The sequence below is a fragment of the Vigna umbellata genome, chromosome 3 (assembly GCF_029865625.1).
Source record: "Vigna umbellata cultivar VRB3 chromosome 3, Vumbellata_1.0, whole genome shotgun sequence".
Lineage (NCBI taxonomy): Eukaryota > Viridiplantae > Streptophyta > Magnoliopsida > Fabales > Fabaceae > Vigna > Vigna umbellata.
The window spans coordinates 1,664,556-1,790,277 of record NC_142167.1 but is presented as its reverse complement, the minus strand read 5'-3'; the positions used below and the strand labels follow the sequence as shown (position 1 = coordinate 1,790,277).

General features: G+C 32.1%; 9 protein-coding genes across 14 annotated transcripts; 4 read left to right on the top strand and 5 right to left on the bottom strand.

The window, feature by feature from the left end:
* The first annotated feature begins 6,681 nt into the window (after positions 1 to 6,681).
* On the top strand, positions 6,682 to 9,900 carry LOC124826911 (interferon-activable protein). 2 transcript variants are annotated; one of them, XM_047299871.2, is made up of 6 exons: positions 6,682 to 7,013; positions 7,281 to 7,339; positions 7,514 to 7,569; positions 7,660 to 8,160; positions 8,810 to 8,984; positions 9,509 to 9,900. In XM_047299871.2, exons 1-6 carry the CDS (start codon positions 6,860 to 6,862, stop codon positions 9,659 to 9,661), a joined length of 1,098 nt encoding a protein of 365 aa, XP_047155827.1. In that variant the 5' UTR covers positions 6,682 to 6,859; the 3' UTR covers positions 9,662 to 9,900. The 2 variants fall into 2 exon arrangements, with proteins under 2 accessions (XP_047155827.1, XP_047155826.1); XM_047299870.2 differs by having other exon boundaries at positions 6,694 to 7,013; positions 7,511 to 7,569.
* Positions 9,901 to 12,213: 2,313 nt separating this feature from the next.
* Positions 12,214 to 12,838, bottom strand: LOC148201388 (uncharacterized). The gene has a single exon (XM_088110984.1). The coding sequence runs from the start codon at positions 12,606 to 12,608 to the stop codon at positions 12,408 to 12,410; it is 201 nt and encodes a 66-aa protein (XP_087967110.1). The 5' UTR covers positions 12,609 to 12,838; the 3' UTR covers positions 12,214 to 12,407.
* Positions 12,839 to 26,366: 13,528 nt separating this feature from the next.
* On the top strand, positions 26,367 to 29,747 carry ATP5 (delta subunit of Mt ATP synthase). Its single transcript, XM_047292243.2, has 6 exons — positions 26,367 to 26,580; positions 26,738 to 26,788; positions 27,178 to 27,421; positions 28,824 to 28,936; positions 29,238 to 29,324; positions 29,420 to 29,747. The coding sequence occupies exons 1-6, from the start codon at positions 26,467 to 26,469 to the stop codon at positions 29,546 to 29,548; spliced, it is 738 nt and encodes a 245-aa protein (XP_047148199.2). The 5' UTR covers positions 26,367 to 26,466; the 3' UTR covers positions 29,549 to 29,747.
* A 1,317-nt stretch (positions 29,748 to 31,064) lies between these two features.
* On the bottom strand, positions 31,065 to 53,989 carry TERT (telomerase reverse transcriptase). Of its 2 annotated transcripts, none has more exons than XM_047292240.2 (13): positions 53,678 to 53,989; positions 52,340 to 52,417; positions 51,628 to 51,693; positions 51,375 to 51,528; positions 50,250 to 50,641; positions 48,776 to 48,902; positions 48,166 to 48,310; positions 41,973 to 42,111; positions 40,741 to 41,877; positions 33,729 to 34,273; positions 32,636 to 32,908; positions 31,891 to 32,173; positions 31,065 to 31,474 (listed from the first exon to the last, which is right to left on the bottom strand). In XM_047292240.2, the coding sequence occupies exons 1-12, from the start codon at positions 53,969 to 53,971 to the stop codon at positions 31,900 to 31,902; spliced, it is 3,624 nt and encodes a 1,207-aa protein (XP_047148196.1). In that variant the 5' UTR covers positions 53,972 to 53,989; the 3' UTR covers positions 31,065 to 31,474; positions 31,891 to 31,899. The 2 variants fall into 2 exon arrangements, with proteins under 2 accessions (XP_047148196.1, XP_087964435.1); XM_088108309.1 differs by lacking the exon at positions 53,678 to 53,989 and adding an exon at positions 52,637 to 52,772.
* Positions 53,990 to 55,685: 1,696 nt separating this feature from the next.
* On the bottom strand, positions 55,686 to 57,076 carry LOC124820527 (MLP-like protein 43). Its single transcript, XM_047292238.2, has 2 exons — positions 56,870 to 57,076; positions 55,686 to 56,087 (listed from the first exon to the last, which is right to left on the bottom strand). Exons 1-2 carry the CDS (start codon positions 57,060 to 57,062, stop codon positions 55,819 to 55,821), a joined length of 462 nt encoding a protein of 153 aa, XP_047148194.2. The 5' UTR covers positions 57,063 to 57,076; the 3' UTR covers positions 55,686 to 55,818.
* Positions 57,077 to 59,709: 2,633 nt separating this feature from the next.
* Positions 59,710 to 61,221, bottom strand: LOC148201387 (MLP-like protein 34). The gene is made up of 2 exons (XM_088110060.1): positions 61,029 to 61,221; positions 59,710 to 59,984 (listed from the first exon to the last, which is right to left on the bottom strand). Exons 1-2 carry the CDS (start codon positions 61,219 to 61,221, stop codon positions 59,710 to 59,712), a joined length of 468 nt encoding a protein of 155 aa, XP_087966186.1.
* Positions 61,222 to 63,614: 2,393 nt separating this feature from the next.
* Positions 63,615 to 65,579, top strand: LOC148201386 (delta-latroinsectotoxin-Lt1a protein). Its single transcript, XM_088110649.1, has 3 exons — positions 63,615 to 64,390; positions 64,842 to 65,027; positions 65,111 to 65,579. The coding sequence occupies exons 1-3, from the start codon at positions 63,803 to 63,805 to the stop codon at positions 65,393 to 65,395; spliced, it is 1,059 nt and encodes a 352-aa protein (XP_087966775.1). The 5' UTR covers positions 63,615 to 63,802; the 3' UTR covers positions 65,396 to 65,579.
* A 23,570-nt stretch (positions 65,580 to 89,149) lies between these two features.
* FRD3 (MATE efflux family protein) lies at positions 89,150 to 96,878 on the top strand. Its single transcript, XM_047316895.2, has 12 exons — positions 89,150 to 89,242; positions 92,878 to 92,988; positions 93,106 to 93,227; positions 93,454 to 93,741; positions 93,916 to 94,115; positions 94,208 to 94,343; positions 94,459 to 94,555; positions 94,650 to 94,750; positions 94,869 to 95,032; positions 95,193 to 95,381; positions 95,535 to 95,752; positions 96,550 to 96,878. Exons 2-12 carry the CDS (start codon positions 92,906 to 92,908, stop codon positions 96,596 to 96,598), a joined length of 1,647 nt encoding a protein of 548 aa, XP_047172851.2. The 5' UTR covers positions 89,150 to 89,242; positions 92,878 to 92,905; the 3' UTR covers positions 96,599 to 96,878.
* Positions 96,879 to 102,204: 5,326 nt separating this feature from the next.
* On the bottom strand, positions 102,205 to 106,507 carry LOC124840785 (zinc finger CCCH domain-containing protein 30-like). 4 transcript variants are annotated; one of them, XM_088109337.1, is made up of 3 exons: positions 106,156 to 106,507; positions 105,582 to 105,719; positions 102,205 to 104,935 (listed from the first exon to the last, which is right to left on the bottom strand). In XM_088109337.1, exons 2-3 carry the CDS (start codon positions 105,604 to 105,606, stop codon positions 102,762 to 102,764), a joined length of 2,199 nt encoding a protein of 732 aa, XP_087965463.1. In that variant the 5' UTR covers positions 105,607 to 105,719; positions 106,156 to 106,507; the 3' UTR covers positions 102,205 to 102,761. The 4 variants fall into 4 exon arrangements, with proteins under 4 accessions (XP_087965463.1, XP_047172849.1, XP_047172850.1 ...); XM_047316893.2 differs by lacking the exon at positions 105,582 to 105,719 and having other exon boundaries at positions 106,156 to 106,501; XM_047316894.2 differs by lacking the exon at positions 105,582 to 105,719 and having other exon boundaries at positions 102,205 to 104,908; positions 106,156 to 106,501.
* Positions 106,508 to 125,722: the final 19,215 nt, after the last annotated feature.

The following is a 125,722-nucleotide window of genomic DNA, read 5'->3' as shown; positions in this document are numbered from 1 at the left end:
CTGCCTATCAGGATTAACTGTCCCCGCTAATTTCTAATCAATTTCACTGTACTGCTGATGCGATACTGCAAATGAGGGTTCAAGAGTTTGGTGTGGCTCATATTTTGGCTCAGTTGCTGCACAGGAGGAGAGTTCAACAAGCTTGAATCTTCAGTTACGCGAAAGACAGTAACTTGCAGCACAACTTCCACGTTTCAAAGTTGATTGGTGGAATTGTTGTTATAAGGCAGAGAAACTTCAAGACTTGATCGATTCTATTTCTCCCGGCAGAGGTGAATCAATCTTGATAACCTTTTCTCATTTCAATTTTGTTTTCTGTTTCCGAACATTTCAAATGATAATCAAAGTTTAGGCAGAGGTGTGCCATATTTTGTTTTTGCAATCCATGGAGTATTCAGAGTATGCAGAAGTTGTTGGGACTCCTCGTCTAGGGTATTGAAGAAGATTATTGAAGAAGATACAGAGTATGAGATTGGAAGAAGAGGCGACAAAGTATGGTTTGCGTTTAGGTTTCATGTTTAGGGTTCTTCAGGTTGTGAAATTTGGGATTTCTATGCAAGTTTATGTGAGGCCTGATTGAAATGTAATTTGGAATTAATTTTTGGATTTCTTCTCACAGGTTTGATGCATGGGGAAGAAGATTTCTGGGTGATGGACATGGAAGAGGATTTCTGAGTGGTGCTTCATTGTAATGGGAGATGACCTTTTTTTTTAAATTTTTTAATCAAACATTTTTCACGTCAAACTTAAGAAATTCCACGTAACATCACGTAAGTGATCAAAAACTTAACTCCGTTAAGTCAATTTAACGACAGAGATCCAATTGAGTCAATTTTTCACTTTTAAGGACTAAATTGACGAAACCGATAAGACGAAGATCTAACCGGAAAAAACCAACATAGATAGAGACTTCCGAAGGGTTTAACCTAAAATTAATTAAAGCAAATATATTATGCATGATGTTTTATTTTATAAAGTATGTATTAAAGTTCCAAAAAATAGAGTAATATGTAGTTTTAGCAAATTATAGCGTATTCCTTTGTTTTAGGGATTCATCTTTTGATCATGCAAAATCCCTCCGAAATCTATAATGTCGTAACACTCCCACTCATTGTTTCTTTAGGAGATTTTGTTAAACACAAAGTCGTTATTTCATATACAAATAGTTGTTTAATATTTTTTTTCTCGCGTTGTAACTAAAATAAAATAGGAAAAGTATCTCCCATGTTTGAATTTCTTAGAAGGAAACACTCGTAACGTTCGAAGGAGCTATATGTGAATAATTTTATATATGAAAACACATTAAAAAATATTTTAGATATGAAAATGAATTAAATAGTTTATATATATTTTTTCCATTAATCTACTGAAATATCTTTTATCAAAATAATCGTCATGAAATGTCGAGTTTTAAAACAATTTTGAATATGTTTCACATGAAGATAAGGATAGGATAACTCTTGTTTATTTTAGGTTTAATCCTTTTTTACGTCCCTATTTGTGTAGGAATGTCTCAGATAGGTCCTCGTTTTTTAAAGTGTATCAAAATGGTCCTTAATTTTGAAAATTGATATCAATTGAGTCCTTTCCGTTAAGTTGGCTGGACGGCGTTAAAAAAATTGATGAGTGGGATGCTGAGATGACGAACGAACGCTCGTCCACCACCGAACGAACGCTCGTCCACCAGCGAACGAACGCTCGGCGACCACCGAACGAACGGTCGTCCAGTGTGGAACGAACGGTCGTCCAGCGGTAAGAGGTCGACGAGCGTTCGTTCGCTGGTGGACGAGCGTTCGTTCGTCATCTCAGCATCTCACTCATCAATTTTTTTAACGCCGTCCAGCCAACTTAACGGAAAGGACTCAATTGATATAAATTTTCAAAATTAAGGACCATTTTGATACACTTTAGAAAACGAGGACCTATCTGAGACATTCCTACACAAATAGGGACGTCAAAAAGGATTAAACCTTTATTTTATATGTTTAGTCTTTTAATTCTTTGTTTGGATTCAAGTATTGAAACAAGTAGGACTGGGCATGATTAACTAAATTATACTAAACTATAGATTATCTATACTATTTTGTACTATAAAAACTAAACTACTTTTTATAAAAACTGAATTATACTTATTTGTAGTTCAGTTCAAAAAATCTGAACTTCTTTTATTAACAGTTTAGTTAACTACTTCAAACGTACTTTATTTTACTTTTGTTTGTTTAATTGTTTTGCTCTTCTTCTATTTCCAGCAACACAAACATAAGAAATAAAGGCACAGGCACGGATGTATGTGTATATATATATATATATATATATATATATATATATATATATATATATATATAAGTGACGTAAAAAAAATTGTCTCATGTCGTCATAGAAAACAAAATTAATAAAATCTAAATTATATATATATATATATATATATATAGATAAATAAATAAATAAATGTTCTTTTTCAAGTCTCTTAAAAAGTTAACTATTATTATAATAATTATTAAAATAAAATGATATTATTAAATTTATACTAAAATAATTATATATTTTAAAAAAAACTAAATTTTATTATATTGTAATTATATTTCAAAAACTGGTAATTATTTTTATAACTTAATAAAATTAACTATAATTGTAAAAATAAAAAGATAAAAGTAATTATGTAAATAATTATAAAATATAATATTATATATATATATATATATATATATATATATATATATATATATATATATATATATATATGAGAATTCAGAAAAAGGTGAGAAGAGAAAAAAGATGAGAGTTTTTATATTAAACTAGAAAATTGTCGAAATATTTTAAAACAGAGATAAACAGAAATATTTTTTAGAGATTAAGTTTTTAATCTATATAAAATAATATATAAACAAATTTATATTATTAAATTAAACTATATTTAATATGAGAATCAAATTTTAGACATTTTATATTTTTAAATTAATAATAAATAGTAATGATAAATAATTATAGTTATTAATTTAATTTTAATAATATGATAAAATAGTACCAATAATATTTCATTAATTTTTTTAAATTTTTTATTATAATTATTTACTAATTCTAATTATATAGATTTATAATTTAATTTTTTTAAATGCTGTGATGTTATTGAATATTAATGGGTTAAATATGTTTTTAGTCCATAAACTATTGGCCGTTTCTGGTTTTCGTCCATCTTTCAAAGTAAGGTACAATTTGGTCCTCATTCTTTTCGAAACGTCCGTTTTAGTTCTCGGAATTTTGGTTTTAGTCCTCATTTGTTGCTAAATGAGGACCAAATTTTTAAACAGTGTTTAGTTTTTGAGGACTAAAACGAACGTTTTCGAAAAGGATGAGGACCAAATTGTACCTTACTTTGAAACAGGGACGAAAACCAGAAACGACCAATAGTTTAGAGACTAAAAACATATTTAACCCAATATTAATTTATTTGTTTGTAATTATTAAAAAAAAATCAAATTGAAAATTCTTTTAACTCTATCGATGATTAGCCATTCACAGTTGTACTAGTGCAAAACCACATTTATTTATTAGAAAAAGGTGCATTGTAGTTAACTGAATTGTTTTGTAGTTAACTGAACTAAAAAATAGTTTAGTTCAGTTTTTTTGAACTATTTTCTAGTGCAGTTCAGTTTTTTTAAACTATTTTATAATTAATTGTAATAGATTTATAGTGCAGTGTAAATAGTGCAGTTTGCCCACCCCTAGAAACAAGTTTCTCTAGTTACTCTTTAGTCACGCCTTATGTATATAGGCATCTCCCTAAGGAAAATACTCCTTAGTCTTCTTTTCTCTAGTTAGAATTTTATGAGAGATATAAAAAAGGCTACTTGTTGTTTTGTTACGTGAGTTTTAGAAAGTTTAGGATGAGTAGATTGTACTAAATATAAGTTGTAGAAAGTAGCTTTGAAGATAGTGAGCGTAGGAGTTTAAATTGATCTTTCATAGATATTACAATAACTGGCATTAGCTTCATCCACCACTTTTAAGAATGATGCCACTTCTAAGAATGATGGTTGTCTAATTATAATTTTCTAGATAATTCTAGATTTTCTCGACTTTTAGAATCATCCAGACTTATGGTTACAATTTCTAGTCTTATCTATTATTTACATGTATTTTTTAACACAATCTTTTGTTTTTAGAGTTTTCTTTTCTTGTAACTTCTAGAGATTTTTATCAAAATTTAACATTTTTCTTCCATTCAAATTTCATCAATTATAAGCATAAATTATAATTTCACAAACTTGACTTTTAAAAATGCTTAAGTAAATACATTTGTAACTTGACTTTTCGTTTTACAAGAATTTTCTTATTTTGTTTCTTCTCTCAAGTGAGGCGTGTTTAATATTTACGTGTTTTGTTTTGTTTTATGACGATTAAATTCTTTATTATTATTGTAGTAAACTTGTCATAATAAATGATAAAAGAGTCATCTTGTTACTCTTTTTTGTTTATGTATTCTTTAAAATCATACTAGTTTTACTTGTAGTTTTTGTAACTGTCACGTATTCTCTTTTTGTTATTAATTATTCTATTGTTTCTCTCTTGATGCTTATGGAAAAAAAAAATCTCGATCCAAGTGAGAAGGCATAACTTGATGTACTCCATCATATATAATCATTATCATTGTAGTCAATAATCTTAAATTTGTCATGGGTTTGTACTATATACCAAATTTGTACATTGATTGATTTTGTCAAATTATTAAAGGTGTAGCCAACCAATCTTGAGTTTGTCATAGTTTTGTACAATATATCAAACTCTCTTATGCATTGAAGATATCTTAGTATTAGTTTTGTTGATCAAAGTGAATCTGACTTAGTCTTTGTATAAACCTTGATAAAGGACTTGTAGCATACATAATATATGGTCTTGTCCGTGTGAGATATAGTAATCTTCTAACTAAATCTTTTGTGTTGTGATGAGCCAACTTCTAGTGGTCCGTCATCTTTTTTTAGCTTGTCATTTTTCACTACTGGAGTAACAACAAATATGCATCTTATATCTTAAACTTCTCTCTGGTAAAGTCTCTATATTCTATGAAAGATAAATATTCTTTTTTTTTTGTCTTATCTTTATGTCGAAGAAGTAATTTTTCAAGTCAAGGTTAGTTGTTTTGAATGTTTGTATCATGTCTTCTTTGGGTTTCCATCATGATAATCATTTTCATATTGTTTCCCATGTAAATGAGATCATTTACATATATAGAGAATAAGAATATCATATTAATCTTGAGTCTTAGTGTATAGTATTGACTCACTCTTGTTCCTTTTGAATCCTTGATTGATGATGTACTCATTAATTTAATTATATGGTTTTTGAGGAACTTGCTTTAAACCTTATAAAGCTCATTTTAGTCTTGACACCTTATCTTCATTACCTTTAATATTATTTGATGCACTCTTTAATAACATCATTTAAAATTACTAATTTGGCATTCCATTGGTGAATACTTTAACCTTTTCGTGTTGCTAAGAGTTATTAAAGCTCTAATTTTATCTAGGAATTGGAGCAAATATTTTATTATAATCAAATATAGGTTGTTGTAAGTATTATGAAACAAGTAATTTTGTTTTTTTTTTATTTCTGAATTGTGCCATCAAGAGTGAGCTTTGTTCTGTAAACTCATTTAAGTTTTACGACGTCATTTTCATGTAAACAATCTACGAGTTTAAAAGAATATTATTTTTATTATTTTAATTTCTTTCTTCATTGTCTAGACTTTCCCTTCTTGTTTTTTTTTCTTCTTCAAAGCATTCATGCTCAATGATCATATTTAATATTTTATATATATATATTCACTAAAGATCTTACTCATTTAGAAGTAAACTTTAGTAAAATATATAATTGTTGTGTAGGTGAAGGAACCATTCTTAAATTATCCACCATGTCTTTTTTGGGTTGTTAATAACAAGAATTTTGAGGAAGTTGAATATTATATTTTGACCTTATAAATGATGATCAAACTTAACTCAATACCATTATTAAAATTTTAAAAAAGATAAAGAAGGTAATTATTGTTTTGTTATATAAGTTTAGAATATACTAATGTAATAAATATATCTTGTAAAAGATAAATTTAAAAATGTTGAGTAATTTGAAGGAATTTATTGAGTTTCCAACGTCACAATAAGTGACATAACTTATTAATAATAACTTCACCCATCCTCTAATAATAATGGCTGTCTAATAACTATTTTCTACATAATTCTAAATTTTCTTAACTTTTAGAATTACTTGAATTTGTGGTTAAATTTTTAGATTTATCTATTATTTATTTCAACTAAAATCTCTTTACTTTTAGATTTTTTGTTGTTGTAATTTTTACAAATTTATATCATAGTTACTACATCTATTTTATCATTTTTTGTAACATGATTTTTTTCTATTTTTTCTCATGGTGTTGCCTTTGAATGATAATATACAAAAATTGTTAAAAAATATTTTCCTATACAAAATATCATATTGGTGTAGTAGGTGTTGTGACGTGACGTGGCATCATCATTCAACAAAACAATTAATAAAATTAGTAAAACTCTATATTATAGATAAAAAAAATAACAGTTGTAAAGATCAAAACAATACAATAAACATACTATAATCATCTTCTCATAAACACTAATTAGTTATAACTCATGATGAAGGGATCAACCAAGACTTCCAACGGTCAAAAGCAATCCAATGTCGGTTCCTAACGTTCATTGTTCCTTTCCCTCTGATTCATAACGGTCACATTTGCACTCTTCAGTATCACGTGCGCACACACTCACCCAAAGCTCTCTGGGTCTCTCAACTCACTCGTCTCTCTCTCACTCTCCCTCTCTCTCTCTCACTCTCCATGGAACCCGCGAAAATTGACTGGAAGAGACTTGAGTGGAACTTCGTGGAAGACGAACTCTACGAGCACATCAACGCGCCCAAGTGGGTCGACTTCTTGTCCCTTGACCACTCCGTCAATGATCACGCTGATGAAGCTTGGTTTTGCAAGCCTGGTATCGTTCTTTCGCTTCTTTTCTCCTTCTTTCAAGGGAATTTGCATCTGGGGTGGGCCAAATTCGCTTCTTTTTCTGTATGGGTGTGGTCAAAGTTTTGAACTTTGCAGTCACAGTTTTGTTGTAATTGTGGATGTTGTGAAACATTGTGGATAAGTTAGATGTAATTGTGGTTGCTTAGACCCCAAAAGATTTGATAGTGTCGCCAAGATGATGCTTGTGGAGCGAATCTCAAAACTTGTCTTACTAATTTGGTGGGTTTTGCAGATTGCAGACATCCCAAGACAGCAGAGGATTTTCTCAGATCAGTAACTCCTCCTTCCAAGGTTTTTCCCTTTCTTTTCTCTACCCTCTTGTTTTCTGTTAGGTTATCAATCTTGGGTATTTCCTCATTTGATAAAAAAATTAACCTTGAGCTGGTTTTCTCATGCCGAGGTTCTAATGATGGTCTTTTGTGATCTTGTTCTGAGGTTCTTTTAATCTTTTGTCTTTTCTAGAAGGGTTTTAGTCCGGGCTGTGTTTCCGAGAATCTTCCATTTAGTGACAAAAATAGAAGGTACTTGTAAATATCAATCTTTATTTTTTAACTTGTAATTCAAGATTGTGTTGAGAGATTGAAATTCACCAGTTTTGTATTGTGGCACAGAGATGTGAAAATCAAGAGAAGGATGCCGGCAGTGTCCTCAGCTTCACCCAAAGCTGATAAATTTAGATTCAACCAAGACAGTGAAAACCAAGACCCGAATGTGTTCACTCCTCCAACTTCTAAAATTAACCTCATGAAGGAAGCAATTAAGTCTAGTGAGGAGAAGAAGAATTTGGTTGATGACACCTTCGAGGACCACAAGGTGCCTTCTTTGAGATCAACCTTATCCGCCAAAAATTTGTTTGCGGGCAGGCCAATTCTGAATCAAATCACGGAATTCTGCAATGAATTGAGGAAACTGGCAATAAGAGCTAGGGAGAGAGAGAATGCAGAAAATTCTACCCCCAAAGAGAGTGAAGAGGTAGTAGAGAAGACCCCATGTTCTGTTCAACCTGTGGCACACTCAGATAAAAAAGAGACAGAGAGGAAGCCACTGCTGGAAGTAAGTAAGGCTGAAAGATTGGAGGGAATGTGTGTAAAAGGGAAGCAACAGAGAAAAAAGTAAGCATAAGATCATTCCTTGATGGTTTCTATTGGAAATTCTAAGAATTACTTGGAGATAACAAAACCATAAGATTGTTATATTTTAAAAAGATGCACATTATTTTCTGCTTTTAGATTTTTCTGTAGGTAACACTTACAACAACTTTAATTCTTTGAAATAAGGTGATATTTTCACTGATAAGAGAAGCTTTTCTGATCACATAGTAAAAATTTATGGTTCTTAGGGGTTGTCCAATTTCAGTGTTGAAACAAAAACAGTGCTTTGGTAAATAGTGTAACTCATTGTCAGTTTGATGTTGGCATGCATATATCATTGATAAATGATGGCAAGTGACATTGCAATGTTGGTCTACCTTTTGTTCGTGCATCTATTATAAGTTAGACACAAATTTGGTGTAGGTAGTTGTATAATTCATATAGTCTAAGTTTGTTGTAGGGTTAATTTTCTCACAAAAGAGAAAGCTACCTAGGACACAAAACTATCTTTTGTGTACACTCCCCTTGGGAGGAAAATTATTGAACATGAACATTATTTTGTAGTTCAGTGACCTTAAAATGTATTATAACTTGATTATCAAGAAGTGCAAGTTACCACCACATTCTAACATTTCCTGGGATAATCAATTGTTATTACTGTGTTCTGCAGAAGAACTGATGAGGCAGAGAACATGCCAGTAACTATTGACCTAGAGAATATAAAGCTCAAGAGGGAGGAGAGTTTACAGCAAATTCGAACAAATCCTCCCTCTCCTCAGTGCTTCTCTGCAGCACGTGGATTCAACAAACCCACCCCTTCAAAGGCTTACAAATCCCGGCTAGTGGTATGTTTGTAGGTTACTTTGATAAGGTTGAGTTTTTTCTGATTGATAGAAGACATTTGATTAAACAAAACCAAGCTATGTTGTTTTGTTCTGCATACATTTTGATCCTGATCAGTAAAAGTCATTAAGAACTTCTTTTGATATTAAACGATATCAGTTTACTTGTCTGCTACTAAATCATTAAGAACAACAAATTTCTTTCATGTAAGAGCATGATATTTCCTGTATAGTCTAATATGCTTGAAAGGATAGTGCAAATGTACCAATTTTGATTAGCCAAAACACTTTTTTTGGTGTTAAATACTTAATAACATCAATTTACATGTTGTTCACTAAATTATTCTTGTTTTGCTGCAAACTGGTGCATTTAACTTAAACACTTTCTTTCCAATCCTACTGACTGAGATATGTTAAAAAGTTGAAACTTTGAATCATAAATTTGCATAAAAAAGTTGAGATATGTGCTTGATTGCACTTATCTCTAACTTAATACCATAAATTGTTGCTGATTTTGTTTTCTGTAGGAGAGAGGAGTACTTGAACAAATTGAACTAAAGAAGGAAAATGTGAAGGAGTCTCCTGCAGAGAAGATCAGAAGCACTACGATAGTTGATGGAAGAGAAACAAAAGCCCTGGACATGTTTTGGTTCCTGAAGCCTTGCACACTGTCAAGCTGAGTTTTTGAAACTATTATGTCATTCTTTCATTTGTTTTTTCAATATCAGTAATCTTTAATGTAGTCATTCTTTATAACTGTAGTTATCCTTCCTTAATTTGTTGTCATATGTTTCCCATACAGATTCTTGTTTGTACCATTATTGATTCATTACATGAAACTCTAATGATGATTCAATACACAAAAACTGGAACAAAGATTTTATTAATAAGTTATCAAAGTACGACCACTCACTACAGACACCTTCTTGTATCAAATACACTTGTGCATCTTCTACCATCCCTACTTTTACATTATTATATTATTAGTTTACTTTTTCGTAATTTGTAAATATATACAAGAGTTAGAAACTGTGGAAAATAGATAAAATACACACAAAAAAAAAAGGAAGATTGAATTATATTTTCAAATTATTTTGAAAAGTTTCATACGATGATTTTAACTTTCATATTATGTTTTTTTAACTTTCATAACTAATGCACATTTTAAAAGTTATTGGTGTTTTTATTCTGAAGAAATTTAAACATTAAAAAATAAACCTAGTTTTAAGGTTAAAATGATATAATAAGAAAAGGTAAAATAAGAAGTACAAAAAATATATTAATTAATAGAAAAATTATTCAAAATAATATTTCAATTTTATCATAAAGTTCTTCATAGATAAAGAAAGAATAAGAGATAAAATAAGAAGATAATAAGAGAAAATGTTATACTTTTTTACATTAATAAGGTAAGAAAAAGTGTTGCTAAATCTTTTTTACATTAATCTTAATATATTTATACATGTTTTATTACTTTTTAAATATTTCAAATAACATTTTATCTTTTTTATTTTTTATTTCTATTATTTGATTCATTATGGTAGAACATCCATCAGTTCTTTTATTTTATATTTTTACTATTTGTTATATATTGTTAATAACAATATCTTATATTATTTAAGATAGTATGTGTATATGAGCTTAGTTCATTTTTCTCTGTATACTTTTTATTATAAATATATTACTTTATGCATATTTTGTACGCAAGGTTTCATTATTTTTATACAATTTAATTCATTTGCTTACATTTAGTTTATCTTATTGATTTTCTTTATCAATTTATATTTACGATATTTAATTTATATTCAGTTACTAATATTTTTTATTAATTTATAATTATATTATTTAGTTTATTATTTTCAACGTTAGAAACTGTTTGAAAAATTATTAATAATTATAACATTGTATTGATAATAATATCTTATAATTTTAAAAAGAAAAGTGGTAATTAACTCAAAATAGTTAATGTTAATTATTATTTTTAATAAAAAAGTAATATTGAAATAATAAATAGAATAAGTTGTTTTACCCATGGTCTCAATACTAACAATTCATAGTTGGAAACATTGATTAATATTGTTAGGGACTTCGAATAAATACTGTTTAGTATAAGAGTGTTAAAAACGAATCAAAACTGAAAATTAAAACTGAAAATCAATAAGAAAAATATTTTTTTCTAAATGTTTTGATTTAGATTTTAAATTGAAAATAAAAACGGAATCAAATTACTTGTTGTATTTATTATATTTAAATATAATGTTATATATTTAAATACAGTACAATCTTAAATGTTAAATGTTATTTTATTATTTGATTGGATTGTAATATATTTATAATCTGCATTGTAGTTTCTACCTATTATGTAATTTCCATATGGATATGAAAAAAAAGTGAAAAACGTTATATAGCACAACAATAATTATATAGAAAAAGAATAATAGCAAAGACTGGCGAATTTTTTATCATAAAATGTTTGATATTTTCCCATGAAAAATAGTTTGTTTACTTTGGTTCATATATTTATATTAAATTGAATTGAATCCAAACCAAATTGGAATACATTTAGTTTTTAATATTTATTTAGAATGACATTTTAATAAAAAAAATGAATTAACTCAAGTTAAAAACACCCCTAATTTATTTCATATCCAAAATGGTATCACTAAATAAACCATCTTTTTTTATTAAAAGAAACATATGGTTATATTTTTTTATGATCTAAAAAACATAAAATAATTGATAAAAATAAACGGCAGAAATTATAAGGATCCATGAGAACTCTAACAGAAAAAAAATTAAAAAATACATTAATAACATTAAATATTTATTTTTGTACCTAATTAAATCTATTAACTCTAAATGGAAGTTTATTAACATTTTCGAAATATTAATAACATGAAAAATACCCATCTCCCTTAACACTACCAAAAACATATGGATGAAGCAAAAAAGCATGGTAGATAAGAGAGCCTAAAATTGATACACCTTTCTCTTTTTATATCCCTTTCAAACATCAAATAAAAACACATAATATTTATATTTTTTTTAGTTAATTCATCATAAATTCTTTTTACATTTTAAAATAAAAGTGATATTTTATTGGTGTTTAAAATAAAAGTGAAAATTGGGTGAATGTGTATCATACCCCAATTGATAAAGTGAGTTCATTTCACACACCCAAAAACGCTTCCAAAAGCCAAAATATTGTAATAATTGTAATGACCAGAACAGAGCAAGCAAAAGTTTGAAAAAACTCTTTGATGATCTGCTTGAAAATACAAAAGGATTGAAAACAAAACTGAAACTTTTACAATAAGATCTTCTTGAAGGCCATTGTTGAATGCATCTACCAAATTAGTTTCTCTGCTAAGGTTTTTTTATTACTTTTAAGAATCATCAGAACAAGAACACAAAAAACCTGAGAATCTACACTCTGGTGCAGAGTAAGCAACTGATAAACCTTGTCCAAGCCACAAGCACACGAGGATAGATCCTGTTGGTGTAGATTCTTAATTCTCTTTCCATGTCTTCCATGGTTTCTACGAAGAGGTTTAAGTTTCTGATGGGTGGAATAAATAGGACCAAAGGAATAGCTGAGAAACCCACTGCGAAGAACAGAGACGACATAGTTCTTCGTTTTATCCTTCGAATTCTGTCACACCCTCCACTCACAGAGGAATAGCATCAAAGGAAACAAAGCGAAAGTTTAAAACTTTTATCACAAACAGAAAAAGGGCATTCAAATTTGGGAGATTTATGTCAAAAAAATAGAGGAAAGAGAGAGATCAAAGGTTTGAAAAGTTAACAGAAAAAAGGTGTGAAACTGCTCAGAAACCTAAATCCAAAGAGAAGAGAAGTAAGGAATATATATATATATATATATATATCGCTCGTTCATAGATAGAATCATTTATCTGCGTAAATTATTTTCTGTTTGGATTTTTTTTCTATTTTATTCTTAAAAATTATTTTAAGGAATTTATTTATTCTTAAATAACATGAAAATATTAGGTGTATCAAAATATTATTTTTTTGTTTTTTTTTTCTCTTAAATGGATGCTCTCTAATTTTAGGTGTAACTTAATAGTTTTTCCAATTTTCATTTTAGTGACGTTGGGGTAACCAAATTTATTATTTAAAATTCATAACCAATCATTTGATTTAATGGATTGTTTGGGTTACTAATTTAGTCTCTTTTCATATTATGATTTTTTATTAATTTTTATTTTTAATTTTGAATAAATGATAAATATAATGAATATTTAAATAAAGAAAATGAGATGTATAATTTTAATGATGATTATTATAATATATTATGATTTTATATAATTTATTTATTAAATTTTAATAAAATAGTATCATATTACAAATAAAATTTAAAATATATTTATAAATTTATATGTTAAAATATAAATTTATGTTGAAAATCGAATATTCATAAAATTTTAATTTTGTATTCGAATTCAATTACAATTATCAATTTTACTTAATATTATTTATCCAACTGTTTATTTCATCTAATTCGATGCGTGTACTCAAAATTTACTATAGATTCTTTTGGATTCGGTCAATACAAATTTTTTCTCAATCCTAGACTTACGTAGTAAAATCTTTGTTTCTATCTTAATTTCTCTTATTGTGCAACAACTTTATGTTTTTTATTATTATTATTTTATTTGGTACCACCTACCATAAATATATGTTTTAATATAAGAATGCCACTTATGAATTTGGGTTGATAATCATACACCATGCCAGCAAGCATATTATATAAATTCAATATGTGATTTTATATCATGACAATCTAATACTTTATTTATACGATTATAATAGATAAATACTTTTGAATATATGAAATATATGTAACAACGGTTTAAACGTCATGGATTATTAAAAATATGTAAAATTAAAAATTTATACGAAAATATACTTCAAAAAAATCTTATTCAATTATATTATTTCGAGTAATAAAATAATAAATGAAATATTTCAATTATATTGTTTTAACTTATAAAACAAAATAGCTTTAAATAAATAGGTTATTTCCGAGCCAATCACGCTTATGAAACATTTATAATATTATTTGCTCACGTATTATCATCGCTAATAATTTCATTCACAAACACATAAACAGAAACATATATAGGTAAGTTACTAATAAAACAAACATAATTATATCAACCATAACCAAACACACAACAACATACATATTTTCTGATTATATCAACCATAATCAAACACAAAACAAGAAATATACATTCTGATTATATCAATCATAAACCAACACCTCATACATAGTTGTAATAATAATAGGATTCATAATCCTCTAAAATAAACAATCTAATCATACTTAATTACTCGATCCTCGATCCCCAATCCTTGAATTTCGATTATCGATCATTGATCTCTAACCTTTGATGTCATCACTAACATCTCACATATATACCCTTGGTCAATCCATTCATTAACATCTATGCCAACTACACTACCTACTATAACCATTATAGTAACATCGCTATCAACATAGCAACAGCTGGACCATCTCAAGTACCATGATCATCATCATAAATACATCACCATCATGACTATCCTAGTCATGAACAACACCATGAGCATCATCGTATCATAATACCATAGAAAAGAGTTTATCTCACTATCGTACCCTATCTCACTAACAATAGCCCCTTCTATAGCCCACATGTACGTAACCTCCCATACAAAACATTTGTAGCCTTACTTACAAATCATCTCCTTCCAATGCATACAAGACAAAAAAGGAAACACCTATTCGCAAACAGAATCAAGATTTATGAGGTACACCATGTAGACTTATCTTTCAATCTCATACTCATAAATTACATACTCAAGTATATCCCAACACTCACTCATGCTCTATTCTCAACCACAAGTCAAACTAACCGTAAACATAACCACGAAGATGGACTTCAATAAAAAAAAATTAAAGTTAACACGAGACTGGCACTTCTACAAGCAGGATAAAGATGTCTACGTGAAACTCTGATTGTCGCATGAGATAAAACTTAACATTGTTGAAAATGAGAGACTAAATCATTGCTTTTAAAAGTTAGGAGACCAAACAAAATTAAAATTTTAGAAAAAAAATTTATAGATTTTTGTAATATTTGAGAGACAAAAACATATTTAACTCTCTGTTTTATTGCATAATTATTCTAAAAATATAATATATAAATTTGCAATTTTTTTGAATGTAACATCCCAATAAATAGTAATTACCATTAATCAGAACTAATCACATTTACAGAAAATACAGTGCAGTTTTAAACTAAATAACAGCTGCTCCAAAAGAAAACAGCACGTATAAAAATAAACAGTACTGTACAGTTCATTACAGCAGATGCTCAACATTTAAAACTGAACTTGCAGCACTTTACAGTGTTCAGAAACTCATCAAAATATAAAACAGTTCAGTATTTACAATTCTGCAAAACTATAACAGAACTGTCAAAATACAGTATATAACTAAATCCTAAAACTGCTACGGAATGAGCCTCTACTGCTCAGCTTTAACTTCAACGTCCACAAGGTTGGCATCCTCCAAATTTTCTTCTTCCAGCATGGTTTCAAGGGATGCATCACCATCTGCTCACATCCACAACGGATGATCATTGCATTGACAAGACGGACATACAGAAAACAGTAGACAACACAAGGAAATTGCAAGGGTAAGCTTAGGTAATTTAATTCAACAATCAACATAATTTAACATATAAAATCAGTCATACAATTCATACAATATTAAACACATATCCACGCATACAGTGACTCATCCAAATTCTCATAATTAAAGACTGTCCGGACTGTATGATCCATGTATCTACAGGCGTTCTTGCACCCGGGTGATGTAGTAACTGGGATACCCTCAACAGCTGCCACCCGAGGTTAACCCTTATCAGCCCAAGTACTATAAGGACTAGTGCCTCCTGCCATTCCACGCATGAACTACTCTCCTCTACATGAGGATGAGCAATCACGGAATATCAGGATGAACAGCCATCAGTAGCTTAATCCATGGTCATACTACACTACTTCTCATATTCACATCATGGAGACGTTCCTCCTTGGAACGCTCATTCACAATCCAAATCTCATAATTCCATTCAAATCACCATTTGTACATATTCACAATTTCTCTTATTCAGATTCGCATTCTGTATTCCACTCTCTTAATTTAAATACAAGTTACTCTTTAATAGATCACAACGACTGTATTACAGTGCACTGTAGTCTCGTTTCTGAACAAAAGAAACGAATCTGTATCCATTTACGTGAGTTAAGAACACTTAAGAATTTATTTGAGATTGAATCAAAAAGATCTGAATAATACTTAGAATAATTCTAAGTATAATACTGGAGATTGAATAAAAAGGATAAGTATAATTTAGATATATTTCAATAGATAACCAGAATACGAAAGAAATTCAGATATGAACACTGTCATAAAAAAACCGAACGTTAAATAAGAATTTGAACGAACACCATATACGTTCGCTCACGAGTCCAGGATAGGACGAGCGTTCAGTTATAAAACCGAACACTGCTTAGGACGAACGCCAGTCAATGACCGAGCATCAAATAAAACTAACGCGCATGGAAATGAACGCGCATGGGAACGAACGTTCAGTATCAGACCGAACGCTAACTAGAACGAACGCTCAATCTAAGATCGAGAGTTCCTTTGGGCGAACGCTCAATTAATACTAAGCGCCACTTATGACGAACGCTGGTGAACAAAACCGAGCGTACTATTACCCTTCAATTTAATTTTTAAATGGTTGGACACGCTAAGTTGAGCCGAACGCTCAAACCTAACTCTTGACACAAATAACGCTCGTTCTCGATCCGAATCCTCTCCAAATGAAAGAATTCTTACTCTAAGTTATTGTCCAGTGAAACCGAACGGTATAAGACCGTTCGATGACGAGCGTACACCATCAATCAGAGAAGACCAGACTTTCCAGATTTTCAAACACGAGAATTTCACAGTTTTACATACGATTCATAACTTAGAATTTATCTTTAACATAACTCTCATGCATTCCAAAATTCCTATTATCAATCCATAAATACAGAGTCTTCCATCTTCCAGTTTCAAACATATCATATCAACATACAGTTCAATCAAAATCATTCCAAATTATGCAGAATCAATCACATTACAACTCATACATTTCATTCACTGCATATTTCATACAACATTCCTGATATACATCCATTTCAATTCTGCTTCATCACGCATATTCAAAATTCGCATAATGCATACATTTCAGACATCCATCACAATTCATTACTGTCATACAGATCAAACATATATTAAATTAAATTACTAAAGCTTCCCTTACCTGTTACTGCAGTGTACTTCCAATTGCTTAGAATTTTACTCTTACACTCACGGCTTTCTATCCAGGAATTCACTCAACCAATTCCACTAAATCTGATACACCAGAATCACAACAGATCAGATTTCTAATCATGCATGCAACCAGAATTTTGGTTCGCATGAACTAAATGGACAATTATGCAGAATGAGAACTTACCAGTTCAGTTCTCAGTTCTGTTCGGATCAAATTGATGCTCACGGTGCAGTGAAGGTGTCTACGGTCTCTGAAATTAGATCAGAGGAGTTGATAGTGAGGTATTTTAGAGAGAAGATGAAAGAGTGCAGGGAAATACAGAGAAGATGAGAAATCAGAATTCGAGAGAAAGAAGAAGATTGCATGAAAGGAAGAGAGAGTTTTCAGAGAAATTATTTTCTCTCCCTCGTCAAACGGTTGAGCAGTTACTCACTGCCACCTGGTCTCCACTACAGCTTTTAGAAGCTTCCAAAGTGACATATGGCATTCAGTGCATGCAGAGAGAAAGAGAGTGGAATTTTGACGTGGCAAGGTGAATTAAAACAGTGATCATAGGATGGATTTAAGTGTGTTAATTATCAGGTTCTCACATTCCCCCTAACTACAAAAATTTTCGTCCTCGAAAATTCTAAAGCTTACCAGGAATAGGTGCGGATACAATTCTCTCACAGCCTCTTCAACCTCCCATGTTGAGTCACCAGTCTTTGCATTCCACACCACTTTCACGAGACTAACATCCTTTCCTTTGTAAAGTCTGGTGCGGCTGTCTTCAATGCAGACTGGTTGCATCTCCAGTGTTCTATCTGGCCGAAGTTGGATATCTTCTAACTCCAATACGTGTGATGGATCCGCTATATATTTGCGGAGTTGAGAGACATGAAAGACTGGATGAAGGTTGGACAGTTGAGGTGGTAACGCCAGTTCATACGCCACTGCTCCAATCCTCTTCAGAATTTGATAAGGTCCAACGTACTTGGGAGAAAGCTTCTTTGGACGAAGGACTCTTCCCACACCAGTGATTGGATTCAACCTCAGAAACACGTGATCTCCAGCAGTGAATTCTAAGGGTCTTCTTCTCTTATCTGCATACGATTTCTGCCTGCTTTGAGAAGTCTTCAAACGCTCTTGGATCAGTTTCACTTTCTCTGTTGTTTGCTGGATTAATTCTGGTCCAGTGACTGCAGTTTCACCTTCTTGGAACCAACACAAAGGAGTTCTACACTTTCTTCCATAAAGAGCTTCAAACGGTGCCATTCCTATGCTTGCTTGATAACTGTTATTGTATGTGAATTCAACAAGCGGCAGAACTTCATCCCATACTCCCATATGATCTATAACACACGTCCTCAACAAGTCTTCAAGAGTTTGGATGGTTCGCTCGGATTGGCCATCCGTCTGAGGGTGATAAGCAGAACTCATTGCAGTTTGCTTCCCAATTCTCCTTGCAGTGACTGCCAAAAACGAGATGTGAATCTCGTGTCTCTATCTGATATAATGCTTGAAGGAACTCCATGCAGTCTAACAATCTCCTTCACGTATAGCTTAGCCAAATTTGTCATAGACATCTTCAAATTAACAGCCAGGAAGTGAGCGCTCTTAGTCATCTGTCCACAATCACCCAAATTGAATCATGGTTTCGGACTGTACGTGGCAGATGAGTCACGAAATCCATAGAGATGCTATCCCACTTCCATTCTGGAATTTCCAAAGGCTGCAACAATCCTCCTGGTCTTTGGTGTTCAGCTTTGGCTCTTTGACAAGTTAAGCAAGAGGACACAAAACGTGCAATGTCACTCTTCATACCAGGCCACCAGAATGACAAACGAAGGTCTTGGTACATCTTAGTCATGCCAGGATGCATGCTAAGACGGCTGTGATGTGCTTCCTCCAATATGATTCTCTTCAGCTCGCCATCATTAGGGACACACGTCCTTCCCCGGTAACGCAACATACCGTCTGTTCCTGCATTGAAATCCTTATCTTTACTCAAACTGAGCGCGCTTAATATCTTCACCAGTTCTTCATCCTCACGTTGCTTCTTCCAGATTTGGTCAAATACATCACTGGAAATTCTGAGATTACAGCATATGATAACACCGAAACATGTCCCAAGTCAACTGCAATCTTAGATCTCTAAAGCTTTCCACCAAATTCAGCTCCTTCACCATCATTGCAGAGACCCTTACGGCTTTCCTACTCAATGCATCAGCCACCACATTTGCTTTTCCAGGATGATACAGTAATTCAAATTCGTAATCCTTCAAGAATTCAAGCCACCTCCTTTGCCTCATATTCAACTCCTTTTGATCAAAGAGGTACTTGAGACTCTTGTGATCACTAAATACTTGAAACGTTGCACCATACAGATAATGCCTCCAGATTTTTAACGCAAACACCACTGCTGCCAGCTCCAAGTCGTGTGTGGGGTAATTCTTCTCATGAACTTTCAACTGCCTGGAAGCGTACGCCACTGCCTTTCTTTCCTGCATCAGTACACAGCCCAAGCCTTGATATGACGCATCACAATATACTTCAAAAGGTTGGCTGTGTCTGGAATCACCAACACAGGAGCGCTTGTTAATTTCTTCTTCAATTCCTGGAAGCTCTCCTCACATTTATCTGTCCAAGCAAACGGCTGGTCCTTCCTGGTGAGGTAAGTCAGAGGGGCTACTATCTTAGAAAATCCCTCAATGAACCTCCTATAGTAGCCAGCGAGTCCCACAAAACTCCTAACCTCCGTGACTGAACGTGGACTCTCCCAATCCAGCACTGCCTTCACCTTGGCTGGATCCACTGCAATACCTCCTGCAGAAACACGTGTCCCAAAACTGGATTCCTTCATCCAGAATTCACACTTTGAACGCTTGGCATACAGCTCTTCTCCCTCAACACGCCAAGACAATTCAAGTGGTCTTCATGCTCCCAACTCTTGGAATAGATCAGGATGTCATCAATAAACACCACAACAAATTTATCCAGGTACGGTCTAAAAATTCTGTTCATATAATCCATGAAGATTGCAGGTGCGTTTGTCACTCCAAAGGGCATCACCACATACTCATAATGGCCATAACGAGACCGAAATGCAGTCTTCTGAATGTCCTCCTCTTTAACTCTGATTTGATGATAGCCCGAACGTAAATCAATTTTTGAAAATACGCACGCACCATGCAATTGATCCAGCAGATCGTCTATCCTCGGCAGTGGATACTTGTTCTTGATGGTCAGCTTATTAAGTTGCTATAATCAATACAGAGACGGAGCTGCCATCCTTCTTCTTTACCAATAATACAGGTGCTCCCCACGGTGAAGCACTTGGACGGATGAACCTCTTGTCCATCAATTCCTCAATCTGTTTCTTAGTTCACTAATTCAGCTGGTGCCATTCTGTAAGGTTGAACCGAGATGGGTGCAGCAGTGGTCACCAAGTCAATCGTGAATTCTACCTCACGAATGGGAGGTAAACCAGGTACTTCATCCGGAAAAACATCTGAAAACTCATCCACTACTGTTCTCCCTCCACTGTTATCAACATCAGATGAACGCCCCATCTCATTGCCTTCATATGTCATGATAAGGAAACAGCTTGCTCCTTCCATGATGTCCTCCTTTAACTGCCCAAGAGTGATTGACAGTTCTTCATCTTCTTCAGCTGGAAAGAATAATTCCTTCTTCCCACAGTCAATGAGGATCCGATTGGTAGCCAACCAATCCATCCCCAAAATTACTTCTAAGTCTTGAAGGGGTAGGCAAATGAGATTAACTTTATATCTACGCCCCTCAACTTCTATAGGACATCTTACACAAACTGTAGATGTCTTGATCCCACCAGCCGCTGGGGTTGACACCACCAGATCGAACTGTAATTCGCTCTCCACTAGCCCCAACTTCTCAACACACGCCTTCGAGATGAAGGAGTGAGTCGCCCCCGAATCATACAATACACCACACGGCTTTCCAAACAGTAAACAAGTACTGGTGATAAGGGTACCTGAGCGAGCAGCTTCAGCACCAGTAATAGCGTACACCCTTCCTGTTGCTTGTGCACGTCCACCTCTACCTTGTTGAGTTCTTCCAGCATTTGGAGGTCTCATTACCGCACGGCCTCCCACATTACACTCCTGATCTGAATGTCCATTTCTCCCACATTTGTTGCAGCGTTTAATTCCAGCCAGTTGAGGACAAACCCATCTCAAATGTGGTCCTCCACACTGATAGCACGTCACAGTCCTTGACTGTCCAGTTTGGCCAACCGGAACCAAGGCCTGTGATCCACCAGATGACTGAGTTGGACGAACGTATGGGGATCTTCTTAAGTTCAGTGGGTTTCTGGATGCAACCTGCCCCCTGTTCAACTGCTGCTTCTTCTGTTGCTCGGCCTCAGCAACGTTCTTCTCCAATACCTTTGCTCTTTCAACCATGGCAGGGAAAGATCTGATACATAAGCAGGATATTAACACCTTCAAATCACTCCTCAGCCCATTTTCAAATTTCCTGCACTGCCATTCTTCACTGGTTGCCATGGTATTAAAACGGACAAGATGTTTGAATTTGTTGGTGTATTCTGAGACGGACATACTGCCTTGCACCAATTGAAGGAACTCCACCTCCTTAGCAAAACGCACACTGTCTGGGAAATATTCTTCATAGAATTTAGTTCTGAAAACCTCCCAGGAAATTGGACTTTGAGCTTCTGTCAACAACATCTTCACACTTGACCACCAATGGCTAGCTTCTCCCGTCAACAAATACTCTGTGAATGCCAAACGGTTTTCATTTGGACATCTCTTGGCCTCATAAATCCGCTCCATATCTCTAAGCCACTGATCCGCTTCATCTGGAAGTCCTTTCCCATTAAACTTGGCAGGATGGTGCTGTAAGAAGCTTTCCAAACTCCATTCTGCATGGGGTGCAGCATTAGAGGAGGAGGCTCCTGGTGTGCCTCGGCCAGCTGCCAAGATGTCCATTAGTTGTCTTTGCGTTGCTTCTGAGTGAACACGAGAAGCCTCCATACTTTGCATTGCTTCCTGGTTTTGCCTCATCAAGGCAGCGTTCTGCTCAACCAAAGTTGTGTTTTGTTGTTGAAGTCTGTCTATGACTGCCTCCAACACACGGGCACTAATTGGTGCATCAGATTCATTCGGCTGAGGTGGGGGAGGAAGTCTAGGAGCCATTCGTTTTCTGGATCAGAGAAAACGTACGTTAGCTATGTTCAAGAGTTAAAAATTAATAACTCATCAAACACATATCAAGCACACAACGAAAAGCACAGTGCACTCATACCCTATATGTCCTTAAAAGAACAAAACTGCTCTGATACCAATAAATGTAACATCCCAATAAATAGTAATTACCATTAATCAGAACTAATCACATTTACAGAAAATACAGTGCAGTTTTAAACTAAATAACAGCTGCTCCAAAAGAAAACAGCACGTATAAAAATAAACAGTACTGTACAGTTCATTACAGCAGATGCTCAACATTTAAAACTGAACTTGCAGCACTTTACAGTGTTCAGAAACTCATCAAAATATAAAACAGTTCAGTATTTACAATTCTGCAAAACTATAACAGAACTGTCAAAATACAGTATATAACTAAATCCTAAAACTGCTACGGAATGAGCCTCTACTGCTCAGCTTTAACTTCAACTCCACAAGGTTGGCATCCTCCAAATTTTCTTCTTCCAGCATGGTTCAAGGGATGCATCACCATCTGCTCACATCCACAACGGATGATCATTGCATTGACAAGACGGACATACAGAAAACAGTAGACAACACAAGGAAATTGCAAGGGTAAGCTTAGGTAATTTAATTCAACACAATCAACATAATTTAACATATAAAATCAGTCATACAATTCATACAATATTAAACACATATCCACGCATACAGTGACTCATCCAAATTCTCATAATTAAAGACTGTCCGGACTGTATGATCCATGTATCTACAGGCGTTCTTGCACCCGGGTGATGTAGTAACTGGGATACCCTCAACAGCTGCCACCCGAGGTTAACCCTTATCAGCCCAAGTACTATAAGGACTAGTGCCTCCTGCCATTCCCACGCATGAACTACTCTCCTCTACATGAGGATGAGCAATCACGGAATATCAGGATGAACAGCCATCAGTAGCTTAATCCATGGTCATACTACACTACTTCTCATATTCACATCATGGAGACGTTCCTCCTTGGAACGCTCATTCACAATCCAAATCTCATAATTCCATTCAAATCACCATTTGTACATATTCACAATTTCTCTTATTCAGATTCGCATTCTGTATTCCACTCTCTTAATTTAAATACAAGTTACTCTTTAATAGATCACAACGACTGTATTACAGTGCACTGTAGTCTCGTTTCTGAACAAAAGAAACGAATCTGTATCCATTTACGTGAGTTAAGAACACTTAAGAATTTATTTGAGATTGAATCAAAAAGATCTGAATAATACTTAGAATAATTCTAAGTATAATACTGGAGATTGAATAAAAAGGATAAGTATAATTTAGATATATTTCAATAGATAACCAGAATACGAAAGAAATTCAGATATGAACACTGTCATAAAAAAAACCGAACGTTAAATAAGAATTTGAACGAACACCATATACGTTCGCTCACGAGTCCAGGATAGGACGAGCGTTCAGTTATAAAACCGAACACTGCTTAGGACGAACGCCAGTCAATGACCGAGCATCAAATAAAACTAACGCGCATGGAAATGAACGCGCATGGGAACGAACGTTCAGTATCAGACCGAACGCTAACTAGAACGAACGCTCAATCTAAGATCGAGAGTTCCTTTGGGCGAACGCTCAATATAATACTAAGCGCCACTTATGACGAACGCTGGTGAACAAAACCGAGCGTACTATTACCCTTCAATTTAATTTTTAAATGGTTGGACACGCTAAGTTGAGCCGAACGCTCAAACCTAACTCTTGACACAAATAACGCTCGTTCTCGATCCGAATCCTCTCCAAATGAAAGAATTCTTACTCTAAGTTATTGTCCAGTGAAACCGAACGGTATAAGACCGTTCGATGACGAGCGTACACCATCAATCAGAGAAGACCAGACTTTCCAGATTTTCAAACACGAGAATTTCACAGTTTTACATACGATTCATAACTTAGAATTTATCTTTAACATAACTCTCATGCATTCCAAAATTCCTATTATCAATCCATAAATACAGAGTCTTCCATCTTCCAGTTTCAAACATATCATGTCAACATACAGTTCAAATCAAAATCATTCCAAATTATGCAGAATCAATCACATTACAACTCATACATTTCATTCATTGCATAATTTCATACAACATTCCTGATATACATCCATTTCAATTCTGCTTCATCACGCATATTCAAAATTTGCATAATGCATACATTTCAGACATCCATCACAATTCATTACTGTCATACAGATCAAACATATATTAAATTAAATTACTAAAGCTTCCCTTACCTGTTACTGCAGTGTACTTCCAATTGCTTAGAATTTTACTCTTACACTCACGGCTTTCTATCCAGGAATTCACTCAACCAATTCCACTAAATCTGATACACCAGAATCACAACAGATCAGATTTCTAATCATGCATGCAACCAGAATTTTGGTTCGCATGAACTAAATGGACAATTATGCAGAATGAGAACTTACCAGTTCAGTTCTCAGTTCTGTTCGGATCAAATTGATGCTCACGGTGCAGTGAAGGTGTCTACGGTCTCTGAAATTAGATCAGAGGAGTTGATAGTGAGGTATTTTAGAGAGAAGATGAAAGAGTGCAGGGAAATACAGAGAAGATGAGAAATCAGAATTCGAGAGAAAGAAGAAGATTGCATGAAAGGAAGAGAAGAGTTTTCAGAGAAATTATTTTCTCTCCCTCGTCAAACGGTTGAGCAGTTACTCACTGCCACCTGGTCTCCACTACAGCTTTTAGAAGCTTCCAAAGTGACATATGGCATTCAGTGCATGCAGAGAGAAAGAGAGTGGAATTTTGACGTGGCAAGGTGAATTAAAACAGTGATCATAGGATGGATTTAAGTGTGTTAATTATCAGGTTCTCACATTGAACAAGGGAATTTTTTTAGCCTTCAACCATGATCGTTTTTGTTGTTTCACAATAAAGATTCAATTATTTTTCAGAAAGTTTCTAAAACCATATTATCATTATAATTTTTTAACTTAAAATTTATTTGTTAAAATCCTATCAACTATTTTTTTATTAATACTTATTTTTATTGAAAAATATAATATTATATAGTATTTTGCCAACAACTATTAAAAAACACAACTGCGTAAAACTCATTAATATAAGTTCAACAGTAGCTTTTAGAAATTTGATACTCTCACCCAGATTAGAATTCACATTTTTAATAATTATTTCAAAAAATATAATTAACACGGTTCATTTAAATAAGGATGCACTCAATATCTTAAAAATACTATTTACAGTACTTTTGTTTTTTATATTTAAACTTATTTTATTTTTTAATGTTTTGAAATTGTGTTTTTCATGTTTAAATATATATGTGAAACACTTCTACTTTTCTCTTACATTAAATTTTTCTATTTTGTCATCCCAATCTAAAAACTATAAATGAAATCCAATGCATTTCTTTTAATGATTAAGTATCTCTTCTCGTCCATAGATAAAAATTACAAAATTTTTAGTATAATAAAACAAAATTTCAAGAAATAATTTAATAAAAAAAGTAACAGACAACACGAATGCAATTTCTGCTGTAATATTAAATTAACAATAAATATTAGTTAAGAGATTTTTTTACTATTTAAAGTAACCTCTATATTGTTAGAGAATATTTTTAAACAATTACGAAAATTAATGAAATGCAAAAATTGTGTAATGTTATATAATCCATTAAAAGTAAAAAGAAGAAAGTGTAAAAAAGAAAAAAAAGTAAAAAAATAAAAAGAATAACTCTTAAAATTTACTGCTGAGTCTTCATTAGCCCTATTCAGATTCAGTTTCTCTTTGCCTTTGTTTCTCTTCCAAACTACAGAACCAAACTCGCTCACTGAAACTCGACAAAATTAGGGTTTCTGCAGTGATGGCACTCTGCAATCGCGTCAGATCGGGAATCTCCCTCTTCAAAAAATCCACCTCCCTCACTTCCCACCGTTCCAATCTCCAACGATCTCTCGTTGCCCCTTCCATTTCCCTCGTAAGAATCATAAACCCAACAATCTCAATTTTTCTTTCTAGTTTCACTTCCGTGCCCTCTATTCGTTTGAAAGTTTTTGAATCTGCGATTTTTTATTGTTCTTCATTTTTATATTTTGATTCATAACTTGCTCTTGTTTCATCCTGTTCTTGTGCAGGCCTCCAGAAATTATGCTAACGTGCCCGGAGAAAAGGACCAAAAAGTTAAGGTATTGGAATACATTATTTTGGGTTGTAATTTATTGTGTGTGATTCATTGATGAAACGAATATGCGTGGAAAACTGTGTGCGTCGATGTATTTTCGGCTAAGTATAGTTTGTTGAATGGAGTGGTTATATTTAGTAGAATGGGATAGTCCTTCACAGTGCCGCGAAACATGTTTTGCACCCCTATTGTGATATCTTGTATTTAGTGTGTCGATCGGGATTTCCTTGAAGGAGATACCTTTGGGTAGCCAAAAGAATCTTCTTTTTGATCATGTATTCAGTTAGTGCTGGTTGAATGTTTGTACAAAGTTTCTGTCCCCTGTTGTGCTTGTTGTTTTCCATGGTTTGGTCCAGTTTTTCATGTATTTTTTTCTCTTCTGTTGCTTTTTAGGTTCCTTTGGCCTTGTATGGAGGTTCAGGAAACTATGCCTCTGCTTTGTACATTGCATCTGTCAAAGCCAATGCAATCGAAAAGGTCGAGTCTGAGCTTCTGCAATTTGTTGAGGCAGTACAGAATAGTTCCAAATTTTCACAGTTTATAAAGGATTTGTCTGTGGCTAAGGATGTTAGAGTAAAAGTCATCCAGGAGGTTTGTGGAGAAGCTAAGTTTTCGGACGTGACAAAGAACTTCCTTGGTAAGATAAGTCTTCAATCCTCTAGTTGGCATGACACGTGTGAATTTCCTTCTGACTGTAGAGCATTAATCCTGAAAGAAGTAATAATTTCTTCTCTTATATATTGTCTCTTCACATGCACATACTATTGTACATATTTTCTTTTTAATACATTTTAGCTATTCAACGTGAATTTTAGCTACACTCACATCTTTCAGTGGATTTTATATTTGCATCTTCTTTTTACTTCCCATGATTGGAAATTATACTTAAAGTATAGCTCCTTATCACCCAATTGTCTCCAATGTTTATTCCAGTCATATTAAATTTACTGTTAATTGACAGTTTAAGTGTGAATCACCAGAATTCCGAGCTCTCTTTCCACTTAGCTTTTTCTGCATGTGAGTTATAAAACATTGAAACACACTTTCTAGTGTTTGAAATACTAATATTTATTTACTGACAGATGGAATTGGGGAGGATTACTGCAAGACTATAACCTCCTCTCACAGAGCAAGTGCTTCAGAGAATAAATACTCTGCCTAATAAACCCTTAGCTGAAAAAGTATAAAACAACAGGAACGCCCAGATACCCCTAACCTTCGTTAACCCCTCTAAAGCTTGCTGTCACCCTTTTTGGGTCATGGCAATCATGCCAAAACAGTAAGGAAAACATAAAAGAATTTAGTCATGTGCTCCTTCCTTAATTCGCATTGTATTTCTCCTAGTATAGATGCTAATCTTAGGTCACTTCCCTGACGCTCAAGCTGAACCTATCCTACTTAGCTGACTTTATGCTAATTATAGGAGTTTATCTAGAATAATACTATTAAGAAGGATGCCTTTGGGAGTGTTACACAAAAAGAAAAGGTCTGAAATATAACAAGTTATCTCTCTCCGTCTCTGGTTAAGCATGACAGCCATTACTGTCAAAATATTATGTCAGGGTTCTTGCATGTATCAGTATTTGAATAGAATATAGATAGAGATGGGCAAAAAACAGGAATTGAACTCTCGCATGGTGGATTCACCATCCACTGCCTTTATCAATTTGGTCACATCATTCTTTATAATATGTAAAAATGATCTATATCTCAATTTCTTAATTAATCATAAAATAAATAAAAAGAAAACGTATGTATAAATCTGAATAATAGATTACTAATAAAATAAAAAAGGTGCAATATTAAAAAAGGTTGTTTGCATTCTGGTTGAAACTTAAAATTCGTGTTACAATAGCGTTAGTCTTCAAGGCTACGTGTCATGGCTTTTGTTGGAACTCTTGTCTTGGGAGACTGTTAGTTACTTTGGTGCCACTTTTGTAGCACTTCAAACTGTCTCATTTATCTTGAACTAAATTAGATGCTAGCCACATTATTTTTTTATACCATTGTTCATTGATTATTATTTTTTGCTTGTGAAGTTATTGCTGCTGAGAATGGAAGGCTTAAAAACATAGACACCATTGCAAAGAAGTTTAGGGCGTTGGCAATGGCATACAAGGGAGAAGTGAAAGCGACTGTAACCACCGTTGTTGTAAGTACCTTTTCGAGTATTTTTACATAGTAAAATTGTAGCGTTGAACATCTAATTCTGAACGAGAGCTAGTATATCAGCATGCCCTACACCTACAGATGAATGCTGTTTTATTGGTTAGTTGTTCCTTCTGTAAACTGTATAAATGGTCATGCTAATTTCGGTAGTTGGGCATGTTAGTGTTTTGTAAAATTGTATTAAGATTGGCTTTTGGATGCTTTAGTTGGATGTGATATGAAGTTATGTCGCTGGACAACAGTGTGATTAGTTATTTCCTTACCTAACTATATTTTTTTGCCAGGCTCTTCCCCCTGAAGAGGAAAAGGCTTTGAAGGACACTCTTCAAGAAATAATGGGTTCTGGAGCAAAGGTTCATCTTGAACAGAAGGTACTAGTGTGAAATTTTGTCCACCTGAGATTATGTGCGTGCGTCTCCTGAATTAAAGTTGTTAATTTCGGACTTTTTTCCTTTTGATTTTTCAGATTGATCCTAGCATACTTGGTGGTATTGTGCTGGAATTTAACCAGAAGGTCTTTGACATGTCTATTAAGACCAGGGCACAACAGATGGAGAGGATCCTCCGAGAGCCCGTATCCATTGCCAACATCTAAATGACAACATTCTGTGTGTTGTCATGGTTTAACTTACATTCTTGTTCATTATAAATTGTGTGGATACAGATTTTTATGCGATGGAATGTCATCATTTTGCAAATAAAAGCTACCTCTTTCCAACTTCTTGTTATACCTTGTCGCAATCTCAGTGTAACAGAATATATTTTTATTTGGAATTTTTAAGAGGTTTTTATTAGTTGGTGTTGCCTGGCAATCTGAAATTGTTGCGTCCTAATACAAAGTAAAGGAAGTCAAGTCTGTATGCATTGGATGGGTACTATTAGTAAGTATGAAACTAACATCTACTTTTTGCTATTATAAGATTTCACGATTTTAGTTTTGCATAAATCGAAACATTATTTATTCATCAATTTTAAATTGTTATGTGCAAAAGTTCGTAGGGTACTATAATATTAATTAATGACGGCTTACCTTTGCCTTGTTAAAATTTGGGCAAAGATTAAACCAAGCTGATTGCTTTAAAAAGAGAAAGATTGCTAAATTAGAATTATATTTATTCATAATCAGTTTAAGACTATAATTCATATATCATCTGAAACATTGCTAAATTATAGATTTTAAAATTATTTAAAATGTTTTAGATTACATGATTCAAATTAACTATTTTTAACATTATATATTTAGAATAAGTATAAATCACGTAATTTAGAATAATCATATTGTGAATTACGTAACTTACATTCTAATTTACATAATCTAAAATTATATAATCCTTTTTGAATTATAGAATCTAAAATATTGTTCCAAATATCTAAATTTAAGACTGTGGAATTTTATTATATAATCTGAATGTTTTGGATTACGTTATATACTAAGAATATATTGTAACAAAAGTACTTGATATTTTTAAGAGTACGAAAGTGGGAAGAAATAGCCCCAAACCTGTTGTGCATTGTTATGGCTATCATCTGTGCGCGTGGTAACACAGCAATTAATGTACCTATTTTTAACGATGGCATGTTCGAACCAATGGTCGTGAAATAAGAGTTAAATTTACTGACAACCTATTTTTAAATATAAAATAATAAATAATTAAATTAATTAATTTTAAAATATAAAATAATAAATAATTAAATTAAAATAGTAAATTAATGAATAAATCCGACTCAATAAAGATTCAATCCAAACAAATTAAAAATTGATCCATAGTAAAAAATGATTTTTTTAAATTCAATCTAATCCAATCTCATGATAGCCGAATTAGCTTGTAAATTCATTTTAACAACACTCTTATCAATATTAATTATTTGAATGCAAAATTCAAGTTTTATATAATTATTGTAAATGTCTAAATGTAACAAGGTAGAAAAAGTTCAAAATCTAATTAAAAAAACTATTAGCTTCTCATTTATTTTTCCAATAAAAAGTTACATTTATTATGTTTTACTAAGAATATGTTTGGATAAACAGTGAAAGTGTTAAAAAAATAATAAAAGGTCTTAAAAGAAAAGCACTTGAAATTTATATCCAAACAAGTTCATAGGCTCGAGCATTCATCATCTAACCTTTCTAATTTTCATTTGATCATATAGATATTTCTTTCATCAAGATACGCAGATCAAACCATGTTATAATATGTACATGTTCTGTTCCTTGTTTACCATTGAACAGCAAGGATGAAATATAATAGAAACATTGTGTTTGATTTTTTAACAATAAAACCAGTAATAGATTTCAACAATTACTGGAGTACACCATTTAAAACTCCCATTTTCTAGTAATTTTTTCTACTGTTAAACCAGACAACAAGTGGACTCAGTCAAAGCCAGGTAAAAAAAAACCCTTGTGCCAGATATAATAACCAATTTTACCACTCATCATCATGTAACTGTACCCAAAAAATGGAAACAAGGAGCATTCCTGAAGCTACTTGTGGCCCTATCATGTCGGATTATCTCTCACCTGCAAAGAAGGGCATTTTAAAAAGTAACAATTATCATTATGTAATATTTTTTCTTTCCATTTCGAACTTTAGTCACTAATTATGCTGAAAATTTGCTGCCGAAGTGTTCAACTTTGTCTAAAAAACTGGCAATTTTTTTAAAATGCACATTTTTCATGAAAAAAAAAATACATGTTTAGACAAGTTACTCAGTTTTGCAATATATATTATATATATGTTGAACTCAACTGGTTCGACTGTGAGTATGACCTTAATAATGGTTGGTTACATTCTTGTATACCTGATCTAACAAGTTTACCCAAACTAAAGGGGATGTTTTGGTTAGGGTTCATCAATGTATCTGGATTCTTGATGACCCCATGGAACTTCCAATAAAATATTTCAACAAAGAACTACTGTAATTATTGAATCTAACCTTTAAGAGCTAATACTTGATCTCCCAAAGCAAAGAGGAGTTTTTGGTATCAATTGCATATTTAAGTTCAGGTGAGACCCTCCCAGACATTCTATGTGATAACAACCTTGACCTCAAAATAGCCAGCAACTCCTTATGACGTGATTCCTTTCTCTTGAGTACTTGTATGTAAGCCTGGAATCCAAGCCATTCCACTTCTTCCTTCTCCAACTCGAGAATCGGCTGTACATCTGAATTAAGTCTCATGGAGTGCATCCTTTTCTTTATCAACAGATGCAAATATCTGGCAGTTGATCATGAAAGAAAACATAATTGATTAATGGTTGTACTTCATAGAGTTTAGGCATCCAGAAAGAAATACAAAATCATTTGATTGAGAACTCGTGTAGAGCATTAGCTTGATGATAGAAAAAAGGTTAGACACTTCAGAAAGAAAACTACATAATGTTTTATTGGTTCTGAAAAGTGAAAAAGATAAAAGTTCAGGGTGCAGACTAAAGTATTTCTAGAGTTAAGCTAAATAAGTTTCCTAACTGGCTAGTAAGATCCAGCTGTTACTAATAGACTAGTTTAGATCCATCTGTCAACTAACTACTTACAATTACACAAACTCAAAGAAAAGGCATACTGTGTGTGTGTATGTTAGGTGCTACTACCATCCGAGAAAGTATACTCTAATAAGAAAAGTCAATCAAATCAAAATGAGAAAAGGTAGTCAGGTAAGATCATCATATTACATTCATACCTCAAAGATCCCTGAATAATGTTTGAACAATATCTTTTGTGAAATTTGCAGATGAATGATAGATCCCGAATATAACAATGAAACTTCATTGCACATAACAAAAATACTTGAAAGACATTTAATCTGACAACAGCTGCTGAATTGATATTCGAATCAAAGAATATTGGGTAGCATTTAGGTCTTAGAAAGAGACACAGCTTCTCCTTAAGAGTAATGCCTGGTTTACCTTGCCAGCGAACAGTAAGTGTAGAGCTCAAATGGTTACCCAAGTACCTGTTAGAGACATGGAACTACTTATTTCAAGGAAAGAACCAAAAGATGTCTAACAGTTCAAGTAATAAACATCTGAACACATTTCAGTAGAAATTGAAGTTTATTTTAATATAAAAAATGAACATCTTACAAGAGACGGGATAATCTTGTAGACTTCTCCAATTATAACCTAATTAACCCCTCCCCCAAAATCCTATTTCTGACAACAGATTATCAATAACAAGTCTTCGCTTGTGAAATTCCAACTAGAATAATTCACTAAAATATCCTTACATTACATCTTAAACTCCATAACAGGAAAATATATGATTAAAATCAGTTTAAAACGTGTAGAAACATTTTCTTAGCCACAACTAAACTTAGACAAACAAGAATATTATGCTTACAATGTTATTTTACTAACCCAGTAAAAACTACAGATGATAAAAAGAAATGTTTGGAGTCAACTAATTTATAAGTCAACTGTTTTCTTCTGTTTATCCCAATCCTACAAGGTATCCTCTCAACCATTCAGATATCTTCAATCACAGCAACGTGGAATTCAAAAAATAAACGAGTCCCTTAAACACTGAATCGTTCAACTAAACATCGATAACAGAAATAAAAAAGATATATATAATTATTTGCTACATGTCTTCCATCAACTGAATAATGACTTTGGTGTCTATTTATGTAATTTTGTAACAGAACTCCATCTTATCACAATTTGAAACTCCACACACTAACATTATGATAAATAAACATAGAAGCAGATGTCTATCTATCAAAAATGCTAATTATGACAATTAGATCTATCAAAAAGCTTTAAGTGAATATTAACTTAGTGTAGTCAGCCTGAATTTCCATAGTGGAGCAATTGATGAGAAGACCACTCCATCGAAGAAATGAAGTAGCACCATCTTCACCCACATAAACCCTTGTCAATGAGGAACCTGATATCTGTTCTACATCAAAGTTCGCACCAAACTTTTTCTCATTCATGTAGCAATTGTAACCACGAAACCCTCTTTGTAGCCTGGAGAAAAAGCTGTCTGCCTGCCTTTTAGAGGTTGATATGAAAAGGAAATCATCAAGAAAACGCATTAGCATGTAAGAGGAAGATGAGACTTTATCAGGACAGTTGGTTTGCCCATCATTATTCTCCTTGCAGCAACCAGATTCAATAGTCTTTTCAAGAAATGGAAATATTACACGTTTCTCTAAATGTCCATAATACATGGAACAAAGCAAAGACGACAAAACTCCTCCCTGGGGAATGCCAACATCTTGTAAGTAAAATTTTCCATCAAACTGCAACACATTGTGCTTCACATGCTCCGTAAGATCTGAAAACAGAACTTTCGTTTTCACAAGCTTACATCGTTCCTGATATAAAATAGTAGTTTAAATTTATTATAGTAAGCGAATGTTTTAAGTAAAACTTGTTAGGCACAATTTAATATATCAACCATATACATTTAATATTCCTAAAGCACAATAAAATTAACCCACAAACAACTCAGTCGCTCTTATTGTTCTCAATGATAGATGAGTAAAAATTAGAACAATAGACACTTAATGATAATATTTTTCTAGATTTGGACAAGAGTACCAAAATCTCAAAAAAAAGGCAAACTAGAGACATGAAAAAAAGTGCATGAGATTGCACTATAATTAAAATCTATGAGAAATTTGAGTCATCATTCTTGGGAGGGAATGAGATATTGTTTGTCTCCTCTCTCCTTTCTAGTAGTTACAGGTCTTGTTTTGTGCCTTAAGAGATTTCACATCAAAATTTGTAGGCCCCCCTTTAATTGCTTGAATCCAAAATCAAGTGGTATGAGATTCGCGATGGAATATTTAAATGCTAGGTTGAACCCCCTTAATATCTAACTTTTAAGGAAAGGTTTCCCAAGTGGTTAGATGTTTATCAATTGGTATTAAAGTTGATTGTAGATGGAATGCTCGGTAGGACAATTAAGCTTTTGGTTCTCCCCCTTTAACAATTGGCTTCTAAGTTTGGGTTTCCCAAGTGCATTGGTGTTTATAATATTTTTTTCTCCAAAACTGTATTTCCAGATGAGACTTGGACAAAAGTTTCCTACACTGGGCTAAAGGTCATTAATGTGGGGGTATGATATGCAACACTATTTTGGAACCATGTGTTTTAGGAGTATGAGAAATAGAGAAGATTGGGAGAGAATATCCCTTGTGTGTGTTGCATACACATAGGGTAATTTATTTATATTGTAAGATATGGGCCAATGCCCTTAATACATAATAGACTAAGCCCAAATAACAGAAACACACATCTTAACATCTAACACTCCCCCTCAAGCTGGAGCATATAAATCATATGTTCCAAGCTTGTTACAAAGATAATCAATTCTAGGTCCTCGTAAGGACTTAGTGAATATGTCTGCCAACTGGTTGCTTGAGTTAACAAACTCAGTCTTGATATCTCCGGATATGATTTTTTCTCGAATGAAATGACAATCAACTTCAATGTGTTTGGTTCTCTCATGGAAGACAGGGTTAGAGCTAATATGGAGAGCAGCTTGATTATCACATATAAGTATCATGTGAGTGACATCTCCAAATTTCAATTCACTAAGCAATTGTTTAAGCCACACAAGCTCGCAAGTAGCTGATGCCATAGCTCTATATTCTGCTTCTGCACTAGACCTTGCCACAACACTTTGCTTCTTACTTTTCCAAGATATCAGGTTGCTACCAATAGAGACACAATATCCAGAAGTAGACCTCCTATCAGAAGGGGAACCAGCCCAATCAGCATCTGAATAACAAACAATTTTTGTATCGTTGTTAGGGCCATATAGCAAACCTTTTCCAGGTGATCTTTTAATATACTTCAGTATGCGAACAACTGCATCCCAATGGTCTTCACATGGGGAGTTTAGAAATTGACTCACCACACTAACTGCGAAAGAAATGTCAGGACGCGTAACAGTAAGATAGTTTAATTTACCAACTAGTCTTCTGTACTGTTCAGGATCTGAGAAAGGCTCCCCCTGATTTGGTAGGAGTTTGATGTTGGGGTCCATAGGTGTCTCAACAGATTTACAGTTCATTAACCCTGTTTCCTCCAAGATGTCTAACGCATACTTCCTCTGAGACATGACAATACCATCATTGGATTGTGCTACTTCAATACCCAAAAAGTACCGGAGTTTGCCAAGATCTTTGGTTTGAAAATGATGACAAAGGTGTTGTTTCATCTGAGAGATGCCAAGATAGTCGCTTCCTGTGAGAACAATATCATCAACATACACTATTAAGTAGATACATCCAGCACTCGAGTGGCGATAGAACACTGAATGATCCGCTTCACTGCGAGACATACCAAATTGTTGAACAACACAACTGAATTTACCAAACCAAGCCCGAGGAGACTGTTTTAGGCCATATAAGGATTTGCGAAGACGACATACCAATCCAGATGACTCCCCCTGAGCAACAAAGCCAGGCGGTTGCTCCATATAAATTTCTTCATGCAAATCACCATTGAGGAAAGCATTTTTGACATCAAGTTGGTAAAGAGGCCATTGGCGAAGAGCGGCCATGGCAATGAAGAGGCGAATAGAGGTCATTTTTGCCACTGGAGAAAAAGTATCACCATAATCCAAACCAAAAATCTGTGTGTAGCCTTTGGCAACCAGTCGAGCTTTCAGACGATCAATCGTGCCATCAGGACCAACCTTGATAGCATACACCCACCTGCAACCAACAACAGACTTTCCAGATGGTAATTGGACCAGCTCCCAAGTTCCACTTTCCTGTAAAGCACTTAATTCATCCATCATAGCTTGACGCCAACCAGGATGAGTTAAGGCATCACTCACAGATTTGGGAATTGACACAGAAGAAATGGATGAGAGACAAGTATAAAAAGATGGAGATAATCTGTTGTAATTAAGAACAGTATAATGGGGTGAAGGGTTACGGGTAGAGCGTATACCTTTACGGAGGGCAATAGGCAAGTCAGACTCAGTTGCTGGAGCCGGAGGAGACACATGAGGCGGCACCGGAAGGGAGTCATGAGGGAGACGATTACGGCGACTATAAACCTGAAGGGGTGGAGGTGAAGGATGATCCTGTGGTGAAGGAGAGTCTAAAGAAGGAGAAGACAAAATGGGTGGAGCATCACCAGGAGGATCACATATAAGAGGAATATCAACAGTAACAGGGAGAGGTACAGAACTAGAAGATAGATGTGAAAAGTAAAAAGAAGACTCATCAAAAGTGACATCAGCAGAGATAAAATGACGATTGAGGGAAGGGGAAAAACACTTATAGCCCTTTTGTGACCGTGGAAATCCTAAGAAGACACATTTGTGAGACCTAGGAGATAACTTATCAAGACCAGGACTAAAATCATGAACAAAACATGTAGACCCAAAAACTCGAAGAGGTAATGGATGCAGAGGGTCTTGAGGAAATAAGATAGAATGAGGGATTTTGTTATCTAGGACGGAAGATGGCATGCGGTTGATAAGATAACATGCTGTGAGAACTGCATCACCCCAAAAACGGAGGGTACTTGACCATGAATAAGAAGTGTACGAGTTGTTTCAATAAGGTGTCTATTCTTGCGCTCAGCCACCCCATTTTGTTGAGGGGTATAAGCACATGAGGTTTGGTGAAGAATGCCATGAGAAGCCATAAACTGTTTAAACGGTTGAGAAAGGTATTCACGGCCATTATCACTACGTAAATTTCGAATAGAAACCCCAAACTGTGTTTTTATTTCATTGAAAAAAGATTGAAAAATAGAAAACAACTCAGAACGATTCTTCATTAAAAACAACCAAGTACATCTGGAATAGTCATCAATAAAGGTAACAAAATACTGAAAACCTAAAATGGACTTAACACGACTAGGTCCCCAAATGTCAGAATGAACCAATGAAAAAGGAGACGACGCCCGTTGTGAGACACTACGAGGAAAGGAACTACGAGTATGCTTCCCTAACTGACAAGACTCACACGACAAACTTGATAATGTGGACAACCTCGGGACAAGTTGTTGTAGTTTGGCAAGACTGGGATGACCGAACTGAGCATGAAGAAGGGATGGTGACTCCATGACAACGCCAACATGTGGAGAAGGGCGGAGATGATAAAGGCCATGAGACTCACATCCTGTGCCAATCATGTGTTTCGAACTCCGGTCCTGCAACCAAACAGAATCTTTAGTAAATGAAATAACACAATTAAGAGTACGAGTTAAACGACTAATGGACAATAAGTTGAAGGGAGACCCAGGGACATAAAGTACATGATCAATGGATATGGATGGAAAAATATTAACAGTACCAATACCATGAGATGAGACTCTAGACCCATCAGCCATTGTTACTGAGGGTAAATTATTCGGACATGACAAGGAAGAAAACAAGGACTTGTTACCAGTGATATGATCGGTGGCGCCTGAGTCAAGGACCCAAGGTCCAAGGGAGTGAGTTAGACCAACAAAAGGTGTACCTGTACGTGCAACAGATGCAGATGTAGTGGAACCAGAGTGCTGATGATCCTCATACCATTTGAGAAATTCGTTAAAGATTGCAGGTTTGTCTACGATATTAGATGAAGTAGGATGGTCTGCAGACGGTGATCGGGGAGGTGGATCAGAATTTGCCATTGCTACAGGTCGAGGAGGACGTCCATGGAGAGCATAACATCTATCAATTTGTGGCCTAACTTGCCACAATGGTCACATTTTGGACGTCCTTTACTTGGCTTGCGAGACCGACTTCGATCATCACGTTGAGCAGCCATAACAGAGGAATCATCAGTATGAGGGGATGTCTCAGTGACGGGTTTGCTCGGTATACGCAAAAGAGCAGAACAAGTAGAAGTAAAGTTGGGTATGACAGGAGAACCCAAAATCTGATCACGGACATGAGAAACATCATCAGAGAGTCCGTATAATGCCAACAACATGAAGAACTTTGATCGTTGTTCCAATTCTTCAGCAGGAGTGGAAGCAGGAGGTAATATATCATTAAAGTCATGAAGAAGGGCATGAATTTTACCCAAATATTCTGCCATAGGACCAGGATTGCGCGGACCAATAACAGTTAATAGGTCCTGACAAACACCATAAAGACGCTGAGTGTCATTGGTGTATAACAACTTCGCTTGTGCCCATACTTCTGAACATGTTTCATAGGATCGAAACATTTGTTTCAGTGAGGAGTGAATGGTGGACTTTATAACAATGCACAACTGAGCATCAATTTTCATCCAGCGGGAAGTGTCATCTATGGGAGCAGTAGTCACATTTTGAGTAAGATGATCTAAGTACCCTTGACTCTTCAACCAAAGTTTGATGTCGGACGCCCATGTTGCATAATTTGTGCCATCTAACTTGTCAATGGACAAGTGTACATTCACATAATTGGTATATATTGAAGGATCAGAAGATGAGCCACCAATAGAGGTGTTTGTAGACGAGGAAGACGCCATAGGGAAGGAGAAACCCTAAAAATTCAAAGTGCTCCGATTGACGCAACGACCACAGATCCAGAAAGAGGGCGAGGAGGCGATCACGGCGGTGCTGATCGGCGGCGGAAAGCTCCGGCGACGCGCCGGCACGCGCGGCGGCAGCGGCGCGACTCTTGCGGCGGCGCGTGGAGGCGCGTGGGAGGTCCGTTCGCCGCGATCTTCGTACGACGGTGGTCGCCCGGCCGAGACGATTCCGATGGTGTGGTCGCCGGTCGATTCTGGAACTCCGGGACGGCGCGGCAGCGGCGGCGACGGCGGCGCGGCAGCGGCGGCGACGGCGGCGGCGGCGGCAGCGGCGATAGCGACGGCGGCAGCGACAGCGGCAGTGAGGGGTGCCGGAGACCGTGGAGTTGACTGGAACTATTCCTGTGCTCTAGATACCATATGAGAAATAGAGAAGATTGGGAGAGAATATCCCTTGTGTGTGTTGCATACACATAGGGTAATTTATTTATATTGTAAGATATGGGCCAATGCCCTTAATACATAATAGACTAAGCCCAAATAACAGAAACACACATCTTAACATCTAACAAGGAGAAATAAGGAACTATTTACTAAGGATGCTTCCATAAATTTGCAGGAAGTACTAGCTGACTAAGTTGTGGTATGACAAACTGTTATTTTTTTTATTTTTATATACGGTTTGAATGGGGAGCATTAAAAGATAATAGAGTTATTGCTTATTAGTATGCAATTGGATTAGCTTATTTTTATTTGCAACATCCTGAAAGAGCTTGAAAGAAAAGAAAAGAATGGTTCCTGGAAAAAGAAGACAATACTAATCATGCATTTGGTCTTATTAGTTTTAGACAATGGCCTACACTTCTAATATCAAACTATCAATCTTGAATAACATTACAGAATAGTTGATCTCAAAACAGCTTTAATGGAATAACAAATGGTGAGACAACCACTGTTACAAAATTTTACATACAAGTTAAATAATTTATATACTAGAAATTTATACAATTTCCTAATTATAAATAAATAGGCAAATTGAATCATGTTAACCAAATAGAAAAGGATACTTCAAATTGTGGTGTCTAAGCCAATGCTTGGACCATGGTATCTAGTATATAAAGTAAACTAAATAAAACAAAATACCATTTTAAAATAAGAGTAATTTTAGTGCCTTTATCAGCTATAATATGTGTATACATACAACACGGGATAAAAAACACAATTTAAATTAATATACACCTCCAATACTCAGTCATCATGTTAATTGATATATAAGAGGAACAAAAAGATCATATTTATACATTCATGCTTGAAACAAAATTATACACACCCTATTGACTTTCTCTTATGAAAAATAATACCTGGTTAACAAAGACACAATGCCGAGATTGAAAGGACGCAAATGAAGTGAATCGTGTGTGACCATTGTTGCTTGATTCATCCGACATCATAAATTGCTTTTGAACCCACAAAGACTTCTTTGTGCATATAACTTGATGATATTCTTTAAGAAAATACCCATCCTCCACTAAAACATTTTTAACTATGCCTAGAAGGTGGTTCTGATCAATAGAATCAAAAGCTTGTAACACGTCAGATGTAATCATGAATAAATTTGGCATAGTTCCTCTTTTTATCTTCTGGCCAACCAAAAATGGGCATAGTTTCTTGTAAACATCATCATAGTTAAACACGGAAGAACCTAGCTTGTGAGGCTTCTCAAAAAGAATTCCTTTCAGAATAGTATGGGCAGCACGAAGAACATAATTTACAGATGGATAACGTTTATACATGATTTTTTGGTGGTTTACTTTGCCTTTAGTTCTCCAATTTTGAACTCCTATAGTGGACAAAGACAATGGCATTGTTGAAGAACCTTTCAGATTTGCCACCATCCTTACACCATCTTCTTTAGGTTGAAGCCTAAGTTTTGAAAATCCAAACTGTCTACCTCTAAGAATATTATGTACAACCGCATCATCTAGGTAGCTATATCTCCGGTCTTTGAAGCAAACCGTAGTGTTAGCAACCAACTTTTCCCAAATTGGTTTTGCATAATAGTAAATATCATGTTTCCCTTTCGCACTTTCAGTAACATAAAAGTTTGCTTGCAACAAAGGTACAACCAAACAAGAGAAATACCAAAAAATCCACTTCTCTAACAACTTGCGTTTGACAACATGCATAGGATCATTCCTATTCTTGAATTCTTTTTGAAAGAAATGTTTATTCGATAAGAAAGGAAACCATGATATTTTCAGTTTGTGCATGCATAACTTCAATGAAAATGTCTCAAATCTTCTTAAGTGTATAAACTTTGAAATATTTCTCCTCAGTGTTCTCCATGCAAGGGGAGTACCCAATAATTCCGAAGGAAGTAAAGTCCTAGAAACAGCCCATACGAAAGATACAACTTGACTTTTTGAGCAGTATGATTTAAATCCATCATCCAAAGTATCAACACAAGTCTTCTGCAAATTTTTCCCTGATTTATTGTCCTGCAGTAAACTAAGAATTTTAAGGAAAGCTATACATAACCTCACTAAGGAAGTGGAAACTTCTTGGATCAACCGAAAAGAGGGAAAAACCTAACCTTAACTTCAGAACTTGATCTTCTAATTGTATTTTTGTTCAATGACGGAAAAACACAATGCTTATTCAAGAGTTTTGTATGCTGGCAACATTGTGTCCTCCGAATGACTTGCTTAAAACACTTAACAAGACAGTGATAGCTGTAGAAAAATAACTTTAAGTTTTTTAAATAATTACAACTTATAAGAAATTAGAACTTTCATCATTGACTTTGAATTCTAGTATATTAAAAGCACATCTAAACTACTTGATGAGAATTGTTAGAAAACTGAAATAATAAAAGGAGCAATTCAAATGTATAGAGGAGGAAACGAAATTAATTAGGAGGTTAGGCGGTTAGGGGAAGTATTTGATGTGAGTAGTTAGTTAGTTGGTTGGATGCCTTTATAAGAAGGTAGAGGGGCCTTGTAACAGGGTTAGCTTTTGTTAATTCTTTTTGTGCAGACAAGACCTTCTATCCTGTGGAGGGAAAGTGTTCCCTTTATAGTTTTAGACATGTATAGTATATTCTTTAAGTGCTAGAATAATATACCGTCTTTTTCTAGTAATTGTGTGCGTGAGAGATGTGTTTCGCGAGAGATTGATTTCTTTTAAAGAAATCTATCAAATTGGTCTAACCTGCCGGATACTTGGGAGAGGAGTGTGATGAAAGGAAGAGTCAATGCCTTGGAGCGGAGAATGATTCGTTGGAGACCACCGTGGAGGAAATAAAGGCGGAAACCAGGGAGATGCACCAAGAAATTAAAGAAATCCCTCAAATTCTTCGAAGAATGACTGGGAACTAGGACAGGAGTTCAGAGGGGAGTCGTGGGTCAGTGAATGGAGATCAAGTGGGGAAGAAAGAAGAGCCCGAGGAGGATAGTGGCGAATTGCAGAAGAATTGGATGAAACGGGTAGAACTGCCCATTTTTGAAGGGTTGGACTCGATGGGATGGATTTCCAAGGTGGAAAAATTCTTTGACATCCAAACACGAATAAGGAGAGGTTGAGGCTGGCTTACATCTGCATGGAGGGAGACGTTAGCTACTGGTTTAGGTTCCAAAAAAAGAATACCAACAACCCTTCTTGGGGAGAGTTGATAAAGGCACTGATCAGGAGGTTTAGAGGAAGAGATAGAGGGTCTGTTTTTGAGAAATTGGTAGTTACAAGACAAAAGGGAACCGGAGAGGAGTATGTTCAAGAATTTTAGATGTTGGTGGCTCAGACTATGGAAGTAACAGAAGAGTAGTTGTTAGGGTACTTTTTTGCGAGGTTACAAGGAGAGATCAGAAGCCAGATTAGGCCTCACAACCCAAAGGATTTGTTGACAACAATGGAGGTAGTCAGGGATGTGGAGAAGGCTGGAAAAAACCCGAATGTGAGCGAAGGAACGGCCAGTAGGAACAATCAAACCTAGGGGAGATATCATGGTTTTGTTTCCAAGACAGAAATTTTCAAGGGGGGCTAGAATGGACAGGGAACTATCAGCAATGCAAGTACCACGAGGAAGGAAGGGACTATTAACACGATGGGGTTCAAAGTAGGGAGCAATGCAGCTGGGGAAACCAAGAACAGAAGGGTAAGAAATCTTCCTTACCCATAATATATAAGGAGGAAGGAGGAAGGAAGGTGCTTCCATTGTGGGGGGTCCATACAGCCCAGGGCATAAGTGCCCAGAGAAGAGCATGTGGGTCATGATCCTGGCTGAAGATGATGAAGGAGGAGAAGAAGAGGAAGAAGTGATGGAACAAAAACATTGGAGCTATCCTTCTTTTTAGCGGGTGGCCTAACCCAAACCAACACGATGAAACTGCAAGGTTGGGTGATGGGAAAAAGATATTGGTTTTAATAGACAATGGAGCTAGTCACAACTTCATTTCTACAAGTTGAGGAATTGGAGCTGACCATGGAAACACCTCCCTATAAGGTGTGTCTCAGAGATGGGTAGAGGAAGACCACCCATGGGTGTTGTAACGACATTTCTTTGATCTAGGAAGGGGTGGAGATCAAAGAGAGGTTTTACCTATTCGAGTTAGGAGGGGTAGATCTCATATTGGGGATGGCTTGGCTGACATCTTTGGGAGAAGTAAAAAATCAACTGGGGGATTCAAACAAGGAAATTTTGTCAGAAAAATGAGGAGGTGATGATCAGGGGCGATCCAACTTTCACAAAAAAGGTGGTGTCTCTAGAAGCACTGCTAAAGGAGACGGAGATAGAAGTAGTAACCTTGGTCTAGGGTTGGGCAAGGCAAAATTAGAAGATGGAGGTAAGGAAGTGGCGCAGTTGACTCACGACTAGGTTGAAAATTTGGGGAAAATCTTGGGCGAGTTTGATGAGATTTTAGGGAACCTACAGGTCTTCCTCCTATAAGACACCTAGACCACAAAATACCCATCAAGGAGGGGGTGGATCCTATCAATGTGAGACCCTAAAGGTACCCACATTTGATGCAGGCAGAGATAGAAACAGGTGCCAGAGATGCTGGAAATGGGCATTATCAAACCTAGTAACAATCCTTACTCCAGCCCTATTATTTTGGTGAAGAAAAGAGATGGCAGTTGGAGATTTTGTATTGATAACAAAGCTCTAAGCAAGGCTACTATACTTGACAAGTTTCCTATCCCTGTGATTGAAGAGCTGTTGGATAAGCTGTAAGGGGCAAGCTATTTTTCTAAGGTAGATTTGAGAGCTGGATACAATCAAATACGTATGCGGGAGGAGGACATCCAAAAAACAGCTTTCAGGACTCACTAAGGTCACTACAAGTTCCTGGTTATGCCATTTGGGCTTTCCAATGCCCAAGCCACTGTTTTGAGACCATATATGAGGCATTGTGCCTTAGTTTTCTTTGACTACATTTTGATTTACAGAAGCACATGGGAGGAGCATAGGAGACATCTCAAATAGGTGCTAGGAAACTTAGGTCAACAGCAGTTTTTTGCAAATAAAAAGTGTGAATTTGAGACACATCAGATATTTAGGCCACATGATTTTTGGATTAGGGGTGGAAATGGATAATTAGAAGGTGGCAAAAGTGTTGGATTAGCCGGAACCTAAAAACATTAAGGCGTTGAGAGGATTTTTGGGTCTTATGGGCTATTACAGGAGATTTATCAGAAATTATGGCAAGATAGCTCGACCTTTGACTAATCTACTAAAGGGGCAATTTAGTTGGTCACAACAGAGCACAAATGCTATGAAGGCTTTAAAGGAGGCTATTACCACTGCCCCTGTGTTGGCTTTACCAGACTTCACACAAACTTTCCATGTGGAGTGTGACGCTTCTGGTAGAGGGGTGGGTGCAGTTTTGTCACAGAATAAAAAGCTTATTCCATATTTCAGCAAGGTTTTATCGGAAACCTCTCTCTCCAAGTCAATCTATGAAAAGGAATTGACGGCCTTAGTCCGTACCATCCAACATTTGTGACCCTACCTTCTTGGCCAGAAGCTTTTGGTTCAAGCGGACCAAAGCATTCTAACAAAATTAGTTGGCTAAATTGCTAAGTTATGAGTTTGAGATAGTGTACAGAACGGGAGCTTTCAATAGGGTAGTCGATGCCCTGCCAGGAAGGGGGAGCAAAAGGAGGAAGAAGATATGGAGTTAAGGGTGATCGTCAGACCCTATTGGCAGGAATTTCAAAAGGTGTTGGATGAGGTGGAGGATGACAGGATCCTGAAAAAAATGAGAGAAGAAGTGAGGGCAGGCCCTAACTCACACCCAGCACATACATTAGAGCACGATCGCCTTCATTACAAGGGCCACTTGGTGTTGTCTGCTTAGTTCGAATGGATTCCACGTTTATTAGCAGAGTTTCATGCCAAAACAACAGATGGACATTCAGGGGTGTACAAAACATACCGAAAGGTCACGCAGTCGTTGTATTGGATTGGAATGAAGAAAATAGTGACTGAATTTTTAGTTGCATGCTTGGTTTGCCAACAGCATAAGTATGTGGCATATCACCCCAAGGCCTGATACAACCATTACCCATTCCTCAAGCAGTATGGGAGGAAATCAGCATGGACTTCATTGTCCAGTTACTCAAATCTCATGGGTATGACAATGTGTTAGTAGTGGTAGATCGGCTGAGCAAATATAGACATTCATACCCATCAAACATCCTTACACGGCCAAGTCCATAGCAGAGGTTTTTGTAAGGGAAATTGTCAAACTGCATGGGGTACCAACATCAATAGTCAGTGACCAAGACCTTACCAACATCAACTTCTTATGAGCACTGCCCATCATCCAGAGACGGATGGGCAGATCGAGGGTCTCAACCGGATACTGGAGGCTTATCTGAGGTGTTTTAGATTAGAACAACCAAAAATTGGGAGTTTGATCTTACCTTGGCAGAATACTGGTATAACACCAGTTATCAGGGAGTTGCCAAGTGTACTCCCTTTGAGGTGATTTATGGGATACCTCCACCAACTTTAACATGGTTTGTGCCAAGGGAAACAATAGTGGAGGCAGTGGCACAAGAGTTGCAGACTCGTGATGAGGCGCTTAAACAACTGAGATATCATTTGGAGAGGGTGCCAGATCGGATGGCTAAGTTTGCCAAGAGAAAAAGGAGACCAACAACAATAAAGGAAGGGGACTAGGTTTATTTGAAGATCAAACCCCATAGGTAGGCATCTATGCCTACCAGACTACACCCAAATTTCTCAACAAGATACTATGGACCTTTTCAAGTGATTAAACAAGTTGGACCAATGGCTTTCAGAATTCAGCTTCCTGACACAACTAGGATTAACCCCGTATTTCATATATCCCAACTGATGTTGGCAATAGGGGAAGACCAATCTGTTGGCCACTCATGGTATTGAATAGAAGGACTCATTAGAATTAGGAGGAAATGGTACCACATGTGTTGATTGAGTGGCAAGAAGGGAGATTAGAAGGAGCAACTTGGGAAGATGAACTCACCACGAAGGAGCAGTTTCTGGAATTCAACCTTGAGGACAAGGTTGTTCAAGAGGCGGTGGGTAATGATAAGGTGTTAAAAGTATATGAGAGGAGGAAAAGAAATTAATTAGGTGGTTAGGAGGAGTATGGTGCTATTAGTAGTTAGTTAGTTGGTTGGGTTGCCTTTATAAGAAGGCAGAGGGGCCTTGTAACAGGGTTAGCTTTTGTTAATTCTTTTTGTGTAGACAGGACCTTGTATCCTATGGAGGGAAAGTGTTCCCTTGATAGTTTTGGACGTGTACAGTATATTCTTTGATTGCTAGAATAATATATCGTCTTTTTCCAGTAATTATGTGTGTGTTGTGTTTTGGGAGAGAATGATTTCTTTACTAAAGAAATCTATCAACTCCCCTAGAATACTGTATTTATGGCATCATTTAAATAATTTTTTAATATTATCTTTTAAAGACTTAATATTTTTAATCCCTACAACTTGGAATGAATATGATTTTGGTTGGTCATTGTTTTTTTAATGATCATTATAGTCTCTCAATTTGAGAGACCGATATCATACTTTTTTTCAAATTTTAGGGTCTAAAATATTTTTTTAAAATTGAGTCCAAAGTCTAATTCACTCCAAATTTCAAAGAGTAAAAATATAACAAAGCATTTTTTTTATATTAAGTAAACTATTGCAATACACAAACTACGCAAGACAATCTTTGCCATAACATTTGAACCAAGACACAATTTAAAATTCTTCATCATCCTCAAACGTTGGACTGATCTCACTTGAGGCCCTCCCTACAATGTTATTCAGCTATTTTATGCCCTTCAAGCTTCTCCTGACAAATTGTACCCACTGGAGATAGGTCTGTCCATTGAGTCAATAATAGAATGGTATGGCCACAAAGGTCATAAGAAATCAAAGACAACAATTGGAGGCTGCTGAATGGTTTGAGGTCCCCTCTTTTATAGCCATGAAAACACCCAAATATAATAAAGTGTGGTACAACATTTGCACTTTTAAAACCCTTTGATAAAAACTTATCAGGAAAAATGTTGAACCTTGAAATCAAAGCATTTTCTAAAACAATTGTAGGAATGTTTTAAATCATGCCTGCAGCATCTTAGTTCAAGTTCCAAAGTAGAAAGATAATTGGATAGCAGAGTAAAATAAACTTCAAAGATATTATGAGCATAGATTACAGAGCAATAACACGGGACCTTATCAATGATTTAAAGTGTAATAAATTCACATTCAAGAAAGTGGTGAAATAAAAAGGGCCTGCCTGCACTTACAGACATTCAGAGTTAATGAGACATGAGTCATTGCTGTGCAAACAAAACGTTGACTGAGCACTAGCATTTACATCTGAGAAGCCAAAAATATTACCAATGAGATGCTCTGAACAAGCCAAATTTGGCTTTAAGGAATATAAAATATCTGAAGATAATCAGTGAAGGAAAAGCATACTATCTTTGAATTAGAAGAAGTAGCAACACATGAGGCTGTTATGATATTATTATAACAGGGTAAAATAATGTCTACAATACTAGGGTAAAATAATGTATCTAAGGAACTTGAAGAGCAAGTAATTGTGTAAGAATTCATGAAACAGTTCACGTTTGAGCTTGTAAATATAGAGCAATTCCATATATAAATTTTGAAAAATGACGAAGGGAACCCAAAAAATCCCATTCCAGGAAAGGACAAGAACAACATTGAAGGTCTATGCTTTGGTGTATAGAGAGGAATGCTGGTGATTGTGTGTCTTGTTCACATGAGTACTCTTATTTATAAAGAAGAGATATAGTAATAAAAAACAAAAACAATAACTAATAATGAGAAATGTGCTTAGATATTTTCCTATTTAATGTAATCAAATCATATCTCTAACATGGTGGATACTTTTCTTTGGAAGAACTGAACGAGAAGGCTCCAGACTATAAAAAATAGATTGCCTTTGGATATTGGTTCTCTTAGGAACCGCTGGAAGAGATTGCAAGATTAAACAGCAAGCACATTGTAATGACATCTGCAGTTAAACATGTAAAGAGTACGTGAATATAAGATAATCAATTATTGGAAGATAAGTTATGCCAAATCAGCATTGAACTAGTAGATTACTGTTGGTGAAGATTGAAATAAACCCCATGGTCCTCTTGTAGCTCAGAATTAATATTTATGGTAACGCAGTTGTAACCTACCATGAACATCTTAATATTCACTCCGTCATTAACATATCCCAAAAGTCTAATCTGCATTCTTCTTTAAAAAGGATTTACTGTAGAGTAACTAGAATCTGAAATGAAGATATATCCGTCAACAGCTTTTATCAGGCAGGCTATTTTTCGTTGCTTCTTTGTGAGATTTTGCTTAGTGGATTCTAAAACAGAATATGCTTGGAAAAATAGTAGGTCTTATGACTGAAGCAAATTCCTTTTCTCCTTTATGATGTTACTTTGTAACCATAGGTAAATTATTACGCTTCCTTTCTATCTTGATGAACTTTTCTATTGTAAAGAAAAAATACCTTGTGTCTATTTATTGCATGCTTCTCATTGTAATTAATTACTGTTTCTCATGGCTTCAACCACAGTACAAAGTGCCACTAGCCAGATTCTACCTCCAGAGAATTACTGTTTTCAATACCATTGATGCAAATGGTTATTGGAAGCAAACAATTTAAACTATTCCAGCACTTCATAAAATTGTCACACAATTCTATCAACACGATTCTACCAACAGTAAAGACCAAAGGTGAAAAAGATCAAATATAATTGAAATAGATTAGATTATGAAGCAGACTATGTGAACTATTCTAGCACTTCGTAAAAATATCACGTGATTCCATCAACAGTAAAGACCAAAGATAAAAAATATCAAATATAACTGAAATAGATTAGATTTCATTTCCACCAGTTAGAAATGAACTGGGCCAACTCAAGTACTCAACTACAACATTAGCTAAACGAAGGATATTTCCCTAGTCTCAAGTAGCACTATATTCATATTCCTAGACAATGCTGAACATCTTAACACCTACAATATCAAATTACGATGAAATGTCTATAGAAGTTTAACTTATTCTAAATGTTGAATGGTTGCAAAGAGTAAATAATTACTATCACTATTGCACCATGCACTGAATCTAAAAGAAGCAACACAGCATAAAGATTTCCTTCATTCTTATCAATCCATACAATTATAAAAATTATTACAACAAAAATTATCAATATTTTGCACTGATGCTGGTAAGAAAAAGTGTGGGGTACGTGAAGAATACAAGTTTTATACAGAAATGAATCAAATACATACCAAAATTTTAGGAAAAATGTTTGTAAGTGGCATTGTAAAATATTTCATCAAAACAATTAATCACCTCTGCATGATAACTTAAGCTGCTGGTGTTTGGCTGTATATTTAGACTATTTTCTTCAAGGGTTAACTGCTTTAGCAATTTGCAACGGCGCCGCTGCCACCTAAATGGCCTAGAACGCTTTCCAAGCCTAGGTGTAATACAATTTGAACCTTGATTTCCTTCTGACCCCGACTTCCTTATAACAGTTTCAGTTCTTAAGAACTTAGGAACTTCAGAGACACTGACATCATAATTCCTGCTCCCATGATGCCTGATCAGTTGCATTGAAGACTTATCAGTCATGCCAAGGTTACTTGAAAAGCCCAGAGGACCATTGATAATGCAAGAAATATGGCACTTTCGTTTCTCTACGGGTGGGTCATCAACATCAGTTCTTTTCCTCTTTTGTTCGCCTGTTCAAATAAAACCCAATATTGTAACATCTTACTAATAGTAAAGAGAGAAAAGATATTCCAAATATGTAATGTTTCTCTAAACTAACGTTTAAGTTGTTAGGAAAGATGATACAAGATAACAATAACAATAAATGGGTTCAAAAACATCAATAGTTAATTGATTTCAGTTTATCCATTACTGATATACAGCAAGGACAATGTTTGCTGATTTCTCAGATGAGGCAATTTATATTAAAATCTGCTAAGAATTTAATGACTAGACAAGTAATTTTAAGATCATAGTACCAAATATTAATCAACAGTCTGGCATTGTACCAAATTGATCATAGTATTAGAAATCTAAATGAATAACAAAACCTAGTATGCTTGAAGAAACACGTGCATTCAAGGGTTAGGATCCACTTGTACCAGGTGTTATGTAAGTATAAAGACTACACGAAATCCCAACCATTAATTTTTATCACATATGATGATTCAGATCCGTTCATGGATATAGTTGTTGAAAATCCTCAAGTTCAAATATATGGTTATTGAAAATTTGATCAGAGAAGATTTTACAACCATATCCATGAACTAATCCAAACCATCGGATTTGATAAAATTAATGGTTGGGTTTTGGGCGTAAGTTTTCCACCTAGTGTAAACGGGTCCCAATTGTGGATTTAAACATGCTAAATGCATACATATTATTGTAATAACAAAAATCACAGGGTAATAGACAGATACTTACAATATGTCTGATAGTCAAACTTCGGTGAACCCTTGAGCATATCAAAACATAGACGACTGATAGGAGGACCTCCCACCTGGTGATGGTTTCCAAGGGGAGCTGGCAAGAATATTGATGTATTCCTTAGTAGGTAAATCATAAAATCATCCCCAACCTGCATGGATGAAAGTTTTTACCAAGTTTTGTTAAGAATAAAGAATAAAAACTAGATTAATCTAAACATGATCATTAAAATTTTGATATCATCAAATACCCTGCTTAAAAGAAGAGACCAAGATGCACTGGACAAAAGCTCCACAGTACGGCTTGAACATTTAATCTGCACATGAACAAAATAATAAAGTACAAGACATGTGTATACACACAGTAGAATCCCTATACATGCTTTTGTGTATAATAGCTGAGTTAGAGAGGTAATAAAGACATAATAGATATCTGCATAACCAATAACCACCTTCTAGAAATCCCTTCCATCTCCATTACCGTCTTGGAAAGTGAGAAAACAATGTCCAATGCAGTTCAAACAGGAAAACACACACCCTAAATCATATTAGTCTTCATAAAAAATTATATTATTGCATTATTTGATAATCCTCCATTTGACAATTTACATCATAACACTCAGTATTTAACGAAAACAGATAACATACCTAGTGAGCAAACAAAACACATCAACAAGAGTGCAATCTTAAGACATGCAACAGCACAAAAGCCACTCAACTTGCAGTGCAAAATCATAGTTGAAGAACTAAGAATCAACAACATCTTATTTAATAAAACAATTCATTTTAGGTAGTACCACTATTGCATCAAAAGTCCATGACATATCTAATCCATCACTATGAATACCTTACAATGGAAAAACAGCAACAAAGACAGCAATAAAGACAACAACAAAAAATGCCCGAGTGTAAAAAATAACATATCCTAAAATATTGTACAGCATAAAGGAAGAAACTTGTCACCCTATCATAACCAGAGCACAACATATTCGAAACTGGTTCCCTTCGATGCAGCATCTGTTCAATGGTCCTCTTCACAACCTGAAAGCCAAAATAAGCATGTATAAACCATTATCTTGAGGATTCTACCCAAAAAACGAAACCCCAACACGGGGAAAGCATATAGTACATTTTTCAATAAGTAAACTGTTAAAAACAGAAACCAAACGCCGATAACAATAATCTATAATGTTCAGAATGAGGTGGAAAACTGTATTAATCTCACTATGGAATGAAATTAGATATCTGAGTATTAGAAACCTAAGTAGAAATCAGCAGAAATGAATTGGGAAAGCCTCTGTCCTTGCCCAAGCTAGGTCTAATTCTCAAGGTCATATTTCCTCCCCCAGACCCTCTCTCTATAACAGATACCTACCTCTTTACCCCAACTATCATTGCCCCTGCATCCTGCCTCCTCATTTTAACTATTTTTTTTAACCTAAGTCAACTCCAGAGAACTGATTTATTAGTAACTAGTGTCCCCCATTTATTTACATGATCGTGACACTATCTCAAGTTTATGTGAGACTTGGGTTCATTTTTTTCAAAACCATCTCACGCTAAGCACTTTTGGAATTGGAGCAGTAATAATATTATAAGTAGACAATAATGGATTAGATAGACTATGATATTGTCAAATAATATTTCAAAACCATAAAACTGGAGCGAGATTTGGCTTGGAAGTTCCGTGTGAATTAGAGATAAGTCCAATTCTTAGTTTATAAGCAGAATTACAAGTCGATTTTGTGGAACCGATTTTGTAGAGTTGAGTTTGCCTTCCACTCACTTTCTAATAATTTACCCCACTTATGTACATTGTTATCTTGGCAGTGTAGCTAGTATATTGGAACATGGGTTTTCCCAATAATGGTTAAGGATGTAAAAGAAAAAAAAAAAAAGAATTGTCCAATTGATTGTTGAATTTAATATATCGAGTTCGTTACTAGTATCTTAACGATTAGAACATATTACTATATGCTGAGGAGTTTTTTAATAGGCAAACTTACTGGTTTTTGTGTTAGTTATCTTTTATTTTTCTTCTTTTAGTGGACAGACTTGTTGATTCTTTAGAATGTATACTCTAAGATGCTTATTTAACAAGTTAAGGTTATATCATTCAAGATTATATACAGAAAAGAGAGAAACTTTTTTAAAAAGAAAACTGTTGAGAGAGACTAAACAGATTTAACACCAAAAGCTAGAATAAGCTCAGATGAAGAACTATAACATCACTTCCAACTTTTTCATTTCTCATTGATATTCGACTTGGGACTTTGATCTCATATTCCTACTATTTAATACCTGATCCTGAGACAAGCCGGAGAGGGGGACGAAGAACGGGAGCGCAGGTGCGTTTTCGGAAACGACGACGTAGCACTGAGTTAGGAGTTTGCGGTAATCGGAAGGATCGTCGGGTCGGAGGAGAAAGGACTTGGCGTCGAGGGTGCAGCCAAGGCAACAGCGACCGTCGCATCGGCAAAGCTCCGGCGGAGGAGGGAGCAAGGATGTGACGGTGTCTGAGAGAGTTCGCGCACGGTGGCGGAACATGCGCCACAAAACGCCGGGAACCGATCGCTTGTTGCTCTTCCGTGCCATTTTGCCGGGAAAGCTATGGAAAAGTGAAAGACAGTAAAATTTTCAAACTAGAGAGAGTGAACTTATTAATTATTTTGACGTGATAATAAAATGGAAAGTGAAAAATTGAAAAAGAAAATAGTAATAATAATAATAATAGAAAGTAAAACTATAATATTTATAGTTTATATACTATAAAAAAATATTAATTAAATTTATTTATTTTTTATATTTTCACATACTGAAGACCTGTGAAAAAGTATTTCGTAGCCTGAGTCTAGTGTTGACCATTCCATAGTTATGATTATTAATAAAACTGAATTAAATTATTATTTCAGTTATAAAAAAACTTTAATTTGAATTCATGATTTGAAATTTGAAGTGTTTTGAAAATTGAACTATTTAGGTTGAATACAGTTTTGACTAATAAATGAATTTAAAGATGAGTCATTCAGGTCTTCTTCTTTCTTACATTGGGTTGTGTTTTGGAACTCAACCTTTTTCTACTGCATACGCAAACATTTATCTTGTAGTACAAGTAATCCCAAAATCTAATTATATAATTTTATTATTTTATAAAAATACTTAATGCAACTTAAATGCCAAGAGACACATGATGCTATATAAAACGAAAACGAGAAAATAAATAAATAAACAGCCCAATAAAAAGGAATCTATAGTCGGTTTAATGTCTATGGTACCTTTTTAGGGTAGTGATAGTTCAACTCTTTAGTCTAATATTCTAATTGTTGGTTTTTGATGTTGAGAAAAACCTAAAATGTTACTTTGTTATTTAAATATTGGGTAATTTTATTATTATTTGGATAACATTAGTGAGCTTAAGCGATGGGGTTGGACATTTTAACTTCAGATGTATTTGTACTAATTTCAACTTTAGAGAAATTGCATTAAAAATTATTTAGAAATTAATAAATATTTATAAATATATGTTATTTTTCTTTATTGAAAGAAATAAATAATTAAATATAATATAAAAATATTTGAGATATTTCAATCCATATAAAAATTAAGTAAATATAAAGAGTAATGATACCAAGACACACCTTTATATTCATTTGACACAGATTACAAGGATAAAATGGTTAAAAAAGTGTAAAATTTTTATATTGTTTTAAGAAAAAAAATAATAAAAAGTAAGTAAAAATAATGTCAAATGAATGTAAAATATTTAAGTGTGTAAAAAAATCTTTTACTCAAATATAAAACATAAAGTACTGACTTGTGAAATTCTATCTTTTTTTATATATATATATATATATATATATAATTACACGTATTTATATTTATTTGACAGACATTATAAAATTAAAATAATTATAAAAAATAAAATTTAATACTTTAGAAAAAAAATGTTAAATAATATAAAATATTTGTGTGTTGAGGTATATTTTTGATATATTTATGTTTTGTTTAAGAATTACACACTCATGATAAACAATAATCATGACACACATAAAATTTTTATATTCATTTAATACTATCATTTATTATTTTTTACTCTTTTCTCTTTTAAAAATATAAAAAATTATTTTTATAATTATTTTATTTTTATATTGTGTATCAAATGTAAAAGTATAAATAAATGTAAAAGTACGTAATCCTATTATTACCAATAATAAAAGGTAAGATTTCAAAGTATTATTTCCCAAATTATAAACTTATAATTCCATGACTTACAAGAAGACACAATCACACGTAATAATACATCAACATAAAAAAAACATGTCTAGGTCAGCATTTTATTCATAGTTTGACATATAATTGATGTAATTAAGGGCAACTAAGGCCCATAAGACATCAAATTTTATTTATGAGATAGCAGTATGATGCATGACAGTGATTTAGAGCTAGTCCTTCTTAAGAAAATCACCAACTTTTTTGATGACCTCATTTCCAAATTGTAACATGGTAACAGGATCAGGAGTGTCATAGTTTTGTTTCTCGTACTCCAAAACCAGCTTTGTAACACTTCCATCTTCCTTTGGAATGAACTGCATCACAAACTTGAAGCTCTTATACTTTTGCAGCAGATCTCCCTCTATCACCTTGAAGCTTACTTTGCAGTTTTTTCTGTCTATGTCTCCGATCACCTCCTTTGCCACACAGTTATTTCCATCTGTTCTTATGCATATATAACGCAGATCATCATAGTAGTCTAAAACATGTCTAACCCTAATTAACCTAGTTCGGATTCTCTGTTGTTTTTTTTAGTATTATCCTTCTACTAAAGCTTTCAAAATACGATAATGTTAGTATATAAAAGAGTTTTAATATGTTTTAAAACAATATAAATTAATTATTTTAAAAGTAAAACAAACAAATAACACAAAAAATTAAGCAGAGAATCCGAATTCCAAACAGTCATCCCTCGTAATCAAGATGAAAAAAAATATGAAAAAGATTGCAAGAAATTGATGTTAATATAATTTTTATTTTTTGTATATTTAGCGACAACAATTTGATGTAAAAGATTGGAAATTAATAGATAGTAAATTATTCAACTTATTTTACCTGTTTTAAGCTTTTTATTAAAAAAAATAAAGTTTTATTAGTAAATATTTTGATGCATACTAGATTAACCACTTCGAATATTCTAATTAATTATATTAAGAAGCATACTTTAAGTAATTCAATTTTATTTATAAAATAAAATTTACACTAACTTATATATATTATAAATTTATTTTATTTATAGTCAAGATCTTTAACTAATTAACACAAAAATCATACTTAATCATACATAAAATTATTAATCTACTACAAATAACTCTTCAACTAATTATATATATTATTTTTTTAAGATAAAGTAAACTATATAGATGCTTTAAAAGTTTAAACATATATAGTAGAAATGCAAAAACAAATTGTTGATAAAATTAAAAGTGATAGTTGTCATACCATGCACGTACTTCCAAGAGATGATGGATCCTTGAGTGCCCCATTCACCTTCATTAATCTCAATGGATTTTACCTTCGTGGGAAAGACTTTGGCAATACAGTATGTTTTGTTGCAGAAAACATCAAATACCAGCTCAGCAGCTTCTTCAAGATAAACATTAGTTTCCAGCTTTTGAACTTGAGAGTTCGCCATCTTTCCTTATAACTCCTTCCAAGGTATGCAAAATGAGTGAACAATGCAGCTCTATATATATTTCTGGAAAAAAGTTTAATCATATCCAAACAAAGTTTAATCAATGTCTTAATAACCAGCTTCTTTAGGAGAGTTTTTAGATTTTTTTTCTCTCTCAATAAATTAAATGTAAAAATAGCTTACACAACATTTTTTTTATAATTTAAATCTTATATAAATAAAAGCATACTGTGAAAAAAATTATTTTATTAATATTTTTTTACAGTTAATATGTTAAGTTTTTTATTCTAACTTATAATCCATATTATCAGTAAATGTTACTTATTAATAGGTATTTCTATCACACTTAATTAATAAATATAACGAAAATTCAATTTTCAAAATAAACAATATCTGAAATGTGTAATGATTAATTCATCTTAATGATATCATTTAACTCGAAATTATAACAATAACGTTTCATATATGAAGTAAATATTTAAATTATTTTAAAACTAGACTCTTAAATTATGTGAAACTATCTGATGTAATAAAAAAATTGAATATAAAGTCTCACATTTTCTTTTTCAACTTTACTGTTAAGTTACTTTGAAAGACGTGTCTTAATTGATAATACAAAATTAAGTAATTGAAGAAATAAAGAAAACTTTTTTTAAAAAACTAATTTAATATATTCTTTTTCACTTATTATTTATTTAGGTGGTCTTTCTTGTTTTACTTTTCTCTTTCTTACCAAATAAAACCAAAGTTTTTGGAGATATCAAAACAAGAATTTGCAAGGCATCTTCTTTCCTCTAGAGAATGTGGTTAGGACGAAGATGCTGCCAACAAAAGATCCCTGCGTACTCACAGCATAAAGGGATTAATCTAATCATGAAATAAATTTCTAGGGAAAACGAGAAACAAAACTATGGTATATATTAATGAGTTAATACTATTTTTAGTTAATGAGTTAATTAATGATTATCTCTATTTCTCATCATGTGTGAATTGGTTTACTCAAAACAATAAATGTGATTTAATAATAACAATTTAGGAGAAAGAAAATACTAAAAAATCTGTTTGGTTCATAGTGTATAAGTTGATGAGAGTTTAATTTTTTCCAAAGTCTAATTTTTTTTTTTCTCAATGTTTAAAGAATGCAAATTTTCCAAATTTATATAACTTAATGTCACACCGATTCTTGTAAAATATAATTTAGTGTTAAGTTAACCTTTTTTAAATAGAAAAAACCTTTTGTAAAATTTAACAATAAAATATATTCATTACATTTTTACCATTTAATATTTAAATAAGAAATTTCGCTCTTTTAATTAATCGTATCACATCACTTTACTATTTTTCGTAAAAAGAATTATCACATGAACCACTTGGCTCTAAAAAAGATGGAAGAAACACTGAAAGATGTGTCCTAATGTAAAATCAAATGATTCCAAAGGAATACAAAGAAATACTTTATAATTTTTTTTCTGCTTATTCTTTAATTTAGGTGCTCTTTCTTCTTTTACTTCTATTCTTTCTTAACAAATAAACAAGTTTTTGGAGATATCAACACTTTCTTTCTTTTAGAGAATGTGATTAGGACGAAGATGCTGCCAATAAAATATCCCTGCTCTTCTCTCTATATATAGGGATTAATCTCATGAAATAAAACTTTAGAGAAGAAGAAATAGAAAATTATAGTATGCACTTTGTTTTTCAATGTATAAGTCCTTCTTTATGATTTTTAAATATTATTATATTTGGATTTTGGTTGAACTAATTTTTAAATAAAAGATATCTTTAGAATCAATTATCATATTTTGAGATATTATTTGTTTTCAAGCATTAATTTTGTCACAGTTTTTTTAAAGATGTTTTGAAAGATGAATGGAAAAAAATATTTAAATTACTTTAGGCGTCGACTATTAGATGATGTGAGATTATTAAATATGATAGAAATAAAAAGATTGTGAAATCTATGTTTTATTCAAAGAAAAATTTTAAATAGATAAAAGATAAACATTTATTCTTTATTTTATTCAAAATTTTATTTCTTTGAATTTACTCTGTTTGTAAAATCTTTTGTTTAATACCTATTTTGATCCCTATATTTTGTTAGTTTTATTTAAGATTGTCCTCGAGTTTTTTTAGCGTTCAAAGTGGTCCATTCTTTTGTAAAAATTGATCAATTTGATCTTTTTCGCTAACGACATTTAAATCATTAAGGGCGTAATGTCCACCTTAGCCAATATTTAATGAGCTGTCAATTTTTAAAATACGTGGCAAGATAAGACCTATGATTCTTTATTAATTTTTGTTGTTGTCCATATATAGAGTTCCTTTAAAATGAATTGATTCTTTTGATATATTAAAAAAAAATTAATAGATTTTAAAACATAAAAAATGAACATCATATTTTGAAGACAAAATAGAAAAACAACACCAAAAATTCATTATAGAAAGAAATAATAAACTACATTAGACAATATTTTATTTGATAGAGAGAAAAATAAAACTCGAAATAAGGAATATGAGAATGACTTTAATGCAAATGTTTTTTTCTTCAACTTCTTCTTAAACATGTTCAGAAGATCATCTTTTATCGAATTTTTTATTTTTAAAGATGATTTATCTTAAAATTCATATCACTTAGAAGATTTTTTTATCAGTTGAATTTGTGAGTAAGGTATGCATTAATTTTGTTGTTGATCTGAAGTGTAATTTGCAATATGGCATGAGGATCAGGAATTTGATGTCTCTGTTTCTGATATTCAAAGACACAATGCACTGTGCTTCCTTTTTCCTTTGGAGTAACTTGTATCATAATCTTGAAGCTCTTGTAATGTTTCAGCAGTTCTCCTTCAATAACCCTAAAGCTTATTTTCTTCTTTTCTTTGTCAATATCTTCCAGCATCTCCTTAACCACACTAACTTTTCCCTCTTTTGTTCTCCAATATAAAACACACATTTTATAGTAAGACTTCAAATCAAACCCTATATAATTTTATTTATAACATGTATACATTTCATTATATATATATAGTAAAAGAAAAAAGAAAAAAAATTGTTTTATTAAAGTAAAACTAGTTCATGAGTAAACTATTTATTTGTTAAAACTTTCTTATGTACTTTTTAAGTTCTTATTAATTTTTTATTTAAATATAAGTTAATTTTAGTTTATGAAGAATTTTATTTTTTTTTTCACCTTTTTTCTAGTGCCCAGAATGAAATTTTGTATAAATAAAACCTTACAATTGATATCTAATAAACTGCTTGCTTGTACTTTCTATTTTGAATTCCACATTTGAAAAAAAATACACATTGGACACTAATTAAAGTTTATTGAGTGTGATTCAATTCATTTTTATATTTTAAAATATATTAACTTTTTTAATATATCAAATCAGTATATTACAGAACAAAAGATAGTAAGAAAAATCAACAGAAAACTTGAACGCATAATAAGGTAAAATGAAGTACAATAAGTAAAAAAAAACCTAGATTTTATTTGAGAAAAGAAAATAAGAAAAACATATTTTTCTCAAGCAGATTCTATTATCAATTAAGTATATTGAGGTATACATAATTTAGTAACGAACAATTTTGCTACGAATTGATTATAATTTATTATTTATTTAATAAAACAAATAATTGAACAACTTCTTTGTATTTTAAAATAACTATCTTTTTTGTAAATAATCACGCGATATAATTTTTTAAGCGTTATTCTTTCAAAATTATATATATATATATATATATATATATATATATATATATATTTAAATTATATTATTTTAATGTTTTTTTTAATATCAGTCTTATAAAATTACGAAACTATATGATTTTGATGTAGTTTTTGCTAGTATAAATAATATTGATTAATAAGAAATTGAAGTGAGCAAATATTATAATAATTAGCACTGTAAATTTGATATTTTTAATATGAATATTAATGATAGAAAATGGAAGGTAAAATTGACATACCATGTAAATAATTCCAGGATATGATAGATCCCTGAGTACCCCATTGCCCTTTATGAATTTGAACAGAGAGTAAATTCTGAGGGGAAATGGTGGGAATTTGGTGTGTCTTGTTGCATAGAATATCATAGAATTTCTCAGCAGAAGCTTTCATACTGACTTTAGTTTCCAGCTTTTGAACTTCACAATATGCCATTGATCAACACTTATAATTATTATGCCACACAAATATGCCTCTTTTATAGCTGAAAAATCACTGATTATGGACATTATCTTAATAATAATTAGGAGAATAATGTTCTATGGCAGTTTAATTAGCTTTAATTAATCTTAATTTTTAAATATTGTATTGGTTAGTTGTTATGGAATTTGTGCCTGGAAATGTCACCAGCACCACTGTTAGAGGAAGCATGTGCTTTTTTTGTTTTTCAGATTCTAGCAAGGATAAAGATGATGCCATCTGTATTTTTTATTTGCCTATCTTATATGCGATGATCATCATGATAATTTTTTTTTTCTAATAAAAGATATGGTTTGCAGAATAATAAATTCTGGTAGTTAAACAAGGTATGTAGAAATAACTAAAATTTGTAGAAACAAGGTATGTAGAAATAATTATATGAAGAAATTTGTTATAAACTATTGTACTATCAACAATGTAACTTGATATGCTGAGAGTTTGAGTCTCCTTTTCCTTAGCATCACTTTCAGTATTTTAAAAAGAGTTCAGACTGACCGAATCATATTGCCCCTCTTTGGATCCATCCATGCTCACACATTACCCCTCAATGATTAACTATAAAGCTTCTAACTTTTTATTTTTTTATGAAGAACAAGATTTATTTACAATTAACATAAATATAAACTAATATAATCCTATTTTATAATATTAAATTAAATTTAACGTAATAAAAATTAAATAACACTATATGAAACAAACTTCCAAAGTTAAGGCACATAAACATAAGAGCAAACTTTTTCATCGCCCAATCAATAAAATTAATCACCCATCATAAAAAGAAAAATGTAAGGATCATAAAAGGTTTTATTGCTAAGGATGAACACATATAGTTATATATATATATATATTCCTTTGGCATGTATGATGATGATAGTATAGGTGTGATCCATAATGTCTTGGTACAAAAGCAAAAGATACCCTCTTCATTAGTTTATTTTGCTCAATGTTCTCATTGTTATCTTACAATCATTACAATATATATGGCCAACATGGACAACAATCTATGTTTTTCACTTCAAAAGGAAGAAATGTTTATTAAATTGTATCCCTACTTCACTCTTAATATTTTCCTCACTTTTCCACTTTTCTAAATCTAAGCTTCATCCAACATTTCTATGTTTTTGCATAAACTTCTCTATCTAATATATTGTGAAAGAAATTAATCCATAAGCAATACCACGAGATATATAATTAATTAGTATGTTCGAACAATTTTTTCTATAAAAACTTTTAAGATAAAAAAAATCATAAATTAAAACTTTCTAAACTTATAATTTCTTTTTATAAAAAAATTGTATGGAGAGAAAGTTTGAATCTTGGAAAACGTAATACCGCATGTGAAAATATTTGAGCACGAGCTTTAGCAAAGGTGGATCAATTTTCAATCAAATCAAATTAACATTGGGATGAGGGATTACTTATAGTGTGTAAATGCTAATTAACGTGGAAAATTGAAATATGTCTTAGCTAGAGAAGGAGCAATGAAAGAATACCTTTTTCAAAATATGAAAATGGAGTATTTATTTTATTTTATTTTATTTTATGGATCATGATTGCTAGCTAACATTCAAATGTCTCGAGTTCCGAATCCAGATATTATAAAAGTGTAGAGATTATTTTACTTAATTATTTTCTTCACTTGAACGCTAATCTTTAGATATTTTTTGGAAGGAGTAAAAAATGAATAAACAGATAAAGAGATGAGATGAAGTTATATATATATATATATATATATATAGTAAAGAGAAATTATAGAAGAGTGATTGTTTATTTCACCTTTTATTTTTCTTTTACAATTTAATAGTTCTAAAAAAAGCAATCCATTTTTAGTAATTAAATTATAATTAAACCATGAAAAAATAAAATAAAATACGGCATTAAATAGTATTATCCTTTAGGGTTAGATCTGAACCTTTTGCAGAACATTAGAACGAGGAAACATTATAGTTAAAGCGTGCTTACTTTGCTATCATTTGTTGGATGTGAAAAGACAAACAATTCGGTGTAAAGCAAAATTAATTAATGCCTCATAGGAGGCACAATATGCAAACTTTTCCGTAATAAATGGATTAATTGAATTTACTTTCCCTAATAAAAAAATTCGTTTTTATTTATTAACTTTTCTTTTATTAAATATTACACAATAATAATAATAATAATAGTTATAAGTAACTTACTAATTTTTTTAGGTGTTTTTAACCATGTTTGGAATTGATATTTTTTTAACCATGAAGATGAAGTTGACACTTTAGGAACAAAATAAGTGATTAAAGTTACAAATATATGTATATATATTGAAGCAAGTGATATTTGTAATAAGAAGCAACAATTATGTTCCTCCATTGCACTCATGTCCCTTAATGAACACCTAAAGCATTACTATAACTTTAGGCATGAAGAAAAAAAATGCCCTACACCTTGCCACTCCTTCATAATGCAACCCTTCTCTTTATCCCTTTTAAAAACCTCTCCCTCCATAGCCTCTTTCTCCATGTAAGAAAAAACACTCACACTCACAACACAAACACCCACAATAATGTCCAACCATAATGCAATGCACCACAACAACGTTGTCGAAGACCATGAGACTCTCATCTATCAAACCTATCCATGTCCGTATTACGTTCAAAGCCCCTCTACTCTTTCCCATGCCAACAGTGCCGACATTCGCATCCAAAACGATCCCGAATCAACCTTTCATTCTCCTATCCGTTCTGAAACTCATCCTTTAAACCCTACTCACGAAGAGGACGAAGGTTCACGCTTCGCTCTCTGTCGTTACACTTCCTCTCGTGGCTCCAGTCACTCTTTCTCACATCATAAAAAAGTTTCTTATGATGGGAGTCATGTCACCGTCACTGAAAATGGCGACGTCAATCGTTTTGCTGTTGTTAAAGGTGATAACGAGAGAAATGAAAGTGAAAGTATGGGAGAAGGGTCGTTTTTTGAATATTATTATGGGGAGAGAAAAGGAGGGTGGAAGAGGTATTTTTCTTATAGAAACTCCGATTCTTGTGCATGGATTTGGTTGCAAATGTGGTGGAGAATTTTGGTGAGCTTTGGAATTGCTTTGCTTGTGTTCTACATTGCTACAAAACCTCCATCACCTAATGTCTCCGTTGAGGTAAGTACACTAATTTTCTGTAAGATGAACCAGTGATTAATTGAAAAGAAAACAAGCTAAGCAATAGTGTTATTTCTAGTTATATAATTTGAGCATTAGCATATACATATACATACATATATATATATATATATATATATATATATATATATATATAGAATAAAGAAAAACATGTTAATTAGAGTACTGATTTCTCTTCCAAATTTCAAAAAATGAAAGTAGGTAGCAATGTAGGTCCAATCATTGCGTAAAATTAGATATATAGATGTGTTTATCTGCTTCATCTTTTTGCTATAACTTTCATCATGTACTTTCTATCTTTTGACTGTTGGTTGTGTTGCAGCTATCATAACCAAAACTGTACCAAAAATAGTATTACAAAAACTTTAACATATTATATAAAGTATATATATATATATACACTGTTTTATGTTGGTTGGTTAATTTGCAGATTGCAAGGTTTTCAGAATTTAAACTAGCAGAAGGGGTGGACAGAAGTGGAGTGACAACGAAGATTCTGAGCTGTAACTGTTCGTTGAATTTAATGATAGAGAATAAATCAAGGTTGTTTGGTCTTCACATTCGTCCTCCCACCATGGACATGAAATTTTCCAACTTACCCTTTGCATTTTCTAATGTAAGTATACGTACGTACCCTAATCAAATATCATTAGACAATAGAATTTGATGATGAGGTGCTTAGGAAGTTGAATAATGCAGGCGCCTGAGCTGTATGCTGAGAGTGGTTTAACGATCTTTGCACTGCAATTGGGAGCAAAGAACAAGGCAATGTATGGTGCAGGAAGAAGCATGGAAGATATGCTAGATTCTGGAAGAGGATTGCCTCTGGTAATTCGTGTAATCTTGAGCTCTAGTTTCAAAGTTGTTCCAACCCTAATAAAGCCAACCTTCCATCACCATGTTCAATGTTTCGTGCTTCTCAAGAAGACTTATGATAAGAAACATCGAACCCAAGAATTCCATAGCACCTGTGCTTTGAACTAAGTTCTTCATTCGTTGCTCGATGTTCTTGAGCTCTACACACATTATTGTATGATAATTGAACTTTCCTTTTATTATATAACTTTTAAATTAATATATTTTTAAGTTAGTATTTACAATTAAGAAAAACATTAAAATGATGTTGTCTTGTTTTCAAAAAAATAGTTCCTTAGACATACTTAATGATACAATTATTTCTTTCAATTCTCCACCCCATGTTTTAATTTATATTTTATTTAATTATAAGTAACACTAAAATATATCATATCTTAATTTAGGTTATTTAGCATTAACGAGATTAAAGATTTAACACTATCTCATCGATAAAAAATAAAGTAAAATACAAATGTTTATTCCATGATTCCGCAACACAAAGCATGGTGAAGAGAGTAATGGTGGGGGTGGCAGCAGCAAGGGATAACAGCGAGGGGGACAGTTTTGTCCGTTGAACACTCTAATGGAGGAGCAGGAGGAAACCATGTGGTGCAAAACGGAAAAGCCACATGGGCTGGGTTGATATGTTTAACTACAAGCCCAAAAATGGGTCCAACGTCTAGGGAAAAAACGGTACAAATTACATGGTCATAAAAAAAACAAGTAGGTCAATATGCATGTAAAAAACTATAGGTTATTGTAGAAGAATTTATTATAGAACACATTTATAAAAAAGTTTACACTTTAAAAATTTAATTTCTACCATTCAAATGACTAATTTTTTAACTGGTCAAACGTCAAATAAGATTGAACTTATTTATATTTTAATACTAATTAATAAAGTTATCTTAGATTTCTTTAATAAAAATTTATGAGTATTGTGGCTATGGTAAGAGAAAGTTTAATATCATAAAATTAAAGTTTTATAAAAGAATGATATTTTGAATTAAAGTTATGGTAAAGTTGGAAATAAAAATTTGGTTGATACACTTAAGATAAACCATCATCAATAATATTTGAATAGAATAATGATAAAAAAAAACTACTTCTATATATATATATATATATATATATATATATATATATATATATATATATATATATATATATATATATGAGACAATAATTAATAATGATTTATTCCACACTGTTAACACTAATTTCTTTTTTTTAAATAAAAATTTTAATGTTAACGATAAAACAAGTATTTTTTTTTTCATTATTCCCCATTAATGATCTCTTTTCATTAAAAAAAAGTTAATAAATTAGTTTAAGATTTTGATTTTTTTCAATAGGGAAATAGAAATCAACTTTCAACTTCAATATAAAATCATAATTGAAGATACTAATTTATAAAAAAAGAATCGGTCTCTTTGATTAAAGAAGTACTATATCTTTTTTATTACAAAAAGAAATGTTATGCATTTTTGGAAATTAACTCTTTATTTTTTAATTACGGACTAAAGTAACGGGTGATGTTATATATATATATATATATATATATATATATATATATATATATATATATATATATATATATATTAATTCATAAGTTATAATAATAGGAAATTATTATTTTTATTTTATTTGATTACTTTTTTAAGCTCCTAATCCTATTTAATTAAAATAGTGTGTGACTAATAAAAACATTAGACCTATTATTTTGAGAATAAAAAAGATTCACCACTACTCCACTTGTATTCACCAAAATACTCCACTAGTCCACTTGCAATATTTTGTTCCCATAATTATAAATTATTTCTAACGTTTCATAAAAAATAATTATACAACTTTATCATATCATTAAATACTTAATCATAATATCGTAAAGATAAACTTAAATGATATTGTACTCCCTATTTAATATTATTTACATATGTAAATCAAAAAGTTAAATAACACTATATTCGTTACTATTATTTTCTTTTAAAATGTGATTAGAAGTGCTTTGTACATCAACAATTTTTAAAAGCACAGATAATTTTGGTCTGCAATTTAGTGATATTATTATTATTATTGAATATTTATATGTAATTATCGGGAGAGTTTTGTCACTTATATGAGTTCTATCAACTTGAATCATAATTATTTCTTTTGTGAAACACACTTGTAGTTTTCAAAAAAATGTTCAAGTTCTTATTGATAAATATTTTTTCACTAATAATAGAAATTAAATGACTATATATAATCCGCGTTACTTAATATGCGTAACTTAATATAGTAATTCAAAATTAAATCGACAATAATTATACATCAACATAAATTCTTGTAGTAACTATTATAAATATTCGATCTGTTTTCTGTCTACATTTATAAGTTAATTTTTAATTTAAAAGAATTGACATAATGTTTAACTGTTTTTATTTTTAAATATTCACCAAAAAGCAAAGAAAAAGGTTGTGTTTAATATTTCTATAAATATTTAAAAATAGAAAACAAATAAAATTAAGATAAACTAAAAGTAAAACAGAAAACAAAAATAGAAGTAATGTATTTTCCATGTGAAAGAATTAAGAGGAAATAAAAAAGGGATTTCAATCTTTTGATAGACAAAGTATAAGTTTTTTGTAAAAAAAGAAAAAAAAAGCTTACAATGAAAGGGAATAAAATTGATTTGTGTAAGTAGATTTTTGTTAGAAAGTTAATTATTGTTTTGCATTATGATTTGGTAAATGAAGGTAGAAAGAAAAGAAGAGTTGGAAAAGATATAAAGATGAATGTAATTGATTTGAAGAAAGAATGTTGAAGAGTGAAGGGTACAAGAGAATAGAATTAATGTCAAATGGTGTGAAGCTTTTTGAAGAGATGTTGAGTTTCAAGCCCTAGAAAGAGTTGTTGTATGTCAAATCCATCATCAATGTTGGCAACATTACGACATCAATTTCCTCTCAGCGTGCCAAGATCAAGATATTTTTCTAGCAGACCACTTCAATTTTTTGAAAATGGAGACTATCCACTTCCATTATCTTTCTAAAGTTTTATGGCAAAGAACCACAGACCAAAACCAAACACATCAACAATTACGATGTTAGCTGGAATTTCATTCTAATAACACGTGCACCAAAATATTATATCTATGGTTCATTATATGTCTAATTTTAGACGGTTAGAATAAGATGTCAATGTTATTTATGACGAGATGAAATAATTGGCATAAAAATAAAACAACATTATCATTTAAAGGTGGTTGGTACATAAGATGATACTAAGAACTCTTTAGCTCAAGTGGTGAAATATGTGATGAAGCTTGTGATGGAGATTATGATAGAGTCTATGGTTAAACCTGTGGTGAAGGTCTAACTTATTACTGAGTCACAACTTGAACTAGTCGTGGATAATAATGATAATATTAGTATTGTAAATTGATCCTCTCTTATTAAAAATTCAAATGGTGATGTAAGTGAAATTTGATTCCTTGACTGATATGCTTTCTTTGGAGAATATCACTTTCATCGTGAATAGTTTGTAGGGTTTACAATAATTAGATTCAACTCATAGTAGTTCAATGACGATTAATATTTTAACATGTAAGGAAGTTCGTAGTTGGTAGGGTTAAGAAAAAAAAATTCATATACTACATCCTCCAAAGCAAAATCCTCAAAAAAATTGAAGACTTTTTTTGGAATGTGTGAGCATTGAAAATGATAAATTTGCTAATATGTTGAGGAATTTATGGAGTTAAAAGCATGAAATGATTTTCATAAAAGGGTTTTTTTCATAACAGGTTCTTTTTGGCTATGTGTATGATTTAACTTTATGGCTTAATAAGTGATTTAATCATCTGATTTGTTGGTTTGATTTACTTTAGTCCTCTTATTATATTTTACTTCAATTTAGTTTCTATTTTTTAAAAAAGGTTTAATTTGATCATTTTTGTTAAGTTGTGTTAACATTATGTATGTATATATCATGGTTGTTCCACATGGTAGTGGAAGTGTCACATGTTAGTGTTACTACCACATAACATGTGGCAGTTTGTCTTTTTAAATTAAAAAAATTTAAAAATTTAAAATTTTTACAAATTGACATGTGATATGTATGGATACGACATTAATGTCAACTTAAAATAAATGATCAAATTGAACCTTTTAAAAAAAATAGAAGGACTAAATTGAACCTAAATTAAATAAGGGATCAAAATGAACAAAACCAACAAATTAAAGGACTAAATCTCAAATTATTCCTAACTTTACCATGGGTTTGGTGTGGTCCCCTATGTTTTGCTTTCCTTCTTTTATTCTCCTTTTGTTTTTAATAGGATTGACAAAATAGTATAATGACACTAATGTGGCAATGACACTAATGTCTAACATGATCTTATATGAAAATAGGATTGACAAAATAGTATAATTGTGAAGCCTAACATGACCTTAGTTAAAAATAAGATTGAAGAAAATGTTGCTCCAATGGTTCAAAAGCAAGATCGATTGTTTTTTATAATTCCTAAACATATTGTAGAGTAATATTGGTAGTTACTAGAGTGTATTGGATATTTGTTGAGTCTAAATGTTATATAAAGCCAAGCAAAATTTTCTTTGAAACTAATTTGATCTTAACATAATTAATTAAATTAGGTAAGACACGAAATGAATTTCTTTTGAACATAAAACTTTCATAACCATTTTCTTAATCAATTAGGATCCTACGTAATAGATTAAGTTAGTTTTTAAACAAGAAAACTAATTTATCGTCAAATTTAATCAAAGGTATGTAGATAGTTGATTGTGTTATGTAGATAATTTTCTATTCAAACATAATAATAATTATATTATTTATTTTATAATAAAAACATTAAATAAAAAGGAACTTACCTACACGGGTCTTGAACTAGTTTTACAGAAAGATTAAACACTAAAATCTCATTTAATTTAAAAATATTGTTCTTAGTCTGAAATTATTATTGAATAAACATGTTTGATTGAATTATGCATGGTTTGATTATTTTAGAAATATGATGATGTTTAATGAGTTTGTACTTTAAAGATGCTAAGTCTGAAAGCATATATGCAACAGGAAAATTATTTCCCACCAATCTGGTAACTGATATTGATATGATCACAGACATTGCGCGCATGGATCCATTGTTTAAAACCGGACGAGTTTCGTACACACAAAATTCAACTCAAATTATAATTCATCTAAATAATGGGCTAAGCCACAAATCTAGGGTTTCGTGGCCGACAATCCACAAATAATCTTTATTTTCATTATCATTTTCGTTTCTAGATAGACACAGATGCCTAAACCCCATTCAACCCAATCAAAATCAACTGCTTTCGTGATATGACACATGCTAGGTTGTGAGAGGAAGGTTATCCTACGGTGCGAGATGTTTCTGTTGGGAATCTAAGTGTAAGTCTAAGTTTTACATTAGATAAAAATGAGATGAAAGATCCATTAACCTATTGACTTAAGGTTTTGGGTAAAAAGTGGTGTCAATTTCTTATATAATTAGTTCGGATGTTATTGGTGTTTGTGTAATCGACAATAGACCTCCTCTCAAAAGACTCAACCGTTTTGATCGTGGAAGCTAGTATATTTATATATTAATTGGATTTAATAAGTTTAGATTCATAATTACTAATTATTTTTAATATTTTAGGGTTTGTTTTAATAATTATACTTTATATTAATATAACAGATTAAACAAAACGAATCAAAGTATTCACTATTCAAAACTTCAATTAAACTTATCAATTGATGAATTATAGGACATCAATTTGTAAATTATTATGTACTTTACAATAATAATTATGTATTTTATAATAATAATTATTTGTTAAAAATCTTACATCAAAATAAGATCAATTTATAATATATAAATTAATATAAATTTTATCTAAGTCAGTTTTGTGGAATTGAGTTAAAGGTATAATTTACTTCTTAACAAGATATTAGAACTTATTCTAACTAAATTTATATTTGATAGACGTGTTAAACTTAAATCGACTTTTTAACCATCTTTACCTACTCTTCTTTCATTTTTTAATTATCCATTTAAAAAATAATGCATCTTATATCAAAGAAATTGATATTTCAATAAACATGTTATTTCCTATTAACATCTAAAATTAGTTTTTAATTCATACATAAACTAATTTCATCTTATGAAAATATAATTTCAACTTTTTTTGCTATTGAAATTTGAGGTAAATGGTTTTTTGTCTCCCAAAACTAAAATAAAATATCATTTTTGTTTTCTAAAATTAAAAATTAACGTTTTTAATCTTGAAATCAAATATTAACAAAACAAAATGCTGGTGATTAAAATGGTCATGTTTCAAATATGGGGAATATTACATCACCCTCTTCTTTTAATATTATGGATAATGATACTTTGACAATATTTTTTGACAATATTTTAACATTATTTACATATCATTCTGTGATTGATCCAAAATTATTCTAGAATCAATAATAATAATCATAAACACCAACATAGACCAATCACAGAATGACATATAGATGATATTAAAATGTTGTTAAAAAAATATTGTCAAAATATCGTTATCCTAATACTGTTAACAGCGTCTAATTCTAGAGACTTAAAGCTATACTTTTAAAATTCAATAAGTTAAATAATTTCTTTTGAAATTGTATTTAATTAAAACCGAATTATCCAAAAATTTGGACAACTAAATATCTTAACCAAAGCTTCCGTACATCCTATCACCATCGAAGCCCTTAATTGACTTTGGAAATTAGTTTAGTACGGTTCTCTTTTACTCCATTACCTATTTCAACAGTCAAATATCACTCAAAAATTAACTATAAAGAATCAATTTTTTTAGTCATTTTTTCAAAATCATTATTAGTATTTTTTATGTTGTTTGTTTCTCTTTCAACAATATCATTTGAAGTTGTTTAATTTTAATTACTAAAATGAAAGCATATTTTAATTTTTAAAATTTCATATGATTAGATGAAAACATGATTATAGATTATGATTTTTTTAATAACTCTAGCTTATGTAGTCATAAATAGACTATAATTTTTTCATGAAGAACTGTAGTTATTATGTATTCTAAGATAAAGTTAGAAACTGTAATTCTTTCTTTTCTACTATATTTGGATATATTAAAGTTTATTAATTATAGTTTAACATAAAAAATAATCATAATTATATTCTTTCACTGCATTAGTGAAAATTTGATAATTCTATAAAATTAATAATGAAACAAATTAAAATTTTATTTTACATTCATAAAAGTTAAAGTGGAAATTTGATGTTTACTATTGAAGATTATTTCACCCTACGAAATGATTATGCAGTACAAGGCTTTTTTGAATAAGGGATCAAATATTGTGATGATTAAAAATTTGATAAGACTGCTTGATATTTATTTGTCTTTTCTCATCCATATTCTAATCAAAAGATTGTCTTATCTTTATGCATTCATAACATTCAATTAGTTTTTTCTTAAACAAAGTTATTTTATGTAAATAAAATAATTTAATTTTTTTAAAAAATAAAATTGACTTCATATATTAATTTATATCAAATTTCTTACGCTAGTGTTTTAATTGAAATATTAGAAATAATATAATGTAACTTTTTAACATACTCGTTTTTATTAGTTAAAATTATTAAAAGTTATCAAATTCTACGAGTTACACAATTTGTTTAACAATTCTGTCTTCTGTTTTCTTTTTATATATAATACGATTTTTAACACGTATAAATTAATTTTAATTTATCAAATCCTTTATCTTTTTCCCTTCTTTACTAGTAAGGAATTTGTTTACTACCTCTATATTTTTATATAAGATAACTTCCCTTATAAATTGTAACATCCCAAAAATATAGCATAAAACTATATACAAGTGTCATCATTCTATAATATGGTAAAACAATTACTGGAAAATTAAGTTAACCTTACAGTTATTACAAAATAACCATAAAATTTAAAACTTTACAGAAGTCCTACACTATTCCAAAACTATGTACTCGAACGGTTTATACAAAACTATTCACAAGACCGAACGGTCTTGTACTAAGCCGAGGGGTCCTCTCCTTCCAAGGACTGCTCCACCGAGAGCTCCTCTCCAACTGCTCACACTCACAGGGTGATCATTTCAAAAGAAGAACCGAACAGGAAACATGGACAAAACAGGAAATAAGGGTAAGCTAATGTAATTTAATTGTATACACGTACATACATTTCGCACAAGTCCAAACAATGCAATACTGAACACTACAACATACCAAAACCGAATACAAGCAAGCATATAAAAACCAAACATTATACTCATGCATAGACTGAACACCATAATTCATACATAGTCCGAACACCTAATTTGACCATCCGGATTGTATGAATGTGTAGCTACAAGCGTTTTTGCACTTGTGGTGGTGAAACAACAAGACCCCCATCAAGCTACCCCACAAGGTTAGTCTAGTGAAGATTACCTCTTTACCTTGAGGTTAAAGGACCTCCCGCCACTCTCACACATGAGTTACTCCTCTCTACTTGAGAACAAGTAATCACAGAATATCAGGATACACCAACTTTACCCACATTCATGCTTTACAATTCCAATACCATCCACGAGACATTCCTCCTTGGAATTCTCTTCCACATTACTTGAAAACATAAATTATCATCAATTATCATAGCATGTCATTCACCAATTATATACTCACTCATAAGATTGAAAACCCGATGAACATTAGAGACCAAACAGTTTCTCACCACCCCAAAGGATATGACTGAACACTAACACTAGCATAACTACTAGTATAAGACCGAGCGTTCATAAGAAATCACCCACCCACCTAAGACCGAACAATCATGAACGGGTAAGACTACAAGGAGACCAAACCCAGTTAATGACCGAGTACCTGAACCTGGCCGAACGGCCAATCAGTGCATGGTCGAGCGGTCAACAGCGCACACTTCGCGTTCTGTATCATTTTGCAGAATTACGAAGAACACCAGAATTTACCCAAAACCCAATATTCTTCCTACTTCTAATCCTCCAACCATGATTTCTACACCACTTCAAACCTATCTATGAGTACCTCAAGATCTCTAACCTTCCTTCACCAAATTTCACCCAAAAACACACCAAGAATCTGCATAAACTCAACTCAAGAACCCAAAATCAGATTTTACCACTTTTGTACATTTTTTACCATCTTAACTATTCTAACCGGTCACCATGCACTTGTTCAAACTCACCTCACTGCCAAAAACCACTCCCAACCTCTAACTCTCATTTTCATCCTCTCACTTCCTCAAATTGATACTGGCCGAACACTTTTTCTGCATAATACTCCCCAAATCCAGTTCATAGAGTTCAGTCCTCACATTCAATCAAAAATAGAAATTCAACATGCATCTCAATCAATCATACAATTCATTACAAACATATAAACATACAAGTTAAATTATTTAGCTTCCCTTACCTCTTAACTGGACCGAAAGCTCACAATTGTAGAAACTCGCTCACCACCAAAAATTCTATAAACTTATGGTCCACCGATTAATGGAAATAGACCAACCAAAAGACCAGAAATGTGATCAGAATTTAAGAGAAGAAGATGATAAACACATTCAACCAGAAACTTAGCTTGCATGTGTCAGAAAACAGAACTTCTAAGAAGAGAATGAACTTACCAGCTTAAAACAACCACTTGATCGGTTCAAAAGAAAACTCTTGACATCAGGAAGACTCAGGCACGACCTGATTGATGATCAAATGAAGAGAAGTGAGAATTTTCTTAGAGAGAATTTGTAGAGAGAAGGAGGAGAAATGAAAATCAGAAACTTGGAGAGAAGAAGTGTATGCAGAGGAGAGTATCACGAAATTTTGAAAAGTTCCTTTATATACTACCGTCAAAAACCGATTGGTCCAATCAGCTACATACACTTGTCTTTCACTTTCTCTGAATTTCTGAATCCTTACATGAATCATAGTAAATTAATTTAAAAACAAATGAGTATTAAAATATTTTGTTTTTAGTAAAACAAAAAGTACATATAATTTTAATATAAAAACTTTAATTATTTTAATTTTATTTGAACTTGTTAATGATCGAGGTAATGAAATATTTGATATATAGAAATTGACACATGTTTATTAGGACAAAAATTAATGTTAATACAATTAATCTTGAAATGAGTCTTTTACTATATGTATATTTTGTAAATTTAAAATTCTTAGTATTTTGTTTAAATTTAATTACATATTAACTCTAACTTTTTTCTTTGATAATTATTCAAAAAATATTATTAAAGATCAAACAAGTACTCAAATATATTAATACTTAACGAATTCAAACAAAGTAAGAGAATTAAAATTATTATACTAAAATAATAAATATGTCAATATTTATTATACCGAGTAAACTATTTATCTTTAATTTAAGCTATGCATTACATGAAACACCAATAATTACAACTTAGACTAATTTTTAATCGAAAATTGATTTTAGATTAGTGGGGTTATCTAGATTAAATAGATTAAGGTTAGTTTTTATTTTAAAACATCATGGCCAACAATAGAAAGATCCAAATAGTTCTTTGAAATGCATTAAGCTTCTCCAAAAACAACGAAGGAGACATTGATGTCGTGGAATCACGAACCAAAGTAATGCTTTCAACATTTTCACTAAAGAAATTATTAGAACTCAACGATTTAAATTAATTTATCTTTCCAACAAAAGTTATCGTTTTATCGTCTTATAATGCGCATTTCATCAACATGGAAGTTGTCATTGCAACGTCTCATTCATGCATTAAATATATTATTTTTCAACTTTTTCTCTATTTATCAATTTATGACAATATTATAATTTATATTGATGTTTCTTGTAAAAACTACACTAAATTAACTATTTATTATATGGTAGGATACCACCGATTCAAGAGAGTACATATTAGTACGATACATATTCCTTTTATATATTTAGATAGGCCTATAATAGAAATTCTAGAAAACATTTGGTAGGATATAATTGACAAAATAAAAAGGATTGCAAGGATATATATATATATATATATATATATATATATATATATATATATATATGTATGTATATATTAAATACACTTTGATTTATCCAATTTAGGTTGATAATTATTACTCCAAAAAGCTCAATCTTTTCATGTTGTTGTGCTCAACCCACTTTTATTTGTTATTTTCTTAAAAAAATACTAACCGTAGATTAGTAATAGAAGAGTTTTTAATCATGTATGTATATAGCATTCATATGAAATTATTGATAAGATATATCATTATTAGGAATGATAATAAGGTACGGTGTGTTTGACTATACTGTCCAAGTATATAAAGTAAAAAAAAAAGTTATATTTATTCATGCTCTTATGAAATAATTATTGTGTTATTTTAAATATTAAAATAGATAATTTTCTTAAAAAAAATATATGATATGATTAATTATCCAAACACATGTTATCTTTTATTCAGTATCAAATTTTAGAGTTATAATTGCATAAATATTAAAATAGAATTAAAACTCATTCTCGAGAAAAAAAAAATAAAAAGATGATAATTGGTTTAAAGTGAATATTGATGATAAAGTTACTCATTATCTTAGTTTGACTTCATGTGCAAACACTTTTAGAGGAAGTCGGGTGATTATTGAGGTAGTTTTTCAATTTTTATAAAAGTGTAGACTTTTATTTATGCTAAGTTTGTGAATGTCATTTATGTTTTAGAGCGTTCTTAGATAAAAGACTTTTAGAGGTTTTCATTTAGTAATTATTCTTTAATCTGTCATATATAGTATTTTTTATTAACAAGTGGTTTCTTAGAATCTTAAAGGGAGAACGAGATACATCGATACTTGTATTTTTGTTAGTATATGCATTCAATATTTATCATTTTTTTTTCAAGAAATTATTGTGCTAATAAGTTAGCTATTTAACCTTGATTCATAGATAACATTATAAGTAGTTTAATGTTTTACCATCATATATTTAGATTTTTTTTTTCATAATGTGTTTCGAGGGTCAAGAAACTTCTATAAACACCTTCACAATTCCCTTCCAAGTCATTTGAGTAAATGTATCTTCGTTCTATGTCTTTGTCCTCGCTTCAACTGACCAGGGTGTACTTGCCAAAGGTACTCCGATGCTTAAGTCAGTAAATAGTCCGCATAGAGGTCAGAGCAATAGTCTTAAATACACAGTAAATGCGATCACCTACCTCTTACCTTTGACCTCTGTTTATAATTTTTTAGATGGTTCTAAGATTAACATAACCTTAATCATGACCCAATTTCAGCCAATTACACTAATTGATACTTACATTTAAACTTGTTTCTTAATGTCTCTTAAGAAGAATGTTACTGAGATCAGCCGTCCGACTTCTACTCGTACCTGGCTAGGCAGATCTTAGGTTTGTTTGGCTTTGACGTGAGTGTCTATTAAGTAGGGTCGTCCGACCATACAGTATAATAGGTATAATTTGCTTATGTTTTGTGAAATATAATTTTTGTCATAGATTTAGTGTAGTCTCTCATATTTTGTATTCTTTTATTTTATTTTTAATACATTGTGATATAATGACTTGACAAATTTAGAAATATTAAGGTTTAATACCTCTTTTGGTCCCTCGAAAGGGGGCAAATGTTCAATTGGGTCCTACCTTTTTTTAGAAGTTCAATGTGGTCCCAAATTTTGTAAAAAGTGTGCAATCAAGACCTTTTTGGAAACGGCGTTGATTTTTTAACGGAGCAGCTGACAGGGTGGACTGAAGTTAGCTACGTGGCTGTGAGAGGGTAATACGTGGTTTTCCTAATTCGAAAAATCCTAAATTTGAAAATTAGGAACCTAATTAAAATTAGAATTAAGAGGGAAAACTCCCAATCTGAAAGGATTATGAACCCTAAATTGGAAATCCCAATTTCTTTCTACCCTCTTCTTCTTATGTCTGCTTCGTCACGCTCATGTGAGGGAAAGATATAGTTTTCCCTTCTCTTCTTCTCCTTCGGCGCTGCTCTGCAACCATATGGCAACTTCCTTTCTCTCACGTTGGGACAACTCGCAACAGCTTTGGGGTGGTCCGTGGCGGCGGAGCTTGTGAGCGACACAACGGCAGAGGCGTGACCCTTGCGGTTTCGATGGTGGTTCGCGCGGTGGGTCTCGAGCGACAGGTTTGCGGAGATCAACGAAACTTCGCCGAGGTTGGCCGCTGGATCTCTGGGTTTTGGTTTTTGTTTTTGGTTCTGGTTTTCTGCAGGTGGAGGGCTGGCCTCGCGGTATGGTTCGACTTCTTCGACCTGGTTCGTCGGCGGCGAAGGACGGAGCTTCTGGTTTATTCCTTCAGCGGCGGTCTTTGGTCTTGGAATGAGGGGAACTCAAGTATACTATGTTTGCTAACAATAGATTCATCTCTGTATGTTTGCGTATGGAATTCGGCTAGCAGATTCTATTCCTTCTAAATAACATGATTCCTGAATGCCGTGATCATTTTGGGTGACAAGAACAAGATGAATGCCACGTATCACCCTCACACAACCACGTATCACCCTCACACAGCCACGTATTACCCTCTCACAGCCACGTAGCTAACTTCAGTCCACCCTGTCAGCTGCTCCGTTAAGAAATCAACGCCGTTTCCAAAAAGGACTTGATTGCACACTTTTTACAAAATTTGGGACCACATTGAACTTCTAAAAAAAGGTAGGACCCAATTGAACATTTGTCCCCTTTCGAGGGATCAAAAGAGGTATTAAACCAAATATTAATATAGTTGAGATGTAAAATTGATAATAATCTTATTTAAAAGAAAGAACACATTGCGTTTTAAGATGGTTGAAAGAATGCACTACAAAAATTAATTACAGAATAAAATAATATACTAGGAATATTTTACAGAGAGGATGATAAGTTCAAAATCTCTATTTTTAAATATGTACTTTTATTTATTCATTTATTTTGTATAGATAAAGTAATATTTATGGGAGACACTATTGTTCTAACTGTGAATTATTATTATTTTCATATATATAATATAGTTTTAAATTTAGAATTTAAACTCTAGAAGAATTGTCAAACTAGAACAATTTTTACCTATATGTTATATATTTTAATTTATAAGATGAGAGAATTCAGTGGAATAATAGTTTCTTTTTTCATGATGTGACTAATATTTTAAACATTGTGTAATATTTTTCCATATAAAATTAAACTCTTAAAATCAAATCTAAATTTAAAATCGTTTTATAATTTGTAGAATAGATAAATGATTTAATATTTCTTATAATATCTTTTAACATGTTACTAAGGCAAATGTGTCGTACGAAGCAAGACTTCTTAGCCATTCGATCAAGACAACAGATGAGTGGAGTTAAAGCACAATTAATACTACAACGACTACTGTTAAATGGCTAAGGTTTGTATTAATGATCATTAAGAGGTAAATTAATTGGTCAGATTTCTATAACTCTATAAATAAGGGTTTAATTTCGAGGTAAACTCACCCTACAGGTCACTCCCTACACCCATCAGTTACTAGATCAAGGAGTGGAGAGACGTTCGACACCCACTTTCAGACAAGCGATTATTAAATTAGTGACTCTTTTATTGATTGCTAACATGAAAAAAATTATTAAATTTTAAAAGAAAATCAATCCCAAGTATAATAATATAACAACACTTAATTTTTGGTCGGTAATAGAAATTTTTTTTATTTTAATTAAAATATTTTTTGTAGCTAAATCAGTGAAAAAAAGTGAAAAAAAAAAGGTTTAGCATCCAATATATTTATAAATTATTCGTGTATTAAAAACATTTTTTTCTTTCTTTATGAAATTTATATTCAAATTGCATATGATATTTTTTTAATTTGTTTCCTTATGAAATTTATATTCAAACATTTTTTTTTTCAATTTATTGCATTAAGGATATTTCCTTAACTTATGTCTATGCATATATGGTTAATATTTTTGAAATACTCTATGCTTTCTTATTATAAATATATTTTTTTATTATAAATATATATTTTCCCTTTTGTCTTTTAAATTTTTTCTATGTTCTAAAGTAATGAATAAAAATTTCTCGTTAACTATTGAACAAATTCAAAACAAAGTCAAAAGGTTGTTTTGAGACCTCTGATTTTCATATTAATTTTAATTAATTAACCTAATTAGAAGAAAGATAAGTGCACGAACATTTTCAGTGAAAAGAGGTGCATTAGAATGTTCTAATCTGTCTTCAAAGTGAGAAGATATGTTAAACAAAATGAAGTAATGACAATGATGGGATCATAATTTAGTTCAAATAAAATTCTTTACTTTTCTATGATTTAATATTTTATCTTTGCACTTCTTACTTTATAATATTCCTTTAAATCTATCACTATGATTCTGGGAGAAGAATGAACCACTTCTTTTACTATATGCGCAATTTTTTTCTCTTCTATTTATAAGCTTTCGTTATTAAATTGTGTTATGCCAATAACATTAGCATTTTTTAATCTGAAGAAAAGTAAGAGAGTTTTTAAATATAAAAGTGATAGGGATTGCATGCTTGGCTCTTTCACATGCACATGCCTTTTTATACAAATAAGTGTTATTATTTTGATATTATGTTAACATCATCGAAATTGTACCAAATGATGCATTATAACTCATAAACTAACTATCTTCATTACGTATATTTGCATTATAGTTTAAATAATTTAAGTATTCGTCCATTAAGAATTTTTAACATTCGAACTTCTCATAGGTTTTCGAATTTTACACTTCTAGAATTAACATATAAGTAAATTTAAAAGAAGTTGTGAATATATATATATATATATATATATATATATATATATATATATATATATATATATTTATATGCATACATATATATTAATGGTTGATGATAATATAAGAAATTATTTATAATATAAAAATTACGTGTACAAACATCATATTTTTACAATACATTTATATTTTGAATATATTGAAACTTACATGGGTGAATTAGCCACAATTCTAGTATATTAATATAAGTAAAGTAAACAAATTCTTGTAATTTTTTTTTTCTAAAAAAAAAGAACGAATGAAAGAATATGGTCAGTAAAAATTACACATGCACACACACCATATATTTACAAAATAAATTATATTTAAGAGTTTTTTACTATTTTCATAAAGATTTATTTGTATTTGTATATTAATTTTCTCATTTGTTAACATATATTGCAATAAAATAAAAACACCACAAATCAAAGTAGGTAAGTTAAAAATAGTAGTTATACTTATCTCAAAACATTACATTGCTTATAATCGCTATCCTAGGAGAATCCACTAATGACATAGTATATAATAACTGACATGAACCTTTATCAACCTTTTATAATCCATATTTTGTACATGTATTCTTTTATACTTTATACACATGGAAAAATTTTCGCATCATAATTATGAGTATGTAGTTTATTTTCATCTGACAACATTTCATTTAACAATGACAACAAATATATGAAACTCTTATCGGTTCATGAGTCTTAACATTACTGACAGCCGTGTGAATTTAGTTGAACCGACATATAAAAGAGTTTTTGCATCAGTGGACATCGTCTCATACACATGCACTTGGGCAAAAGCTTTTAGGCTAACATCGTGGATCATGTCCTCTAATTTTTCTTCTTCCGATCGATCTTCCATGGTGGAATCAAATACATGTTCATTTGGGAGATAGTTGGAAAGTCTATTAATTCGCTGTGTCATGTCCATGTTGTATAACATCGAAGAAAACTTTCACAGATAAAATGTTTCCTAATTTCGGCTGAACTTTCTTTCACTCAAACAATTGACACAAAATCATCTAAACTTCACTTCATCATCACTATATACCCTCATTATGTTGTGCAAATTATATAAATTCTTCTATTCCTCTCTCGTACCCAACATTGATGCATGGTGAATTAATCCAATCTCGATCCATACGTATACATACTAAAATTGTGTTTCAATAATATTGAATGATCACTTTGATCTCTTTTGTATTCAAGGTTTGATCCTATCCCATTCAAGAAGATTCATTTTTTTTAGTTTATTGTATATATAAATTTTAAACAACATATCTAAAATTTCACGAAATTTTGCCAGCATTTCGCATTGGTCTTCAGGTTATACGAAATGAAAGTGATCATAAACCACAATCAAAAATGCACTCAAAGATAAATACAAAACATAGTTACAAATATTCATGAAATTTAAGATATGTATATTAAAATTTATATGCATTAATAAACTATGAAAAAATTATTACTCTTCTTATCCAACCAGACAATTCAAGATTCAATACTTATTAATTATTATTTTCGTCTCTTTTTTATATTTATTTTTAAAAAATACATTTTTTTCAAAAAGTTTGAGAGAACAAATAATTTTTGTATTGAATCTCAAACCAGAAACTAAGGCTAATTTAATACAATAATATAATTAAGCATACAATTAATCACATATCCAACATACAAAAAATGAACAACCTACTACAAAAATTATATGCTCAAATTAAAAAGTAAATTTTAAACATAATAATAATAATAATAACCTGGAAGCGTAAAAGGTGGACAACAATGGACAACGATGCAACAACTCATGTTTTGGAACGGTAGAAAATCTCACCACCAAAAAACAATACCTGAACATAAATACAAATAAAATATTAGTTTTAGGAACCAAAACAAACTCAAAAATGTATAAAAAAAAGTCACGAACGAAGCAACCAAAATTCACCACGAATGGTGGAGAATCACACTCACGAATAAAGGAAGAGGAGTGGAATGACTTCAAACCAATGAGAACGTGTTCAGAGCACTCACGACGACGACGCTGGAGGCACTGACCATGGTGTTGGACAATGAAGTTGAAGGAGCAGTGGCGCTGGTTCACGAAACTGTAGAAGAAAACGAAGAACCGCTACCTAAAACAATAAAGGGTCATATTGTCTCAAGGGTTTTGCCATTTCACGAATTTTTAACCATGGGAACACATATTGTCTCATTTATTTTAATAACCAAAGCCATAAAGGGTCTATGGCATCAGTTCTAGGAAGAACCGCTACCTAAAACGTGTCGAAAAAAATTAAAAATTAAAATTTTTAGTGACAATTTTGAAATTTGGTTCAAACTTTTGGCTCCAATTCATGGGAAAATTGAAGCATAACTCCCCTAAACTTAGAACTTTGCTTGTCCTCAAGCAAAAGGTAAACTTGGCCTAGACAAAACAACTTAACTACAATGGTCTAGTGACTCAAGCATGTAGTTTCAATCGAAGTAGGAAATCAATCATGTTTGCTCATATGGAAAAGAACAATCAAGAGATAATGAGGCTTTATCAAGGCATACTTCAACTATGGTGCTCCTAAATCAAAGATTAGGAGACAGATGCACAGGCTTTATAAGGGATCAATAAACATGGCAAAAATGTTTTCCTTATACGCGTGGAACCATTCCTCACCAAATAAAGCGTTTCACTCAAGCACAGTGGTGTATAGGGATGTGTGTCACTTTCTCTACTATCACCACATGTCACACAAATCAACTTTGCCTTTCGTTTTAACCAAGATAAACACATTCACATGCAAGCTATCATCACAAGAACTTTTAAGACTTGTATTATGAACGAGCTAAGAAGGAAAATTGGTTTTTCTAGATATAAAGCACCTTGAGTTAAGAAAGCAGACAAATCAAAACATGATAACATAAATCTCTCTTTTGCTTCAATTTAAATGTAACGAATTTCCAACTCATTTCCCAACTTTCATTCATTGAACTATTTTTCTTTATCTTGTTCTTCTTTCTTCTTTTCCTTCACTTTTCTTTCTTTTTGTTTTTCCTCAATGCTCCCTTATAACTCCCCTAAACTTTAATCACTCTCCTATACCAGAAATGAATGCTCTACTCAACTCAAGGTAAAGACGTCAAGAATTTTTAATTGAGACTTCATTTGTCTTTTAATGGAGGCTAAAAGTATATATAACTTCAGTTTTTTATGAACTGAGACCTATATATGTTCGTAAAAATTGTAAAAATGTCATCACACCTTTTATATTTCGATTTCGTAAAAGTTGAAGTGTAATAGACACGTTAGAAGCTTTTCTATATACTAGTGTTATGATGATATTTAATATAATTTTTTAAAAATAATATTATATGATTACATGAAACCTTAATATAAATTAATTAATTTATTTACTATATATTGAACTAAAAAATAATTCAATGTGTGAAAAACAATAGTCAATTGTGTTTAACCTTATAGATTAATTTTTATTAAAAGGATTCAACTACACTTCTAGTTAGAGTCTCATAAATAGCTCAAAAGAAAGTACTAAATGCACTTTGGTTCCAGCCTTAAAAAAACATTTCACAATAACAAAACAATTAGTAGTTAATGTATTCTCCAATCAGAAGCAGAATGTTTCTAGTAAGAATTGTTCATGATGTATCCTTTTACTATATCAAATAATGCATGATTATTAGTTTTTTTTCTTTTACCTATAATGGTGATGATGAAGATTGTAGCCAAGTTTTGTATCTTTTCAATTTTCAACTTTGATCTTGGTTGAACCTTGTTTTACGTACACTTTTGGTTAGTAATAAGCCAATTGTTTCTCTCACCACATTGTTAAATTTTTTACTGTAGGAGTCACTAAGATTTCAAAGCATTTGGAGTAAACAACTTTATAACACAAACTACAATCAACTAAATCAATTAATTAAGGTTCCAAACGATGTTCTGAAATAAATTAATTAAGTGGAACAATCATGATTAAATAACTAAGTAAACATTCATAGCCCACAGATTTTGTGGAGAACGCAATGATTAAGTTCAATGAATTGCACCATTTGTATCCTTCATGTCTTTGACTTTTTCTATTTTTGCAAAGCACGCTTCACTTTGTATAGATCAATTAAATATAAGTGAGAAACAAGAGACTCCAACACATACATCAATTAAATACGAATGCATAACTTTTCTCTCACATGAAAAACTTCAATGTTGGAAGTTGCACTCAAAACATGATATTTCATAAATGCATTCAAGTTTCATAAAATTGTGTATGATTTGCTTCTATTGAACTAATTTTAATTTATGTCATCTAGATCATTGTGTCATTATGTCGACATATGTTAGGTTCACATGCATTCTATAGTTCAACTTTAATTTAATACAAAATTTCAGTTTAATTAAGTTTAATCAAGTTTTAAGTTTTTCATAAGTTTAAGTCTTATTAATTGAATTTTTATTAAATTATTTTTGTCTATTGAGTATTTATGATTTTTTATACTTTTCAATTAAATTCCTATAATTTACTATTAGACAAGATAACATTTAGGTCACTTAGTTATAAAAAAAAATATTAAATTACAAGAATTCTATTGGAAAACATAAATTTTTTGAATATAGATCAAAATGATTTAATAGAAATTTAATACCAGAGACATAACACTTAATTAGATTTAAAATCTGTAATAAAAATATAATTAATTATTCTTGAGATGAAAATGTACTATGAAGGATGTATACACCCACATTTTCCTTTTGCAAATGGAATAATTTAGTGAAGACAATGTTAAGTACTAAATCAAATTAATTACTGAAAAAATGAATTAATCATATTATTGGGTAGCAATTGAAAATTTCATAATAACAAATTAAAGTTTTTTTTTTAAGAGAATGAACATGTAAAGTTGTTTACTATATATCATATAATTGTAGATTTTTTTTCTTCTTGACTTAATTGTTTTACGATGTTTTTATCTAACATAATGTTACAAATTTTTTGAAAGGGTATATTATTTTGGTACGGTAGTTAACGATCTTTATATTACAATTTTCTGAAATTAAAGTTTTTGAAATTATTTTATTTAAATATTGGGTAAATTAGTTAAAATACCTATATGTAAAATTAGGTATTCTTTACTGATAAAAGAAAATATGATATTTTTATAATAACTTTAGTGTATGTTATAACTATTTAAAAGTGATGTCATAGTTGAGAATCTAAGTGTGAGTCTAAGTTTTACCTTGGATAGAAATAAGAAAGTAGAGTAGTATATAAAGGTGGAAGACCCATCGTCTTAAAGTTTTGGATAAAGAATTATGTCAATCTCTTATATAGTTGTGCTCATATCTCATTGATGTTTGAATCTCTCATGTAAAACCTTCTCGATAGACGCAACAATAATCAATAATAATGTGAACAAAAATCAACCTAAATAACGAAAATTAAACAATTTATAACATATATTAAAATCAAGTTAATTTATTTTAAAATTAGAAAACAAAAAGTATGCACTCTTGAGTTAAAAACTAATCCATAATAATCTAAGTGTAGATTTTACACTTTAACTTTATTCATGTCAAAAAGTAGTTTTGAATGAACTAAAAGAAAAAAACTATTCAAATTGTTTTGCAGCTGTCACTGATTTTCAATGGCTTCTTTATCAATTGTTTGTTCCACTGATATTTTCAATTGTGAACTAATTGGTTCACTAATTTTTCATCAACCAGTTATTTTAATCTTCGACTGTTCCCCACAACAACAAAAAAAGTGTTTGTTTTTATTTTTATATATAGCACGAGAGTGCGTGGTTCCCAGGTTTAAAGTAAGTGGAAAAACCAAATCAGTTCTTCTATAAAGTATAAATACACTTACAATCTTAATCAATGTACGTGTTTGATGGGATTGGAAGAAATTTCCTACAAAATTTTAAAAAAAAAGAACAAAAAAAAATAAAATAAATATTTCATAAATTAAAGCTAATAACTATAGACAAATTAATAAATTTTTTATTATGAATAATAAAATTGTTTTTTTGAAATATTTACAAAGAAGCATAAGCATACATTTTATACTTTTGGTTGATATTGTAATATTTTAACGTGTTGCATTTGTTGAATATGGTTTATAAATAACATAAAAAGAATATTCTCTTTGAATTTGAATATGATGAAAGTTATTTTAGTGTTGATAAACTTGATTAGTACTACGGCATTGCATGTAATAATTTAATGAAGTAATGGGTAGAATCGTGTGCCTTCCACACGAAAGTTAATTGAAGATTAAATTTAATAATCTAGGGCACGCGGCTTCCACGCGAAAAAGTGGAAATGCCAACTTAGATATTATTGTGTGATTACTTTTTATTATGATTATGATATCATTAGGACCAAAGTGATATAAAGTGACATGAGCATAAGCTTTAATGTTAACCTTTTTTATTCAATAACTTTTCTATGTAAATAAAAAGATATGCTTTTGTAAGAATATGAAACTAGTTTTTACATTTAAAAAATAAAATGTTATTCATATAAATTTCATTGAGTAACATTGATAAAATCAATCACGAAATTTAAGATATTGAAAACTTCAGAATTTGAAATGATTAAGGCATTTCAAAGAAGAAAAAATATATTTAAATTGTTTTTTATTTGACTCAAAGAATGTAGATTATTAGTGAAAAATATTATGAATGGTTGGAGATCTTATTTTAATTAGAAATAAGGTTATTTTATAATATATAAGTGAGAATGATATGTATTTTGTAAATCAATGTTGTTGTGATGATGAATTATGATTATGTTTACTTCCTAATATGAAATGAAAATTTATTTTAACGAGATTATATCATGTTACTTACTATCAGATCATTTTTAAACTACGTACAAATATTTGATTTCATTTATATTTGGAAGTCTTACCTTAATTAGAAATAAAGTCAAATTATTTATATATAGTATATGAATTAATACAATCATCACCTAACAAGTTAATTTTGTAAAACTTTATTAGATTATTCACTAATGTATAATCTCATTATACAAAATATATGAGTCTCAACATAAAAAAATTTGAGTTAGAAATTACAAGTTAACTAAAGATAAAGTGGATTAAGCAAAGGAGGAAACATCTAAAGATAAACTGGATTAAGCAAAGGAGGAAACATCTACGTTAGTATCAAACAAAAGATATAAAACACCTTACATTGTTTCATCATTATCAAAAATTCATATAGGAAGTTATAGTCTTTAAAAACTTCTAGTAAAAAAATTATTCTTAAGAGATAAACTTTAAGTATAATCTAATTGTACTAAATTTCTAAGATAAAAATTATATCCACCTATATATTATAAATTTATCTTGTGCTAATTGATATAGAATCTCAAATACATTTTTCTTAAATGTTAATTATTTTATAAAGTAAAGTTTATATATATAAAATAACTTGTAGAACTGGCCTATATAAATTTATTTATTTTAATAAGAAAAAACAAACATTCCCCCACGTAGATGAAAAATGAAAATGATGGTATATATGCATGTTGAGAAACCAGAAAAAATTAGGTCAGATTGTGGTAGTACATTTTAATTTCCAAGATTGGGATATTGGAGCTTAATGGGATTCCCACGTAGCCCACAATGCTACTCTATTTCATTCCCAAAGAACAACGAATGAAAAGCACCATAATTTGTAGCATAAAGTAGAACAATATTTTATACTTCATCTTACACCTTGCTTATCAATCTATCATCATAGTGGACATTTATCAAACATTTTCTCTTCTCATTCTCTTTGCTACACTCACACCACAATTTCTTAATCACCAAATCCAACACCTGTAAATTGTTGTTGGCATCCAGAAACGTGTCACTTTTAATCACTAATTTTCCTCTTTTTTCTACCATTTTAAATATACATACAAAACCATTTTTAAAAATTAACAAGTTGACAAAAAACAATAGTTTATCATGTGTGAAAATGTGTTTGAATACCTAGGAAAACAGTGGGTTAAGGTTACTTATAAAAAGGGGAGTGGTGTAGGTTGGGTTTGTCATGTAAGAACTTATTGTCATCTTAGTGTTTGAGTGAAGAAGCATTGAGAGAGAGAGAGAGAGTTCAAGCTTCAAGAACAAACCTCCTTTAGGAGAATATAAGGTATGTTATATTGAATCAAATCTAAATGCAATTCATTTCATTTTCTCACTTTTCTTCAATATGTCAAATTTTTCTTATGGTACTATGCTTCCATATATGTACATATATCATTAGATTTAACTCTTACCCTCACATTTCTTTGCTAAGTTCTTCATTCTTCTTCTTGTTATTGGAAATGGTGAAGAGGGTAAAGCATACTCCATGGATAAAGATGCATGCTTTTGCTTTTCACACATTATTGAATTACAAATCCTTGTTTTAAAATGGGGAAGCTCTTTATCAAACCATGCCACTAGGGAAAAAAATGTGTATTAATTAAAAAACCTACCATGATTTGTTTGGTTTAGTTGCTTACTAAAGCTTAACATTATTGTGATAACTTTTGTGAATTCAACATCACCATACACCAAATGGCTAAATTAGTCACTCCTCTAATATAAAGTTTATCAACTTCATTCCACTTGCATGCCACCTAGCTTCCATGCTATCTAATTGGTATAAATACACTTTTTTTTCTTGTGTTTTTTTGTTAGTAATTGTTTAAGATTCTAAAAGGGATGGTGAAAAAAGTAGACATTTTTACACCTAACAATTCAACACAACAATAACAAAATATCTGAGCTTATTTTTTTAAGTGACATATATAAGGAATTTATAAGAAAAAGGAATAAGTACATGCATATTTAGTGTAATTTATGAAATGATGTGTTATATAAGTGGAAAATTTGTGTGTGGAAAGTCATTGGTGGTGTACGGATTAGGTTGGGGGACCCACCAATATGTAAATGACAATGTTAAACCTTGTTCCATTTTCTTAGGATCCATGTACGGTTTTAATCTCTCTTCTACTATATATACTTCGTCTTTCTATTATTTAAAAAATGCTTTAAAATATAGTGTTTATTGTTCATGATCCATTTTAATTTCTTTATAAAATATTATTTTCTTTTAGAAAGTTTTATCACACTTCAAAATATATACACCATACAAAAAAAACGTATGATTCAACAATTTCTAATGTTTGATTTGAAAAGTATGGCAAAACTATCCATGGAAACACATAAACTTGGTTAAAAATTCAGAATCTTGTTCCTGTTTTTTTTTTTTGTGTGTTTAACTACTTAGAGTTTTGGCGTATATAAAGAACTTATTTTAATTGAACATAGTGGAGAAATAGTGGCCAACAAGGTAAGGATTAGTATAATGCTTTAGTATGTCATGCGTGTCATATTTTGGTGCGTACACACAAGGGTAATTACTTATATAAGATCATTATCTTAGCTAGTAATTAATTTAAGATTAAGTATTTTTTTAATTTTTTAAAACTACGTTTTATTTCTAAATTAAATTGTCTGGTTATTTTGTCTTTATAAACATAAAACATTTTTCTAAGTAACATGTTTTTTATGTGACAAACATAATAGACTAAGATATAACATCTACTTACTCTTTGTTGAAAATAATATTTTATATGATTTTCATAAATATACAAATCAAATAAGTATATAATTTAGTTTAAAAATAAAACACAATTTTCTAAAATAATTTTAAAAATATATATATTTAAACCTCAATTTAATCTTATTTCTTATTGATTTAGAAGAAAAAATATAAAATAAAAAACAACTGATTATGCCAACATTACACAATTTTCTTTATTAAATTTTAAATTGTTAAAAGAAGTATTCTTTAAACTTGTTCAAGTATATAGATAGAGATAATTGTCATCTTGAAAACATCATACTTTTTTACTCAACGGATTACAATTTAAACTTTTATCTGTCATTTTCTTGAGGATGTGACGCCATTGCGTTTTCTTTTTCCTTTTTAATTGATGCATATATTTCATTTATTATTATTATTATTATTATTATTATTATTATTATTATTATTATTAATTTAATTCTAATTCAGCACAAATTCAAATCACTAAAGTGCGTAAGCTTTTTTGTTTACTATAAAATATGCATTAAAATGGATTTAGATTCGTTGCTTAATCAGTCCATATCTGTGGGATGTGAAGCTTTTAAACGATTACTGATTTTTTTTACGAATATGGACTCTTACTGGTAGAAAATTGACTTTCATGATTTATTCACATCTTATTTAAGTAACTTGTATTTGGTTGATTTTTCAAATTTAATTTTAGAAAAAATAGTTTTAAATAAAATTGAGTTCGAGATTAAGCAATTTTATTATTTTGTAAGAAATTAATCGTAAAATTTATTATTTATCGTAAAAACTTGTTTTATTTATTATATGAAGTAATATTTTAAAAGTAAAGAGTAAGTTTGGTTCACCAAGAAAATATAATTTTTTTATGGTAAAACTCTTATCTTTTTATTCATAAAAGTATGTTTTTTCTCGAATATAAGTTTTTATGTTTATTTTTTTCTTAAAATACTCTAACTTTAGTTAATTTCTGGTATTTTGTTATAATATGTATTTTTTTTATTCTGAAATTAATAACAAGGGTATTTTAGCAAAGAAGTTATTTCAACTCCTTAATATGTGTGGATTTTTTTTTCTTGTGAATGGGTTCTCCCATCCGTATATTCTCATGTATAAACAAAAGCACTTTCTTTTAAATATAAGCAAAATTTTAATTATTTTACTTCATTTAATATTAATTTTTATTAAAAAAACCATAATTTTAATAAATGTATAACCCCATTGCCTATATTTTTTTGTTTAAAAATGATATTTTTTTGGTAAATATTAAAAAATAATAAAATTTAACAGTTGATTAATTTTGTGTTATACTTTTATAAATGAAAGATGGTAGGTAATATCATGTTATAAGACTCTAAAGTTCAGTTTTAGGATCTATAACGAATGTCAAAAAAGTATATGCATTAGGGTGTAAGATTCCAACACTTGTGTCTTATTCATAAGTGCTTTAGCTTTTATCTTATATTAAAGAAAGAAACTGACATGTTCTGCCTTGTAAATGCTGCAATTTGTTAAGCATTTTGTTTACATTAATGTATTATACATTCTTCATGTACGTAGATATTACAAGAGATTAAAAGGTAAATTTCATATATAATGTACAACTAAACAAGTAAAGTAATTAAATAAAAAATATATACCTTTATTGTTGCATCCGAATATGTCATTTAATTCAAATTAGAAAGAGTTGATGGAAATAGTAACTTTTAAGTTTCACATTCTATAGAAGAAAGTAAAACATTATAAAAATAAATTGTTTTAAGATTTTGAATAGAGAGCTGTATGAATCTCTTGTATGATTGAGTTCATGTATATTGTGTTTGTATATTCTTGATGAACCTCCTTACCAACATTTCTAGAAACATTATTAAAACACATCTGAGGAAGGTTGAAACTGCAATAGTTATGATACTTTTTGTCAGCAACTTTTTTTTCAGCACTCCTTGATTTCTGCAACACTTAAATCGACATTAATTTATGTGGTTTTTTGCGTATCAGCAATATTACCATAAATAGGTCACTTTTCCTTTGTGATCTTTGACAAAGGCGCACAATACATAGTTTATTTCTGCTGTCAGAAAAACAAGCTTGAGTTTCCAGCATGGAGATCTATATCAAACGTTTTTTTCTTTCTTTTTTGATGATTCAAAACACTGAACGACCTCAAACTCAAAACTCTACAGATTGTTGAGATTTAAGGGAAACATAACCATGGACGAGAATGGTAGCTCAAGTAATGAACCCAAGAACAACAACAGAAACCTGCCTGTCTCAGTTTTCTTCAAAGATGCAAGGTACCCTTATATTTTATCAGCTCATCAATCACCCTTGTTCCTTGGAGGACAAACATCATTCAAGAAACAAAATATGTTACTGCAAAATACTAATACTTGGTTCAACAACATATGCAGACATGTTTTCAAGATGGACTCCATTGCTAAGGAGATACTTGGGATTGCATTCCCATCTGCACTGGCTGTTGCTGCTGATCCTATTGCTTCTCTCATAGACACAGCATTCATTGGCCACTTGGGTACATCAATTTCCTTCTCATTATGTGATGTTTGCAAAAAAAGACAGACACACACACATGTAAATCGCACTAATCAGGTTTTGTGCTTTGGCTTGGCAACTTTTTCCCACACACTAATAGCAGTTGCAAGAGTTGTAGTGTAGCCATAATTGGAAGGTTTTATATATCATTTGGTCCCTACATAGATACAACTTTTACACTGACTTTTCATTGTTCATGTGTTTAGGGCCCGTGGAGCTTGCTGCAGCAGGAGTGTCCATCGCTTTGTTCAACCAAGCTTCAAGAATTACCATCTTCCCTTTGGTTAGCATCACAACTTCCTTTGTGGCTGAGGAAAATACCATCGAAAAAATGAACAAAGAAAAGAATTTGACTGAAAACATTAAGGCCAAGTCCAAGGAGGTAAGGCCCGAGGATCAGTTGATTCAAGATATAGAGAAAGGAGCATCCAAGGAACACAATGAGACTCCAACAGAATCTTCATCTTCAACGAGTGAGAATGTGGAAATGGATGGTACTTTCTGTCCCTTTCTGGTTTTGCCTTTCTATTTTTGTGTATACACTAATACACATCACACATTTTATAGCTTCGAATAGGAAATTCATTATGGTATATAAAGATTATGTATATGAATATGAAAGTTTGCGTTCTCCCATTTTAGTTTAACAATAACCAATTTCCTATCAGATTGCAATACTAGTGTAAGCAAATCTACCTCTGCTGGCAGCAGTAGTAGTAACAAGAGTGTGTCAAAACCTGGAAGGAAGAAGCGACACGTTGCTTCTGCATCAACAGCGCTACTTTTTGGCACCATCCTTGGTCTTCTTCAAGCTGCAACCCTTATATTTGCAGCCAAACCTCTATTAGCTGCAATGGGTCTGAAACCTGTATGTATATATGAGTTATATCTAAGAAATCTTGATTTTCTAAGGCATTTTTCTAATCTTTTACTGAAGTGAAGCTAATTCTCTTTGTGTAGGATTCTCCTATGCTAAATCCAGCTGTTAAATACTTGAGACTGAGAGCTTTAGGTGCTCCTGCAGTTCTTCTCTCCTTGGCCATGCAAGGAATCTTTCGAGGATTCAAGGACACTACAACTCCTTTATATGTTATTGGTAGGTTCAAATGATTCAGTATAGTATTAGTAGAGACAAAGTAAAAGCATCAAAAGTTCAAAATGCATATTAGTCAAAATTTTCCTTGACGAGATTCGTCTGTGTGTGGTTTTAGTCTCGGGGTATGCATTGAATGTGGCTTTGGATCCAGTTCTTATCTTCTACTGCAAAATGGGCATCAAAGGTGCAGCCATTTCACATGTGCTCTCTCAGTAAGTCTTACTTGGTTTTCATCCTTGTAGTGTTCAAGCAATTCGTTTAGCAAAACAAACATGAACTTACAAAATGTCGACCCTTTCTGATTAGGTATGTGATGGCATTCGCCCTCTTGTTGATATTAACTAGAAAAGTGGATCTTGTACCTCCAAGCATCAAGGACTTGCAGATTTTCAGGTTTCTTAAAAATGGTAAGTGTACTATAACTGAAATCTCACTCTCCTCTGTTAGAAACAAGAATAAAAAACATATAATTCTAGTTTAATTAGTGACCAAACTCATGCTAAAGTTCATCTTCAATTTCAATAGGAGGTCTTCTGTTGGCAAGAGTTGTGGCTGTGACATTCTGCCAAACCCTGGCAGCCTCATTGGCAGCAAGATTTGGCCCAATCCCTATGGCTGCTTTCCAAACCTGCTTGCAGGTGTGGCTGACATCTTCCCTTCTTGCCGATGGCTTAGCTGTTGCTGTACAGGTACATGAATATATATTAGTTGTATAAAATGTGATCATGTTACAAAGTTCATGAGCTTAAATCCTACTATTCACATTATTATACATACAGCAAAAAGAGAAAGTCTTTGTATAACTTGTTGATCAAATGAGTATCAGTAATCACTTTCACTATATCTCAGGCAATTCTGGCTTGTTCCTTTGCTGAGAAAGATTATGAAAAGGTGATTGCTGCTGCAACAAGAACGCTTCAGATGAGTTTTGTTTTAGGAGTTGGACTCTCTCTTGCAGTTGGAGTTGGTTTATACTTTGGAGCTGGAATCTTCTCCAAAAGTGTTCTTGTTGTGCACTTAATCAGAATAGGACTCCCGGTATATTTCTGCATCCTTTTCACTACACAGAATTATTCTGATAAGTAAGAATGGAAGTTTACATCACACAGAAGAAGTAAGCAGAAAAAAGAAAGAATTTGAGAAGTGTTTTGTGTGTGATTTTGATCTGATGGATTTAATTTCATTGAGCAGTTTGTTGCTGCAACACAACCAATCAACTCATTAGCCTTTGTGTTTGATGGTGTGAACTATGGAGCTTCTGATTTTGCATATTCTGCATACTCCTTGGTTACTGTGTCATTAGCAAGTGTTGCTTCACTGTTCCTTCTCTCTAAGAGCAAAGGTTTTGTTGGACTATGGATTGCACTAACCATATATATGAGTCTTCGCATGTTTGCCGGTGTATGGAGGTAAACATTATTCCTTCTTTTAGACCATGCTTTTACCACCTTCTACAAAAATTCTTTTTTATCAATCAAAATTACTTTATGCATGTCATTTATATTGTTAAATTTTTATTTTTAATATTGTCAATAAGTTAATTTAACTTATAAAACAGCTGATTTTTTTATTTTATTTCAAGAGTGCTTGAGAAAAAATTGATCCCAACATACCTTCAACATAATATAAAAAATACTACATATTATAAAAGTTTTATAATGAGGAGGTGGGAAGAAATTTTTCCATAACCACTTTAAATTATTTATATAGAGTTAATTTTTGTCTTTTTTTTCGTTGTTTTTTAACTTTTGAATAAATTGGTAATTTCAACTTATAAGAAGTTATTAATTTCTTTGTTTTTTTCTCTCAATAGTGTTTAGAAAGAAATTTTCTCCAAACAAGTCTGGTATCTACCACAATAATCTACTTATAATGTTTTCTCAATGTAATATCTTTTTACACAATCACCATGTATCATGGCTAGATATTGAAAGTTAAAACAATTACTTTTAAATTACATCTAAGTTATTCACATGTTAATAAAGTAATTTTTTTTCTATGAAAACAATATCAAAATTAAGGTGATAATATAATGAAAAAACTAGAAAACAATTAATTAAATAATTGTTTTAGAGTTATTCTGTATATAATTGAAGAATAACATGAAAAGAAAAAGTACAGCTAAATTGTAAAATAGGAAAATAATTAGAAGAAAGAGAATAATAATTAAGATGTTAATGAGTTATGGTTAATTATACACATGCAGGATGGGAACAGGAACAGGACCATGGCGTTTTCTGAGAGGACGACGTTGAATGATGTGTTGATGATGCAATCTAACAAAAGAAATTGGGAAGAAAATGATGTTGTTTAGGATCAGTTTTTTTCAAGACATAATTTATGTTATCTACTATGGTTATAGTCTTATTAATATTCTATATTTAATAGGCCATTTACAAGTGTAAGTCTCTGTTTAATGTATTCTCTGCCACTCATTGTTATATTTTGTATTCTTCCTAATTTTACTATGTAAACTGAGTGCATCTATACATATTTGAGACAAATAAATTACTTTTCTCTTATTCATAGTTTCAAGGAGATTCTCACTTTCATGTTTCATCCCTATATCTATCATGTAAACCTTTTCTACTTTTGTGTGTTTTAGTGTCATTATTATTTATAAAATAGAAGGCTGACACACATATTATATAATCCAACTTTGTAATTATGTGATAGGCAGTTGCAGGAATGAAGATAAATTCAGTAATCTTAATGTTTCAAGAATATAAATCAGTAATAATGACAGAATCAAAATCAAATTATAATGATAAAATCTATGGAAATACTAATTTTGACAAATAATAGGGAAAAAAAAGGTGCAGAGTCCTTGGATTCATGAATTTTATGAGGGTGCAGTAAGAAAAAAACATGGTGCAGTAAGAAATGGCCCCCACTTCATTAAACGGATACTTATTACGGGTTTTTCTTTCTACACCGCATAACTTCTATTTGCACCCTATAAGGTGATTGTTTTTCCTTTTCTTCTCACACTGACGCTTTGTTATTATGGATTGTGCAACACTATGAATTTTTGTTTTTCAGAAATTTATTAGATTGTGTAATGGGGGAATGACTTTCTAATTAGTTTGAATTCCGAATTGTACTATCTATAAAAGTTTTTATAAATTATAAGTCTACTTCAGGTTGCACGTAATTTCAGAAATTGTATTTCAGTTTGCACAATTCAAAACGCTTTTTTTTTTTAAAACCAAATTTTGACTTTTGAAACATGTAAAATTCTGCCTTCTCGATTATACATTCCAGAAGTAAATATTAGAATCTAAAAGTCAAAATTAATTTCAAAAAAAAATGTTTCGTATTATGTAACCTAAAAACACAATAGTTTTGGCTTCCAAATTATACATTCAAAAATTAATCATAAAAAATCAAAAGTCAAATAATTACTCAAGGTTAAGTGATCTTTAATTTAAATAATATGTCAAAATCCTTGTATGAGTTCTATAAATACAATACAATTAATATTTTTTTAAGAAATATTTACTCAATATCTCATACTTATAAATCATAAACTCTTAGTAACTTGAGATTTGAAGAGTTTTTTACAAATGAATCTACCTCTTTTAAATAATAAGAAAATTCATCTCAATATGAAAACCCACATTCAAGATCATAAGATTATTTAGCGTCCACGTGAAACTAATAACAAAATTCTATTACAAACCACAGTTCCTTAATACATACTAGTCAAAAGAATATTCTATATAAATGGAACAAAGAATATACATTTTTCTATTAATAATGCCATACAACATTAAAAAAATAGAATAGCTACGAGATTATAGTTATTTTATATAATGGCTAATTTGTGCGACCAACTTTTTTTAACCATATTAATGGTATATAATGTTTATCAGCTTGGTTGATAATTATTCTCCGTTTGTCAACCAATTTAGTATAACCTCTTCTGTCAAATATGCTCTTTTCATCCACAAAACTCGATAATACGAAACTTTACCTACAAAAATCGAATCCAATATCATTTAAATAAGTAACTACTTTAAACTATTTTTCTTAAAGTAAGTGTATAACGATTGTTTAAATAATTAAATAAATTAAAAGATATTCCTAAAACATTATCAAATTAAACTTATACTACGTGATTTTTCAAGCATTACAATGATTTCTCATGTAAGTACAATATTTTTAAAACCTGAAAAGATTAAAATAATGCTTTCAAAGTAAAAGAAAAATTAGCGTAAAATTTTAAAAATTAAGGTTTCAGTATAATTTAGGAAAATATAGAGATGCGTGTATAATTTACTTTAATAATTTGTTATCTTCGATCTTTGCTCTCTCAGTAACGCCAGAAAAAGTGGTGTTTTTGTTTTTCGTTTAGAACCTCTATTGAAAGTGAAATCTAGCATAGTGTATTTTTTGTCCATTTGAAAGATTTTGCTTTTGTTTTTTTCTCTTTAGTTTTTTTCTTCTTCTTTCTTTTTGTTTTTCAATTTTATTTAATTTATGTTACAAGAAAATGGAAATGGACCCATCAAAATAAATATTCACGTCATTCTTTGCACGAGATTGAATTGAACATCCACTATTAAAATCAATCAACTTATTAATATAGTTTTGCATTACGTTTCAGTAGAAATTTAAGGATGCACATGATTTTAGTTTGATAAACCAAATGTAATGTGTGACAAAAACTTAACAATTAAACTTTCAAAAAATACATGAAATAAACAAGTGTATTCCCATTTTTTAATAAATTTTATAAAGGATGAAGACTTCAAATTAATATATTATAGCCAATATAAAAATATTAAAAAGAAATTAGAAATGTAAATTTTAACACAAAATAACTTTTAAAATATTAACAACTTATTTAACGCTTCATGCAACATGTTTCAAAACAACTATTTCAAATTAAATGTACTCTAGATATATTTCGAAACCCATAATTGTCAGAAAGATACTCTAAATTGATATGGCATAACTTTTGTATTCCGATTTATATTTCAAAATAGTTAAAATATGTTTCGAATTTTGGAAAAATTATAAAGTTTTGGTTTTAATCTTTGTAAAATATTTTCTTTAGTTTTAAAAATTTTAAACAACAATGTTTAGTCTCTAATGTTTGTTTAACTCTTCTAAACTACATGAATCGTGCAGTTCCTTTATCCAAGTTGGCTTTAACTTCATGGAGGGGTTATAACTATTAAAAACTCTATAAAATTATGAGTGAAACTCATTAAACGAAAATGAAATATCAAAAATAATAAATTTTAGTTAATGAAAAATATATTAAAAATAAGTCATAAAACGTGTTAAAAGAATGTGGAGTGGGTCATTTTCACTCCCCACTAATGCTTTGCTTTGTAGAGTTCCCAAATGATTGTTATGATTTGGTGGGGAAGCTTTTTTTACCACAGATCTTTGTCAGACTTGACATAAACATTTTTTTCAGTGGGTTATGGCCTGTAAAGTGATATTGGAAACGGATTATACTCTTTATTTTCACTCTAATTTCCATATTTACCTTGCTATTTTTTCATTTCTTTTTCATTTTACCATGTACACAAACCAAAAGGAATGTGAAAAAACTATATTTGTTTGAGAAATTACATACAATATTTGAAATCATTAGTAAATGATTTCTCAAGCATGATGACCTTAAGCTCCATTACCTAAATCCATGGCTGTCTTTAACCTTTTTGTTGTTCAACCCTACAGTCTGGTGTGAATTATGGGAATTAATGTCTCCACCATGCCTTACCCACAACATTGAGCTTTTGAACAAAAATTAAATGAATTAATGTGCCTAACCCAACCCTACCAACCTGCTACCTAAGGAGTATCAGAATATCTATTCCACAACCAATAAAGCAGAAAACTTCAGTGCGTGATAGTTTTGCTCAATTTCTTCGAAGCTAAGTGACAGTTTTGTCATGTGCAGCATTTGAAAAAAGAAGAGTGAGCACCATAAGTTAGATTAATCCCATTTGTGAAACTTTTATGGTTATGTAGTTTTATGGAGTTTTGGAGTTTCATTACTTTTATGGGTCCGCAGAAGCATGTGATTTCAAACAGATTATATAAAAGGTTTAATAGCCAATTTAGTCCTCACTTTGGTTGAAAAATCTCAATTTAGTCCCTCGTTATAAAAGTGTTTTGAATTAGTCCTAACTTTTAAAATAGTGGGTCAGGTTGGTCCTTTCTGTTAAATATAAGTTAACAAAATTAATGGATGATGATGTGACACAACTTAAAGCTAACGAGGGACCAATCTAACACATCAGCTTTAAGCTGTGTCACATCATCATCCATTAATTTCGTTAACTTATATTTAACGAAAGGGACCAATCTGACCCACTATTTTAAAAGTTAGGACTAATGTAAAACACTTTTATAACGAGGAACTAAATTGAGATTTTTCAACCAAAGTGGGGACTAAATTGGCTATTAAACCTATATAAAATTGAAAGAAAGCAGGCTCTACCAACATTAAAAATGCATAATGCACATGCTGCAACAGCTTACCCCAATACCTAATGTGGGTGGGTCCACTTCCCATGTACTCCTGATCCTCAGCCAGAGAAAATCACCGATTTACAGTACACGGTCCTGCGTTTTACTCTGTTCCTGTGAACAGGGTAAGAAAAGTCGCATTATGAGATTTTGAAGTTTGAAATCGACACCCATTAACTTGGTTCGGACCCCCCACAAAGCAAAATATGGTAAAATAAAATTACAAGTTGTGTACTCAGCTCGTAAAAGGCAGACGCATCTGAATTTGCCATTCAATTGATCTGTCCATCTATCGTTTGTCTTTTCAAGTGTTTGTTCAAAATATATCATCCAAGCTAACCTTGGTCCCATCAACACAATAATCAATGCGATCTTCACGTCAACCTGCAACTGTCCCATATCCTGAAAATCAAGACACGTGTATCACATTAGCATCCACATCTCAAACATGGAAAACTCATCCATCACTCGTGTTTGGCCCAATAATAATCTACCCACCTGCTTTTTTATGGCAATGCATCGCCCAGTCTCACCTCTCGACTAAGGACCCCCATCTTCAACTTTCTGCTTCTAACAAAAATGCACATGTATCCATCCATTTCTTTTCACCTCCGAGTTTATTTAGACAACACAGATTGCAAAAATCCCAGACATGGCTTCGGAACCATCTTACATTGGAAAACACATACATACTCCAAATACATGTTCAATAGAAAAATTTACAGAAAAAATTTTAAACACAGTACATTTAATTAAAAACATAATAAATGATTTCAAACCAAGACTGCATGAAATTCTAAACTTCGCCGAAGATATCACCGGAAATAGAACCAGGGGGAATTATGTGTACCAGAATTTAAGATCCTCGAAAAAGCAATTTTACATAAAATACATGTACCCCAACAATCCTTCCTGATTGGAGAATATTCTCAGTATAGATATTTAACTATAATTTAAAATTTAAAACTCACTTCTTAAAAATTGAGATGTGAGAATCTAAAAATTAGAAAGTACACCGTATACAAAACCGTATATTATATAATAAAAAATAATTTCTCAATATTAGCAATCATGTCTTCAAAATGTATATTCAAATAAAAATTTATAAAAATAGATCTTGTATATCCTAAAACTTGTAACACCCTTCCATCAGGAAATCCCCGTAAAGCCAAGAACATGAACGACTTAAAGAGATCTTGGCCCCTAAACCAAAAGATACATGTAAAATCAAACCCTATTATTTATTTTTTCGATTTACCTAATTTCAACTGAATTTAGATAACCATAAAAACAACCACGACATTTTATTATAACCAATACACATTCAGTGCTTTTTTCAACTTTTATAATTTCCATTGAAACTAGATAATAACAATTAAATTACCATTACATTGAATTTGAATAATAACCAATACAACATACATGGCTTCCACAGATAGTGGCCTTGGTCTGCCAGAAATAAACATTTAATGATGATCACCTCTATTGAGAAACACACTCTGACCTTCTATACATGCAATAGCAATATACTAAAATATTCCTAACCAAGAAAATAAACTTCAATACAAATGAAGCTACTGGTTTTGTCTATAAAAACCATCAAGCTTGGCTCAGAATAGAACGAAGGAAAGAGTCCCGAAACTAGATATTTTTGGAAGAATGTTCTCTTTTTACTAGGATATCATCGACACCAGAGAGAGAGGGGCTTTCTTCTCCCTCCCCCCCAAAAGCTCTCCTTTAGTAAAACAATGAATGACAAAATAATGGGAAAAAATAGATTATCATTCGGCAACTTTGCAGCCATCCCCCCTCCTTGCTTCAGTATCGTCACATTCCCCTCTCCTTGCTCCACCCAAAAAAATTGACAAAAAGAATATGTACGTTGTGAAATTAATACCTATCACAAGTTGGAATGGGTCAATTTGATTAGACTACAAGCTGATCCAGCTGCATTTGCTCAAGCCATGCTCCTAGAACAGAGTGATCAATAGACTCAACTTGATTGGAATTCTGCCCATCTGCAGATACAACAGGGCCACCAGAACCTACCAACTTCTCTTTAATCTCGGATGGCGATTCCTTCACGAGGGATTGAACCCAGGACAGATCAGGCTCCTCCCCGTTGTTTCCAAGCTCAAATGAGGATGACCTTTGCAATCGACCTAGCTCATTTCCATTTATCGACCAATCTACCTTTCCATTCCCATGAGGAGAACCCCAATTAGACCAGGAGTTACCTGGGGACCCAACAATTGAGACAGGATTGTGGGCACCAAGATCCCTTGAACTAAGACTCCGCAGCTGCTGCTTGTCACGCTGCGCAAGTGCAGATAATCGGGCGCTCATTGGAGAGATTGGTTCCAAACTTCTCGGTGACATCCTTCCCGGGGAAGAGACACCAAATGAAGCCTGTAAAAGAGTATGCTCAACATTCCTAGGAGACGAAACACTCGTATTTATGGGTGATAAGGAACTTTGAAGTTGTTGAAACTGGTTAAAAACAGCTGATTTGTGTGTTGGGGAAAATACACAAGCCGCTGCTGGGTCAGAATACCTAGGAGATGAAATTTCAGCAGAAAATAGATCATCAAGGTTTGATGGAGTTAGTGTCTTAGACCGACCAGATCGATTAACTGAAATGGCACCGGGACGGGGCTGAGAGAAACAGCTCAGGTCATTCAACAGATGTTGCTGACCATCAAAATCTTGCAACACATCCAAGTCTTCAGGTGGCATGTCACGAGCATTAAGAGAAGACCTTAGTCGACTAGTTTGAATATTGCTTCCTGGTAAATGAAGAGCTGGAACATTTGGCTGCGGCCAAGCAGAAGATGAGTGAGGAATGCCACCTGATGGAGACATTTGCTGAGCGAAGGGAGATGGAGACATGCCAGAAAGTGACGATGGTGAACCAGGAAAGAGGCTCATTGCAGCAGCCATGTCCATGACATTAGGAGTAGAAGCAGAAGAACGGGGTGAAGGAACAGCGGATCCAGTGGACACGTACAATGGACGCAGCTCTTCTGCTGTGTGGGCAAAAAAACAAACCCTTCTATTACAACTAACACCATCTTTGCACAGCCTTGTCCGATATTGGGCAGGGTGTAGCCAACACTCAAATACTCCATGAGCATATTCACACATGTCCCCGCGTCTACAAGCCCCCTTTCTAAACTCAGGGCATGGCACACAACTATAATGGAATTTTCTGGGGTCTCTCCTACGAGCATTCTCTCCAGGATGAACAAAAGGACATTCAGTCCAATCATGAGAGTATGCACGGGAACAAGGTCGCACCTTGAATGAAAACATGCGAAACTCATCTGTGGCATATATGCTGTTCTTTATATCAGGAAGTGATGGGTCAGTTGGATATTCTTTCTTCTCGGAGGCAGAATTAACAGTAGTATCAGTAAACTTGGACGCCACAGGAGAGGATGGCAACCCATTTTCAGGTGATAAAAAATGAGTCGCTGAATCAGAACATGACGAATTAACTGCTAGTGGAATAAAACAGTCACCAACAGACCCATCACAACCACTATCTGAAAGTAGATCTTCAAGAGATGCTTTAAGACCTTTGAGCTTAGGAGGAACAACAATAACATCAACAGGACGATTTCCATTAGCATCCACGCATCTGACGTCAGCACCAGATGACAAGAGCAATTTCACAACATCAACTGCATTTAAAGAACCACTTGATGCAGCACAATGAAGGGCAGTGCTTCTATCTGTCCCGCAGGAGAAATTGACATCAACCTCGGGACACGACAGTATAAGTTTTAGAACATCCACACTCCCATACATTGCAGCAACCATTAAAGGAGTTCGGTGCTCCAAAACAATTTGTTTGGATCCAATCTGACGGACATACCAGAGGCCAACTTCGTTTATTAGAGAAATATCGCTATCTAAAGCTAGCTTGAAATCTTCAAAATCATTGTTAGAAGCAAGCTCGAGTAGGCAGGAAAAAGAATCTTCAGGACAAACAGTTAGATCTTTCATGTCTTCGGCTCTAGTTGAACCTTCTACAGCAGATGAAGATGGAGTTGATAGAGATTTTGATTTCTCTGGACCACGGCACATGCTTCGGTTAGCTGGATGATAATAATCATGGAATTTAATAAGTGAAAAAAGATATAATTGAATTAAAATAGTAATTAAACCCACCAGAGAAGGAAAGAAAAAAGAGAGATAGATGAATAAACACCTTTAAAAATTTATTTGCATGCACTGAAGCAGTTGCAAGTCTTTTATACCTTACAAAATTCAAATAGAGTCCTATAACCTTCAATATTTATGTTATATACTTCTAGCTTAAAGAAAAATATTTGGGTCCCTCGTAATCTAGGTCAGAACAAACTACAAATTCAAACTGAAAGAACTTCTATGAATATCCCCAAAAACGCCTCACCTGTTAATCTGTAAAGGCTAAAAAGGGATATCAATTAAGTCAAGAAACAAAAAGTACATAGAAGAAGCAAAAAAAAAACACGCACACACAACTTAAGCTCAATATTTACCGGACAATCAACTGTCATTGGAATTAAAATTAAGTCGGTAAAGTATGGTATTAATTCCAAAAAAACAACAGATGCACACAAATTGCAACAGATGGAGAAAAAACATGCTTAAAACACGCACATAAAAATACCGGTCAACTTAGTAATAATAACAATAATAATAATATAAGAAGAAAATGGATCAACTTATCAAATAATAATAATAATATCAAAACCATACCTCTGGAGCATATGAACTTAGACATCAAAAAGAAAAGTTGAAGTTCAAACAACAGCCGCAGGAAAGTATAGTACTCAACCCATAAAGTAAAAAAAAACGAGAGAATATTCCAGAAAAGCTTGAGCAATGGAACAAGATCTGAATAAAATCCAGAATCAGAATCATATCAGGCATACTGAATAAAGTTAAAACCAAGACAAAAAAAAAAGTTAAGACCTTGTCACAAAAGCATAGAAAAGATCACACAAGAGAAGAGAGAAAAAAAAGGTGAAAACTATTCTTATTCCCAAAAAGAAAAAACAAAACTTGCAAGATATCACTAATAAACCGCACAAACTAAAAAAAAACATTTAAAAATTATAGACAATACAAAGAAAAAAATTCACAAATCTACATCAAAACTTACTTATGTTGTAATTAAAAGTGTTATTGTCAAATATTATATCAATATAATTCCCTAAAAATGATCAGCATGCTTCACACTAAAAATACACATGTTTCATCTATCTACACAATCAACTTAAGTTTGAAATGAATGAAGAGTATAAATTGGATTTGGAGCACGAGAACTTACCGATTGCGAGAGGATGAAGTGAAGATCGAATTCCAAACCCGATGAAAAATAACGGAAAGGGGAAGATGTTTCGTGTCAATCGAAACGAAAAATGACAAAATCCAAACACTGAATCGGAAGAAGAAAGCGATATTAGACAAAAACGAGGCTCAGAGTTTCCATCTCCATCTGCAGAACCGAGGAAACATAGGAAGAATATTCATAGAGCGAGAGAAAGTGAGAACTGAAATTGAAATTGAAATGCAGAGAAATTTAGGGCGAATTTAAAAAACGAAGACAGAGGGGGAGGGCGGAATGGCAGTGAAATGAAATGACGGTGAAATGCACGCCAAATTAAGTCCAAATGAAGTCGGGAAGTGGAGAAGCGGGGAACTGGAAGGGCCGGTGAAAGGGAAAGGTGAGAATAGAAGGATTTAGGAAATGAGTGAATGGGTTGAAGCGGTTGACTGTGAAAAGAAAGATGAAGTGAAATGAAATGAGGGTTTGGATTCCACCAATCGGAACGCACCATTTGTAAGAGCGATAGGGACAAACGGGTACTATATGTTGGCGGTTTAGATACTCTGTGCCGTGTAAATATATATTTTTTAATGGTAAATGATTGTATTTATTTATTCTTTTAAATTTTATAATTATTTCTTAAAATTTAATTAATTATTTATAATAAAACTATAAAAGTTATTTACTTTGTATGTTTTTTTTTAAATTATAAAAAAATCAATTCTTCTTAGCACTTGTGAAAACACATGTTTTTACTCTTTTTCTATTATAATAATTAAAAAAATATTTTTTATTATAATTTTTAACATATATATATAATAAATATTTTCCAAAATTTTATTATAAGTAACTAATTATTTTAAAAAATAATTATGAAATGTTAAAGATAAAATAATAAAATGTTTTATTAAAAATAAATAAAATTGATAATAAAATATGTATACCAAAAATCAATTCTCTATACATAGATAAGAATAAAAAGTTGATGTAATTTCTACTGATATTATAAGAATGAATTTGAAATTGGAATGCATGACATTTAATCATGTGTGTATCTTTGCTAATATACAAGTAGATTTGTTTGAATCTTATGTTAAATTTGATTTTACTATTATTATTATAATTTGTTTGATAAGTTTCCACACAAAAAGATACTCATTGTACAATAAATGTTTTCAGTGTGAGTTGAATCAAAAGTGTGCAATTTGAGTTTAAACCCCACATAACATATGCTTAAAAATTAATGTTTGGAAACATTGCAAAAAGTTTTTTTTTATGAAATTTATGTCTTAGTAATCTATTAAATATTAAAAGATTTAAATTATAGTTATTATTTTCATGTTATATTGAAAGAAAATGATATTAAGCTTATTAGAGCTCAACAAAATTAAACTAATGCATTTATTTGGAATCTAATCAAGTTTACATTTTGTGAACTTGAAATGTTAATTTTATTGGGTTTAATACAAATAGACTAATCTACCAATCTCAAGAGCTCATAACATATTAGAACTTCTAATTCAGTGAGGATACTTTACCAATTTTACTTTCCCTTAACTCATAAGAACTCAAGTAATGAGTTTTTAGAATCACTACCATTCAAAGAAGATACATGTATTAAACCATCATGTTTAATATAATTTTTTTTTTTCAAATCAACAAAAGTGCAAACTCACGCCCTATCATTAGAACCTACAAAACAAAAAAATATGTTTTCGGAGTTTTGTTAATGATATAACAGTACAAGAAAAATTGAATATAAGAACAGACACACATGCAATTCAATTTTCATGTTTTTAACATAGGTAAAGTGTAACACAAAATTTAGACTACAACATGCAATATAATTCCTAGACATAACATCAAATCAAGTTGAAAGGAAACTAATGAAACTAAGGAAAATTCTAAACTAATTATTAACGGTTTCTAAGGATTAAACAACAAAAAATAACTCAACTTAAGAATAAACACACATGTTTTTTACCTAGGCCAAGTGTAAAAATTTTGGGTCTACTTCTACCTAAGTAAAGCATGTAAAGATCAACACAACATTTTAGGCCTAACAATTTAGATTACCTTCTTTTGAATCTTCCTATCAATTGTATCAGCATTTGTATCAGCATTAATGTGAAAATTGTAGTTCAAGAATGGTACATGACTAAGTCTCTGCATTTCACATATCAAATGATATATAGCAGTACAAGTATCCTAACAAATTACAAACAAAATAATACAAGACCCACAAAGTGAACCACATATCATGTCAAGCATGGTAAACGAACCTATATAATATCTCCTCTTTTGGCTCATAAATCACAATGCTAAACTCCAAGAGAACCCAATACGAAAATGAACAATATGGTCCTTTAAACCCTAAATCAATATCAAAAAACGAACATCTAAATACCTTAGATCAAATCACCATTGACAAGACTCACTGCAACAGGACAACCTCAACGGTCTTTACTCCTTGTGATGACGATTCAGTAACTATTGAGGGTGGCGAGGCACTACGAATCGATCATTTGATCAGGAGTTCCACCAGAAAGGCCAAAAACCTGACTTGGAGACACCAATGCTGACACCTAAAGATGTTACTTAAAGTTGGGTTTTTGAAGGCAATATTGAGTGGGAAGCAAAGGTTTAGGAATTAGGACATTTGATAGGAATATTTTAAGGCAAATTTTGGAGAAATAGAGGATTTTAGGGGAGAACAAGGTTGCTTCTAACCTAAGAATGGAGGAAACACCTTCTCTGAATCTAGAAATTTCATTTTAATTCTTTCAGTCAATTACTGACAACTCATTCATCAGTAAACTAGTGTAATTACTAGGAAAGACAATTGGTCGGGTCGACATATCTGATACCTGACCCATAACAAAAAGATTTACTTGTTATCCGCTAGATACTTGTTTGAAAAATACGCATAGGGTTTTAAATAAAATTCCAAAAACTATAAAATAAAATATAAATTTAATTTTAATAAACATTAACCTAATAATAAATTTAATTTTTAATTTTAATTGAATTTATCTTAATAAAATATAAATTAAATTTTAATTTTAATTTTTTGTGGATAACATATCTGTGAATGCGGGTAATATGATAGCTACACCTAACATGTTTATAAACGAGTATTAAAATACTCACTATCTATTACCCACAAGTAATATATATTTATGGATGCCAACTATCCGTCATAAATTTTATTTACAGATACCCTTACAAACAGGATATTTTTGTCATTTCCAAAAACAACATTCAATTTACTAACTAATGAAAAAATTTATTGGTAAATGAAATATCAAAAATCCACTAATAATTTTCCTCCATAAATGTATATTATTGACAAATTTTCATCATTTAATAAATTTAATATTTCTAATAAAGTTATATTATTGTTATACGACATAATAATATTTCCTTTTACTAAAAAAAATATTTTCTTCTAATTTTTAATAATTTTATTTAATTATAGAAGTAAAAGTAATCTTCATGTAAATCAGTATTGTTTTAATATTATATATATATATATATATATATATATATATATATATATATATATATATATATATATATATATATATATATATATATATATATATATATATATATATATGAAAGAAGAATAGGTAACACTAGTTGTAACATCCCATAAATACAGTAAAACCATATAATAGAATTAATTACATTAAAGGATAAACCAAATCAGTTTTATATTAAACAAGCGAACGCTCTTAGCCGAACGGCCTTACATAGAGTTTCCAAAGAGTGAACAGTACAAGATTTAAGTGAAACATGACCGAACGACTTACAGAAGCTAAATTACCGAACGGTCAAATAACAAAAGGGGAAAGGAAGTGATCGAACGGTCACTTCATACAAAAATACTAACTACAACCGAACGTCCTACTGTTCGGCCTTCACTTCCACTTCTACGAGGTTCGCATCCTCCAAAACTTCTTCTTCCCGCGTTTCTTCAAGTAACGCGCTTCCATCTGCTCACATCCACACGAATGATCATTGCAAAACAAGACGGAAGTACCACAGGACAACACAAGGAAACACAGGGTAAGCTTATGTAATTTAATTCATGAAATAACATACGATTCATACATCAATACACATGCAAAGTTAACAATACAATTAAGGCAAAGCCTACTACTAGACCGACCGTCTGGACTGTATGAAATCTGTGTAGCTACGACGTTCGTGCACCCGGGTGATGTAGTAACTGGAATTCTCATCAGTTGCCACCCGAGGTTAGTCCTATCTGTCCAAAGTACCCCTAAGGACTAGGACCTCCTACCGTTTCCACACATGACATACCCCCTCTACGTGAGGACGAGTATTCACGGAACATCAGGATGAATCGACAGCTTAGCATTACCACAGTCATACTTTACCAAATTTCAATATTCATCCAAGAGTCGTTCCTCCCCGGAACGCTCGTTCAAATCCAAAATCTCATATTCACCTTAAAAACTCTTCTTCCTTTATAACCTTTCACTTAGGTGCCATTTTCATCATTCTCTCAAAACATATAAAATAACGAACGTTCCGCTCTCTTCATAAAGAGAACGAACGATGGAAACGAGACCAATAAAACCTCTTGTTCCAGAATGGAATAAGACCAAGAGAATTACTTTTAGATTTGAGAATATCTCGAGTACAAAAATATACCATATATAACGAACGTGATTTATGAAGGGAATCAGTTAAATGAACTGACTCTCGTGAATTCAATTCCATACTCACACAACAATTTAAGTACAGGGGTTTAAGGCCGGATCAAATAAATGTAGACCCATCAGAATATTAAATAACCATATTTAGAATCGTTCATATACAGGAACCAAATGCCGGTCAATGACCGAACGCGGTAAAGAAGATGTTATTGAACTTGGACGAATGCTATTTCATCAAGATTGATTATACAGAGAATGAGTACGAGCGCTTGGTGTAAGACCGAGCACTACTGGTACGAGTGCTAGGTGTAAGACCGAGCACTAATGAACTTATAATAAAAGGCTTAATAAATATTTTAAGTTACTATTGAAGTGGTGTTTACGAACAACAATAATATACAAGTACATATACATATATTAGGTTTATCATATTAGATTCAGGCCCCACTATGCTTGGTCGAATGCTCAAGCATAGTATTACCACACGAAGGCACTCGTCCTATACTAGGATTCTCTCCAAATGAAAGAATCCCGTTTCAACTAGGTTTACTAGGAAAATCGAACGGTCAATGACCGTTCAGTAACGAACGTACATTATCATAGGAAAATCTCATATACAGAATCTTTTACATTAAACTCATTTTTCTTAAATTATAACTTAATAACTTCAGCACTTTATAAAATTCCTATCATAATCAATTTTCATATCTCATACAGCACATATCAATAAGTTTCATATATTTCATACATTATAACTTAATTCATTCAAATTTCATTTCATCTCATCAAATAAACGAATGTTCATTCCATACAATCATTTCAACCATCATGCATCAAAATCATGAAATCAACTAAAAGAACGTTCAGAAAGTTCAATCAGCAACAAATCAAATTAAATTAAATAAGCTTCCCTTACCTCTAGTGTGAACGGACGTCCTACTGACTGAAGTTGGTTTGCCAAAGAACTAAGATTTCCTTTTACTCACAACAGTTCCACTAATCTACGAACCAAAATCACACCAACAATGATTCAGAATTTATACTAAAGACTCATGAAACCAGAACTTGGCTTGCATGCTGGCCAGAACGAACGGTTAAGAAATAGAAGACTTACCAGTACCAGAACGTTGAAGTGATCGGTTCAAAATGAAGCTTAAGACGCCGGGAACGATTCTACGGTTTCTGAAATGTGATCGGAGGAAAGAAAGATGAGTTACAGTAGAGAGAAGGGAGAGATTTCTAGAGAGAGGGAGGAGAATTCGAAAGATCAGGATTCTGGAGAAGATGAGTGCATGCAGAGAGTGACGCGGATTTCAGAAAAATTCAGTTTTGTTTAAAAACGAACGTTCGTTCTCCTGCTGACACCAACATCCCACTAACTGATTTTCGGATCCTCGTTTCTTGACACCTGACATCCGCTCAGAGGGGTTTCTAAGTGCGTTTTTAATGAATCTGAGCAGAGGGTTTTGGGGTGCAATTACCGAGGTCTGGCAGGTGAAATTTCCGAGGCCTGACACTAGTCTAGTTTTTAGTAATTGCTGTATTATTAAGTAGTTTTATACATAAAAAAAGCAATATGTATATATGTGTGTTCATTATACTTGTGTATGAAACTTCATTTAAACACAATTCTATAAACACTTTCATTTCAGAATAGTTAACACTTAAAGTTTGAGTGTGTTTATTAACCTTAAAAAAAAAGAATAATTTAAATACTCCATCACACCTCTCATTATTTTATTTATCTTTAAAACAAATTATTTGGTTCTCTCGTTCAATGATTTTGAAAACATACATATTAAAAAGATGTGTGGTAATTTTCATCCTATATTTTAAAATAGTTGTTTTAATTTTAAATCTACTGAATTAGTATCATTAGTGACGAGGTATTATTTTCTTTTAAATTTGGAGTTTTGTCCCAATTTTTTTAGATTTAATTATTTATTTGATTTTTGTTTTTGTCAAAAATTGTCAAGATAGTCACTTGCTTTATTTTTTTTTTCTTAATTTAATCTTGATTTATTAAGTGTTTCAAATTTTTTTATTTTTGTCAGGATTGATGTTAAATGTAACATCCCAAAATTATACAGTCATCAACTATATACTTAGAATAATCACATTAATCAATATGGCAAAACAGTTTTAAAGAAAAGGGAAGAAAATTCAAAAATAGCCGAACGGCCTTTCATATATAAATTGACGAGCGTTTACAAAAGAATTAGAACAACGGTTTACAAAACATGACCGAATCGTTCAAATATTTACAACTAACAAAAGAGCGCTCGCTCACAGCCGCTCGCTATTCTAACTACACTAAACCGAACGCCTTTACTGTTCGGCCTTCACTTCAACTTCAACTAAGTTATCTTCAGCAACAACTTCCTCTTCAAGCGCTTGCTCCAGAGAAGCATCTCCCTCTGCTCACATCCACACGGATGATCATTGCATTTGACAAGACGGATTTACATATACAAGACAACACAATGGAAATGCAAGGGTAAGCTTATTGAATTTAATTCAAGTCAAACATATATTTCATACTTATCAAATACCGCAAGTAAATTCACAAACATATACATTCAATTCATACAATAATTCCATCCAAATCCTGATACTAGACCGACCGTCCGGACTGTATGAATCCTGTGTAGCTAAGGCGTCGGTGCACCCAGGTGGGGTAACTGGAATGCTCATCAGTAGCCACCTGAGGTTAGTCTTTTTGTCCAAGTTACAGTTATGGACTAGACCTCCTGCCATTCCCACGCATGACATACTCCTCTCTACTTGAGAACGAGCACTCACGGAATATCAGGATGAACCACCATCTAAGCTTACCACGTTCATACTTACAAATCTCAATTTCCAACCAAGAGTCGTTCCACCCTGGAACGCTCGTTCAAAATTCACAATCACAATTTCAGTTCTCATAGAGTTCGCACATCTTAATTCATCATCTTAAATACATTTTCATTCTGTGTTCCACTTTCTTAAAAAGACGAACGTTCACTCCCCTTCATAACGAGGACGAACGTTAAGAGCTAGACCAAGAAAGACTCCTTCGAATCAGTTAGATGAACTGATTCTAGTACGATCCAAATAACACTTAGAAAAATCTAAATTCAGTAACACTTGAACGAATCCAATGGATAGGTCACATCACGAGTTGTTTAAATAAATAAACTGGACAAGATTTTAATTCAGGAGACAAATCGCCAGTCAATGACCGAGCGCAAAAATGAAACTTTTGGACGAACGTCACTGAAGTTTTGGACGAACGTTACTAGGATTATTGGACGAACGCTATTTAGATTTTAAGGACGAACGCTATTTCAAATTTGGGACGAGCGCTATTTCAAATTTGGGACGAGCGCTATTACCGCTCGTTGATAATTTAGGAAGGAACGAACGTTCAGTATATGACCGAGCGTTCTTTATCTCATACGCGTTGGGACGAGCGTTCGGTATCAGACCGAGCGCTACTTATCATTTTCATTTTTAGGACGAGCGTTCGGTCTAAGACCGAGCGCCACTTAGGACGTACGCTTTTCGTTCAAGACTTTTCACTGATTCAAACTCAAAGGAGTTTAGGATTTCTATATGATAAGATACTTAAAATTTATGTCTTGCAATTTGACTAAGTGTTCAAAAGGGATGTTATCAAGCTTCTCAATCTCACGCAACACTCATGAAGGGTACGTCTGGCCAAATGCTCAAACGTAATGCTATATAAGAGAGCGTTCGTTCTCAAGGGAAATCCTTTCCAAATGAAAGGGTTCGACTACTTCAAGGAATTTACCAAGACTACCGAACGGTCAATGACCGTATCGATACGAACGTTCATTTTCATAGGATTTTCATATTTACATTCCACCTACAGTAACCATATTTTCCAATATACTTACATTCATTTAATCATATCATAACATATCTTATACTTCTCAAGCTTTGAATTAAAAATCATATCCAATCATCCAATACCAAGATCATACAACATACAACTTTACAGATCATTCATATACACAAGCATAAACTTCTCAGTACATACATGCATCACTTTTCATATATCATCTCAGAATCATAATCATATTTTCAAACTTCACACACGCACATGCAGTACAGAGATCACATGAATTAAATCTAATAAGCTTCCCTTACCCGGATTGTAGTGCGCGTTCTAAGATGAGTGGTTTCTACTTGTCCAAGGTGACTTTCTATTCTCAACGTTCCTCTTAAACTCTTCCACTAAAAGTTACAAAAAGAAGACGAAAGAACTGAGTTCACGCCCATGCATGCAGTTGGATCAAAGTTTGCAGAGATTCCAGAAACGAACGTCCAAGTGAACTTACCAGAACTGAAAATGGTTCGGTTTGATGGAAAGCTCAGGACGTCTGGATCTCCTCTACGGTTTCTGAAATTGGATCGGAGAAGGAGAACGTGAGTTATGGTAGAGAGAAGAATGGAGGTTCTAGAGAGAAGGTAGAGAATTTGAGAGGTCAGAGAGTTTGAGGAAGGAGATGAAGTGTGCAGAGAAGGGGAAGAGTTTTCCAGAAATCAATTTTCTTTTCTCTTCCCATGCAGGACGAACATCCACTCGCCGGCTGCCACTTGGATCCCACTAATGTTTTAGAACGTTCCAAAGTGACACTTGTCAGCATGCATGCAGTGTGAGTGTGAGTGCGTTTTAATGGAAGGGTGTGCGTGTCACGGTGCATTAATGGGAGCACAGTGGTGACTCAGCGGAGTAATTATTGGGGCGTGACATTAAAGTTAGTGCAGGTGTTAATTTGTGGTTTTTAAAAACAATTTGATTTTTTTTTTAATTTTTTTCTACTTCCTACTCCAATGTTGTGTCATATGGCATTAATAATATGATATGACAATGAAATTGTGATGTGATTGTATCACGTGGTAAAGTCTCAATTTAATTTTTATATGTATTTATTTAATTTAATTTTTGTACAAAATGAGACCTCTTTAATTATGACATAATTTTTTTATTATAAATCTTAGGTTTAATCATTCACTAAGTCCCTATTTTCGTATGAAATCTCAATTTCGTCCCTTTCTTTCTGAAAATATCAATTGGATCCCAATTTTATGAAAATTGCAACAAATCGATCCTTTCCGTTAATTTGGCTGGACGGCGTTAAAAAAATTGATGAGTGAATGCTGAGATGACGAACGAGCGCTCGTCCACCAGCGAACGAACGCTCGTCCAGCAGCGAACGAACGCTCGTCGACCACCGAACGAACGGTCGTTCAGTGTGGAACGAACGGTTGTCCAGCAGTAAGAGGTCGACGAGCGTTCGTTCTCTGGTGGACGAGCGTTCGTTCGCTGCCGGACGAGCGTTCGTTCGCTGGTGGACGAGCGCTCGTTCGTCATCTCAGCATTCACTCATCAATTTTTTTAACGCCGTCCAGCCAAATTAACGGAAAGGATCGATTTGTTGCAATTTTCATAAAATTGGGACCCAATTGATATTTTCAGAAAGAAAGGGACGAAATTGAGATTCCATGCGAAAATAGGGACTTAGTGAATGATTAAACCTAAATCTTATACAATTATTTTTGTTAAAATTGACACTTTTATTAAATATTTATGTAAATATTTTTAAACTATCTTTAAAATCTATATAAAGTTATTTAAAATTACATTAGTTAAAGTTTGAATTTGATTATTAATAAGTTGAATAGTATAATTTATTAAGATTTAAGTATTGACTTTATATATATATAATATATATATATATAATCTTATTTTTTTTATAATTATTGCCTCTTTCAAAAATAATTTTATAAATATTTAATAAATATGTTAATTTTAATGGTTAGATGGTCTTCAACAGTAGTTAAAAACATAGGTTTAAATAAAACATTGAATGGAAAACTTGTTTAAACCCAAAGGCAGAAAAACACACTTGAATTTTATACTGGTTCACTTAAATTGAGTTACATCTAGTTCTCCCTTAAAAATCTTGTAAGGAGTTCCATTAAAAATGAGTTTAACCACTCCTAGATTACAAACTAACTAAACTATTTAAACGAGTTTCACCACTCCTGATATCCACTGAGTTAAACTTTACAAGTGTTTGATTTCACTTCTGAATCTAAAGCAACAAAGTGTTTTCAAAATCTTACAAGATAGAAGATAAATATCTTAGAGAGGATATGAAGCCAATACAATGAACTTTTGAAAAATTATAAATAGATATTTTCAAACATAAGACTTAAGAGCTTAGAGAGATAATAGAAAGTGTAACAATATTTTCTTGATAACAAAAGTTCCTCTCTTCTCATCATGCAAATTTCTTTTTATATAGACTTCTTTGAAAAAGCTTTGTTACTCAGAGTTTTTGACTTTCTTCTAGGGTTGTAGCCTTTAAGGTAAAGCAAGAAGCTATGTTGTGTCTTGACAAAGCAACTGTGCTCAACATACGAAAAGAGCATACACGAAGCATGTAAAAAATATTCCTTGAATATCCTCTTATCTCTTAACGTTATTCTGATTCTGAGCGGACTTTTTGATAAAGTTGATAATCTACACAAAAAAGAAAGCACAAAACAGTAGACAACAAAGTACTTATATATACATACATTAAAGTGCTAACGACCTAAGCATTAGGCTTGACATGAGTACTAGTGTTTAGTGCTTGTTTGTTTTGAGTAACTTTTAAAACCCGGTATATAACATTTAGAGAGATTATATGTATTCTAGACCATCTATCTCTTTTATAAGACACACACTTTCACAATTAGACGTTCTGTTATGAACTCTATAGCTTTAGTACTTATCAAACATACATTAAATGTTCTTAGTTATTAGATGATCTACTATCGTTTAGACACTTAAAGATTAGCATTTAACACTACTATTGCCACGTCACACTAGCAGTGTCACATTACACAACTTTGAAAAGATACATGAAAAAAAATCAATTTTTTTAAATAAAATAAAATAAAAAATCACAAATTGATATGTGAAACTAATTTAACACTTTGAGAATGTAAGGACCTGAAAATAAAAATTAAAGAAATCAGACTTTTATAGTATAAACTTATTTTTCTTTTCCTGGTTCATTAGCCACCTTTCCCATCTCTCTCTAGACTCAGTTTCCCTTTCTTCTTCATCTGCCTTCTCTCTACCCTTTCACAAATTTCAACCGTTGCATTGTCAAATAGGTGGTGTTCCTGCGTTCCCGGAGTTGAGAGCTTCCCATCCATCCGATTAGATTCTCGTTCTTCAGCGGGTAAGTCGTTTCCCCTTTCTCCTCCGTGATTTTGGAACCTAGGGCATGCATCTTTGTTGGTTGCATGTAGCTAGAAATATTCCTTTCCATTTCCTCTGTTCATTCTAGCTCTACGAGCTGTTTTCTATCACCAATTTGGTGGATGTAAGGTATTGTGCGTTTTACCGTGAGAGGTTCTGTGAAGTTGTTGTTGTGAGTTGTACTGTGAGAACCCTAGGTAAAGGGGAGCTAATTATTTTTCTTTGAATTTATTTCTTGAATATGCTTTGTAAATGAATGCATGTTGAATTTTGGACTGTCGTGCGGTTTTGTACGGTACTTTGGATTTGAAGTATATAGGATGGTTTGAATTGAATGACGTAATTGATGGAACTGTGATTGATTTCTTTATAGTGAGTTTGATGAACTTAATTACTGTATTGGATCATGTTAGAAGTGATTTGGAGTGTGAAATCTATTGTAACTTTAGCTAGGTAGAAAACTCGGTGATTCGGTAGTGTTTTAGGTCCTTTTGGAGGAAGTGAGGTAGTTAATTTGAGAGTTAGGGGTTCTGGGTATAATTGGGCTATTGGGGCAGTCTTAGCAAGTGGATTGTGACTTGTTTGAGTCACCAAATTGGTCAGAATAGGTACAAAGTGTTAGAATTGGGTTTGAAGTCCTCTAGTTATTGAGTTTGATGTTTTGAACTAAACATAGAGTTGGTTTAGTACATCTAATTCCTATCCAAATGACCAATGCAATACTTTACTTTCATCTATAAACATGTTTTATATCAATATTAGTGTTACAGATTTCAAATTGTTCATTTGGATATGTCTAAGATGCACCAAAACCAAAAATATCACGTTGTTGTCAAAAACTAATAAGAATAATTGATTATCTCACTTGATAATCGATTATTCTAGTCAGAGAGTTGTATCCTCTTCAAAGCTCTCGCAAATAATCGATTATCACATATGATAATCGATTATTGTCGTCGAAAAATCATCCATGACAGTTTTGGGTGGTTTTCGGGGCTCCAGATATCATTTTTGGACGTTCTCTAGGTCATCTTAGGGGTTTTGGGCCTTTTCAAAACTGTTGGTGATGATTTCAAAGTTATTTTCCTTGTCTAAGTATGAGTTTACGGGGTTTTGTGTTGTTTAGTGGTTCTCTTGGGACTGTTATTGTCTGGTAATGTGTATTGGATTGATTAATGTTGTTTGCTTGGCAGAGTGTCATGTATGTTTATATATTTGGATTGTGTGACTTGAAAGAACGTGACTGTGAATTAGAATGATGTAATTGAGTATGATTTGGAAATCTCAGGGTGAGATGATTGGAAGTGGTTGTAGAGGTTGTGTTGTTGTCTTGTATAAATGTATGGAGCTTTGAAATGGTAAGTCTATCCCTACACTCTAAGCACTGTTCATGCTTAAATAGAGAAGAACGATGTGAGTAGTGAGAGTAGAGGGAGGTCCTCGTCTATAGTCTTAGAGTTTAGACATAGACTGGTATGAGGATTTACCTTGCACAGTGTTGGGGAGGTCCAGCTGAACTATGCAAGTGCAAAGACGACCAATAGTTCGACAATTATACAAATCCGGATGAGTCGCGTTGAGTACTTATTGTATGGTTTGAAAGGCATGCTTTGGATGGTTCTGTTATACATGTAACTAAACTTGATGATATTCATTGATTGTGATATATGTATATTGCTTGTTTATCTAGCTCACCCTTGCTTCTGTGTTGTGTGTTGCTTGTGTATGTTTTTCCTTTGCGATGATCATCCACTTGGATGAGAGCAGATGTTGTTGAGGAGATACTTTTGGAGCAAGTACTGGAGGATGCTGATGCTGCTGTGTAGTCTACATAGGATTACCCCTCTTTGAACTCATGTCATTTTGAATTGTTTAAGTATAAATTCTGTCTTCATTTATGGATGACTGTAATCTCATACTTAAACGCAAGTCATGCTCTAATTGTTTTCTTTATTTGGATATTGACGCCTATGTTATATGATTGTGGTTATTATATATTTGGGATGTCATATAATACTAATGAAAAAAACGAAATTGAATCACTTTAAAAAAAATAAAAATTAAATGAAAACAAAAACTAAAAAATCAACTTTTGACTTTTTTTCCATAAAAATAATAACCAAATGAATACTTAAACATTTTTTAAAAAAAGTTTTCCATTTCTTTACTGGACTACTAAGAAAACACGAAACCTCATTTTCTTACCACTCATATTTTAATTTCAAATTTGTTAAGATAAGGTCAATTATAATTACTGTATCCGATATATTTTGTATTTTGAAATTTTAAACTTGATAAAAGTTTTGTCCTTAAAGATATCATTGAAAATTAAATGATGAAAATATATTTAAATTATTTTTAATCTTAATTTTTAAGCATGCCATTAAATGATTCAATTCCAGGATTTTCTAAAATTCCACGTTGTGGCCTAACTTCCAGCCTGCAATTAAGAATTTCAACATGTATGTGTTTTCTTCATGAATGACTTGTATTTTCAAACTATAAATATAACTATGATTGGTTCGGATTCGCTCAAAACTATTTATTTTTTCATGGATTAGGTATATATCATGAAATTAACAAATGAAAACAAACTATTTTAATCAATCGTCGTGTCCAAATCAAGAAACTAAAGAAATGGTTTACTATAATATATATATATATATATATATATATATATATATATATATATATATATATATATATATATATATATATATATATATATATATATATATATATATATATATATATATATATATATATATATATATATATATATATATATATATATATATTATGTATTGTAATGTATCCTAAGATAGATGATAGAATATTGTAGCTTATCTAGAAAGGGTAAGTGGGTTCTTCTTATTTTTAATTCATATTTTGTTGTACCCATGATTGCATTATGTCTGTTTAAAAAAAGAAGAAATTATTGAAATTTAATAATAATATTTTTCCTTTGCAAAATTAAAAATTAACTTTTGATATTGGTGGCTCAATTATTGGTAATGTGATAGATTCTATTAATAAAGGCAATCCTTTTAAAAACTCAGTATGTTAAACTTTAATTTGTTGATAAACTAATTGGAAACAGTATGATAATATGAAGATATTTTACTGATTCGAACTAATCTTTAAATAAATTATATGAGTTGTGCTATAGTTAACTTAAAACGTTGACTTTGGAAACCAAAAACACCCACTTTAATCCATTAAATATTGACTTAGTAGTAAAGTCTTTTTTACTATTCTATTTGGGAAACTTAGTGTAGAAAGTTTATTTTATAAGTTCTAACTTTGGATTTATTATTATTATTATTATTAAATCTCTAAAGTTTATTTTCTGAGAAGATAAAAATAATTTATATTATTTTTACATGAAAATTTATTATAAGTTTTATAATGAATACGTAATATTATGGCATATGTTTGTAACTGTAACATCCCAAAATACAGTAATTACCATAAATCAGAATTAATTACATTTAACAGTAAACAATGCAGTCTTTGCATTAATATTAAAATTCAAAAAAACCAAGCGCTTTAGTTACCGAAATTCAATACAGCACCATCAGAAATAATAGAAGCTGGGACGAACGGTTTTACAAAATTAATAACCGAACGTCAGAATGAAAACTAACATCTAAACTTTAATTCAAACGAGTGGTCTAAGGCTCGGCCTTGACTTCCACTTCAACCAGATTTTCTTCTTCAATCACGCCTTCCAAAGTGGCCTCGCCTTCTGCTCACATCCACACGGATGATCATTGCAAGACAAGACGAACGTACATAGACAATTAGACAACACAAGGAAAACGAAAGGGTAAGCTTATATAATTTAATTCATACATCAACATATACATTTAACATTTCAGTTCACACACAACATGTGACTTAACATATAACAACATAGAGCTATATATATATATACTAGACAGACCGTCCGGACTGTGTGAATCTGTGTAGCTACAGGTGTCCTTGCACCCGAGTGGTGTAGTAACTGGGATACACTCAACAGCTGCCACTCGAGGTTAGTCCGTTCTTACGTCGCCCATGTTAACTTATGGACTAAGGACCTCCTGCCATTCCCACACATGAGCTACTCTCCTCTATGTGAAGATGAGTATCACGGAATATCAGGATGGACCAAGCCAGCATTAGCATGCCCATAGTCATACTTTACCAAATTCCACATTCAACATATATGAGTCGTTCCTCCCTGGAACGCTCGTCCAAAATCCAATATCGTATAATCGTTCCATATAGTGTTTGATGATAAACTCCTAGCTAAGGGTCCAATCACAAGAAGCATGGCCAAACAAATTCAAGAAGGATTAAAATCATTTCCAAAAGAAGGAGCTAAACTCTTATTTACTTGGGCTATCATGAAGTATTTCTAGACCTTGTATTAAGGGTCAAGTAGTATAGGGTATATTTTTAGGCCTTGTATAATGGGCCAAGTATTGTATGGTTTGTAATATTAGCTTAAAAGAGTGTGTCCCACCATGGGACATGATGGCCACATGGCAAGCTCTTAGTGAAGACACTTCTTAAAAAGGAAGTGGCCATGTGTCACTTTCCAAGTGGAGAAACTCTTCCTAAAGTGGATTGCCACATGTCACTCTAAGAGTGGAAAGCTTTTGCAAAAGTGGATTGTCACATGGCACTTTAAGAGTGGAGGAACTTTGCAAAAGTGGATTACCACATGGTACTCTAAGAGTGGAGAAACTTTGTAAAAGAGGATTGCCACATGTCTCTTTAAGAGTGGATAGTTTTTAGGGTTTCTTGTCTACTTTGGAGACACCTTTCTCTATAAATAGAAGGGTCTCCTTCCTTGTAAAATCACTTGATGAATTTGAATGTTATTATGTCAAAATGTGTGCAAACATATCTTGTCTCAAGTCAAGGCTAGAGCATCCCATGAGGTCCCTCTAACCACCTTTCTCTAGAGTTGGCCCAACCTCTCCGGAGATCCATCAAACACCTCCATCCTACCACAAATACTCACCAAAAACCTCACCAACTTTGTCAGCCCACCACCATATCCATCGCTTCCGCATAAATTCCACCTCCATAGCTTCATCTTCGTGCTTTGGCCCAACCTAGCTCGAGGAGGACTCTATCAGTGTTCACCTTTTAAAATTTCATACTTTATTATCATTTTCATACTTCGTTTCAAATACCCAAAATAACGAACGTTCAACCCTCTAAAGGACGAGGACGAACGTGAAAAGCGAGATCAAGAAGAACTCGTTGCCGATCAGAATAAATCGACACATGATTCTTTGACGAACGTCATTGCTACTCAAATCAGTTGAATGAACTGACTCTAGAGTGATACAATCAATATTCAGAATATTTTACGTACCAAGATGTTAGGCCGAATCGAATTGGATGAAGATACAACAAGACGAGTAATTAACCACACTGAGAAACTTTCGTTTAAAGGAATCGACTGCCAGTCAATGACCGAACACGATAATATACATTTACTAAGTATTTGGACGAACACTATTTACGTCCGTTAAGAAATCAAGGTAAGGACGAGCGTTCGGTATAAGTCCGAACACTACATTAGGACGAACGCTAGGTAGATGACCGAGCACTGATTAGGACGAACGCTTGGTATAAGACCGAGCGCTATTTAGGACGAACGCTTGGTATAAGACCGAGCGCTATTTAGGACGAACGCTTGGTATAAGACCGAGCGCTATTTAGGACGAACGCTTGGTATAAGACCGAGCGCTACTTATCTTAAAGTATAAGGGTGTACTTTAATATTATTTAAATTAAGGTATACGGTATCACTATGCTGAGCCGAACGCTCAATCATAGTGTTTCAAATGAGGACGCTCGTTCTCGATTAGAATTCTTCCCGAATGAAAGAATTCCATTTTAAGTCACTTACTAGGAAACCAAACGGTATAAGACCGTACGATGACGAACGTATTTTATCATAGGGAGTAGTTTACATTCAGATTTTTCATCTATTATAGATCCCAGATTTCAACATTTCAGTTCATACTTTATACTTCATCTAAATGTCAATTTATAAACTTTATAACATTCATTCTAATGATTCATATTCAACATCATCATACAGATTTATTTCATACACCATAAATATCCATGTTCATATTCATACATCTCAACCATCATCCATCATGCATTCATACTCATACTGCATACATACATTCATTCATTCATCAACATGCATTCGTTTTCAGCAAACATACAACATCGTACGAATTAAATCAATAAGCTTCCCTTACCTGGACCAGTAGTGATCGTTCTAAGAGTGTGTGATCTTGACTCATCCAAATATGGCTTTCTACTCTCAACTTTTCTCTTAAGCTCTTCAACTAAAACTGACCAAAAGAAAACACACAGAACTTGGTTTATACCCTAGCATGCAGCTGAAACTGGGTTCGCATATAACTCAGAAACGAGTGTCCAGATTCGAGAGACTTACCGGTTTCAGAACTTGGATCCAATCGGTTCAGATTGAAGCTCTCAACTCAGAGGGTGTTCCTATGGTTTCTGAATACGAATCAGAGAAGAAGATAGTGAGTTATAGTAGAGAGAAGATGGAGGTTTTCTAGAGAGAGGGTGGAGAAAATGAAAAGTCTGATTCTGAGGAAGAAGAAGAGTGTGTGCAGGGTAGTGGGAGGGTTTTTCAGAAATCAGTTTTGTTCAACCCACGTCCAAACGGACGAGCGTCTCCCCTGCCGACACCTGCACCCCCACTACTGATTTCAAAAGCTTCTATTGTGACAAGTGGCACTCATGCATGGAGTGCAGAGTGGGTTTTTAATGGTTCTGTGCAAGTGACGTGGGGTGCATTAATTGTGATTTGACAGCTGATTTGCAGTGTTAATTTTCCAGGGTCTCACAGTAACAAAATATAACTGTTGTACACATGTTTTTTATTTTAAAAATATGTTCTTATTGTTAATAGTATGAAGAACACATATAATTTGTTAGGGTATATTATTTTGTCTGAAATCTCACATTAGATAATGTTGTTATTGTCTCATTCTTGAATATAATTTGTTATATATAAGCCAAGTTACATCTACTCTTTACTACATTAGCATTTTAGTAATTATACTATGTTTTTCAGGACGTTTCGACCTGTAACATCCCAAAATTATACAGTCAGCAACTATATAATAGAATATTAACATATATTAATATGATAAAGCAGTTTTACAATAATAGAGAACAAGTTCAAAATAATGGCCGAACGGCCTTACATATACACGTAAACTACGAGCGCTACAAAATAATAAGAACGAACGGTTTACAAAAGAAATACCGAACGTTCAATATTCAAACGCAAGCCAAAAGGAACGCTTGCTCTAAAGCGGCTCGCTACTAACTACACTAACTAAAATAACCGAACGCCTTTACTATCGGCCTTCACCTCAACTTCTACTAAGTTATCTTCAGCAATAACTTCCTCTTCAAGTGTTTGCTCCAGAGACGCATCTCCCTCTGCTCACATCCACACGGATGATCATTGCATTTGACAAGACGGATATACAAAAACAGACAACACAATGGAAATGCAAGGGTAAGCTTATTGAATTTAATTCAAGTCAAA

Coding starts and splice junctions, on each gene's coding strand:
- LOC124826911 (XM_047299870.2), top strand. CDS start 6,860: ATGGAACCCGCGAAAATTGACTGGAAGAGACTTGAGTGGAACTTCGTG. Junction 7,014..7,280: donor AGCTTGGTTTTGCAAGCCTG/GTATCGTTCTTT, acceptor TGGGTTTTGCAG/ATTGCAGACATCCCAAGACA. Junction 8,161..8,809: donor GGGAAGCAACAGAGAAAAAA/GTAAGCATAAGA, acceptor TGTGTTCTGCAG/AAGAACTGATGAGGCAGAGA.
- LOC148201388 (XM_088110984.1), bottom strand. CDS start 12,608: ATGTCGTCTCTGTTCTTCGCAGTGGGTTTCTCAGCTATTCCTTTGGTC.
- ATP5 (XM_047292243.2), top strand. CDS start 26,467: ATGGCACTCTGCAATCGCGTCAGATCGGGAATCTCCCTCTTCAAAAAA. Junction 26,581..26,737: donor TTGCCCCTTCCATTTCCCTC/GTAAGAATCATA, acceptor GTTCTTGTGCAG/GCCTCCAGAAATTATGCTAA. Junction 28,937..29,237: donor CGACTGTAACCACCGTTGTT/GTAAGTACCTTT, acceptor TTTTTTTGCCAG/GCTCTTCCCCCTGAAGAGGA.
- TERT (XM_047292240.2), bottom strand. CDS start 53,971: ATGGCACGGAAGAGCAACAAGCGATCGGTTCCCGGCGTTTTGTGGCGC. Junction 52,418..53,677: donor CCGGCTTGTCTCAGGATCAG/GTATTAAATAGT, acceptor TTTGGCTTTCAG/GTTGTGAAGAGGACCATTGA. Junction 32,174..32,635: donor ATTATTCAGGGATCTTTGAG/GTATGAATGTAA, acceptor ATCAACTGCCAG/ATATTTGCATCTGTTGATAA.
- LOC124820527 (XM_047292238.2), bottom strand. CDS start 57,062: ATGGCGAACTCTCAAGTTCAAAAGCTGGAAACTAATGTTTATCTTGAA. Junction 56,088..56,869: donor CTCTTGGAAGTACGTGCATG/GTATGACAACTA, acceptor GCATAAGAACAG/ATGGAAATAACTGTGTGGCA.
- LOC148201387 (XM_088110060.1), bottom strand. CDS start 61,221: ATGGCATATTGTGAAGTTCAAAAGCTGGAAACTAAAGTCAGTATGAAA. Junction 59,985..61,028: donor ATCCTGGAATTATTTACATG/GTATGTCAATTT, acceptor GGAGAACAAAAG/AGGGAAAAGTTAGTGTGGTT.
- LOC148201386 (XM_088110649.1), top strand. CDS start 63,803: ATGTCCAACCATAATGCAATGCACCACAACAACGTTGTCGAAGACCAT. Junction 64,391..64,841: donor CACCTAATGTCTCCGTTGAG/GTAAGTACACTA, acceptor GTTAATTTGCAG/ATTGCAAGGTTTTCAGAATT. Junction 65,028..65,110: donor TACCCTTTGCATTTTCTAAT/GTAAGTATACGT, acceptor TGAATAATGCAG/GCGCCTGAGCTGTATGCTGA.
- FRD3 (XM_047316895.2), top strand. CDS start 92,906: ATGGACGAGAATGGTAGCTCAAGTAATGAACCCAAGAACAACAACAGA. Junction 93,742..93,915: donor TGAGAATGTGGAAATGGATG/GTACTTTCTGTC, acceptor ATTTCCTATCAG/ATTGCAATACTAGTGTAAGC. Junction 94,116..94,207: donor CTGCAATGGGTCTGAAACCT/GTATGTATATAT, acceptor CTCTTTGTGTAG/GATTCTCCTATGCTAAATCC.
- LOC124840785 (XM_088109337.1), bottom strand. CDS start 105,606: ATGTCTAAGTTCATATGCTCCAGAG. Junction 104,936..105,581: donor TAAGTTCATATGCTCCAGAG/GTATGGTTTTGA, acceptor ATTATCATCCAG/CTAACCGAAGCATGTGCCGT.